Source organism: Oryctolagus cuniculus, chromosome 10, assembly GCF_964237555.1.
Source record: "Oryctolagus cuniculus chromosome 10, mOryCun1.1, whole genome shotgun sequence".
NCBI classification, from domain to species: Eukaryota; Metazoa; Chordata; class Mammalia; order Lagomorpha; family Leporidae; genus Oryctolagus; species Oryctolagus cuniculus.
The window spans coordinates 31,050,920-31,162,244 of record NC_091441.1 but is presented as its reverse complement, the minus strand read 5'-3'; the positions used below and the strand labels follow the sequence as shown (position 1 = coordinate 31,162,244).

Sequence of the window (111,325 nt, the reverse complement as noted above, 5' to 3'; positions counted from 1 at the left end):
GTCCCCCTCCTCCCACCACCAAGCTGGGTGCCCCTGGAGGTGCCTCCCTTCCCCAGCGTCCTATGCTGCTGCTCTCCTCTGCACCGAGCAGGCTCTGTGAGGCCCCTCTGGGCTGCAAGGGTAGGGGTCTCTTCCCTGACTCAAGCACAGGGTGTATTCAAAGACTCCCCCTTTTCCTTGTCTGTGAGTGCAGGTTGGGTCCCATTCCTTGCAGCCTGCACACTGTGGTTTCACCAGCTGGTTCATGCCACTCACTCAACAGCCGAGCCCCTGGGTTTGAAGAGAAGTCCCAGGGTGGGAAGTGTGCTGCCTTTCTGCCTGTGGCTGAGCCCAGCCTCTGGCCTCCCTGTGAACCGGGACTGAAGGTTGCACTGGGAGTTCTCACAGCAGATCAGCTGCGTGAATGCTGTCTCTGCATCTACCTGACAATAGGACTTTGGGGTAAAGGCTCTTTTTTTTTTTTTTTTTTTTTTTTTTTTTTTTTTTTGGCTTCTGTCTTGCAAGCGGAGTGGAGTGACGTGGTGGCTGAGCCTCTACATGTGAATCTCAGGAGCCAGGGATGTCACATATCTGCCTGCCACTGCGAAGTGGGCGTGTCTGTGCACATGGCTGGGTGTGCCCCTGTCAGGGCAGCGAATGGTGGATAAGCAGCCCTGGGTTTTCTGGAGTGTGTCTCTCTGTAGAGATCGTGAGAACCTCCCAGGGAAGGAGTGGTTTTCAAGTCAGCAAGTAATTCCTGCGAGCGTTGTGCTCTGCAGGAACAACAGCCGGGTGGGTCAGGCAGGGAGCCCAGCGTGTGCCTGTTCTGTCTGGGTGTGCTCTGTGCGTCCCTCTGTGTGTCTTTGGGACTGCGATCTTGCCAAGCGTGCTGCTGTTAACGCAGCGTTTGACGTGTGCCTATCTGTAGGACAGCGCCTGGGTCCTGTGTGCGGCTGCTGGCTCGCTGGCGGCTTCACTTGGGCCCGCAGTCAGGCTCTGCACGTGCGCAAGCCTCCCTGCGCACGTCCCCAAGTGACCCGTGCGCGGGGTGCAGGGACCTCTGGGTCGTGTGCACTTGGTGCGCTCGTGCCCGGCTCTCCGCACTAACGGACGCACCTCCGCATGTCTGGGAGCACGTCCCTCTCCATGTGTGCACGTTCCGTGTGCACGCCGCCCGGTTCTGTGTGCAGGGGCGCTTCGCCCGCGCGCGCGCGCTCCAGTCCGCGGGCCGCTCGGGACCCGCACGGGGCTCCACGCGCCCCGGAAGGCTAACCCCTCCCTCTGCGTCCCACAGCGGGCCGCGGCGATTGGCCGCCCGCTCCCTCCCTGCTTGCACCCCTCCCTTCCCCCCTCCCCCGCCACCCGCGCGCCCGCGGTCCCCGCTGTCCCCCGCGGTTCCGGCGAGGCCGCGCCGCGCTGCGCTCCGCTCCCATTGGCTGCGCGCGCCTTTGTGTGGCGGCAGCTGCGGCCCCAGCGCCTTTGAATGTCGAGAGGGGCCGGGAAGGGAGCCTTTCCATGGGCCATCTGTCTCCCCGCCAGCCGCCGCCCCGCCGCCGCCCGCGCCCCGCGCTCCGCCTCCCGCCCCGGCGGCTCCCGCAGCCCCGCCGCCGCCCGCGCCCGCGCCCCGGAGCCGCGCCACAAAGGGCCCGCGCGCAACCGCCGCCGCCGCCGCCGCGCGAGGAGCCAGGATGGTCCTGGTCCACGTCGGCTATCTCGTGCTTCCAGTGTTTGGCTCTGTGCGAAACAGAGGTATCGCTTTTTCCTTTCGGGGTCTGCTTCGGAGCGTGGATCGCCGCAGGCACCGGGCGGGGGCGGGCGCGGCGGGCAGCCGGGGGCTCAGGGCACACCCGCGGGGACGCGGGGCGAGTGGTGGCTTCTTCCCACCCCCTTCTGGGGGACCCCCGAGTGTCGGGGTGGCCACCCTCGTGGGAGCTTTTGTAGTGAAGTTAGGGTTTGGTGCATTTGAGTCCCTCCCGCCCCGGTCCCCCTTTTTATTCTTTGCGGCGGACGTGGTTCTCCCAAATTACAGTCGGTTCCCTGGTTCCCCTAATACCTAGCCCTGAGTGCATGAAAGGAGGGAGATGTACGACCGTGTGTGTGTGTGTGTGTGTGTGTGAGAGAGAGAGAGAGAGAGAGAGAGAGAGAATATGAATATATACTTGGCTCTCCGTGATTGGCTTTTTTGGAGCTGTATATGTTTTGTGGTACATGTGTTTTGCATTTCTTCATTTTTTGGCCGTGAACCCCAATGGCTGGTTAGCTGGGACCCGGGTATCTGCCCTGTCCCACACCCCAGCCCCCATCCTCCGTGGGCACTCGGACCATCCACCATCTCCCGCCCCCCTTTGCTCCCCTGCACCCCTTTTGTGCCATCGCCCTCGTGCTGCAGCCCTGCTCCCCCGCCCCCGCAGTTGTCTCGGTGTGACAGTTGCGTTTAGGGGTTCGAGATGCCTGGGTGTGTGTGCCAATGTGTGTGCCTGGGTGCAAGTGTGTGCGCGCGCGTGCGCGCACCGCGAGACTCCGGCATGCGCTGCCTGCCGGGCTGCCTGTTCGAGGAGGAGGAGATGGAGGAGGAGGAGGAGGAGGAGGTGGAGAAGGAGGAGGAGGAGAAGGAGGTGGGAGCCGCCCCCGCGCCCGGCCCTTGCCCCGGCCGCGGTTGACCAGGCAGCCAGCCGGCGCGGTCTACGTTAACTGTGACCTATGGGGTGTGTTTGCACGGTCCCCATCCCCTCACATCCTGCCACACCACAATAGCTTAGTGTCCCCCTTTTCCCTCCCCACCCCACATTTCTTCCATTTTCTTCTAATCAGAAATTCCCACCCTCCCCAAGCAAATCCTAGATGCATTTAGATTCATTTTTTTTTTTTTTTTTTTTTTTGTATTCTGCCTCTGGACTCACATTTCTCTTCTTGGAAATGTTTCTTCTATCCTCTCCCACTCCACGTCTGCTGAGATCCTTGCTGGCCGAGCCCTCCCCCTGCCCACTCCCTCCCACACGGAGTGATGTCTTCCCCAGAGGGACCAGGGCTGCTCCACCGAGTCCCCGGGGGGTGGGGTCGCAGGGCCAGCTCCTCAGTGCGCCCCAGGGGCCCGATTGGGCCAGGCCAGGGAAGCCCAGCCCTCTTCCAGCCCAGCTGTCCCCAGTCCTGCGCCTCTCCCCAGAATCGAAAAGGCAAGGTTGCCCCCTTAGGCCTGTTGGAACCGCAGTTTTTTTTGTGTGATGATAGAATGATGACATTCTGCATTTATCAAATCTTTTTTTTTTCTTCATTGTGTAGCTCAGTGAATGGTCAACTCGCTGCTGTGTGCGCTGTGGCCCTCCCGCCTCTGCATTTAGCTGTATTGTGACACCCCTCTTAACCATTTCCTGTCTCCATCTGAGGAAGGCATTGCTATTTAAGCGGCAGTATCCCCTATCTCAGGCCAGCCTAGCTGGGGGAGGGGTGAGGAAGAAGAGGGATGGGGGGGCAAGTGTTCTCTCCTGGAAATGCCGACCCCCCATAAGCAAGTTACTTGGCATTTCTTCTGAAAACGGGTATGGAACGTTACACTAGGCAGAAATTCAAAAATGATTAAAAAGGATGTTGAGCCTGAAAGTATAATTATCCTGATTAAATCATTATCATCCTCATTAATACCACCGATCTGTAAATACCATCGCAGGATGCCGAATCCATGTTTTGAAATTCAAATTGTTCAGCTGCCTTTAAATTTTATTTTTAATATGCCCCTCCCCACCCCCAAATCCAGCAAAACAAATTCTGCCCGTCCATCCAAGTTTACTTTCATGGCAAACACGCCCACAGGAAATTTAAGGAGGAAGGGGTGAGAGTTGGGTTGAGGGTAAGGTTTCGCACAGTGTGCTAAGAATTCATGACCTTCCGATAGAGGATACTAATGCTTAACTTCGACAAGGTCCCAAGCCACAATCTTCCTGTAAAACTGAGCTAGTCTGCCAGCTTAAATCTGTTCTTTTTAGTTTCCATTGTAGTAGTGTAGGCTGTAGGCCATTTCAGAATAGATGTAGAGAAATAACCATTTTTGTATCTTCATCTTGTTTAGCTGAGTACATTGCACTGTAAATCCCTGTTAAGTGGATTCCTTTTGCCTTGGCTTGGAGGCTGCGGCACCCCATTCTCCAGTTATCTGGGTGGCCACTGGCAGCACCCAACCATAACTGAGGATTATAGGCATCGGAGGCAAAAATATTAAATATCTATCTATATATATATGAAAAGACAACCTTGGATGAAATGGTACTTACTGCCATAACATAGTCCCTGAAAATTCGGTGCACCAAGGTCCCGGCTTAGGGGGAAGCCATGGCCAGAGTGTCTTAATTGTTTAATTGTACAATGTCAAGAGTATCTGTGGACATCTGGCCTGGCCCTCAGAACTGCCCCTTTAACAGCCGGCTCCCTTCTGCTGCCTCGCCAGCCAGCCCTGCTTGAAAACGGAACCAAAGCAGCAGCAGCAATCGTGAAAGAATAAGGCCCCTGCTTCCAGGGCCCTTCCAAAATAACATCCCAAGGAGCCTCCGCAGACTGCCCTTTGGCAATCTGAAAAGACCGAGGTCAAAAAAAAAAAAAAAAAAAAAAAAAAAAGAATCCCAGCAAAATGGTTTTCCATTAAACAGGGGTAGCGTGTTCTGCTGTGCTGAATTACTTCCTGTTCTTATTTTGTGGGTAATTTTTTCTGTATCAAATATCCTTTTGGTTGTGTATCTTTTTCACCTTTTCTTGTACTAAAACTGAAGCATGATCTGTATTTTTTTACATCCCCCAGTTGACAATGTACAGCGCTCGGTTAGAGATGTACCCTGCTGAACCGTACTGTGCTCGTGTACCCCGGGCCATCTGCTCATTGTACGCTGCTTTTGTTCTGTTGTTGCTCTTCCGAAGCATGGTGGGCCCAGCCTTTTTTTTTGTACCGTGTGCATGACGACATTGTTACACACAGAATCCACTAATACTAATATACAATCTCTCAATAAAGAACTAGTTTTCCTATATTAACCTAGTGTGCTTTTTCTCTTGCTGTTTTTCCCATTTATTGTCGTATCCTGCTGTTTAGATCTCCCTTGCTTTTCTATCCCCACCCTCACCCACCTCCCATTGTAAGAGCCGAGTGAATGCCTTTTCTTTTTACTTTCCTTTTTTTCCCCCCCTTTTTGTTGTTGTTGGTACAGATATGGTGGCTTTAATCTCATCCAGTCCCTATCTATTCACAATAGCAGTCTGGGGCGATGGGCGGGGTCAGTCTTCCTTCCACTGAAACAGCCCAGCTGCAGAGAGAGCCCCTGGTTCTGGCCACCTGTCTGTTTAGCAACCTCCACATTTCATCTTAGTTTCCAAATTACATGGGCTCGCGCTTTACGATGCTGGCGAAGGGCAGGGGGTGTAACACTTAGGTTGAGAAAAGGGATACTGTTCTTAACTAGCAATCATGTAGCATTTCAGACTCGCCTGAAAAACCCATTTTGAGTTGTGTTTCAACTTTTCTGTTTACTGTCTCATTGATTGTCCTTATAAATCATGGGGGGGGTGACATGTGACATGTAATTGGAGCCATGATCTGGAATGTTAAAGGATCCTCTTGCATGGGAATATTTAGGTTCTTGGGATGGGCAATGTAAGTTTGGCATGGAGTTTCTGGGTAAGGAAGATTTTCCAAACAGAAACCACCACCTGAGGCCACTCCCACCCCTGTCCCAGCACTAGTAGCTGGAGGCGTTCCTCTGGGAATAAGAGGGTCCCCGTCCTCTGCAGGACACGACCTGTTAACAGCGGAAGATAGTCTTCCTGCCTGACAGCTGCTTCATCTGTGGCCCTGCAGCCTCTCTTAAGAGAAAGGAAGCCAGCTCTGGGCCACGGTTGAAGTGTGTGTGTGTGTGTGTGTGTGTGAGATCTGGAGAGAAGTCAAGACCTGCCTCCAAACAATTGGAAGAAGAACCCTTAAAATGTGTCTTTTTTCCATAATTGCACTGGAGAAGCCAGTGGAGAGGTATTCCTCCCCCTGCCCAGAGTGGAACCCAAATTCAAGCGTTTGTCAATTATACCTATTCAATTTCAGCCCAGAACAAGCCTTGCTAAATGAGGCGTTTTAGTCACCAGAGGAAATCAGTTGATTAGAGAAATTCATGGTTCCTTCGAAGGGTCATCGTACTGGAGCCGCCGGCTTGGAGCTGTCTCCCGGGGTTACCTGGGTGCCTTCCCTGACCACCGAGCTCGGTGGCCTGCTGAGTGGCTTCGGAGACCCTCCTCTCCCCCCAGGCCTGCCTCCTCTGCTCTGGGCCTTTGTTCTGCTCTTCCCAGGCAGGGTAGGAAAGCTGAGCTGATTTGCTGTGACACAGGGACACACGTGGAGGCTCCAGCAGAGGCTCCTGCAGTACCTTGTGCAGGAGGAGGTGTGCAGGTCTACACAGCTGATCCTTCGAGGATTTTGATTTCTTTTTAAACACATTTTCAGTTTACATGAAGCTTTTAATTTTGATCCAAACTCCGAAAGCCAAATAACGCCACCAACCCAACCTCAACAATAATAAAACACCCCCAGGTCAAATGATTGCTCTCGCTTTTGTCCTAAAGAGCAGTGGCTCATTAGATCAGTGTTTGCCAACTCCAAGGTTTTATTATTCTGAATTAGCGTTAAGTATGCCAGAATCGTTTGACAGTGTGTTTCAAGGATAGGTTAGTAACCTAGTAGTAATATATAAAGCTGTTGGGTTAATGGGGAATCCTATTGTAGGCGTTTATCGAGTGCTTGTTGTTTGGCTCAGATTGAACTCAACATTTACATATTAAGGAGACTTTCCCCCTGACTGGACATTTCAAGGACTACAAAGCCCTTGGACTTTGTTTATTCTCCCAACCATCCAACCTATCTGTTTTAATAACTTTGATACCAGTATCTGCGGGAAACCGACCCACAGACATGATAATAAGGTGGAACACGGGTCTTATTTACAGCTCTGCTTTCTGGACAAGCCCCATTTAATTCATGAGTTTTCTTAAATAATACTTTCCCATAAACCTTCAAATACCGTTAGCCACTCAGGGCTAGAGGGAGGCACTGAGAATGCGGAGGCCCCCGACAGGCAGAAGACAGAGACTGGGCCAGGTCTTTCTCCCTCCTGCTTTGCTCACCTCCTACCTTACCCCTTGCCATAGCCTTCTTACCTTTAAACAAGGATTCTGCAGTGTCGCAGTGGCAAACTTCAGGGGTTCCTGGGCTCAGGGCTGGATCCTGGGGCGCTGTGGGGGCCTTCCTTAGGCCGAAGGCTGGGAGACAGCAGGCCCATGACTCCCATCCAGGGAGAGACTTTGGTTCCCTCCGTCCTGCCTGGCCTCACATTGTCCAAGTGTACAGAACACTTGTCTGACTTTCCCTGTGGGTCTACACAGCTTTTCAGAGAATCCTGGTTAACACAGTATATGGGTGCAAATTAGTATTTATTAGCTGCTGGGGAGGATTTACCTTGCAGACTCTGATTTTGGGATAAGAACACAAAGCAAACCTTCATAACCCCACTGCGGAATCACGCACAGTGCCTGGCCTTCATGTATTCAGTCATCTGTTCACTCACTGTGCATTTAGGGAACACCTGACTGGGGCAAGCACTGACGGGCAGCTGAGGCTGAGGGGAGCGCTTAGGAAGCTGGATGCTGGCTAAGATGCTCTGTGCCCAAGTGAAGGGTGGAGCAGCCTGGCTGCTGAGGTTGTCTTGGGGCAGTCTGAGCCCTGTGTTGACCTGGAAGGATGAACTTAGGCCAGTGCTCTGCACATCATCCGGGTGATGACTGATGACTATGATATAATAGTCTGAAGGCACCTGGCACACAGCCGGTGCCCCTCTGCTTCACAGCTGTAGGCGTTTACTGCCCCAGGATCAAGTAAAGTCAGCGATGGCCTTGGTACGGAGGTGAGGTTGTGACAGATCTCTGAAGGAGGAAGAGGAGAGCTCGCTGGGGGTGGGGAACCAGTGTGATGGTGGCCAAGACCAGTGGCTCTGCTAATCGGGCAAGAGCAGAAAAGCATATGAACAGGGAGGAATGATTGTGTGCATGGGTGTGTGCCTGGGTGCGAGGGCCCATGTGCACCTGTTGCTTTACACAGCTACAGAGTGCAGTGGGGCTGTCGTCCTGCCTGTGAATCACTCTCTCACAAGCACAACTCCAGGAGTTGAGAGCACCAGGTGTAGAGATGCAGAGGAGGCTGGCAGAGGTTTTAAAGGCACCCTGGGGAGAGTGGGCTGTAAACCAGTCCCCTGGGGAGAGGAGAAGGCGTGCTGGAGGGGCCTAACCATGCCCCTTACCAAGTAGCACACGTGCCCACACGGTGAGGGCCGAGAGGCTGGAGGGCTTTGGGGTGCCTGGCAGAGTGTAAGACCATGAAGACACATAGGGCAGGTGGGAGGACAGGCTGTTTTGGGGAGAAATGCAGTCTGTGTACAGATAAGCATAGAGAATTGAGATGCCACGGTGGCCGTGGGACTGTAATTCTTTAAAACACAGATTCCTGGTTGGGCTAGGAAAAGCATTTCAGTCTTAAAAATTCCTCACATGGACATGACCTCCCCTGCCCCAGACACTGTCTTCAGGCCTGGGATCCCCAAGATGGGCTCAGGTCACCCTCCCAGCAATAAAAAATCTCTGCAAGTTCTCACCCCTTTGATACCTCCGTGTGAGCTGGTGTCGTCGCATGGTACCTGTCCCGAGAAGACAGACCCCTACACAGACAAGTCCAAAGTTTGCAGAAGGATCATGCCGATCCGTGGGAGAAGGAAGGCGGGGCTGGAGGAGCCTTCCCAGAGAGAAGAGTGGGGGGAACACAGGGTCAGAGTGTGGCCATGGGGGTGAGGGCGCTGGTCCCAGGATCAGAGTGGGGAAATGAGGTCTAGTGTGGTGACAGCCTTGGCCGCCCTCCCAGCTAGTAAGTGGCTGAGCCAGACACAGAGCCCAGGTGACCAGGGACTCAGCCACACCCTCTACTCCATGCTTCATGGTTTGCGGGCTGTCAGGAACACAAGATCAAGACAAGCCATAGAATGGCATCCCTGCCTCCAGTTCTGAGGAATTGCAGTGCTGGGCTCCTTGTCCACACTGGGAGAGGCCTCTGTCCAGCTCGCGGCCTGCTTGGTGACCATGGGGTCTAAGTTTCCAATGGGGAGCTCTGCGCAGCCCACAGGGGGTACTCAGAGGGACAGGGAGGGTGCCTGGAGGACCAAGGACCCCCTGAGGAGGAAACGAGCAAGCCCCCCCCCCCCCCCCCCCCCCCGCCCAGTGCTGGGCTTTTTAGCTCAGAGGAGCCCAGGCCACTCACTTGCTTGGGGAGGACTGATTGCCACAGAGACCATGGGTTTGGCCTCCCAGGTCATGAACACCTTGTGCACCTGTTCTTAGGTCATCTTGATGCCTTCACAAATTCTCTCTCTCATGGGGGTGATAGAATCACATTTGGGGGAGTTCGGAAACTTAAACCAAAGGAAAGCGTGTGGTGTCCATGTTTTGTTCATACATGTGCTGTTTGTCTCAAGAGCCTCAAACAACACGCGCTTCCACCCTCGCTCCTCCACTTTTTATTTCACATATGTCACAGCGTGTTCACCTTGTGCTAGTGTTTCCGCAAGCACCATTTTCAACGGCTGCATAATGGTCCGCCCGAATGGGGGGCTCCCTGCTCAGGTTGGGTGGTGCCTGATGCACTCGGATTGTCACGGGTCACAGGACACTCCATGCAGGGGGAGCCACTGGAGTGACTCTGACAGCTCCTTCCAACAGCAGACCCTAAGGCGTGGGGGAGGCAGGTTGGAGAGGGCTGGGGGAGGAGGAAGATGAACAGTGCCCTGGTTCTGGTCCCTGTTGTGCCACATGGTTCCCCTGGGGCCTTGAGCAGGTCAGTTTCCCTGCCAGTCAAATGGCTCGGCCGTGGTTAGTGCTTCGCAGAACCTGGCACAGGAAGTGATGTCCATGGAAGGCCCGAGAAGTCAGCCCAAGGCCAGAGCAGTGTCACCCACAGGCCAGGCAGTGCAGGGCAAACAGCCCTGCTTCCAGTCCTGCTCTGTCACCCCTGTGCAAGGCTCGAGGCTTTACTTCCTGTCTGCCAAGGGAGATAATTGGACTAATTGCCCCTTCCTGCTCTGAAGAGCTGTGATTTCCTCCTGATGAGAAGTTCATTTCCATTGCCTGCCTGTCTTTTCATGGGACAGCAGCCAGAGGCCCCTTAGCACTCAGGGCTTGACCTTCTCCTGGCCGCATCCACTGAGCCTGTGACCGAGGGGTGTGTGTGTGTGTGTGTGGCCAGAGGTGGGGTGGGGATCTCTCTGGGGCATGGGTGACACCAGTGGGCACAGCCCTCAGGCTCCTGACCCCAAGCTTACACTGCAAACAGGAAGTTCCCTGAGCTGTGTGACTCCTCCCAGCCCATGAGGAGGGCTAGTGACAGTCACCCCCACACACGGCCTGCTGGATCCCCTAGATCGCACGGTGGCCTCTCCACGCCCCTGGGAGCGGAAGTAGGGCTGCTGAGTCAGCACTGCCGCCTGCGGTAGAGGGGGGCGGAGGAGCCGGGGAGGAAGTGAGAATTCAGCCAACACCTGTCTCCAGAAGGGGCAGGAAGCTGCAACAGCTGCTGCTCCCTCTGGGCTGGTGGGAGGGAGGGGCGGGGCCTGCTCCCTGTTTTCTCCCCGCCTCCCCCAGCCCCTGGCTGGGCTCCAGCTCCCCTCCCTCCGCTGCCAGGGCCCCCATGCCACCTCCTTCCTGAGAGACCACCCACCGGCCTCCTAGAAGGGCTTCTGCTGCCACGTGCTGTGCAGGCTGATGGGTTAGCGCTCCCCCTCCCACCCCAGCCTCTGTGGCAGGTCCTGGAGGGTGGGCAGGGAGTGTGCAGGAAAGGCCGCTGCGCTTGTCTCCCTACCCCCCCCCCCCACCTGCCAGCTGGCCCCCTTCTCGAGGCCCCCTGCACTGCCCGTCTGCCCCTGGCCCGGCCATGCCTGTGTCCGGCCCCTGCCGAGGGAGACCACACAGAGGTGGCGCTATCTGGGCTCCAGTGCCATCAATGTTCGCATCCCCTGGGCTGGGATGCCAGGGCCTCGGCCTCAGCTGGGGCCTGCTGTGTCCCTCAGGCCTGTGAGTGGAGGCCTAGTCAGGGCTGGCTCGGGAGGGGAGCTGGACCCCGACGGGCGCTGAGGCTGCCACAGAGCCAGGGGCGGCAGGAGGGAGGGCACCCGGCCTTCCCCCCGGGGGAGAATGGGCAGTGGCAGGAAGCATGAGGGATGGGGTCCCCTGGGGTGAGGGGTGCTGGGGTCTGCTGGGCAGGCACGGTGGGGGTGGGATTGAGAAGGTGGAAGGAGCCCAGGCACCAACTGGGGGCAGTGTTGCCCTGCTCTGTTCCCACCCTCTCCCATCCTGAAAGGTCCCGGATGAGCCCAAGCTCCCCTCCGGGTGAGCTAGAGGCAGGAAGGAGAGGGCCGGAAGAGGGAGGAGGAGGCATGTGGGGGGTCCCCAGAGGGGGTGCCTGCTCTCTGCCACATTCAGGCTCTGGGGTACCAGAGATGTGCTCCAAGGCCAGTGCAGCAGCAAAGGGTCTGGACTTCCCGCAGGGGACACAGTGGGGCTCCCGGATTCCCTCCAACGGGGAGCTCTTGGGCTCCAGCTGCAATTGCTATGTGAACTTTTGAGTGAGACTCCAAAAACTTGGAGGTCAGGGCAGGCCACGGCCTCACTGCCCGGGTCATTTGACACACTGGGTGCCTCATTTCCGCCCCAAGACCCCTTCTTCCCTGCCCTGGAGATCTGAGCTGCCCAGTGTGCCTGGAGTTGCAGAGCTGGCCCCGAGAGCCTGGGCAGGGTTGGCACTGGGTCTCTTGGCTCTGAGGGCCGGTGGCCTTCCTGGGTCCTGACTCAGGGCCGTGGGATGTGGACTGAGCAGGAAGCAGCCACTGACGCAGCCGGGGGCCGCTCTGTGGGCAGGCACGGCAGAGGAGGCAGAGGAGGGTGGCATTTCAGAACCCTGGAGGGTAGAGCTGAGGCCAGGACTGGGGGCGTTGGGGGCGGGTGCAGATGGACCCCTGGAACAGGGCTGCGGGGAGCCTCCTGGAAGGGTATACCCAGCCGGGGCTGCCCCTGGTTTGCTAAGGGACATATTTATTGTCAAACCACAGGCCAGTGGCACTGCCTGCCTGCCTGCCTACATTTGTGCAGCCACATCACCACTTTCCAACCTCCCTGAATTCTTCACACCCTCGAATGAAAACTAAGTGCTCTCTTGCCTTTGAGGCCTGCTCCCAAGCAGAGCAAGGGCTGGGTTTGCTGAGTCCCCTGGAGCAAGATTCGGCCATGGAGGGGCCGAGTAGGATGGAGTTGAACAGACAATGCAGAGTTTTGCCGTCAGACTTGCCATCGTTGGCTTGCTCACCTCCCAGCCACATGACTTTGGACCTCTCAGGCTCAGTCTCAGAGATGGAGATGATTGACACTAATCTCAGTGTCGCAAGGGTGTGAAGTGACAGAGTTAAGACACATACGCAGTACAGGGCACACACAAAATCCTGGGCAGTGCCTAGCAAAAGCAGGTCATTTCCCCACTCCCGCCCACCTGCCACCCCTCCTCCTCTGCATACACACAGACCCCTGCCTGCTCAGGGCTCTCACCAGAGGGTAGACCGGAGCCTGGGAGGTAGCGGAGGGCCCCGCGTGTTCCACTGGGGGCTGGGAGCGTCTGGGGCGCAGCCTGCTGGGGAAGCCCCCTGGACACTCCTACAGTGGGTGGAAGATGCACAGACATGGCTCCCCGAGGGCCAAGCCCATGGATGCGGCCGCGCCCAGAGGCATCTTGGCACACGGGATGGGGAGAGGTCACTGAGGCCTGAGAAATCAGGAGGGCCTCCTAGAGGAGGTGGGAATGGAGCTAGCTCCCGAGGAGGGAGGTCTGCAACTCCACTGCCCGTGGAAGCTGCCGGGTCTGCGCTGTCCCCTGCCCGCTCCCGCCTCGGCCCAGATCTGATCCAAGAGGTGAATGTCAGAGTCCTGTGGCTGTCATCCTCGTCTGAATTTCCCTTTTCTTTTCTGGAGCATTGGGCCCTCCCATTTCATCACCATCCCACCCATTCCAGATCCCCTCCTCCCCACCCCTCCCCGGCCCTGGCCGTGTCCGCTGTGATCCTCTGCCTCTCCTCCCAACCCCTCTGCTCCGATGCTTGGATGGGCAGATGCACCAGTCGCTGGAAGAGCCACGTGGAGGGTGAGGCTGCCCGAGGGAGCTGGGGCTTCACGGCCCCCCTCCAAAGTGCACAGCTCTCCTGAGGCCTGGGTTCCCCTCTCTGAAGCTCAGGGTGCTGGTGCTTGCCTGTCAAGTTGAGTGAAGATTACATGGGAGAGGGGAAGACAATACCCTACCGTGACCCTGGGGCAGGTCCGGGCTGCTCTTCCTGTGTGCGCCTACCTGCTAGTGGGAATCGCCACCTGCAGAATCTCTGCCTTCTCCTCAGAGGCACCCAGAACTTGGGAAGGGAAATGGAGGGTAGGGGGAAAACTCGGAGCCTCAGAGACTCTTATCTGCAGAGTGGGAGTGATCATAGTAACCCCCCGATGCTGTTATGATGAGGCTGGGACGTGATCACGGATCAGCTCAAGTCTCAGATGTGCACCTGCCCTGGACCAGGCCTGTGCCGGGCTCTGGGGACATCAGGATAATGGTAGCAATGGCAGGAGGAGTAGCAGGTGCACACGTGGCACTCACCTAAACAGTCTACTTGCCATAAAGAAACTGAGCTTCGTGGGAAGCCGATGCGTGGAATCTGAACGTGCGGCACTAAGGTATGTGCTGAGGGTGTGCTTTTCCCTGGGGACACATCCTGGAGATGGTGAGGCCTGGGATCTGCTGCCTGAGTGACCAGGACAGGAGGTGGGGGAGGGGTGTCTCAGGCCCAGCGGCTGTCCAGCCAAATGCAGCAGGGCTGCTGAGAGGAGGAACTTCAGGGCTAATGTCCTGTGGCCGAGTGCGGTTTGGTCAACCCTAGTGGTCAATGTAGCAGTGTTGCCTACTGCTCAGCCTTGCTGGTTGGATGGTTCTGTTGAGAGGAAAATTCGCACAAGCTCTCAGAGCCTTGGCTTGTCCTGGGCTAAGGGATGAGGGCACAGTTTGGGTGCTAACGAGGTGGGAGTCCCAAAAGACTGCAGGAAGCAGTGACGGGGCCGTAACCCCAATAGGCAGAGGGTTGTCATGGGTGCTGGTGGGTGGGTGGGAGGAGGGGAGACGAGGGGAAGGGGAGAGTCCTGTGGGAGACCTCCTGGGGCCGACCCTTGAAGGAGGGACCTGGGGCAGCATTTCCCACACTGGCCAGCCATACACCAGGTCCCTTTGAGCTGCTGAATGTTACTTCTTCCCAAGGGCTGCACAGTCCAACGACTGGCAGTGCTGTGCAGTCAACCCCGGCTTGAAGAGTCCCCACGCATATTAGCTCCACAAAGGTTCTGATAAGGCCTGCTTTTTTTAAAAAAAAAGCCCTTTGCTTATGCTTTAGCTGTGTTTCCTGAAACTATGTGAACCATGAAGTGTGTGTGTGTGTGTGTGTGTGTGAGAGAGAGAGAGAGAGAGAGAGAGAGCTAGAGAGAGGCTTCTGGAAACACCTCTTACACTTGGTGCAGGGAGCACAGCCTGGGAACTGGGTCACCCAGCTCCAGACTGGCCCAGAGCAGCTCCCTTTGCACTGAGGGGGGGAGGGGAGACAGGAAAAGGACCTCTAAGGGCCTGGGGCAGCTCACGTAAACAGGAATTTGTTTCTCACTGTTCTGAGGCTGGGAAGTCGGAACCAAGGCCCCGCAGACACAGTGTCAGGGGAGGATCTGGTTCCCACGTGGTCTTGCAGGCCGCTTTGCCTGGTGCAAGCAAGGGGAGAGGGTCTCCTTTTAAAGGGCCCTGAGCGCATTCTTAAAGGCCCTGCCCTCATGACCAAAGACATCACTGCCTAAGCCCGTCACTTGTGGGGTTAGGATTTGGGGGACACAGCCAGCCAGACCACAGTGGCTGCTCAAGAGACGACTCCAGGGTTGGAGGTCAGGGGTGAGCTGGCCGCTCAGTCCCAGTGCCTCTGGGAGCCTGGCCTTGTGCTAGAGGCCTGCTCGGCTCAGGGCTTCCTGCTCCCATTCTACCTTCTGTGGGTGATCCTGGGCTGGCTTCTCTCTCTTCCCCTGCTGGATGCACACTGCACTTGATGCTCACACCCCAGTGCACACGCCTGTCTGCCCATGACCCTTGTGAATGTCTGCACGCCACGTGCAGCCCGCTCGCATTCCTGGTGCCAGCACACACCCCCATACACACAGGCGCCTGTCCTAGAAACACGTGCACACACACACTTGCAGATACAAATAAACGCACATGCACACCATGGGCCACTTGCATGCATGCGTGCACCCCTGATCCCGGGAAGCACCGTCCACAGAAACCCAAGCTTAAATGTCTCCAGGTGGGACTCCCCCGTCTTCTCCCTGCCGTGTCACCTGTGCTCCGGTGGGGCTCCCACTGCAGTGTCACCACATTCATAAAATAATTAGTCCAGCAGGGAGGTGGAGGCGGCCCTGTCCATCCATTTTGCGCTATTCTAAGGGAGTCCCATGCACCTGCTAGATGTTGGGGAACACTGGCTCGGCGCATGCTCGGGAGGTTGGGGCGCGACACCTGGTGAGGCTGCATCATCCCAGTGGTGGAAGGCGAAGGGGCAAGGAGGGTGCGAGGGAGGGGGAGGGGCCCCAACTCTCCTTTCATCAGGAACCCACTCCCAGGATAACGATGCATCTCAAGACTCATAGCACTGCAGGCTTGGATTTGGTTTCTTACACGTGAACTCTGCGCGAGGACATTCGGCCTTGCCTCAGGCCTTCAGCCAGAGTCCTGCCCTGAGGTCTGAGCCTGCCGGTGCACCCAGGCTGGCTGCCCCTGGTTCTGCTGTCTCCACAGGCCCCTCTTGAGCCTCAGAGGCCAGGGAGTGGGTAATGAGGGGGGAATGATCTGGCACAGTCTTCACTCTGATGGATAAAACACTCCACAAGCTCCCTTTTGGATTCTGGGTGGCCTGGGAGGGCTTCTTGGAGGAGGTGGTCTTGAGCTGGGATTGAAGGAAGGGCTCCCTGTCCATGGGAGGTGAGCAAAGGGATACAGTGGAGGTGTGGGGGCTGTAGCCCCAGCCTCAAGTGTCGCTTAGGGAGACAGTCTAGGTAGAGGCAGAAGAAGAGGCAGGACTAGGAAGGGGCCAGCAGCCCTGCACTGCCCATGTCCCCTCCAGTCACGTGGGGCAGTGGCCCTGTCCGCTGGCCCAGGGCATCAGTGGCTGGGAGAGTCCTTGGCTACTGTTCAGCTTGTCATCCAGGCACCGGGCGAGTGAGACCATATGACATTCACGTCGCTGCGCCGTTCTATACAATGTCCTAACAAGCTGACGAGCCTGGCACGCTCGGTCTTATTTATGGCTGCTATCATTTCTCCGACATCGAGATTAATTGGATGATAGCTGTTTATAAGCTCTTCCATCATCAGCCGGGCCCATCACCTGGGAGGAGAGGAGGGCCAGGTTTAATCTGCGAGCAGCGTGCGGGCCCCCATGCTCCTGGAGTACGTGTGTGTGGAGTCACAGCCATAAATCACAGCCCATACCGGCAGTGCTGGGACCAGAGGGCCCGGGGATCCCCGAGGAGCAGGCCCCAGAGCGCATGTGCGCGAGGCAGGTGTCTTGACAACTGGGCTGTTCTGCAGAGCCAGGGAGGGAGGCGAGGATGCGGGGAGAGACCCGCCTGTCCAGGGCTTGCCCCGCTCTGGAGTCTACCCCGAGAGTCATGCAGAAGCTCATTTGGATACAGACTCCCCCCAGACCCCATAGAGTCCCCCACTCTAGGCACCTGGCTCTTGCTCAGGCTTCCCTGTCTGGAGGCCACCTGCCTCCCGGAGGCTTGGCCTGGGCGGGGGTGGGGTTTAGGGCTGGCATGTGGGACAGGCCGGACGGTTCCTCCAGGTTCTCCCTGCTTCAAGCCAGTGCTTCCCTTCTGCGGGCTCTCTGAGGAGCAAGGGAGATCAAAGGCTGGCATGGCACAGTCCTGGAGAAAAGGTGGAAGGGAATTGTGTCCTTGAGCGGAAGTGGTAAGGTTTGCGAAGTCCGTCAGGTTCCACCCGGGGCGCGGCCTGCCATCGTCCACCCTCAGCTGGCTGCAGGTCCCTTCCTGCCGTGCACTAGAGAAGCAGCTGCCGTGAGAGTGAGGGTCATGCTGGGGGCATTAGAGGCATCATCTATTGTCCGGTGATGTTGGCTTTTGGGTTCATTTTTAGTAAACTCAGCTGAAATGTAAGTGAGGCATTGGGGGCCAGCGTTGTGGCATAACGGCTTAAGCCACCACCTGTGATTCTGGCATCCCATGTGGGTGCCGGTTCAAGTTCCGGCTGCTCCACTTCCAATCCAGCTCACTGCTAATGCACCTGGGAAAGCTGTGGAGGATAACCCAAGTTCTTGGGCTGCTGCACCCATATGGGAGACCTGTATGAAGTTTCTGGCTCCTGGTTTCTGCCTGACCCAGCGCTGGCCATCGCAGCCATTTGGGAAGTGAACCAGCGGATGGAAGATCGCTTGCTCTGTCTCTCCCTCTATCACTCTTTCTTTTTAAAAGATTTACTTATTTATTTGAAAGTCAGAGTTACACAGAGAGAGGAGAGGTAGAAAGAGAGAGAGAGAGGTCTTCCATCTGATGGTTCACTCCCCAATTGGCTGCAATGGCTAGAGCTGTGCCAATCTGAAGCCAGGAGCCAGGAGCTTCTTCCGGGTCACCCATGTGGATGCAGGGGCCCAAGAACTTGGGGCATCTTCTACTGCTTTCCCAGGCCGTAGCAGAGAGCTGTATCAGAAGAGGAGCAGCTGGGATTAGAACCGGCGCCCATATGGGGTGCCAGCACTGCAGGCAGTGTCTTTACCCGCGATGCCACAGCGCTGGCCCCTAGTGACTGTTCTGTAGCACGCCCATGTGGGATGCTGGCACCTTAAGCCAGGGAGTTAACCCACTGCACGACAGCACTGGCCCCCAAGCAAATAAATCTTGGAAAAAGAAATGAGATAGTGCAAGAAGTGGTTCTGTTACTTGGTCTGGAAACTGAGGCTGGAGTTGATTTATTTATTGTCATTATTTAAATCCTTACTTATTTATTTGAAAAGTAGACACACATACACACACAGGTCTTCATCTGTTGGTTCACTTCCCAAATGCCTGCAACAACCAGGACTGGGCCAGGCTGAAACCAGGAGCCTAGAACTCAATGTGGGGCTCCCTTGTGTGACAGGCCCCCGGTCCTGGGGTCATCACTTGCTGCATCCGGGGTGTTTGTTAGCAGGAAGCTGGGTTGGAAGCAGAGCTGGGACTTGGACTTAGGGACTCTGAAATGGGATGCTGGTGTCTCCAGTTTCGTCTACATGGCTGCCCTGAACGTCTGCCCCAAAGCTGGGGTTTAGATCAGCTCATGGTCCTTCCACAGCTGGGGCGGCGCTCCCACTTTTGGGGGCCACGCTGGGCCAGGAGTCCATGCACACAGACACTGCACCCTTCTGTCGGCAGTAAAACTCTGGGTGAGCTGGGATGGGGTCCCCGTGAGGGCGACATGTAGAGGAGACCCTCCTGCCCCGTGACCCTAAGCAGTTTCTCTCCAGGGGCTCTGGAGGGAGTGGCCTTTTGCAGGCATCGGAATCTTTTTGTACTGGGGACCTGGCAGGCCCCCTCGCTGAGATTCAATGGAGAGGTGCTTGTGGGGGCAGGAGGGCCTGTGTGACTCCCACGCAGCCTCCGGCCCAGATGTCCACCCTGCCCCTTGCCTACCCTCTTGCATTACATGGGCCTGTGCCCAGGGATGGGGACTGTCTGTCCTCAGCCTTTGGGGCCTTGGTCTTCTCTCTCTCCCTTGGCTCTCAGCAGCCTTTGCAGGACCTGCTGGGGACATCTGGGAACCCTCCAGGCTACCTGTCCCCGGCTCCTTCTCAGGAGTCCTTGATGAACTCGAGCTGGTCAAGACCCATAAGGAAGAAGAACAGAACCCGCAGACCCCCTTTCCCTACCAGGGGTCTGCACGTCCATGAATGTGGCCTAAGTTTGCCTAGGGTGTTTTGGGTACACCTCCCTCGGCTGTTAAGCTAATTCATGTGACCAAATCTGATAACACCTGCCACATAGACGCTTATGTCCTAGGCTCATGGGTCAGTTTATTGGGTAGGATGTAGGTTTGGCTGTGGGGACAGACCCAATGCAAAAGTGGCTTAGGGCTTATCGGTTCTCAAAACAGCCCAGAGCGCTGGTTCTGGACTGGCACAGCAACAGGTGCTTGGCGTCAGGGACTCAGGGGCCTCCTCTCGTGTCCTCCTGCACCTGCTGGAGAGTGACCCTTGCCTGCCTGGTCCAGGAAGGGGCAGAGATCCAACACTGCACGGGTCACCTCACTCGCATGCTGTTTGTCTAAACAGCATCACCTGACCATGCTTGGTTGCCAAGAACATGGGGAGGTGTGTTCTGTATTCTGGAAGGCCACATGCCCAGCCAAATTTGGGGGGTCTGCTACATAGGCGGGGAGAACCAGTCATCTCTGCCTCAGCTGGTTCTTAGGACCCACACATCCGGCCTCGTACGGACCTGGCTAATCCTTGCCCTGTGTTCTCCCCACTCACTTTAGTGGTACCATGGATGGGGCTCACACACCCTCCGTGACTTCACCCAACCAGGCAGAGACAGAATCCCGAACAGGAAGTGAGAAGCCATCTTCCTCTGACCTCTGGGGACCACTCATTTGTTTGCATATCCTCCTGTCCTCCTGTCCTTGTGACAAGCATGTGTTTCCCATCTCATCCACAACACTCTAGCAGAAATGTTAGACCTAAAAATACGATGGCTGTGATGCGCCCGGCCCAGGAGTGATGTCAGCAGACCCTCAACAAAAGCTGCACACTTTTGGGCAGGGTATTGAATCTCTCGGTGCCTCTGTGTCCTCAGCTGAGAAATGGGGATGTGATCGTGATCTTGTCCTTCGGTTGCTGGAGGAGATTCAGTGCGAGTCCATAGAAAGCGTCTGCTCAGTGTCTGGAACCCCCTGGGCAATTGCTGGGAGAGCGAATGGGATCCGGTAGCTTTTAACACAGATGCCCAGCGAGTCTTCGGCATTCCGTGAGCTCTACTTTGCCCCAGTCTCACACCCCACTGCCACTGGTAAGGGAAGTTACCTAAAAATCCCCTAATTCCACTCTATCCCTCTACAGATGGGAGGTCTCTGAGGGTCTTTGGGCAGGGACACAGCTGCTGGCAGGTGTAGGATCAGAGCTGCAGCCCCCTAGCCCAGTGTCAGGCCCAGGGCCCATGCTCCAGCCTTGGTCCCCCCTCTTTTCGGGGGAAATGAGATGCACTCTTCAGAAGAGACGTGCAGAGACATGGGTCTGGGGACCAGTGAACTCTTGCGGGAGGGTGGCCCAGCTGAGACCAGGTATTTCTGTCTCCTTGTCCACCAAGACCCAGCTCGTGGAAACCTGGAAGGGGACCCTGGAGAAACGTGGCCTGTCACCCTCCTCGTCATTTTACAGGGAGGGAAGGGATGTGGTCAAGGACACTCAACTGGGACGAAAACCCTGGCCCTCACATCTCAGTGTCCACTCACTCCGAAGGCAGGAGGGCAGGAGCTAAAGGGCACGTGCTCCCAGCTTCTTTCCTCTTCCTTCTGCTTGTAATGATGAATGACTCTGTCGGCTCCCACGCCGCAGTTACAGAGTCCAGGGAAGGCCCAGAGCAGGGCTCGTAGGGTAGCAGGAGCACCTGGTGAAGGGAGACCATTTCTTGAGAGAGGCAGCAGTGATAGGGTAGGAGTTTTGCAGGGTGATGGCACAGCAGGCGAGCCTCAGATGCCAGCTCACTGTTGTGTGCCAAAGGGTGAGGATGGGCAACGTCGGCTGCACCTGCCAGGGTGAGGTGGAGACGAACTGATGCAGGTTTGGGACTGCCGGGGACCACGAAGACGAGGTCCTCACACTGGAAGTGCAGGATGGAAGGCACCTGACCGGGGTCTGGAGGTGCCCAACACGACAGTGCTGTTGATAAGATGAGTCACCATCTTCTCTCTTAGAGGTCCAGCTAGGGCAAACTGCAAGAGACTGGATAGGTGGTTAGAGTATCCCCAGGGTCCAAGGACACGCCTCCCCTGCGAGCCGCAGCCTCAGCACCATTCTGAAAAGCGCATGCTCGTGTTTCAAACTGGGATGCACCTTACAAACGACAGCGTGTTGTAGTTTAATGGCCTCTAGGAGATCTTTTTGTGGTTCTTAAAGTGATGGTGCAATTGATGGCCTCTTAGGGGAATGACGTCTGGCATCCCTTTGTAATGGATTCGGCACAACAAAGCTTTGGGGGCCATCAACAAGTGGGGAGAATCCGTAAAGACAAACACCAGTGCCAGCTCTGTGACGTCCAAGATCTGGGTCTCTTTCTCCCTGTAGACTTTGTACCATCTTGTTTTTAAGATCCGTGGCGAGACTGCTTGCATCCAAGGGCGCAGGCGTGAGTGCTTCTGAAAAGCAGGACTGAGCGCGGGCAGCTCTGGAGCCCTGGGGTCTCCTTGTGCAGGACCTGGGGCTCCTCAGTGGCCCGAGGGTTGAGGAATCTCTTTCTGTTCCTCTCTCTGGGCCCTGGAGACCATCACAGGGGATACTTGCTACGAAATACAGAAGTGCCCCCGAGCTAATGTTCTAGAAAAAGCACGCACTTCCTCCACCTTCTCTCTCTTTCCAAACTGGCTGTGTGCAGGCCCTTCCCAGTCTCTGAGGACACCGCTCCTCCTCTCAGCGCCCCTTCAGGAAGGCGGACCCCTCCTACTCTGGCTCCTCCAGTAGCCAAGGTCTCCAAGGCCCCTCCCCGGAAGTCCCTTCACACCTCTGCTGCCCCCTGCTTTCAATGTCCCCTGCCCCCACCGCTATCAGGGCTCCGGGTCCCCGGCTGCCACCTCTGTCTCTCCTCCCTTCCTGTGCCTAGCTGCCCTGCCTCTGCCCCAAGGTCATCCCTCACTCAGCTGATGGCCCTGTTGTGTCCTTGTAGCGAAGTGTCCAGTACAGCTCTGCCACATTGGGTATGTGGCCTCCACGGATGATGACAATGACACAGAAGGGCTCTGTGTGTGTGTGTGGGGGGTGGACATGTGGCCAGGTGTCGGGGCTGCTGAGACGCCGTTCTGGTCCTTGGCAGAGTCCCCCTGGGCCATGGCCCTGGGCCAGGACAAGCTTGGCCCAGCACAGGCCCCTGGTCCAAATTTCCACCACTCCTCCCTTACTCTCCCGTATTCACTAATGAAACCTCCACCGCGTGCCAGGAACTGTGCCGAAGCCGAGGAAGAAATTGCCTTACTGCTCATTCATCCACGCGTCTGCTCATTCCTTCCTTCCTCCTGCAACTGAGGGGTCAGCCGACTGGCTCAAGGCGTGATCTGGGTGCTGGGGAAGCAGCGGCGCTCTGCCTTTATGGAGCTAACGATGCCGTGGGGAAGGCAGGTCTTGCACAAGGCAGCAGGTCGACGCATGCCAGGTGCAGAGCAGTGCAGGAGGAGGGGTTGCTGCTGGGGGCGGCGGGGAGGGGTGCTTGTTTTGCGAGGGACGCTCAGGAGATCCTTGGCGTTGACGTGAGGTTTCCCAGAGCCCAGCAGTTTTGGAGGGCAGTGGGAGAGGGAGCCCAGCAGATGCGGGTGGTGGAGCAGCATCTTCCTCATCACGGGTGTGGCGTGGCGTGGGCGTTTCCCCTCCCCTGACCAAGGCACCTGAGAGCGTGGTCTAGGTGGCCTCCATCTCTACGGCTTCCCTGGCCATGGATTCAACTAACAGCGGCTGGAAAATACTTACCAGGCAAACTTGGTCTCCACTGGGCATGGGCAGCCTTTTTTCTCTTGTCACCCCCTAAACAATGCAATGTAGCAATGATTTCCACGGCATTTGCATCGTATTAGTTATTGAAAGTAACCTAGAGATGATTTAAAGGGGATGAGGGGAAGTGCGCAGTTCTCTGCAAATGCTGGAGGGGACTTGAGCCTCCTTCGATTTTACCTCTGGGGGTCTCCCGGAGCCAGTTCCCCTGTGGATCCCAGGGGACAACTGTGTTTAGATGCCTTCAGCTCTGTCAGGGTTCCCATGCGTCAAGTTCAAGAACAGACAGTTGAGGCTTGAGTTCCAGGGCCCCCACCCCGAGCCTGTCTGCTCCTCTCCCGTGTCACCTCCTCTCACTCAGTCCCTACCTTACCTTCTAGACCTTGGTCACCACCCGCCAGGGTGCAGGTGACAAGTTGTCTACATTCTGGTGGCAGTGAGACCCCAGCGTTTGGAGAGCCTTCCTCCTGAGCCAGATGGAGCCCCGCTGGGAAGGCCACATCATCTGGGCCCAGCTGGGGCTCCAGTTCTCACCTCTGTCATCAGAGCTGCCTGAGGAACTTGCAAACTCCACATTCGCAGACTCCAAACTGAGGAAGGAGTCTGTATTTGAAATGTGTAAAGTTTTGATTTATTCATTTTATTTATTGTAGACACACACACAGAGTTCTTATCCACTGGTTCATTTCCTAAATGCCTGCAATAATTGTTGGTGGTGGTGGTGGGGTGTGTGTCCAGATGAATCCAGGAGCCAGGAACTCAATCTAGGTCTTCCATATGGGTGGCCAGGATCCAACTACTTGAACCAGCACCTCTGCCTCTCAGGGTGTGCATTTGCAGGAAGCTGGAATCTGGAGCGGGGCGAGGACTGGAACCCAGAGACTCTGATGTGGGATGTGGGCATTCCCAGTGGCATCTTAATGACTAGGCCATGTGCTTGGCCCCTGTATTTGTGAATTTTAAGCATGAACTCACTGTTTCATCATCAAAGAAGGAAAATGCTCAGAGGAAAGCAGAAACCGGCCGGAAGCCTCATGGTTGAGGACTAGTCTATCTTCCTGCTGTCCCGTGCACCTTCATCCCTCAGGCTCCTCCCCCAGAGGTAGCCGTCGCTGAAGCATCAAGCACTGTGTGGGTCTGGAATGTCCTGTTCTGAGCAGTGCCCAGACCCAGTGGAGGCAGCTGAGAGTAAACAGGTGATCTGCAGGCAAATATGTAAGTGTGGAAGGAGACGGGGTCAGCAATGAGAAGAGCAGGTGTCAGGAGGGGGCCAGCAGGGCTGGCCTGGTTTTACGGGGCGGTGCTGGAGGAGCGGGAGGGGGACAGGGTGGAGATTTCCGAATCTCCTTTCCAGAACCCCAGCTGGTTAGGCAGGAGCCCCCGTGGGCCTCAGAGCCCTTGGCTGAGCTACCAGTCCCTCCTCTTCACTTTGCACCAAGGGGCACCAGGCTCGATGCATGGGGTGCAGAGGGGAGCAAGACCCCGCCTGATGCTTAGGGGTCGCCATGGGACATGTAACGAGGATTGTAAGGGTTTTCTGTGGCTGTTGTTATAAAATACCACTAACAGGTAGCTTCCAACAGCAGAACTGTTCTCTGCCCCTCTCCCAGTTCTGGAAGCTGGAGACTGGAATCAGGGTGTGGGCGGAGCCATGCCTTCTCTCTAGGTGCCAGGGGAGACTCTTCCCTGCCTCTTCTATCTCCCGGTGATGGCTGCAGTCCTCAGGGCTCCGCGGCTTAGCGATGTGTGACTCTGGTCTGTGCTTCTGTCATCACGTGGTGTCTGCTCCACCTGACCCTACCATGACACCGGTCATTGTCACAGCACCCTCCTCCCACTCCAACGTGACCTCATCATTAGCTGATTCCATCTGCAGATACCTTAATTCTGAAGAAGACTACATGCACAAATACTGAGGGCTAGGACTTGTGACCTATCTCTTAGGTCACTCAATTCAGCCTGCAGCAAGGATAACTTTTGCAGGCCCAGGGACTGGGACAGCCTGTGAGGGCCACAGGACTCAGCAGGCTGGGTGGGCAGGGCAGCAGCCTCCAGGAAGGGAGATGCAGGGGACGAGGGCAGTGTGTGAGCAAGCGAATGAGTCAAAGAAGGCAGAGGCAGAGCCACACGGAGCCCACGCAGCCGCAGGAGCTGGTTCCACAGAGCTCAGGGTCGCCTTCTGGCTCTGTGAGTCCAGGGAGCCACGGCCATGGCAATTAGGAGGCCTGCAGTGCCTCCTACAGGTAACCAATTTGTTCCTTCCCGGAAGGAAGCCATGGGGCTCTGGTGGTGGAGAAGGGAAGACCAAGCTTCCTCTGTGACCGTCCCAGCTCCTGCAGGCTGGGTGCGGTGCCTGCAGAGGAAGAGGGGTGACTGTTGCCTGGGCTTGTGGGATGAGCTGACACGTGTCCCCCATCCCAGAGCACCCGGCCCTTTACGGCAGGCTGCAGACCCAGCACGGTCCCCTCCCCTCCTGCTGTCCCCGCACTGACCAGTTCTCTTCTTGTCTCTTCTCTTTCCTTGTGCTCAGGGGGAAATCAGTAGGTGGAATGGCATGTGCCTCATTTATCACTAGGTCTTTGGAGCCTAGAGCAGACTCACTCCCCAAATGCCCGCCAACGGCCAGGGCTGGGCCAAGCTGGAGCTGGCATCTGGGAAGGCGCCCACCCTTTGGCTTCTCCCTCTTGCCTGACACGTGCCTCTTCATCAACCGGCCGGCTCCCCTCTTACGTGCCCCCTCCTCAAGCCAGCTCAAATCCCCGCTATGTCTTTCCCAGAGTGGCCTGCATTCCCCCTTTGTAGCGTTTGTCACTTGGTAAACTTGAGCCATTCTTCCCAGGAAACGGACCCTCACCCCTGCAGCAGGTGGCAGCCTGCCTGCCCATGCCGGATCCTCAAGCCCAGCGTGGTGTGTAGGCTGTTGAATGGAATTGAACTGTGCCGTTCCAGCTCAATCTGGGTCTCCCATGTGGGCAGTAGGGTCCCAACTGCACCTGCTGTCTTCCAGGGTGCACATTAGCAGGAAGCTGGAATCAGAAGCAGAACTGAGACTCAAACCCAGGCAGGTGGGATGCAGGTGTCTTAAGCATCATCTTTTTTTTTTTTTTAAGATTTATTTAAAAGGCAGAGCTGCAGAGAGACACATACACACACAGGGAGAGAGAGAGAGAGAGAGAGAGAGAGAGAGAGAGAATCCTCTGGTTCGCTCCCCAAATGGGGCTGGGCCAGGCAGAAGCCAGGAGCCAGGAGCTTCACCCACGTCTCCCACACGGATGGCAGGAGCCCTAGCACTCAGGCAATCTGCTGCTGCTTTCCCAGGCCGTTAGCAGGGAGCTGGATCAGACGTGGAGCAGCCAAGACTCATACAGGTGCTCATGTGGGATGCCGGCTCTGCAGGTAGTGACTTCACCTGCTGCAATACAATGCTGGCCCCCCAAGTGGCATCTTAATTGTTGTGCCAAATACATTCCCCAAAAACTTGGTTTTCACTTAAGGAAAGAGCATCTTCCATCCCTTTGTCACTTCCCCTTCCTGAGGAAGTAGTGTCTCCTCTGTAAAGTGGAGGTAGCAGTGTGTTCTTATTTCCCAGGGCGTACACGAGAGGAAAGCAGGAACAGCCACCGAGAAAGCTGGAATGGCACAGTTCAATTCCGCTCGACAGCCTGAGCTCCTGCTCAGTGAGGTGCACACCACGCCGGGGCTCAAGGACCCAGCACAGGCACGTGGGCTGCCACCTGCTGCAGGGTTTCCTGGGAAGAATGGCAGGGAGTTTACCAAGCCACGAATGCTACACAGGGAGCATGCAGGCCACTCTTGGAAAGGCATAGAAAGGATTTCAGCTGGCTTGAGGAAGGGTCAAGAGAGAGGAGAGCTGGCTGGTTGATGAAGAGACACGTGTCAGGCAAAAGGGAGGAGCCAAAGGATGGGCATCTTGGAGGCCGGAGCTCAGGGTCTGACCTAGGAGCAGAGCAGCCAGGGGTGACCGCGTGAGAACGGAGGCCACAGGGACTAGCAGGGCCCCGTTTGAAACCTCATCATGTCAGGCGGCGTTCCGCTGGGTGCAAGCGTGTAGTGTATTTCTCTCATCTGTTAGGAAAGACGTAGCGATCCAGGGCCGGCGTGGAGCCTCTGAGCCAGGGGCCCAGGCTGTGCCTACTTACTGCTCTGCTGTTCATGACTTCTGCTCTTAAACTCACTCACGGCCCCCGACAGCTGCTCAAGCTCCAGCACATCTAAGGAACGAAGGAGTGGGAATGCCTGCTGAAATTAGGATGCTTCCCAGAACCGCATGCTCCATTTCCATGTACATGGACAGATTTTAGGCAGGTGGTCACACGTAGCTGCAAGGGACGCTGGGAACATAAATTGATTCTGGATATCCATGTACTAGCTAAGAATGAGGGGTTCTATTATAATGGAGAGAGGTGGAGAAGCATACTGGTAGACAGCTCCCAGCCTCTACCTTTGTCATCTTGTTTAGTTTCTCAGCTGATGAGGGGTACTGTGGTCCTGAGTACCGCGAGATGCACAGTGAGTCCATGCACTGGCTCCATGGAGGGCCTCCCAGCTCAGTCCTCCAGAGCTGGTGTGGTTTATTCAAGGGCTAGCCTCCATACCAAGGGCCCTGAGGGTCTCTACTGCTGCTGGGACATGGGAAGCAGTGATAATGCGTGTGTGGTTGGCCATGGCGGACACAGCGGGTGCTGTCCTATAGACAGCAGACTACAGGTGGGAAAAGAAAAAGAAAAAAAGACTACTGAGTGGGAAGAGAAGTCGTGTGTCTCCGTGGGCTAGCCTGGGAACTCAGGGTTCCTAAGGAAAATGTGATTGGAATTCCAAACATCCCATTTACAAACAAACACTTCTGTTCTTTTCTCAATGGCAACTTTCCAGTCTGTCCCTCCTCTTATTGTGAGTCAAAGCAGCAGACAGCACTGGGACAAAGACCCCCCTGCATTAGGGTCAGGAGATGGGGGTGCTATGGGAGAACTCCAGCGGCCCCCAGGACTGCTTTCACCACTTGCCCCCGCAGGTGTACCTGTCCCTTCCTACGCTAGCCCACAAGGTGGAGGTGCAGAATTCTATACCCACAGGTGCAGCCCCAGGTGTTGTCGCAGAATCTACAGTGGGGGAGGAACCAAGCTCTCTCCAGCCTTGAGGGGTTTCAGCCACTCTCAGGGCCGGCCCTGGGCACTGCACAGCTGTGCCGCATGGGTCCCAGGGCTGGGACTTCAGCCTTGCCACAGGCAACTTTCCATTCACTTTCCCAGTGGGCTCCCGCAGAACACTGCCCGCACGTGGAAAAGGCGTAAGCCGCCAGCCAGCCTGTAGTGAGCAGGGGCTGGGCCGTAGAGTTGGAAGAGGAAGGAGACGTGCCCAAGGCTGTGCTGTTGGCTGGGCAGCAGAGCTGGGCTGTGGATGTATTGTCCTGGTGCCCCCCACACCCTGCTGCCCCCCAGCTGGTTAGATTAGGCAGTGGTTTCTGTGGCTCCCACCAACACTTGGCTGCCCTAAGCCATCTCCACAGGTGAAAACAAAAGAGGGTGAATTTGGCCTTGCTTTACAAAGCGAAATTTCACCTTGATCCCTGGGGAACTTGCAAGTCCTTAGATTATGAAGCACGCCTTGTTGTATGCATGTGTATATGTGTGCTTAGACATGACCCATAGGCATAGCAATGTTTGAGTGTTGCAGGCACGTGATACGGTGCCCGAGGGGAGAGGCAGAGCAGGGTGCCCGGCTCCCTTCTCCCCTGTGCCCAATCACCCAGGTGCCCTCCAGTTTCTTCTGGATCCTTCCAAAGACTGTCATGCTCATCCCATCCGTTCCTCTTGATCCCTGTGGATGTTATTCTCAGGATTGTCGTTAAATATTCATGATGATGGAAGGAGAGTGAAGGAAGCTGACCCTCTGGGGAGGAGCCTGCCCTGCTCAGGGCATCGGGTGCAAGCCAGGGTGTGCTGGGAGCCAGCGCTGACTCCCGCCCCTGCCAGCTGTGTGCTCCTGAGCGACCGCCTCTCTGACCCTCCCCGGACCTTCATCTCCTGCCTTAGCAAATGAGGGGGTTGGGCCGTATGCTCTCGAGGATCCCTTTTAGCTCAAATTTCCATGATCCTATTATCTACTTCATGCCCCGTTTCCCCACTTAAAGAAATTAAGAAATAGGGCAGCATTGGAGATAATAGCTCATTTATGTCCCTGAAGGATTTCAAAGGCATTTCCAGATTGCAGGCAAAAGAGAGCTTCAATTCAGCTGTAGCTCTGGAAAGGGGCCCCCTCCCACCCGCATGCAGGGAAGCCACAGGGAGGCCCCAGCCTCTAGACGTGGGGGCAGGTGCAAGGTGACAAGAGGCTCAGCAGGTGGCGGCTTTCTCCCACAGGCCTTGGGATGGCTTTTCAGAGAGGCCAGGTTTTCCCTTAAGGGCTTTTCGAGGAAGCTGGATCCTATCTGAGATTTCTGAGGCCCAACTTTACTGTCAGAGCCAGGAAGGCAAGGCCTTCAAGGCACTCCTAAAAAAGAATGACAGGATTTTCACAGGATGCTTGCCCAAAGCCAAGTGTGTGTTTGGGGGGAGAAGTGCCTGCGGTGCGGTGTGGCAAAGCCTGGAATTGCACCCTGGACAGCTCCCTTGTACCTTGGGGTTCTCTGCTCCCGAAACCCTGAAAAACAGCATACAAACTACCCAAATAGAGGGCGGCATGGCCACGCCTCTCTTGTGTGCACTGAGCAAGCCTCCAAGCTTTGTTATTTGCAGGCATAGGCTATCTCAGCCTGGGCCAGCGAAATCCCGGGAACAAGTGATAGTGACCGAGATAGCCACACCACGTTTGCCCGATGATTGCTTTCTGCCAGCCCTCGCGACAGAAACCTAGAGTCAGACTCAGAGCCGTGTTGGCTGAGGCTTTCCATTTTGCAGATGTGGAAACTGAGTCACAAAGGGGATGAGACCGTGGCAAAGCCGAAGCCAGACCCCAGGACCCTTGAGTCCACAGAGAGAACTTTTCCCGCCTGCAGGAAGCAAGGGGGGTGGAGTCACACCCGGGCTGGCCTCACGAGGCTCATGAGCGCCCACAGCTGGTCTGGTTGCTTCACTACCATCTCCCTGGCGCCTGGCGCGGTGCTGACCCGTAGGAAGTGCTAGATAAACACTCGTGGGCTTTAAGGCGTGGGGGGGGGGGGGGGCGGTGCGGCCCAGTCTCAGTCCGCGGAGGCTGAATGAGTGCCGCTTTGCTGCCTTGTCAGCCCAGCACGCCCTCTCTCTCTGGGCTTTGGGTACGGCCCTGAAGATGAGCGCTCTTAATCCTTCCGCCTGCGTTTGGCTGCAGAGGATACAGATCCCAAGGCTTCATCGCCCTATGCCAGACACTTCAGTCTCCTGCGGCCCCGCGCCAGATGTTCAGAGCGTAGCAAAAGGAGCTCGCCGCCTTTGCGTGGCTCGCGAAGTTGCAGCTTTTGCCAGCGTGCCCCATCCGCAGCTGGTGCCTGGGCCAGCCTCTCTTAGCACCCGAGCTGGAACTCCGCTCCAGGCATCCATAAGTTGGGATTCACCCTGGGGCCTCTGGGCCCCTGATTCCATGCCACAAAGCTCCCTCCTGTGTGCTGGTGGAGTCTACTCTGTGTGCGGCCCTGTCCTGGGCCCGGGGAAGGGGACTTGGGTGAGAGCAGGTGGTGAAGTCACGGCCCTGCCTGTGGGTGAGTGTGGGCTGGCTGCGAGATGAGCCTCACTGTCGGCCCAGGAAGGCAGGCACCATCCCTCCCTGGCTTGTGTCTTCCTGAACTCTCCGAGCAGAATTGAACAGGTGGCGCAAAATAAATGGGGCCTCTCATGGAGAGTGTGACCCCACGACGCAGCTCTCAGAGGGCCTGGGGCCCAGGCTCTGCTCCCTGAGCTGCTTTTCCAGGGAACAAAGTTCTCCCAGAGTTTCCTCTGCTTCCCTCCGCCCACCCTGCCTCGTGCACTTCTTCCCCAACTGGACATTTGCCTGGATCAGAAACTCACAAAAGTTAAGAACGTTAAACAAGACGTCTTTCGGTGTGGTCTGAGAGACATAGAACTTGACTGTCATGTAACTGGAGAGGAGGCTTCTTTTGTGGGGTCCCCAGAGCCCTCCCCCCATCATCCTGCCTTGCACACAGCTACGATGACCACCTGGACATGCAGTGTCAGGCCATCCCCCCTCTTAATGGTAAGAAGCCCCCTCTATCCACTGCTTAATGCCGCCATTGTTGGATTGTTTTACAACTGGCTTTTGTTCCCTTCAGAGGTGGCCAGAGAGGCTGGGGCATCTCCTTTGGTGATTTCACAGGTTGCTAGGGCCATTTCTTTTCTTTCTTTTTTAAAGATTGCATTTGTTTATTTGAGACACAGAGTTAGAGAGAGAGGGAGAGAGAGGAGAGAAAGGTCTTCCATCCACTGGTTCACTCCCTAAATGGCCACAAGGGCCGAGCTGAGCCAATCTGAAGCCAGGAACCAGAAGCTTGTTTCAGGTCTCCCATGCGGGTGCAGGGCCCAAGCACTTGGGCCATCCTCCACTGCACTCCCCGGCCACAGCAGAGAGCTGGATCAGAAGAGGAATGGCCGGGACATGAATTGGCACCCATATGGGATACTGGCACTGTAGATGTTTAACCTACTATGCCACAGCGCTGCCCTGCTTGGGCCATTTCTACCCCTGAGCTCCACCTGATCATCCGTGAGGGTTGCTGGTGGCTCTTTCTAAGACCACGTGGTCACAGAGAGCACATAACAGTCAAGCAATGAGGCCCAGAGGGCTCCTCCAAGCTCCTCCATGGGCTTGAGGCTTGCAGCCAAGTTTCTGAGATCTTCTGGGGGCGGGGGAAGGAATCCTGACCCAGGTGTTAGGAGAACTGGGCCCTGTGGACTGGGCTGGGCCCCTTCCAGGCTATCGGGGCTCTGTATTTCCCTCCGGCACAGGAGAAGAGTGGATTGAGGGTCTCTGAGACTTGCCTGCTTCTAATGCCCTGTGTGCCTGCATCTCCCATCACTCCTGCTTTGTCACCTTTCCCTCTCTCTCCTGCCTTGTCCTCCCCATGTGGCCTCCTGTTTCCTGTTAGGTGATGGGGAGTGGAGTTGCTCTTTGGAGCCAGACCTGGGTGGGGGTCAGTGTGTGCATGGCATGGGAGGTGGCAAAAGTCGGACACTGTGCTAGGTGCTAGGGAAACAACAGCAAAAAAAAAAAAAAAAAAAAAGTCTTCTTAGAGAGTGAAAAGCTAAGTCTAGCAAAAGGCCTTCTGTGTCCTGCTGGAGAGAATGGATTTTCTAACTTGGCTTAGGGCCCAATCCTCTGGTTGGGCTTCTGGGATTCACACCAAGAGGAAATTCATCATATACTTAATTTCCAAGAAAAAGGAGATAAATCACCAAGCAAAATAACACTGTGGACCTGTAATGAAAACACAACAGGAAGACGCTGGGGCCAGGAGGATGAGGCGCTCCCGCCAGGCTGCCCATCTGCCGAGGGGCGAGGGGTGAGAGGCGAGGGCGAGGGACGTCCTCTTACAGAGTTCTGAGGGCTTTCCAAGAGCCTGATGGGATCCTTAGCTTCTCATTCAACTGGCTCTGCCCTGCCTCCCCTCCCACCCTGGCTCCCATACCTGCCTCTCCAGATGTTGTGTAGACCAGATGGCTCCTGAGCTTTCCATCTGATCTACAGTTCAGCCACGCAGGGATTTTCAGGGTGCCCTGGGAACTGAGCTCAAACTGGAGCGTTGCATGGGTGATGCTTAGTGTGGTTGGTGGGGAACAAGTTGTGCTTGATGGCGACCTGGAACAAGTGGGCTCCTGCTTGGAGGAGACGGGGCTTGGATTCAGTCACCTTCAGCACGTGGCCCTGGTTCCCTCCAGCCTTGCGTGCACACTCTTTGAAGCAGGGTGGGGTTGGTTACTCAATGACAGGGCTGTTGGACCCCTTGCAGCTTCAGTGAAAAAGGTGGACCCTGAGCTGGGCCTTAAAAGCCATATTGTACAAAGCTCCTTACACGGAGCAAGTTGTCTGCATGACCTTGGGCAACATGCTCCACCGCACTGCTCTTGGTTCTGCCAGCAGCCTGGGACTTCGTGCCTCAGCGTCCCTGAGTATCAGGTTAGAGGCATGGCCCTCAAAGCCTCTGCAGCATGGACATCTATTCCATCCTTTAAACAACTCCGACTGCTGGGTTCTGCTCCTTGATCGTCGCTGCAGCTGGTCTGGGGTGAGAGCCGGCACCGGTACTTCGAATCACCTCTCTATGATTCTGATGCTTGTTGAGGGTTGAGAACAGCTGCTCAAGGCCGGTGAATCTCTGTGTGTGTTCCTTGTCAAACTTCCCCAGCTTCTCTGGGGAGCTTGTCAAATCCCAGAGCTACTGAATTAGAATCTCTGGGGCTGGCCTGTGCGTGGGTGATTCTGCTGCACAGTGATGGTGGGAACCACTGCTCTAGACCTTGTCTGCTCCCTTGGACTCCCATGGGCCCTTGTGCTTGAGCAAAGAAATCCTTCCCAGGTCAAGGTTCATCCCCAGAGAGAGGCTGAGTTTACCTAGTGTTGAGTGCAATTGGTTTATGGTGTGGAGGGCTAAAAAAAGAATTCCATATGTTAGCTAAAAATTCACCTTTTCTTCATCTGCATTGCTTCCCTCTTCCACCCTGGGTTCATCACTACCCTGATCCCCAGGGCTGTTGGGTGGGAACCAGGACTTCTGTCATGGCACAGAAAGATAGGACAAAGTCCACGAGTGCCCCCTGCTTTTCTGTGGGCCAGGGTACTCAGGTCACCTTGGTCACAATTAGCCTGGGCTTTGTCCCTGTCAACCACCTAGGTGAAGCCCGTCAGACCTCATCCCGAGGCCACTCAATGCCATTCTCTCTTGGACGACTCCATGGAGCTGAGTCTTGTTCAGTTGCACGGGAGGTGGTGAAGCACTCACCGTGTGCCGGAGTCCGACTGTGGATATGGCAGCCTGGCACATACCTAGAGTCCGCAGCGAGTGCACCTGTGTTCAAACCCCAGCTCTGCTCTCGCTAACTGGGTGGCATTAGGCAAGTCATTTAACCTCTTTGAACTTCAATGTCCTCATATTTAAAGAGGGATGATGATAATATGTACTACTTTCTAGGGTTGTTGGGAGAATTTACAAGAGTTAATACAAGTGAAGTTTCCAGCTGTTCATGGCATGTAGCGATTGCTTAGTAAATGGTCACGATCATCATTTCCAGGGGCCAGGTGCAGTGATACTTAGGTTGTTTGCTATCATTTTCTTGTGCAGCTTAAGTGTTATACTGAGACCAAAGACCCACAGTCCAGGCCCACAGCAATTTTCCCAAGTCAAATAATCGAAAGTGGGGGCCTCCTCAACCTTAAAGTCCAGGTTTGCCCCCCACCCCCTCATGGATACTCTACAAAAACAAGGAATGGTTGTATCTAGAAGCAGTGTGTGGGTGTTTACAGAGAACCATTTGGAGGGTGATACAGGATGGTGGCATCCCTGGACTGGACTGAGTTAGGGACTTGTAGGAGGAGCAGGAGGGTGGGGCTGAGAAGAGGCTGTGTGTGGAGGTGGAGAGGATGGGGAGGAAGCTGTGTGGGAAAGGGGGTGATATAGACCAGGCCCCTCACGAAGAGAAGGGAGCTGGGGAACGGGTGGACGCCCCCCAGCTCGCAGCTGGCTGGGGAGGTTCTGCTCTAAGTGTGCAGGGCAGGAGTCCCTCCCCCATCCCCAACCCACAATTTAGCCAGAAAGTCTCGGCCTGCGGGCAGTGAGGGCGTTTTCCAGCCAGCCAAAGGATGAAGCGGAACTTTGCACACTCATCTCATCTCCTCGAGAGGCTGGGACAGGCTCTGCTGTGTCTCCTCCTGCGGTCTGGGTATCGTGGGGTGGCCCAGGACCTCTTAGGCCCATCTGCTACAAACGAACACCAAGCAACCACTCCTGGGAGAGCTGTTGGCCCTATGCGTGTGCGCTCTCTCTCTCTCTCTCTCTCTCTCTCTCTCTCTCAACACACACACACACACACACACCCTGGACTTGCAATGATTCTGGCAGGGCCCTTGGGGACCAGAGGGGCTTCTGGCTGCCTGAGACCCCATCAAGGTGATGGAGCTGAGAAGGCCTCTCTGCTCCTCTTCTCATGGAACCTCTCTGTCCAGGGTCATCTACCTGGACCTCGGGGTCCACCCTTCCTCACCTGCTCTGATAGAAGGAAGAAATAAAGAAATAACACATCATAATTAGCATTTGTGAGGACTATACTGGACCAGCCTTGTCTTGTGCTAAGAGCTTCATGGGCTATCCTGCACCATCTCTACGGGGAGAGGCGGGGAGACACTATTTTCCCCATTTGACAGATGAGAAAACTGAGGCTCTGAAGGGTGGTCTGGTCCGAGATAGGGCAACTGCTAAGGTGCTGAGCCAGAATCGGGTCAAGGACATCAGAGCACAGAGCGCGTGCCTCAAGCAGCTCTTCGCACAGCCCCGGTCCCAGCAGCTGAGCTGGAGGAAGGAGGGCCATGTGCGGAGACTCTACCACAATCAGGGCCCTTAGAGACAGGAATGAGTGTGCCCTTGGCCATAGGGGAAAATTGTGGTGTGCTCAGGCCCAGGCTGCGTCATCCCCCTCAGCCACCCCTTCCCCACCACCGCCCTTGGCCAATCCGAGTGTTGGCAAGGACTTTCCCAGACCCTGAGCCACACCAAGTGCGCAGAGGGTCCAAGGATAGGAGAAGAAGCTGTCTCCGTCCATGTGCCTGTGAGTCACCTTCAGGGGGTAAGACTCAGTGGTCAGCTGTGCTGAGACAGAGGTTCACCCCAGGCAGGAGGCCATCCCAGAGAGCCATGGGGTCTGTTGGAGCTCAGGGAGTGAGAAATTGGGTAAAGAGAGGAGGGGCACTTTCTGGGGGAGGGGTGGTCAGGGAAGATTGGCATGAACTCAACGTGCCCCCGGCCAGTAAGATGTCCACTGCAGGCAGGGATGTGGGGTCCACTGAAGGGGCAGTCACCCCAGCTGGGCCAGAGAGAGCGATCTGGTGATGAAACTGCATTTGGGGGCCTGCACTGTGGCACAGCAGGTTAAAACTGGCGTCCCATGTGGGCGCCGATTCGGGTCCTGGCTGCTCCACTTCCCATCCAGCTCCCTGCTGATGGCCTAGAAGGGCAGTGGAAGATGTCCCAACTCCTTGGGCCCGTGTGCTCATGTAGGAAGCCCGGGGTAGGCTTCTGGCTCCTGGTTTTGGCTCTGGCCATTGCAGCCATCTCTGCCTCTGCCTTTCGGCATCTCTGGGCTCTGCCTTTCAGATGAACAGATAAATCTAAAAAAAAAAAAAAAAGAAACCGCATTTGAGGGGTGACTTAGGTCTTGGCCGAATCAGCCCCCCAAGGATGACTCAGCGATGTCCTGCGGTTAAGGAAGATGGAACATTTCAGAAAGATTCCCACCCAAACAGGGTCTTTATGGAGGTTGGAGAATGTGGGGGGCGGAAAGCTGGCTCCCAGCAGACAGCAGCTGTTAGTGTTGATGAGGGACTTCCCTGGGAAACAGGAGCCCAGACAACGGGTGGGACCCCGCTGTGAAGTCTTGGTCCCTACCTGACAGTTGTTCCTGCACTGTGGGCTTTACTTTCCCAGTGGCTCAGATGGGGAAAGCAGAGACTGACTCCACACACGGTGAGGTGTCGGGTGGAGTCTGCCTGTGTCTGGACTCTTCCTCCCACACCATGGCATCCTCGCTCCCAGACACATGCTCAGAGACGGCCAGCTCGCCCAGCTGCTCCTCATTCTCTCACACCCGTTAGACCGACAGCTGGTTAGGAGTTGCACCTAACGTGTCATGTGTCACTTCTGAGATCCGAGCACGGAGCCCTGTGTCGGGAGCCATCCTGAAGAGCTGGCCGGCCTGGTGTCTGCACAGAAGGGCACCGGATGGCAGTGCTGGAGGCTGGACTATGCCGTGTCTCAGCAGTGCCAAACCCCAGGGCCCACTAGAGTCCTTCCCAGGGCGCTCACTGCGGTGGCAGTGGCATGTTCTGGCGAGAACTCAGCTGGAGATGTGGGTGCTGAGGGTCTACTTGCTGTGCGTCCTCAGGCAAGCTGCTCCCCTCTTCCCGTCTCGGTTCCACCACCACTCAGCTGTGGGCATGGACACCCCTCGGCCCCTCCCACTGTCCCACTGGGAGAGCATCCCCAGAGCTCAGTGACACAGGGGCCGCCTGGGTCTCTGTCACGCCCTGTGTGGGGCCTCCTTACCAGGCTCACTCCCAGCTCGCCCCTCAGTCTAGTTTGTTGCAGGCCTGGGGGAGGGGACACCCTGTGGGGAACCCAAGTCCACATTACTGGGCTTAACAGGGGGTCTTTGGACTCCACACCCTGCTAGGCTGTTGGGTGGGGCTGGTATTGGGGGGGGATCTCCTGTTGGGGCGTGGGGAGGGACTGAGTCAAGAGCTTCTGCTGCCTCTGGCCAAGCTGTCTTATCCGAACCCTTAAGCCCAGCGCATCTTGCGAGGGCCCGACTTGGCCCGCTTCCGCAACTGGTCGGGGTTGTTATGTTGTCAGCGCTGTTATGTAAGGGCCGTGTGGGGTCCAGGAAGCCTCCAGGGGCTTTTCTACTCCTGTGCCCCCTACCCCCTCTTCTCCCCTCTTTCCCTCAGTCTCTGAATGCACCATCTGCTCTGAAACCGGAAGCTGTGTGTGTGTGTGTGTGTGTGTGTGTGCGCGTGTGTGTATGTGTGCGCCAGGGGTACAGAGAGGGCCCCCTCACCCGCATTCCGCACACCCAGGTGAGCAGAGGAGCCTCCTGCCCTGGGCCCACAGCCTGCAAGGCGCCATCTCCGCCGAGGGCCTCCAGGGACTTGGCCTGCCACGGCCAGTGCTCAGCAAGGGCGGGGGACGATGACAAGGCTCACGCCCTCCGAGCCTGGCCCCTGCTCTCCAAGGCTCCGTCTCTGTCATTCATCCTAGCAGTCACGGGGAGACAGCTGGCCTGCCAGGCGGATAAGGGAGGCAAGGGCCAGCGTGGACTTGAGGGACTGGGCTCGAGCGGCCTGCAGGAAGTGGGTTCTCTCCTGGCCTCCTGAGCCGCTGTGTTGGTCCTGGACAGAAGGACTGGCCTAGCCAGGGACATCCCAGAGAGCAGGTGCCTACAGTGGTGTCTCTGCCCTGGATGGCCCAGTTGACAGCAAATGTGGTAGCAGGAGATAGCAGAGGGCCTGGACGTGGACTTCCAGAGCTTCGTAAACCCCTGTTGATGCGAACAGAGGGCTGCGCACTGCAGCAGTGGCTCCCCCAGGAGCCCCAGGGACAGCACAGCTGGGGGGCGACACGTGGGGAACCGGCCCTTTGTGGCTCTGGCCAGGATGTGGCCCTCCGGGGAGCCCTGAGGGAGCAGGGGTGTTGTCATCGGCACCACACACGTGGGGGAAGCAGAGCAGCATGGCTCAGCGCCCAAGCGAGGTGGAGCCAGGGCTGGCTCGGCTTGCAGACCCCTCCCACGTGGTGCCCCCGTGGGAGCCCTCTGGCAGCCACAGAAGGCTCTCTGGAGCAGGACAGTTGCTCCCACAAAGGGGCTGTGTGGCGCCCGCGCTGCGGTTCCCATGGCAGGCGCAGGGCCTCGTGTGTCTAATTACTCCTGGTGTTCTTTTCTTCCCACGGTGCCAGCGGGCACAGCCTGGCAGGGCTCCTCTTCCTCCTCTCCCTGCCTCTCTCCCCCACCAAGGGTCTGCTTCTGCGGTCATCCTCATGGACAAGACCCCCAGGCCCCAGGCAGCTTGCACTGGGCACGCACAACCTCGGGCACCAGGCAGGAGACTTTGTTCCTCTTAAAAGGAGCTTTAATTAATTTTTACTGTGGCCATTTACGTAGAAGGTAGAATCTGCCCTTGCCATCTGTGACACAATGCAGTGGCGTTCAAGGCTGCCGCCCTCGCGGCACCACAGTCGTGGCCGGCCATCTCCCCAGCATTTCCTCATCTTCCACAATCGAACCTGTCCCTGGTCAACAGGGACTCCGCACTCCCCTCTGCCCCAGCCCCTGGCCATTCTTCCCCTTTCTGGCCCTTGGCCCCTGTGGAAGTGGAGCCGTGTGGCAGGTGTCTTTTGTGTGTGCTGGATTCCATTCAGCACGGAGCCTGCAAGTTTATCCACAAAGCTGCACATGTCAGTCCCCTTCCCCAGCCAGGACTGTGTGCATCTCTTTTGCTCTAATTCTTTGATTTTTCAAACTGAAAACAAAGCAAGAACAAATAGGACATGTGAATTCTCCTCCCCAGCCTTTTCTCTCCCCAGTGCAGGGGGCACAGTGCAGGGCAGAGCTGGGTGGGGCTGGGGATCCCACACCCTAACTCTGGCATCACTGGAGACCCCTCCCAGGTCCTCCTGGGCTGCAGACCCCCAGTGAACTTGCATGGCCCAGAAATGGGGGCAGGTGCTTGGTGCTGGGCCTTGGGCCGAAAGTCCCTTGAGTCCCTGTGCTGGCACTGAGAGCCCAGTGTCTGTCTAGGGCTACACTGCCCCACTGCCCCCTCAGCTTCCCTCCTGAATGTCCCTTGTCTCCGGACCCCAGAGAGACCCCCAGGGACTTCTAATCCACCTGGAGGTCCAGGGAAAGGTAGGGCGAGCAGGTTGGCCTGGGGGATTTGGGGTTGCTCTGCCAGGCTGGTTGCTCTGCATCCATCCCCGTCTCTTCTGGCACTTGTGGAAGTCCCCCTGGCTCTCCTCCTGCCTCCTGCCCACTTTGCCTGCGCTCGGAGCCCCCAGCTGCTTCCAGGCTGCCCCGGCCCCACGCTGTCCTGCTCCCGTCGGCCTCGTCTGCATACTGACTTTGGACACTTCCTTTCCCTTTCATCCGAGTGGCCCGTGCTGGGTTCCGTTTCCTCACTGCCTGGGGTTAAGGGCGCTGCTGTGTGAGTGGCTGCATGGATTTCTGCAGCCTGGGAGTTTGCGTTTGGAGGACAATTCCTGGGGCCCAGGCACTTTCCATGAAGGCACAGAGCACATGACAGGAAAGGAGGGGACCGTGTTACAGGACAGAGTCACACGGCAGGCAGAGGAATTTTGGGTGTCCCTTGATCTGCCGTAGCAACGATGGAGTCTGCTTGCATCAAGCGTCTGTAGTGGTCGCAGTTCTGGGCCCTGCACTAAGAAAGCACTGGCAGCAACACTGGCTTAGTCCCAGCCCGCAGCGAGACTGATCTGGGGCAAGTTACTGCATTTTCTTTGGCTCCCTTTTCCTCATCTGCCTGGCTGCTCGCTGAGAGCAGGCCCAGGAAGCACAGGATACTCAGTGCCACCCTCACCTGTGGCTCGGGGGCCCACAGGCGCCCCTCTGTGCCCGTGGCAGGCCCTGGCTTTGCAGCAAGGTGGTCATCTGTCTTTCCTGTCCTTGCTAAAAACTAAACGCACAGCATGGTGGGGACTGCCGTGGGTTGGATCCCTTCTCTGGGTCAAGAATCTCTGTGAGATTAAATGTTCACACGGCCACTTTACAGATGAAAAAACTGAGGTGCAGGGTGGTTAAGGAGGATGCCCAGGATAACACAGTCAGGACGTGACTGGGGCCACAGCCTGGCCCTGGCCTGCTGAGTGCTGACTTAAGTTCCTGGTGGGGGAGGTGCAGACTGATGGCATTTTTGGTTGTGGGTCTCTTGAAGTCCCCCTGATGGGGTCCCAGTCCCCACCTGTGCCCTGGACTGGTAGACCATGTGGTAAGGGGTGTTGCAACGGTTTGTCTGGGGCTTGGAAGTACATGTGTCCTGGTGCTTCAGTCAGTTCATTGGAAGCTGACCCGGCAAGCCCGGTTAAGTTGTCGATTTGCAGGGGCCATGCAAGGGTCAAAGATGCAAACCCCAGCCCCTGGCCAGGGAGCAGGCTGGCGGTGGGAGGCAGCAGCAGCACAGTCCACGGGTACCGAGACGCTGTGTGGTGTCCGGACCCCTCAGCAGCCCACAGCCTGACTTTGGGTTATGCTAAATGGTAACCGTGTTTCTATAAAGAACCTTAAGAAGGTATAAAATGAATCACATTTTTAAGGTTACATCTCCAGCCTAGCTTCTAATGAAATGAGTATTTTATAAAGTTTAGGACATTTGAGGTTTGTCATTAACTCCATCTGTCCGTCCCTCCCTCCGGCTGTGTTCACTGGACCCGTGCACCAGGCATTGTGCTAGACCCACAAGGAGTGTGTTTTTCAGCATGGTATGGGGGCAGGCAAGCAGAAGGCAATGTCATCACAGCCCCAGAATGGCTGGGCATGCAGTCCCTGTCTGAGAGCCGCAGGAGGCTGTTTTCCCCGGGACCTGGGCAGGCAGTGACAGAGGAGAAAGCACTGTGCGAGGGGACTGGAGGGACAGCAGTTGTCAGGTGAAGGTGGGGGTGGACGTGGGGTCTCAGGCAGAGGGAGAGGCCTGGATGAAGCCAGCTGTCGGGGATGCCACGGAGGCTGGAAACCCTGAGGGCAGAGGCACGGGGGATAGACAAAGGCTCGGGAAGGGGTTGCCACTGGGGGCATTGTGGGCTGGGGAGGAATTTGAGCCAGGCTGAGCACATTCTGGGCAGAGGGAATGCCCAGTCTCTGCAGGGTGTGGCATCCAGGCTCCCGGGTCTAGGGCTATGGGTACGAGGGGGTGGACTTGGCCTGATCATACATGGAGAGGAGGCTCTGGGCAGGCGGCTGCCCAAGGGAGGTGGCAGCAATGGGGAGAGGGCTGGGGTCAAGGGGCATTTAGGAAGATGGCGGTGGGTTTTGGCAACTGATGAGAGATGAGGATGGTGCTGGGGCTGGCAGTAGAGCAAACCTCTCGGCCGGATCCCAGTGCAGGTTCCATTAATGCTCCCAGTGACTCCCCAGGCCGTTAATCAACTGTATTGGAGGAGCAAGCTCAAGGTCATTGTGCTTAGCAGTGAGCTGAGGCCCTCACACAGTCCCCTAGGTGGCCTACCTGTATCTGCACGGCACCACACCCTGGTTTCTCCCTTTGCCCATTCTACAGGTGAAGAAGCAGGCTGGGCGGCTGCTGCAGCCTCACAACAGTTAGGACCAGCACCAGGGCTGTAAGCTGGCTCTGGACTGTCCAGCTTGGGGCACAGCTTCCAGAACATTCGTCCCCCCTGAACACCATGGGAGGGGCAGGGTGAGTGGTGGGCTTTGTACACATCCTTGTACAAATCCCCACCCAGATTGGAAAGGTTTATTTAGGGGGCCTGGGGTGGCATGCTGGGGTGACTTTGCAGCTGGGCGCCTACCCTGCCACCCACCTGTCCCCTAGTACTGCTCAGCTGAAAAGCAGCTGGGACTGACAAGCGTCACAGGGACAGGGAGGGACCCCAGGGTCCCGCACAGGGCTCCCCTGCTCCATTAGGGGACTGGAGATGGCATGTGGTCCCCAGGACACATGGTGTAGGGAGGCCTGGAGGCGCAGGTGTCCCTGCTGGAAGCACCCGGCCACCCAACCTCTGGTTTCCTCTGTGCCAGAGATGCCGTTGTCCTGGCGAGCCGCCGAGTCCAGGGAACCCCTCTGCATGCTCTTCTGGGGGCATCTCATCCAGAAGCTTCTAAGCTAGGTGGCCCTCCAATCCCTGCTTTGACAAACACAAGACCCTTTCCTTAAACTCAGCTTGACACTCCCAAGAACAACTCAATCTCCTAAGACCAAGGGCCACTTCTCCTCAGGCCTGTGCCTGCCGCCCCCTCCCAGACTGTAGAGGCTTCTGCTGGTCTCCACACCTCCCGCCCCCTGCCCCAACCATTTGCAGATGAAGGAATAAGCCCAGAGGGGCTAAGTGACCTGCCTGGGCTTACACAGTGATCTGGGCTCTGGGCCTGGCCAACAGCACTGCCCTCGGCTCCCTGTCCTGCCCCTCCTTTCAGCTACTTTAGGATTCTTCTCTCTGGGTGCTTACTGCCAGCTGTGAATGGATAGCTTTTCCAGAGGTGGCCACAGGTTAGCCAGCCACCTGGGAAGTTCATGGCCTTCCCAAGTCCAAAGCCACTTGGGGCTTCCTTACACGGGGGAGCAGGAGCTTGAGCCAAGGCTGTGTTTCAGGGCCCCTTCCTGAGAAGCTTTGAGGCTCCCTGAGTATCAGTGATAAAACCTCTACCTGGAGAAGCCATCCGTGTGCCTGCCCTGCTCGGGGGTCCCTGTCCCACTACTCTCACCCCTGCCTGGTGTCCTCCTCTCAGTAGCACGGGAGTATGAGAGAAGACATGAGGTTCCCAAGGCCAAGGCCGTCCCTGCCCCAGAATCCCTGCTGACCTCTTGTCTCGCTGCCTCCCTCAGTGAGCTGTGCTGTTGGGTTAAGCAACTGGCTCACCGTGCATCAGGAGCAGAGGGCCTTGCGCCTCTGCCCTCCCCCGCCCGCCTCACCTCTGCCTCCCTTTACCCCCACCGTGACGTGGGAAATCTGGGGCTGAGGGGCTCTGAAGTCTGCTGGTTCTACCGGGGCCCTCTCCTGGGGCTTGTGTGGCTGAGGGCCTAGAGGGGGCTGCCTGCCTTTCTCCTTGGCTGACTTGGGATCTGACTTGTGTCTGGGTTCACCAAGCAGAAACTGCAATCTGTGATGTCAGCTTCAGCTGTGGCCGTCGGCCAGGTCTGAGTTTCCCCACCTGTAAAACGGGGACGATGCTGTCACTCCACCCGTGGACTGAGTACAGGGAAGCAACGTTCAGAGGTGAGCAGGGGTCACCCTTCCTGTCCACTAGACATAGGGGGAAGCCACGCACGTCCTCTGTCGATTGTGGCCGTGGCCCAGTTCCCATCCCGACTCTGCTAATCCTGTGGTCTCCCCTTTGAAGCCACAGGCAGGCCCAGCCCCTGGAAACAGACCTAGGCCAGGATCACTCCATGCTCTCTGCTTTCTTCCTCCTTCCAGAACCTTCCATGCCTGGCTGGCACTAACCGCATGTCCCACGGAGGGATCTCGTCCACGCCTGTCTAGCCAGGCAGAGACGGTTACCGCCCCCCGCCCTGGTGCTCCCAGAGGTGTCAGCTGCACCTGTGTGTGGCCCCCACTCAGGACCCTCCTTTTTCCAGAGAGCCCCTCTGGGCTGCAGGGAGAGTGTATTTTCAAACCTCAGGAACAAAACTCAAGTGGCGGCTTGCAGCAGGGAGAAGGTGTTTTGGAGACAGGCACTTCTCCGTGCTCTCTGGCCCATGGTTCCGCTCAGCCCCAGCAGAGCATCCCTCCCCAGGAGCCCTGCGCCAGCGGCGGGAGACAGACAGCTGTGGGTGGTGCTGGGCATCCCAGAGAGCCAGGACTGGCTTGGACAGGTGGGGCCTTGACCTTTAAAGGACCACGCAGGTTCTGGGGACTGGGTAGCTTGGTCCCTGGCAGCACGATCCTCTGTGGCCTCCTGGAGGCTGGGCAGGGACTTGGGCCCTGCAGGAGCCTGCCCTGGGTTCGGTGCTGTCAGGGCCTGCTCAGGGCTGCTCCAGTGGTCAGAGCTCCCCCTGGGCCCTTGCTGGACCAGGGTCTGCACACCTGTGGCTTTCACAGACAGCCTTGTTATCTCCTCCTTTTCTTAACAAAGGAATACCTCCCCTTGCATGCACTTGACGTTTTAGAAATCAGTACATTCACCGCCTGTCCGTCCTGTTTTCCCACGGGCTGTTTTACGTGCTGCAGAAGGTGAAGACATGCCTTTCCCATGAATCCTGTGGGTGCATGTGCATCTTCTGCTTCCTGATTTTCCCAGCAGCCTCCATCGCTCAGTCTCCTCCCTTGGCCACTGCAGCCCCATGAGGCCACAGAGGTGTCGTTTGCTCTGTGCGCAGGGAGAGAAAGGGAGGCCCATGGAGCATGTGTGCTGGCTCTGTGTTGGGGAGGAGACAGCAGAACCTGAGACACCTCCCTCCCAGCAACCTCCCACCCCAGATCTGGAACCTCAAGCACATCCCAGCCTGCTGGGCCAGCTGGGCTGGATCACGTGACCCACTCCACGCCTTTCTTCTTCTTTCTGTGCGAGGTCAAGATCAGGCTGAAGGCCCGAGCCAGGCTCAGACAGATGCTGGCTGGGTGAGCTGGATGCGGGCCAGATGTTGGGTGTCCAAGACAGAGACAACATCAGGCTCCATCCAGAGAGGTGGAAGTGGACGGTGGGGGTCTGTCCAAGACAGCAGCAAAGTCAGCACTCCAAAAACAGCCAAAGCATAACTCCTTGCAAACACGTAGTGCTTTATTAAACTGCTAATGAGGGAACCAGCAGGATCATTCAGCTAGTTCAAAAAAGAATACAGGGGAGGGGGGAAAGTATGGTCTCGCACCATGCAATGACTTACAGTCAGTGACGGATCACGTGTAGGATGGGGGTCCCATGAGATTATGACAGCTCCCGGGAATTCCTGTCATCCACCATGGTGTCAGCGTCATGACGTCACGCATAGTGCATTGCTCACGTGTTAGCAGTGATGCGGAATGCACTGTGATCTCAGTCATGTAGAAGCATAGCAAAGACACGTACAGTCACGCCTAGCCCCTAAGCCTTGGTGGTGGTGATGCCAATGGCCATCTATGTTACTGGTTTATGTGTGAAGTTACTAAACTATACTTCTATCATTATTGTTACTGCTAATTATAAAGTACATTGACTATAAGGCTGTGTGCTTTATTGTAGCAGCGGCCTCAGACATCTGGTGCGACAATGTCTCTTGACTGCATCGTTTTCTCTTTTGCTTGATTTATTCTGCCACCTTGGTCACTGGGGCCCTTGGAGCAGTCGGCTAGGCCATGTGTATATAACAGAGAGCCCGAGTGTGTAGAGGACTGTCCCCCAGGTCTGTGAAGCACACTCTGTGGTGTTCCGCGACAACAGAATCACCTAACATGCATTACTTGGTATGCATCATTAGCGACACGTGGCTGTTTGTATACAAATACCGGTAATGGAAAAACATGCCGGGGTAAGGTTGTTCCATTAGATACAGAGCTGGCTAATGTCCAGCAGGGCAGTACACCGTAATCTTGGTGTCACGTTCTCCACTGGACAAAAATCGGGTGCTGAGTCGGCTTCCCAGTGGTGACATCTCCATGGTGACAGAGTCTGGGCCCTGCTCGGCAGGAAGTCCGGCAGTGATGTTGCCCTTGACACTTGGTGGGAGGCAGTGTGCTAGCCTGGCTTTGAAAGGACACACAGACCCCCTTCTGCCCTGTTCCAAAGTTCTCGATGCTGTTTTCTTAACAGCTGGCAAAAGCAGCTGGGGGTGAAACCGAGAGATTCCTGCCAGAGAGAGCTTAAGGCAGAGCTGGTTGAGCAGAGCTGTTGTCCAAGGCCACTGTCCGGGCCCCACTTCCAGCCCTGTCCCCTCTGCTTGGTTGACCCCTCCTCTTGCTTAGAATTCCACCTGGGCACTGGAGGGTGGCCTTGAGTCCCAGCAGCTGAGAGGCCTAAGGCCTCCTTTGGGGCTTCTATGGGGGCCAGTCTTGCTGTGGACCTGCAGGATGTGTGTGTGTGTGTGTGTGTGTGTGCATGCACACATGTGCACAGGTGCATGTGTATTTGTGACTTGTGATTCCTCTTCCTTTTTGTCATAGGGGCTTTCTGCTGCCAGGGCTGGGGCTTGAGAGCCCCCCCTTTCTTGAAATACCTCTGGCCTCTATTGTCTATCCTCTCCCAAACCCTTTGGTCTTTCCTTGAATTTTTCCCCTAGAACCTTCCCCATCCCTACCACCCAGGTGCACACACAACACCTCCCGCATAAGCAAACCCACACATTCAGATGCGCTGAGGAAGACACAGAGCCTCCCGGGAGAAAGGACTCATCCCTATCTCTGCTCTTCTGCTGCTGCATTCTGCTCCTTTGCAAGAACTGGGAAATGGACCCTCCTGCCCCAACAGGTGCAGCCCAGAGCCAGGGCCCACATGTGACTGGGTCAGCCCCGGTCACCCCTTGCTGCATATGGATGGTGGTCCCCAGCCCCTGCCCTCAGACCTGTCCAGGGTGGTCTCCCGGGCTCTGTTCAATCTCTCAGTTGAAGGTGGGAAAGGCCCTGACAGGAGGGAGGCCGGCCCATGCTGGTGCACGTTCTAGACCCTGCTGCCCATGCAGGCGCCTGTGCTGGGCTCTGGGGTGGGAGAATGTGGTTGCCTGGGGGAAGTGACATCAGGGGCAAGGGGAACTCCTCCTACCCCATCTACAGCAGGGCTGTTTTCTAGGCCCCAAATCCAAGTGCACAGAAAGGGGAGTTCCACTGTAAGTTCTCCTGGGAGATGAAAGTATCCTGGGGTGGGAAGTTCATGGTCAAAAGTGGATGTCAATGACTGGTCACAGATTGGCTTGCCTGGAGAGCTCTGGGCACTAGGCAGACTCTGTGTGTGTGTGTGTGTGTGTGCGCGCATGCGTGTGCACACACATGTATAGGGAGGGGATGGCACTGCCCAGGCACATCCAGGCTGCCACTGGCACCTTGTCCACAGTGGCTCTGCTGCTTCCAGTGGACACAGAGCAGCCTCTGGGGCCTCCAGCTTCCTCAGTTCTGCTTCTGTGTGCAGAACAAGCTTTGCTTTAAAATGCAGAGAGAAAATCTTGACACCAGCCCCGCGGCCCCTGTTCTGGAAGTGTGAGCTGGGCACCCCTGCCTCCTCTGAGCTTCCCTGCACTTCCCCAGGCGCTCGCTCCATGCCTGTGGTTTAGGCAGGACCCCTCGAGGTAATTAATTAATGCATCTCTGTGCGCTTGCCTCTTGGAAAAATGATTTTCCCTCCTTTGTATGTGATAAATGTTTCAGCCGAGCCTGGTGAGGTGTCTGGGGCTGGAGGAGTTGCTTTCATTAATTGGTGCCAAGAAGACTGCAATGTTGTCTCTGTAGAATGAGGGGGTGGCGCTGCAGGACCTCACGGTGGTGTCTGCCAGCTCTGATGCCTGGGCTCCATGAACCCCCTGCCTGCAGGAGGGGCTGCTTCCAGGCCATCTGGGCCCCTTTCTCCAGGGGATCCTGGGGCCCACCCACAGGCTTTGGCCCATCATTTGGGGGGGATGTTGCTGGGTAGCCCCTGTGCTGAGGGTGTTCCTCCTCCTGGCTGCCTCGTTGTAAGGCAGCCTAAATGGAAAGCCTTCTCATCCGCGTGCAAGCATGCGTGGGCTCTCCAACATCCTGGCTACTCCTTCATCCTCAGCGTTGCTCTCCCCACCATCATCACTTCTGACATTTGTACAATCATGCAAGCAGTACCGTCATATTCGTAGTCATTCTGTCTGCGCCATAAACTCCCTCTGATGGAGTTGGGGCGGGTATAGCAGTCACTGCTTCCTAGGAAGCAGAGGCTCAGAGGGGTTGACAATGATTTTCTTCCAAGGCCAGGACGAGAGTCCAGGTTTCTTTCTAAGTTGCCATTTGTCATGCCCACAATATCCATCCATCCACCCATCCACCCATCCACCCATCCATCCATCCACCCATCCATCCACCCATCCATCCATCCATCCACCCACCCACCCATCCATCCATTCATCCACCCACCCATCCATCCATCCATCTCCAGCCACCCGTCCACCTGTTCATCCATCTATCCATTCAGCTATCCATCCATCCATGTGACCATCCATCCATCCATTCAACCAACCAACAGATTATGCAGTATCCATTTCACCCCAGCCACGTGGGTAATGGTAGAGTAATGAGCAACAAAGGAGCTTTTCCCTGGCCCTAGGAGCCGTGCGTTCAGTGGAGGTTCTTTCTGGAACATGAAGCTATAGCGACAGGAAGAGCCAGGGTGAAAAGGAGGCCTGGACGTTTTGCTTTCACTTCCCACTGCTTCCTCTTTCCTTCTGCCCCTAGCAGATTGGATTTAGGCCATTTTGGGTGTCCTCCGTCTTCTGATTTCTAGAACCTGTGGCACGATGAGCAGATTTGGGAGGTGGAGGGGCAGCCGGCCAGGTGCACAGACAGGTGAGCCGGGAGAGAGGGCAGGTCGGGGGAACCGACACTTCCGTCAGGACTCAGGCCCTGACGTGCCTTGTCAACACAGGGTCCTGATCTGACCAGCTCGGCAGACAGATTTCTCCATGCCTCATGTTTCTCAAACTTTAATAAGCAACCAAGGCATATGTGAAAATAAACCACCTCCAGAGAGCCCCGCCTAGCAAATGGATGTGGGCAGGGGGCATCTGCACCTCTCCCAGATCCCTGTGTGGCCTTGGGGACCACTATCCGGTAAGGAAAGACGTCTGACCTCAGGACGGGCTGGCTTTTGGGAACGCATCCAGCATGAGGACAGTTCAGCACTTGGCTCTAGAGACCTGGGAGTGGATGGAACTTGCCGTGTTCCAGATCTCCTAGGAAAGAACCTGGTTGAAACCTGGATGCCAGATTCTCCTCCAGGCTGTGTACTCCTGAGGACCCGCTGAGTTCAGGTGTGTGTGGGGGGGGCAAGGACAGCATCCCCAAAGTGGAGATCCAGGACCAAGCTACAGGTGACAGAGGGTCCCAGGGTCCCAGGGTGCCACTGAATGGGAACAGATCAACTTCCATTGTGGAAGCAGATGCCAAGAGGGGAGAGGCCTCCAGTCACCACCCCTGTGGATTCTGCAATGCCAGGGTCAGGCCGGGGATCTGCGGGCACTCGAATCAGACTGGGAAGCAGAGGCGACCTTAGGGGTCATGTAACACAGGATGGCCATGATGGGGCACGCGGGCTGCCAGCCCGGCTCCTAGGACCTGAGCCGACGTGCCTGGTCGGCCATGGCAGCTTCTTCCCGAAGCCTGCAGGCAGCAGCAGGATTCTCTTATTCACATCCCCGTGGGCTGCAACTTTCCAGATTCAAGTTGGCATATGAGTTCCATTTGAATTTCCTTACTGTCCCTGATCTGGACTGACTGACTCCCTAGTTGACACAGGAAGAATGTGAAGCTGAGAGAGGGACGGTGGCTTGCACAAGGTCACACGGTTACTTAGAACAGAGCTGGGAGGTGAATGGAGGCTGCACTTTCTAAGGGAGCTGGGTTCCCCAGCCAGCTAACTTACACAGGCCCTGTGAGGGAAGACACTCCTGTCTTGTAGGTTCATCACTCACACAGGGTTGTGAGTGTTCAGGAAAGATCAGCCCAAAGAAACCTGTTTAATTTTCATTCATTCATTTAAATTTATTTGAAAGAGAGAGAGAGGAGAGGAAAGAAACCTGTTTAATTTATTTATTTTAAATTACTTCACACACACACACACACACACGCAGACCAACTGACAGAGTCCCCAACTGCTGGTTCACTCCCTGGGTGGCCAGGGCTGGGCTGGGTCTCAGCTAGGGTTGAAACTGGGAGTTGGAAAACTCAATCCAGGTTTCATGGGAGTAGCAGAAATCCAACGACTTGAGCCATGACTGCTGCCTCCCAGAGTCCCCGTTAGCAAGAAGCAGGCATCAGACCCAGGAACTGAACGAGGCTCTGATACAGGACGCAGGAGTTCTAACCAGCGTCCTAACCGCTCTGCCAGACGCCCACCCCTGCTTAACTTTAGAGACTCGGTGCTCCCTTATGCGTCTGGTCCCGGGACACTCAGCAGCACACGCTGTTCAGTCCTGCAGAACAGTTTGCTCCTGAAACATGCGCTGGGGCCTGAACGGTGAGCTGGGCATCAGGAGGCCTGAGGCCCTCGGTCTCCGTTCAGGGTCTGCCCTGGCTAAGATCAAGGGCACAGGAAGAGCACGGGCTCAGCACTAGGGCTGCCCTCAGGGCTGGATATGGTGGCGCCTGCATCTCACATCTGGAGTGCCCGGGCTCGAGTCCCAACACCACCTCCAATCCAGCTTCCTGCTGCAGCACAGCAGACGATGACCCAAGTCACTGACTGGCTCCCTGTCGTCCACCTGGGACATCCCAGGACCCCAACTCCAGCCTGGCCCAGCTTGGCTCTTGTGGGCCTTTGGGGAGTGGACCAGGGGATACATAATCTCTCTTTCTGTGTCACTCTACTTTTCAAATAACTAGAAATAAGTGGATAAACATTTAGAAAGCTGCCCTCAGCTGGGGTCTGGGGAGCCTTGGGCCTTCGTGCTGCTTCTCACTCGGGTCTAGGGTCTCAGAGGGGCAGGTGCAGTGGGGTGGGCCTGGCCCTGCTCACCATTCCCAGTGCACAAGAAAAAGTGGCTCTGTGGGAGAACGGTTTTTAGCCAAAAGAAAATCTCATTTCTCAGAGTGAGGGGTGGACCCAGAGAACTGTGAGAGGCGTGTTTGTGTGGAGAGGGGGTTGTGAGCGAAGATCTAATGCCTGCTTCAGGGTGCTCAAAACCACGGCTGAGCGTGCAGAGGTGAAGCGGAGACGGGAAACGCTGGCACCGCTGTCCGGAAGCTCCTGCACCCAGCTCCTGGCTGTGTGTTGAATTTCTGTGATAGTTTCCCAATTCTTCGTTTACAAAGAGTTCCACCAGAACCGGAATTCATTCTGTCGTAGCTCGAGGTCGCCAGCTGATTGGGAATAAACCGCTGGAAAGAGGACAGGCTTAGGGGCCGCGGCACTGATGCGTGGGAGCCCCGGGTCCAGCGCGATCCTGCTTCTTAACTCAGTGAGGTGATGGGGACCAGGAGGAAAGCAGCGAGGAGGCGCTGCATGGCGTCCCTGCAGGAGTGCTAGCATCCGGGAACGGTTTCCATACCTAAGGATGAGATTCCGTGGTTATGTTTCCATTACTCAGCAAATTCACTGGTGTGGATCTCCCCCAACAATGCCAATCAATGGAACACCACTCGCTGTAGGTTCAGAGTGTTCTGGATAAAGTCCCGTGGGATAGACACATCGTATGTTACAGGAAACAAAGCGTGTCAGAGTCAGCTGCTTCAACCACTCCGTTTTGTAGGCAGATAGCATTCTGTGGGGGTGGGAGGGAGCCTCCCCCCACCCAAAGGACCTAACCAATGCAGACAGGGACAGTCCCACTCCCGCTTTGGCCTTGGCTATGGGCCAAGGTGACTGAGGTGTGGATCATCACACCTGCCACATCCCGGCCCTCGATGCTGCTCCAAACACAGACTGCCAGGCTGCAGGTGTGGGGTCCAGTGGGTGGGTGGGGGGGCTTCCTGGGGCCATTCCTTCAAGCCAGAGCAGCCCTTCCAAGACAGTAAAAGGGCCATTTCTACCCTATGACCACCTGGTTCACAGGTATCTCCATGGGTCTTCAGAACTATTCAGGCTTCCCTGCTCCTGTGCCCACCTCACCCCCTCATCCCTTCTGGCTGGCTGAGCCAGGCTGGCAGAGTCTGAGCGAGGCTGGGTTCACTGCTGCCTGGGTGTTCACCCAGACTGCCAGGTCCTCCTTCCCACTGCTGCCTAGATCGTCCCTATCTCCCCCGGCCGCAATGCATCGCCAGACCCTGCGACACTTTTCTCTTCTTGTTCCTTGGTGGCCCTGGTGCAGCAATGGGGCACTGCAGAGGTGAAGTCGGGGAGGGGGCTCGCAGGCTACTTGGCCAAAGCCATCGGCACCTCCCGCCTGACAACTAAGGACAGTGGTTGGAGATTCACGTTGCTTCTGTGCCCTGTGGTGCTGTGGCTGCTTTCATAGACACTCTGGCCTGTGTGCTCTGTTGTCAGTGAACTTGAACTTGGGGTTTGTGGAGTTCTCATCTTCTGTGAAATGGAACCCTAAGCCCTTCTCTGAATAATGGAGATAAGCCCGGAACTTCTCGAAAACAGTGAGCAATGTGGAAATCCTCCACACTCTATATGACCTGAACGTCCGGCCAGCCCGACTGAACAGGGTTCCGAGACTGCCAGCAGTGTGGCCGTGGGAGGGGTCCCTGCCTCCCCCGGGGAAGGATAACATGGTGGCCACTTGTGTGGCTCTAAAGGGGGGCGGGTCACCACCTCTTCACTCATTGTTTGCAGTCCACGGCCCAGAGAGCACTTCCTCGTGGGCCGTGTTCCACGAGAATGAGCTGAGTTCTGAGGCAGGGCTTGGGGGTCTAGATCCAGCTCCACGGGCTGCGTGTGACACGGAGCAGGTCTGTACCTGCCCTGCCTGCCAAGCGGAATAGTGGGGAGCACGGCTCGGCCAGGCTGTCCTGGGGATTAGCGGTGAGGTTCAGGGGCTGAGCAGGTGCCTGGCTCCCAGCACGTTCTGGGGGAAGGGAAGTGACACGGCTGGTGTGAGTGCTGCTGGTCCATCCCCAGCACCCTCGTTTGTCTCTGTCTGCGGGACCCGCCCTGTGCCACCTGCTGTGCTCTGTGCTACCTGGCTAGTGTGGGCAGCCTACTCTGTGACACGTCGAGACGGGTGTGCACACTGCTGACCGGGAGCCGCCTGCCGCTTCCCTGCAGTGTGACGGGGGGAGAGCATGGGCCATGTCCACCTCCAGACAGCATTCTCTGCTTCTGCCCCCTTCCCAGGCCTGTCCCCCCTCCACCAGCCCACAACACACACAACACCTTCCCACTCCACACAAGCATCTACAACACACACATACCCGCCACTGAGGATCCGGTATGATCTGAGTGTCTCCCGAGGGTCCACTGTGGCTCAAGGCCTGGTGCCCTGGGTGGCAGCGGTGGCAGATGGGCAGCCCTTACCCACGGGACTGCTCTCAGTAGGTAGCTCCTGGGAGACCCTGTGAGCTCGTGAGAGAGGATTGATAGAGAAACAAGCCTGCCTCTACTGCCCTCTCTGCTCCTGGCTGGAGATGTGACCGCTGGCACCGACGCACACCCTCACCGTTGCCACCACCACATGCCACCCACCAGGAAGTCCTCACCAGAACTGAGCAGTGCATGAGCTAAGCAAACCTCCATTGTATGTAGCCTATGTTGGGTATTTCCTCACAGTGATGGACAATGGAATTACACATGACATATACAACACACACAACACTTGCATGTAACACACAGGCCCTTGGACACACATGGACACGTGTGCACTTCTGCCTCCCATCTGCTCCCTGTGCTGTTCCCTTCTCACCTCCCTCACTCCCTTCACTTAGCTCTACCTCTTTCCTAGAGGTGCTGGCATTGCTATGGCCCGAGGTGTCCCCTTAGTGAGCGTTCTGGGGAGTGCTGGGGGGACCCGGGGAGTGCTGGGGGAACCTGGGGAGTGTTGGAGGGATCTGGCTGGGGCTCCTGGCTGTCTGGAGCAGCCCTTGGTGTGCAGCTCTCAGCTCCTCCAGCTCAGGCCCTCAGTGCCCTGCTCTGGTCACTTGCTGACCATATCTGGTGCGAGTGGACCAGGACTCAGTATTGTACTGCTTGCCAGCTCCTGCCAGCTGCTGGCCAGTTACTGAGATACGGCTCCCGGAAGTCCATGGAAGCAGTGATGGGCCAGTCTCTTGGGGAAGACCCACAGAGCGAGTCAGGCCTGGTGGATGCTGTCCCAGCCTCAGGGTGCGGAGTGACGCTGCCCCCTTGCCTCTCAGGCTCTCCCTCCCCGCCCCCACTCTGAGCACCAGTGCCCTGGCTTCAGTACTTCCTGCGCCCCTGCCAGGTACCCAGCTCTGGAGGTGGCCTGTGTGAGGGTCAGGCCTCCAATGCTACTGTCCCTGCATTCAGGTACACTGTGCCTTTGTGGATGCGAGCTGACAGCGAGAAGATGCACCCCTGGCCTTCAGGGAGGGTCTCCTAATCCTGTGTTCTCCGTGTCCAGCCTCCAAGAACCCAAGAAACACCACACAGGAGCTGGGACAATCCAGAGCCCCCAAGGGCCCCCCTCGCAGGGACTTGCAGTCCCACAGCCACTCAGAGGCAGGACAAGCCCTGGAGATGCAGCGGGTAGTGTGTCCTGCTGCATCAGCTCCTCCAGTTCTGGGACCCAGGGGTCAGATTTGCTTACATTTTGGGCCTGGATTTATAACCCTCACCCAGCAAGGAGGTACGGCCACTAAGTTCATCCTGACAACCCTCAGTCAAAGCCTGGTGTGCCCACCAGGGGTGTCAAGACTTGTACCCATTGCCAGTGCTCTGCAGAGGCCACAGGGCGTGGTCCACTACCTGGAGAAGACAAGGCTTCAGGCTTTGGAGGAACTTGTGGGTCATGAGAGCTCCAGCTCAGCTGGGTTCTGTGGCCTGCTTCTGCCACCTCCCAGCTGAGTGGCTACCTGTTCCTTCCCAATCCTGGTTGACGTGAGGCTTAGAGGGGATAAGAGGTGGGGTTGCTATTGTGGGGCAGCGTTCAGCTGCTGCTTACGTCCATATTGGAGCTGGTTTGAGTCTTGGCTGCTTCGCTTCCAATCCAGCCACCTGCTAATGCACCTGGGAAAGCAACATAAGATGGCCCACATGCTGGGGCCCCTGCCATCCACATGTGAGACCTGGATGGAGTTCCAGGCTTCTGGCTTTGACCTTGCCTGTTCCCAGTCATTGTGGGCATTTGGGGGAGTGAACCAATGGTTCTCTCTGTCTCTCCCTTTCTCTCTGTAACTCTGCCTTTCAAATAAATAAAATAAGTCTTTAAAAAAAAGAAGGGATAAGGTGCCCATTATCTGGTAGGGCTCCGGGACTGGCATCGTGGAAAGAGGGAAAAGCTTCCTTAGGCAACTGCACCCTCTCTGCTAGCATCCTGCCGCTCCTGGGCGGCACACACGCTACTGCAGGCAGCACTCTCCCTTCTTTTCTTCTTCTGGAACCTCCTTCTTGGGGCAAGCGACTGGAGGTAGTGAGTCAGACAGGGCCCCCGGCAGAGGGCAGGCTCTAAGCAGGTGAAATCATGGGCCTGAAGGGATTTCACCGTGGAGGCGTCATCTTCCCCTGGCCAAAGCAAGAGCTCCAGTGGGGGATTCTGCAGCTGTGTCCCGGCCCCTGCACCAACTCCCGGGGCACGTCCCCTGCCCAGGCCTGGGATAACTGCCTGCCCCTCTCCTGCCAGCTGTCCCTGGAGTTAAATTGTGACGAGGTCACTTGTGGAAATGCCCCGACCCTTCCCCTCCCTCCCGCGTGCCCCTTAGGGACTTCTGCCTCTCCATCCTCCACCTCCCTCCAGGGCGGGCCTGGCCCTCCCGCTCATTTCGCCCTCAGCTCATGGCTGCTCGTGCAGTTTCTGGGGCCGCCTCGTTGATCGACTGGGATACGGTGTCAGCTGACTTTCTGAAGTATGACCATAACAAAGCAGCCATCTTGGTGGGGTGACTTCTAAATTAGCTCCACCAGGCCCCTCCTTGTGGTACTCCAAATCCCAAAAGCAGGAAATCCAGAGCTTCCCTCCATGTCCCCACCACTAGGCAAGGACAGCTGTGGACACTAATAATGGCCCCAGGGGACTTTGTGCCAAGCCAAAGGCTTTCTGAGTCAACAAAGGAAGGTGCAGTGTGTATCATTACAGACTCGTCCTTTGTAAACAGATGCCTTGGGAGAGGATGCCGGCTAACTCTGTGGATCTGGAACATTCGATGAACGTGAATTTTTATACGTGTAGGGCTTTGCTCGCAGCAGGCTAGCAATTCCGTGTGAAGCTGCTCTTAGCTGGTGAGTCGACTCCCTCTTGGCTGCCAGGGGCTTCAGTGTCACCCAGTCGACTGGAATTCAAGCTTATAGCCGAAATCTGCCCAGATTAGCCGCACACCCGCTTCACCAAGCTATGGGGCAGGTGCACGGAAGGGTGGAAGATGAGCCAGCCATGGTCGGCACCAGGTTTGCTATGAGTATGCTTTCCCGGCCTCCCCAGGCTGGGTGCAATGTCCTTGAGCCTTACTGTGACAGGGGGAAATCAGGGGACCATGTGGCCATCTCCGCTGCTGCTTGTTGTGTGCCAGGGGCTGGATTTTTTCACTTCGGCACAGTGGGCATTTTGGGCTGGATACTTCTTTGCTGGGGGTGTGGGTAGGGGTGGGCCTGGGGGGCGTGGCACCCCGTGTGCTGTAGGCTGCTGAATATCACCCTTGGCTTCTCTGTTAAATAGCATCTCTGCTCCCACTATGACAGTCAAAGATGTCTCCAGCAATGGCCAAATGGTCCCCAGGGGCTGAGTCACTCCCACCCGAGTCTGTCTTCATCCATCATACACAGAGTCCTCAGAGCAGCCCAGTGCCAAAACAGCTTGGCGATCGTCTCTGCTTTACCCATGAACTTGCTAGAGCTGAATGAGGTTCAGTAACTTGATCTTCAGTTAGCAAATGGCAGAGCTTGTGTGATCCCAAGCTCCATGATTCCTGCTGCAAAGAATAAGATCTCATTCAGTCCTAGAAGCTCCACAGGGTCCAGGATCCCAGCCTGTGCTCTCCTGGGAAAATTCTTGAGCTTGGGCTTGAGAGACATGAGCTAATCCGTGGTGTTCCACACAAGGGTCACACCCTGTGAATTCTCTCCCCTCAGGAGTTTTCCAGACAGGAGGAAGCAGTTGGGTGCATGCAAGCCTGCTCCCCTCCTGCAGTGGGTTGGCTGGTTTGGGGGCTGGTACTAATATCTCTTATCACAATCATGTGAGGGAATGAGGCACCCGACACCTAGTGGCTGAGAACCACAATCATTTACTGTTGCTGACCATTGCCAGGAAATGCTCAATAGTTCTTCAGGCTTCGTCTGGGCTCATCAGGGCCCACTCATGCGTGTGTAGCTGGCTGTTCTTGGCCAGGAAAACTGGGCTGACTTGGCCTGCTTCATGCTGTCTCGCGTGCAGGGATCTGAAAGACAGAAAAGAATGTGCAAGGTGCTCTGAAATAAGAACAGTCACTTCTGCCTTATCCTCCGTTGGCCAAAGGAAGTCACGAGCCAGTCCAGATTCAAGGGAGGGGAAGGACTCTCCCTTTGATGGGGGGAGCTGCAATGTCACATCGAGGGGGTGATCCAGGCCATTTTTGTGTTTGTTCTCTCACAATGCTCATCAGCCTTCTGCTAAGCCCCCTGGAAGCCCAGGGCCCATCCGTGAGGGAGAGAAGGGAAATGCCAGCAGGTGCAAACCACACCTGTGCCATGACAGCCTGAGCCATCAAGGGAGGGCGTGGCAGAGGCCAGTCTCTGTGAATTTCCAACATGTGGGCATGGTGTGGGTTGGGTGGATTTTCTGCTGATTCTGCACCCCCACCCCAACCCCCGACTTCCTGCAGCAGGCCCCAGCGCGCGTCCCTTCCCCTCTGCAAGCCTGAGAGCCCTGGAGGGGAAATCTGAGACCGGTCCTGAGATCCACCACAGTGCTGTCGGGTCAGGGTGGTGGGGTGCTGGGCAGCCTTTCAAAGCCCCAGATTCTTAGAAACAGGAAGCTGTCTCCTGCCAGGACTCAGGGAGGTTTGCTCTCAGCCCCACCCCAGCCAGGCTGGATTATCATCCCGGACTTCTCTGCTGAATAGCACTCTTGCCCCAGCTGTGACAGTCAAAGATGTCTCTGGCTGTGGCCGAAGAGTCCCCAGGGGGCTGAGTCATCTGCTGGTGGTGGAGGAATGGGTGGGGGGAGCAGGCTGGAGGCGCCCTCTTCCTGCCTTACGTAGATGTCATATTCTCTCTCTCTCTCTCTCTCTCTGTGTCTCTGTCTCTGTCTCTGTCTCTCTTCCTTCCCCCTCTTCAGCCTTCCTAGAGTCAAGAGTGGGAGGTGAAGTGGGATTCCCATCAGATCAGGAAATGCCAGACCAGTGTGTGCAGTTTCTCAGGGAGTGATGGAGCAGAGGTTGCTTTGTCAGTCCCTGGGACAGGGTGGAGTGTGTGTGTGTGAGTGTGTGTGTGTGTCGGGGGCAGTCACAGGGAGTGAGGAGGAGCCAGTCCACGAGGCAGCTGTGAAATGTCCAGTGTCTGTCTGGGGCTCTGAGTCCTTGAGCTGTGGATGCTACAGCACAGCTGAGCCCCCTGGCTGGGATGGACGTGGCAGCTGGAAGCTGACACAGCAGGGGAGTCAGGCAGGGTCTTGACTTGTCTGGGGGTTCTGGTGTGGGCTGCCTGCTGCTGAGCGGAGGGCATACATGGTCCAGCCCCCGTGGTCTTAAGGCTGCCAGCATGGAGGGATCTGACACCAGTGACCACACAGGCCAAATATTCCAAATCCCCGCACCTGCCCGTGCTGCTGTGATGATGCATGGCAGGGCTGTCCAGTCCCGGGGGACCAGGACAGGCCTGGGTGGGCTCTCACAGGAGAGAAGGGGGAGGCGACGACAGGAAGGGTTGGCTGGCAATGCCCACGTCCAGGGCTGCCGTGGCCAGGCCCGGGGGGTCCATCTTGGCTTCGTTCCCTTTGTCTGCTCAGAGGGCCAGCCCAGCCCTTGGGCTGCAGGTACTTTCCTTGGAGGCCTTTTCGTAAGGGAGGGGGTGGAGGCTCGCCAGAGGCCGCGCCCACCTTGCATGGCAGACTCAGGGTGCACACTCAGGGCTGGGTTCCGGAGCACGGCTGTGCGGGCCTCTTCCCCCTCGTCTCAGACTCCTTCTCCGTCTTCCCCTCCTCACGTCCACACTGCAGCTGACTTTCCCAGAGCACATCAGCCCACACTGTCTCCGAAAGGGGACAGGGCAAGTGACCTGAGTCCGTTTTGCAGATGAGGAGAGTGAGACTCGGGGTTACAAGGTGCTACCTGGGAGCAGACCCGTGTCCTCTGATCTGCAGCCCCCACTCCGCCCCCGGGACCCTCCCCTCGGCTCTGATTCACACCAGCTGCTGCACTGCTGTGGCATCCCCCAGGGTCTTCTGTGGGGGTGCAGCACTCTGGGAAGGGACCCAGGGTGAGGCCTCGCAGAAGCACTGACAGCCCAGGCTCGCGGGCTCACTGGGTTTTGATCAGACAGCTGGAAGGGGGACAGAGACGGGATCCAGGAGTAGCCAGAGCCGGGCCAAGTGTCAGGAAAACTGGGGAGGCCAAACCCTCCCATGAGGGCCAGGAGAGCCCGGATGGGTGGGACAGGAGCTCAGGACTCAGGGGGAGGTGGGGCGCAGGCTTGTGGCCAGTGAGCTCGCAGGCAGCGCAAGCTTGACATGGGCAGGGTTGCACCCTTCAGCCTAGCCCCCCCTCCCCCGACTGGCTGTCAGGCAAGGCCATGTTTTTCCTCCCTGTGGAATTTCTCATTCAATTAAGACGGAAGGTTCCCTGTATTTAAGTTCTACAATGGCCTCAAGCACATGAGGGCACAAAAGGGCCTTAGCAAAGGCCTCCTTCTCTTGGAGAGACAGAGTGATTTGCCCCTGGAGAATGCGCTGGCCTAGCTATGCCTGGACCCCGCAGGGGTCACCGCACAGAGCAAAGGAGCCCACAGACGAAGCCGGTCTCGCTCCATCTGTGGCCATCCCACTAAGGCCTCATGGACCAATTCCAGCCTGCCCTAGGGCTGCTTGTCCAGTGAATATAAATCTAGTCAGTCGTGTGAGGCTTAAGCTTCTCCCTGGAGCTGCTGGGGCCCTGGAACCTTAGAACAGAGGCCGCCGCAGGGGTGTGGCCTTTGTGATCCCTGCGATGGCGCATCTGGGGGCCGGGAGTCTGGCAGACAAGATGCACCCTCTGCTGTAGGCCTAGGGGCTCCACACTGGGTGCGGGGGTTGATCAGCTCTCATCCACTTCAGACAGTGGCTCTGTCAGGAAGATGCATTTACAGGAAAGGAAATGGAGAATTAGACATCTGGGGTGGGGTGGTGTTTGGCTCTGTGGTTAAGACCCCACTTGGGATGGCCACATCCTGTATCGGTCGTGTTCTCTGTGTCCCAGCTTCACTCTGGAGTCCAGCTTCCTGCTAATGTGCACCCTGGGGGGCAGCAGCTGGTGGCTCAACTACTTGGGCCCCTGCCACTCACACTGGGGAGACCTAGATGGAGTTCTGGGATCCTGTTTCTGCCTGGCCCAGCCCTGGCTGTTGTGGACATTTGAGGAGTGAAGCAAAGGATGGGAGCTCTCTGTCCGTCTCTGTCTCTGTCTCCCTGCCTTTCAAATAAAAACAAATAGATCAATAACAATTTGAAAAAGAAGACTCCAAATCTGATACAACAGAGAATCTCTTCTGCTGCCTTCGCAAGAGGCCTGGGAATGAGCTTTCTCTGCGTGCTCTCTTGCACATTGTCCATCTCTCTGGTCTCTTTTTTTTTTAATAGATTTATGGAGGTAGGTTTGAGGTTTCACAAAGTGTATACATTTCAAATATGCATCTGGATGATTTGAGAGCTATGTGAACATATCTCTTCCCTGTAGGCTTATTCTCTTGCCCATTTATAAACTGATTTATTAGATCAACTACTTATTGTATGCTGGGAACTGTTAACAATCCTATATTCAGTTGAAAGCTGCCTCCTAAATTTGATCCTCACTTCCCTGCAACAGGGCTGCCAGATAAAATACAGGATGCCCCAGTACAGTTTCATTTTAAAAAAGTGATTGTTTTAGTATGCATATGCTTCAAATATTATGTGGGACATCCACTAAAAACATTATTCATTGTGTATGCCAAATTCAAATTTAACTGGACATTTGATATGTTTTGGGAGGCAGGTGAGAGAGAGAGAGAAAGAGAGAGAAAGAGAGAGAAAGAGAGAGAGTACGTCTACTTATCGCTTTACTCCTCAAATGCCTGCAATGGCCTGGCTGGCCCAGGACCAAAACTGGAGCTGGGAAATCTATTCAGGTCTCCCAAGTGGGTGGCAAGAACCCAATCACTTGCACCTTCTTGGTTCTGTTAGCAGGAAGCTGGGGTCAGGAGCTGAGACCCCAACCCAGGCACTCCGAAATGGGGAGGGGATGTCCTAACTGCTAGGCCAAACTCCTGTCCTCATCCTGTGCCTCTGCCAACACCTAGCGCACTCCTGTGAGCTGTGTGGGACTCACGGGTTCTCTGGCAAGGTGTGGGAGGCAGGTTTCCGCGCCTCCGGCGCTGTGCACCTGGCTGCCGTTCAGGGTGCTAGCCAGCGCCTCCTCAGGTCCCAGTGCCTGGAGTTTAATGAATAGGCATTGTGCTAGCCCCTGGCGGCTCTGGCCGAGCCGTCACTCTCAAGCTTCATGACTCCCTCTCAGGCTGCTGTCAGGCAGGCCTTAGGCACAGGTCTTGACTGACTCTCGGCGTCTCCATCTCTGTGATATTTCATCTTGGTCTGCCTGTGTTTCTAGGTCGTTGGAGTCCCATGGAAGCCAGACTCTGCCACCTAGCAAGATGTCTGTCCCTCTCATATTAGCATATATGCAAACAAGCCAATCATGCAGCTGGTGGAAATGTGGACCTGCACAAGGCCATGATCGGTAGCCCCTGGTGTGCTCTCAGGGAGAACCAGCCTCCTCCTCCCGCGACCCGCGCTTCCTGGGCCAGCTTTCCTAAGTGGATAGAAACCTGGATGCTTCCAAAAATTTGTGGAAAATACACATTATCTTTTAATTCCATTTTCCCAGAATTTGTCGAAGTCCCCTTGCATATCGTCACAGCGCCTAGGCTGCGTTTCCCATCTCTGTCTACACTCACGTCATAGCAGCTGTCTTCAGTTTTCTGACCCGTCTGTTCCAGTGGCTCCTGCACGCTTCCTCATGCCGCGCGCCGCCTGCTTGCTGAAAACCAGGCCCACCACGCTCAGCTGCTCCTCATCCACTGGCCCAGGCCACGCCTCCCCGTAGCTCACAAGTCGGGAGAGCTCCTGGCCCCAGCTGATTGTGGGTTCCCTCCTGCTCGCCCTCCCCTTTCCAAGTGATCCCAAAGCATTAAAAAATATATCACAAATTGGTCCGCTGGAAAGGCTCTAGTTGTCACCATTTTTCCATGTAGGAGAATTCAACTACACAGTACGGTCTGAAACCCCTCTGCTTCAAGTCTTGAGTCCTCCAATCTTGCTCAGTGCTTCTGGGGTCCCAGGCGTGAGTTCCTGCCCGGGGCGGGGCAGCAGGAGACGTGGGTGCAATTGGTGTGCCGGATGGCTCGCTTGCGCTGGGCACCTCATCTAGTGAATTCGCACTGAGCGATTCTTTTTTTTTTTTTTTTAAGATTTATTTATTTATTTGAAAGGCAGAGTTACAGAGAGGCAGAGGCAGGGAGAGAGAGAGAGAGGTCAGTCTTACATCCACTTGTTCACTCCCCAGATGGCCGCAACAGCTGGAGCTGTGTCGATCTGAAGTTAGGAGTCAGGGGCTTCCTCCAGGTCTCCCATGCAGGTGTAGGGGCCCAAGGACTCGGGCCTTCCCAGGCGTTAGCAGAGACCTGGATCAGAAGTGGAGCAGCCGGGATTTGAACCGGCAGCTTTACCTGCTACGCCACAGCACCGGCCCCGGCACTGAGCAGTTCTGATGGGGGTGTGTCGAGGACAGGAAGAAGGGTGACAGAAAAACACTAGCAGGCCTGAAGCACTCCTTTTGTGTCAAGCATGTGGTGCAAGCTGTATTCATTCCGTCATCTCACTTTCATAAACTCAGTACGGGAGGGATTATTAGCCCCATTTTAGGGTTGGTGAAACTGAGGCTGAGGAAGTTCAGAGAAGGCCGAACCCTGGCTCCTCTCCTTCCTTTTACTGGGGTGTGGATACTTCCGCAACTCCCTTCCTGCCCAGCTTGGCTGGTGAAGGCTCATGGCATGATTTCTCTTATGTAGGCTCCCAGGAGTGACCCATGGCAAAATTTTTAGCTCAGGGCTCAGCAGTTCTTCAGTTCTGAGGACTCCCCAGAAATAGCAGGGCCCGTGGGAGGTAGGAGTGGCCAGACAGGTTGTCCAGGCAGCCGCTGGGAGCCAGGGCTGCCATGACTAACAGGGCTAGTGTTCAGAGGGTGGCCCGGCTGCAATGCCGCGTGTGTGGAGGTGGACCAGCGAGGGCCACCTGTGTGGCCTCCACCTGTGTGGAGGGACCAGTGGGATGAGGCCAGGGGTTGTGATGGGAACAGTGGAAGTGGTGGAGGGCTGGGCAGAAAGGGTGAAGGGAAGAGAGAGCAAGAGGGAAAATGCCAGGAGAGGTCTCAGGCTCTCACCCGACTTCGGTGTGCCCCTACTGGTAAGGCCAGAGGAGCAGGTGCAAGGGACACATTGTTGCTCTGGGTTGGCAGAGTCCGCTGCATATGTGGGGGCGTCCTTGCAAAGGGCCCCTGCAGATCTGGGGAAGACAAGAGAGCTGCAGGGCTCTGGCTGAGAGGGGAGCTACTCTCCAGGGCTACTGTCTGTCCTTCCTGTAGGAACCCTCCCTGAGGGGCCACGCCCACCGCATTGCCATGTAGAGACTCTGCACCTGGGTGTGCCACGTGTGCCCACATACGAGCTCGCGCCTGTACCCATGTGTGCCCCTTCACACATCCATGTGCACTCTCCCCTCACACACATACACGCTCACACCCTTACGTATGCCGGGGCCCGCCCCCACACTGACCATGTGCGCACACATTCGGACCCTGGTACACGGCATACACTGCCCCTTCCACAGTCCTTGCTGCATAAAGTCAGGGGTCCTCACCAGGAGCCCCCACCACTGCAGACCCCATGGGTGCTGCCTGGGCTGGCTGACCAGAGGCAGACCCCGAGGAACCTGAAGCCTCCCTAGTATTCTTCATCCCAGCCTTAGAACACATCAGGCCAGGACATCCTTAGAGTGTCACAAATTTCAGAATCAGGAGAGTTCCAAGAAAGCTTCTCCTCTGGCCCATTGCCCAGATGAGAACACTGAGGCCTGGGGGACTCTGGCAGGAAGTGGGAGGCTGGGAGCTGGAACACCTGGGCAGGGGCCTCAATGTGGTTGGCAAGTCGGCCCGCAGAGGGATCAGGTATGGGCCCCAGTGGTGAGGGCCAGGCACAGGGGACCCACCAGCCACATAGCCGGGTGTGGACTGGGGGCCCCTGAGGGCTCCTGGCCTATACTGGGGCAAGTGGCAGGCAGCTGGGAGTGGACAGTGAGGGCAGGTGTCAGGCAGCCCCGGGCTTTCTCTTCTCCAGCCCCAAATTCTGACCCTGTCAGGGACACTCGAGGACAGGGGCAAAGGGTGGCTATCTTTCTTGACGTCATCTTTGTCATGCCTCCCAACAGCCTGGTTTCCTTTTTTTTTTTTCCTTGTGTGTATCTATTTATGGTTCTTTTATTTAAGAGTTATCCAACATCTTCTTGAACTTGACTCTTGCTCCTGCCTCTACCACCTCTTGGGGGAACGGAACGAGCACTATAAATTGCATCCTGCTGCACCACGTGGGGCTTCCTTTGATTTGCCTTGTGTTCCCCTGTGTTTGAGATCTCTGTGAAGCCCTGAGATCTGTGGCCAGAGCTGCTGCCTCCTTCTCCAGGCCAGTACAGTCGCCACCTTGCAGCGTGGGAGCCCACGATGGCCTCAGAGTCCAGTGTCGCCCCCCTCCAAGTCTTTCGGAGCTGCCACTCCTTCCCCACCCAGGCCCCTGACCTCCCGCTGGTGTGGCTGAGGGTGCCACACTGGAGGTGACTGCTCCTTGCTGCTCTCAAGTGCACTCTGTCTTCGGACTTTATTATTATACAGCTTTGTTCCTTCTCCCATTATAAAATCATGGAATAAGAGACTTGGAAAATCCTGCTTCCAATTCGATCACCCAGCAGGACCATGTTAGTCTGCTTGGGTTCTGCCTTCTAAATCTTCCCCCTAGGCAGATGAGGTCTTGTCTTGTCTTGTCTTGTCTTTTCTTGTCTTTTCTTTTCTTTTCTTTTCTTTTCTTTTCTTTTCTTTTCTTTTCCTTTCCTTTCTTTTCTTTTCTTTTCTTTTCTTTTCTTTTCTTTTCTTTTCTTTTCTTTTCTTTTCTTTTCTTTTCTTTTCTTTTCTTTTTCCTTCCTTCCTTCCTTCCTTCCTTCCTTCCTTCCTTCCTCCCTCCCTCCCTCTCTCTCTCTCCTTTTCTTCCTTCCTTCCTTCCTTCCTTCCTTCCTTCCTTCCTTCCTTCCACCCTCCCTCCCTCCCTCCCTCTCTCTCTCTCTCCCTTTCTCCCTTCCTTTCCTTCCTTTCCTTCCTTTCCTTCCTTCCTTCCTTCCTTCCTTCCTTCCTTCCTTCTTTCTTTCTTTCTTTCTTTCTTTCTTTCTTTCTTTCTTTCTTTCTTTCTTTCTTTCTTTCTTTCTTTCTTTTTCTTTCCTGTAGTTTTTATTTATGTATTTCAGAGGCAAAGAGACAGGCAGAGAGAGACTTCCCTTCCATCGCTTACTCCCTAAATGCTTGGCAGTAGCCCTCAGCAGGGGCCAAAGTTGGAGGCCAGGAACACAACCCAGGACTCCCATGTGGGATGCAGGAGCCCAATCACCTGAACCATCACTGCTGCTTATTGGGGTCCGCATTAGCAGGAAGCTGGAACCAGGAGATGGAGCCAGGAATCAAACCTGGGTGCTCTGCTATGAGATGTGGTCACCCCACGTGGTGTCTTAACTGGCAGGCCAAATGTGTCGCTCACTGTTTTGAAGTTGGATGTGAATCCCTACTAGTGCAGAAGACATTTCTAGACCCTAACAGTGGCTCCCATGGGAACAATTAATCCCAACGGTTGTTCCTTATCAGATTCTTAACATTAAGAGCCGGGAAGCACTTGGTGGGAGCTGGCACTGGCTGGGTGCCTCGAGCCCTGTCAGGTGGCTCCTGCCTGCAAGGAGCTTGCATTCAAGTTGGGGTGACAAGATCCACCCACGCAGGTATCACATCATCACAAATGCCGCAAGGCTGCTTGGGGAACCTGCACTATTGAAGCACAGAGGCTGCTGGTGTCTTCAGGAATTGAGACTAGCAAAGACCTAGGGAGGTGGTTGGGGAAGGTTTCCTGGGACAGGTGGCCTGTAGATTGAGCTTTGAAGTCCTGGTCAGTTTGGGCAAGATGGATGGGGGTGGGAGGGCGTCTCAGGTAAGGAAAAGGCTGGGGAGCTACTTGGAGGCAGGATTCTACCTCTGATCCATGGAAGCCCATCAGCTCAGGGCCAGCAGGAGCATACCCATAGCCAGGTGAGGTTAGGTGTATTAACCGGCTACAGTGAGAGACAGCACACACCATGGAAACTACGGGGACAGCTCAGTGCAGGTGTGAAAGCAGGGGCCACTTATAGGGCTTGGGACTAGAGTTAATGGCAGAGTTTGTAGACCTGGGGGCGGGGCTCGCCGGAACAGAGTCCTATCTTTAGAACACACCAGCACACACAGAACGGTTGTCAGATCTGTTCGTCTGGGGCCTTATCTTGGGACAGATGGGTGAGGATGAGCTGGTGTCAGAGTTCGAGCTCAGATCATGCGGGATGAACCGCATAGTTAGCTTGGTGCCTTCCTCTGTGAGTCGTGGCCTGGGCCTTGCTGCAGATTCTGGTGTTTGCGTCTAGTCTCTGTTCCCTATCCACTGCCTGGCTGTGCAAAAGGCCACTTTCCTCTTAAAGTTTGTCCACGATCAAGTTACTTGACCTCTCAGGGCCTTGGACTTCTCCTTGGGAAAGTGAGGATAATAACGGCAGCTATACCAGGGAGAGCTGACAATCGAATGAGCTGACAGACACGAAGCACCTACCGGTGTCTGTGTACCGTGGGTGCAATCTAAGTGCTAGCCATTCTTATACCTTCAAGATTTTGACAGCAAGAAAAAGAATGATGGCTCAAAGAGAAGACAGCCTGAAAGTTTATTTTCCATTTAAAGAGGTGAGGTGCCCTGACCAGCTTAGGACACTGTTGGAGGAAGAGCCCCCATGGAGGAGAATTAACAAGTCCTTCCTGATGGGTGGGATCGTCAGAGGGAAGGGGAGCCTCGCAGGGTGCTTCGATGTTGACATCTGCAAGGCATAGAGGGTACCCCTTTCTCCCCTGCTTCAGCCTGGGAAGAGCAGGAGGAAACTGGCTAAAGCAAGGAGGGACGTCACGACCAGGAGTCAGGCAGCCTCGCTCCTGGCACTGAACTCGCCTGAGCCGCCACGGCCACTCTCTGCCCTCTTTTCCTCCCTCTGGGTCTTCAGCTCCCCTTCGGGGAAGGGGATGATTTGCAGTAGATGCTCTCCCAGTGCTTTCTTCACTCCACGGCGTCCTGGAGACCACGGCTGCCGAATGCACCTTCCCTCCCGGTGAACGGTTGGCTGTTGCCAGGCTCTTGCACTGGGCAGCCCCGTGCACATTTTGCATGTATTTCCATACAGAGTTGCATGCAGGTATTGTTAAGATGCCAAGTGGAGCTGCCAGTTGACAGGAGTTGTGCATTTGTGATTTTCATGGCCATGGTCAAATCAGTCTCCCTGGAGGCTGCACTAAATTTGATGCTACTGCCAAGCCGTGGGCCCTGCTGCTTCATTTCGGTGAGGAGGAGTGGGATGGCTTGGTGATGGCTCCACCTCTATGGTTAGAACCTCCAGCTTAGAGGTTCATGGGCTCAGGGCTCTGCTTCCCTTTCTGAAGGCTCCAAATACTTAACAGGCTTGGCTTCTTGTTCTTCTCCCTGCACATCAGTTCTGCTGCTTCCGCTGACCCTTTCTTTTCTGTTTGCTAACATCCCATAATGAGAGAGAGAGAGAGAGAGAGAGAGAGAGAGAGAAATGCAGGTGTTCAGGGTCTTACCAGTGCTATGTCTGTAATTGTTATTACCCCACCTTCAGCACGCACAGAACAGGTTTCTCACAGTCAGGGTGGCGGAGGTGGCAGTGGCCAGCCAGGCCAGCCAGCTGCGAGTGTCCCAGGAGGGACAGACCCCCCCCCCCCCATGGAGCAGCCTTGCCCGGAGCGTTCTGCCCACGGAAGCAAGGCTCCTCATTCTTGATGTGCGGAGACCAGACCTCGGTCGTGACCTGGCACCGTGCCTGGACACACTGAAATCTATGACTAACAGCCATCCATCTGTGGGTTTAGCTGAGGGACAAGGCCTCCATGACAAACAAGCGAATTCCTACACAATGGGAGTGTCAGCATGGCTCTGTGATGGGGAGAGCCGCTTGGTCCTCACCACCCATGGGGCTGGCCCATGCATCACATTCCTAATTGTCCAGGCGCACAAGAGTGGTCTGCAAGTAATCCCTGGATTCTTCACACATGCCCACGCCCCCAGGCTCATTCATTCATCAAACCTCTCCCGGCCACCTGTGCACACCAGGTGCTGGCTGTGCATGGGTGGCAGATGACCAAACCCTGCCTCCGCCCCCGGATGACAAGGCTCCTGTGACAAAACACAGAGTGGGAAGTGACAAGTGTCATAACAAGGCAGTTGCACCTGCCTGATGGAGTTGGGCACCCCCGTGTGACAGCTCTCTTAGTTTGCATTCCCAGAGTATCCCATAATTTTGAGAGTTTAATGAAAGGGTGGAGGCAGAGGAGAGAGGAGAGGGCCACTCCACAGAGAAGGAGGGTGAGGGCTGCAGGAGGGAGCCCCAGTTCCAGGTGTTTGCTGGTGATTGGGGTCACAGACAAGTGGCTTTGGGTTGGCCAAGTCTGATGAAGGCTAACTACAGCAGCGTTGGCTGGAGAAAGGGAAGAGACAGATCTCCTGGGGGCCTTGGCACCAGGCCTTTGTTGACGCAATGATGTGAACTTCATTAATAGGATTCGTGCTTCTCAGTCAATTGGTTATCTTTCCACCCTTGCACTTGAGGGAACTGCATGGTGTCATTTGAGTCTTCTTGCCGAGTCCCCTTTACTCCTGTTGGATTCATTTCATCACATGCTTGCTAAGCTCCTACTGTGTGTTAGAGCCGGCATTCGACGTGTGTGTCCACACCTGCGACCAGGAACTCACCCTAGGGAAGGGCACTTGGCTCTTGCTGGTGTCCTTAAACAAGTCCTCATATTCTGCAGAACTGGGACTCTCCTGGCGGAATCTCAGGCATGGGTCAGATATTTGGGGATGGCTCCCTTGTCACAAAGAAAGGGAGCAAAGGGGCAAGTGGCTGGACATGCAAGAATTAGGGCCTGGGGCTGGGCCTCGTGTGTAGATACACTATCTCTGTGTCCCCCGGGTGCCTTCCTCCCGGATCCTTGGCCGCCCGCTGGGAGGAGGAGGGGCCAGGCACCATGGAGCCCAGCTGCCTGGAGTGGCATCAGTGATGCCAGGCTCCCTGGGCTAAAAGCCTCCTGTCAGCAGCGTAATTGGATCTGACTTGCAGCAGGCAGGGAGCAGAGGTATTCAAGTCAGTCGGTGCTATTTTTAAATGCCCTCTCTTCCCAGAGTGCTGATCTCCAGCCCCACGGGAGCGCTGGGAATCAAAGCACGGCCCCTCCCCCAAAGGGTGCATTTCCCCTCCCCCATTCATTCAAAATCAGACCCCAGAAGGGCAACTGCCCATGGATTCCATCACAACCACTTGTCCTGGCTTGGGGAGGGACCGCTCCAGGGGCCGCGGGGTGAGGGGGCGTGTCCTGGACGGGGCTGGCCATCCAGCTGGCCAGAAGCAGGCCCGCAGCCCACAGGGGCTCACCTCTAGGCCTGCAGACATATGTCTGCCTTCCCCTCTGTTGCAGTCTTTGGTGGCTGGTAGCAGCTTCCAGCAGAGCACAGAGCGGCCACCCTCCTGTGCAATGTCCCACTGGGAGCTGAGCCCCTCACCAAGTGCCACCCCAGGGGGGTGGCCAGGGCTCTGGTGTGGCGAGTGCTCGGCCAGGCTGCCCAGCGGGTCTGTTTCTTCCCACTGCTCCTTCCTCCGCCCGGCTCCCAGCCAGAGAAGTGCTCCCCCTGCAGACGGTCAGGGCAGATAGGAGGGCAATTCCTGGTGGTCCTGACTGTCCCACTTTTGGAGGACAAGGCCGCCTCAGGCAGGAAGTGGAGGTACCAGCAGCCAGCTCGGAGTGAGCCCCTTCCGGGCTCCTGATGGCGCCGCACCTGTAGGCCAGATGCCACCACAGGGCAGAGGAGCCCACAGAGGCCCAACGCAGAGCCCTTGGCCAGCGTCACTGGCAGATCCTCTCTCTCTTCCTGCCTGGGACCCTCAAGGCCCTGCAGAATTCTCAGGGCCTTTAGATGAAAGAATGGGGCAGCTGTGTCTTGGAAGGACAGCCACTGCCCCTCTCGGAGGAGCTGCAGGTGGACCTGAGCCTTCCTGCCTGGGCCAGGCTCACGAGCTGGGGAGCTAGACTCTATTCAGATTGGTGCTCTGGGTGACAGATCTTGAACTCAATTTTCAAAACTGGAAACACTGTGGGCCAGGGACTGCCAGGACCTCTTCCCTGTCCAGTGCAGTCAGAACGAGGCACTGCCAACCTCCCCCGGGGAGGATGCTCCAGTGCTGCCCCAGCCCAGCTCTCTCTGCACGAGGACCCAGCGGAGACCTCCCACTCCAAAGCACACGTGCGCTGGCCTGTCCCACGGGGCCCTTTAGCTCTGCCGCGAGGTCAGAGCAGGCAAGGGCACACTTCTGGCACTGGAGCCCCGTAGAGTCATAGAGCAGACCCAACTCCACCTGGTACTGCCTTAGTGCCCCTGGGACCTGGGAAACCCGACAGCAGGTGTTTGCCTCCTGTGCAGCCTCAGTTTACTCATCTCTCAGTTGGGGAGAGGAGAGCTGGGCTTCGGGGAGGGGAGAGGGAGGCTGTGGGAGGAGCCCCGAGAACCTGGGGTGAGGGGTGTGAGCACGAGAAAGGGCAGGGAGCAGCAGCATTTCCATGTTGCTGTCCTTCCTTTCTTATTTCACTTTTAAAAGCCATTTAATATATTGCAAAAACCGCATAATTTAAACACACAGTGCAAATCCACGTGGTACAGATGGATATAAATACAGAAGAAGCCACCCCTCCTCCCGCCTCTGGCCGCCAGGTTCTCCCCTCCTGGGGAACCACTGTGGTCAGGTCTCACGGATCCTTCCAGAAGGCATCTGAATATTTACTTTGGCTGCACACACACAAGTCTAAACCACACTGTTTAATTCAAGCTGGTCTAGCAGTCTTGGCTTCCTCTCCGCATGTCTGTGAGAGCAACACCAGATCTTCCGCGTGTCAATCACTGACCAATGTTCAAAGCGCTTTGTTTCAGCACCTCACATCTGAATCCCCGGCGGTCCTGGAGGTGGGGATGGCTATATCCTCAGGCTTCTTTTGAACACCCAGAGAGGCCAGTATACTTGCCCAAAGTCACACAGCAGCTGAGTGAGTAAGACTGGACTCCCCAGGCAGGTACATCCCAGGACATCCTTGAAGAAAAATGTTACGCCTTCCCTCTATTGTGTTGAGCAAGTGTTGATGAAAAAATCATTGCTGTTGAAAAAAACCAGGGCACTATGTAGGCATTGCCAACTGTGGGCCTGACTAATCCCATCAGGCCATGGGGCAAGTGGAGACTCAGGCTGTAGCTACCCTCTACATGTACACACACACACGTTCACACCACACACACACAGGCACACCCAAGAACACTTGTGCATACACCACACACATGTATATCCACACGCACTCACTGTACCACACACAAGCCCAACAGTTGGACTCGCACAGTCATACATGCATGTACATACCACACACGCGCATTCACACACATCACACACTTGCACATGTGCACAGCCCTCAGACTTCAGAAGCGCAGGCACAGCATGTAGATTCTGATCCCCAGGCCTTCCCCTTGCCCCACTGGCAAGTTGGGAAGGGCATGGGAAAGGTCATTTGAGTTTTGTTAGGGGCCATTGTGTCCCCAGGACACGTCTTCATTTTGTGTCATGGCAGGATTGTGAATGGGGAGCATGGACTCACGGCAGGGGCGGTGGGATCCGAGGCTCGTCTAAGCCCAAGTCCTGCTGGGTCTCTATTCTCAGCTCCTGGACCCCTGCTAGCCTCGGAGGACATCTGGACTTCCAGCCCAGAGACTGGCCCAGGACGGGGCAGAAGCCAAATTGGCCTGTGGGCAGCGGCAGGCTCAGCGCCTGGGAGAGGCCTCTTCGCTGTCCCCTGCCTGCGCCTGGATGACTGTGGCTAGAGTTCGGCTGACACCTCTTAAACACGAATGCCCGTGTGACACCTACCAGGGTGACCTTGTCAGCAATTGGCTTTGGGAGCTTCCCTCCTCAGGGGCACGCTTGGTCCTTTATGGAGCTTGTGTTTTGATGGTGCTGACAGTGAAAGAAACACAGACCTGGAATCAGGTTCCCAATCTGGGCCAAGCGGGACTGAGCAAGTTTTTCTAACTCCCTGAGCCTCTGTTTCTTTGTCTGTAAAATGGGGATAGTTTCCATAATTCACTGCATTGGACAGTTGTGGGGCTGAATTTGGGAGAAGTTTTGTGAGAGGTTGAAGTGGCCCACAGTCGTTACTGTCTCAGTAACGCACCGCAGCGGGGTCCAGGTAGAGGTCATGGGCGAGTTGGAGCACCTGCCGGGGGAGGAAAGGTGATCAGGGAGGCAGGAGAGCATGCCTGGGCTCTGGAAATGGAAAGCCGCTCTGGACGGAAGAGTTAGGATGCCCAGCGCAGCGCCAGCTGGCAGCTCAGCAGTGGGGTTCGTCCTCAGCCTTCCTGACTTTGCTGCTGGCATTTCCACTGCTAATTAACATGTCAGGGGGTGGAGAGGAAGAAAAACTCAACACAATCGATTTGTCTATTTGCCAGCACATCTGGGAAAAGGCTGGGTGTGAGAGGTCGAAACTGAGGCTAAAATGTAGGGCTTCACACGTGTGGGTTTCAAGGCTCTGTTACCATCACTGGGGACAGCGCTAGGAAATCAAGGTGCACCTGCACCCTTCCGGCTTTGTCAGGAGAAGAGTGACACGAGGATCTGGCTCACAATTTGGGAACCAATATATAGGTTATCCGTTCGTCCACCCACCCACCCACCCATCTGTGCATCCACTCACTCATCCATCCATCTACCTACTGCCTATTCATCCATGCATGCATCATCCATCTGTCCATCCATCCATCCACCCACCCACCCACTCATGCACCCATGCATGCATGCAACCATCCATCCATACACTCACCCCTGTATCTGTCCATCCATTTATCCAGTGTTCACCGGGGGCCCAGTTCCATCCCGTCCTGTCCTGAGGGTGCTGTGGGAGTTGTGGGAAGTAAAGACAAGGATTTTGCTCCCTAAGCATTCAGACTCACATTCAGAACAATTACAGCATAACTCAGAATTGAGTCCTCACCTCAACAAATGGCAACACCATCTGTATCAGTTAGCTTTTTCTAACAACCCTTTCAAAACTTGGCCCTGAAACAATAACTCTTTATTCGGCTCTCAGTTCTGTGGGTTAGTCACTTGGGTTGGGCTCAGCTGGGAAGTCCTTTTGCTTTCCTCTGGGGCAGCTGGGACAGATGACCTGAGATGGCCTTGGCTTGGATGGCTCATCTCTGCTTCACATGGCCTCTCTGCCTCCAGTTAGTTAGCCTGGGCTTGTGCCACGGTAGAGGCACGGAACCAAGAGCGAGAGAGTGGGAGCTGCAGGGTCTCTTGAGGCCTGGGTGCAGAGCTGCCATGATACCACCTTCCTTGGGCCAGGCCCAGGTTCAAGAGGAGAGAAAATAGACTTTGCCTTCTGATGCCCTGATGACACTGCACTGCGGCCTTACGGAGGCTGAGCATCCGGGGAGAGGAGGGGTGTGGCCGTTTGCTGTGAGCCGTCAACCACATCATCCTAGTGGCTGGGCACGAAAGATCTGGAAGCCTCTTTGTGCTCCATCTCTTACATTCAAGGGCCAATCCATGAGCAGACTGGGTCACCTCTACCCTTGAAATGATGTGCCTTTGGGACTTGACCATTTGTTCCTCCCCGCTCCCTGTTGTCACCTTAGTCTAAGAAACCATCGTCTAACTTGGTTTCTTCCCTTTGTCCTGTGCAGCCTTTGCTTCACACAACAGCCAGAGCAAGTCAAATTCTGTCATTTCTCAGGTTAGATATCCTCCTTTGGCTCCTGGTTTCACTCAGAGTCCAAGTCAACATCTATAATGACCATTGAGATCCTGCGTGACCTGTGTCTCCAACCCCCAAGCTCTGTCTCACTTAAACTCCAACTACTTGTTGCTCAACATACCAGGAGTGCTGTCACCACAGGGCCTTTGCACTTGCAGTTCCATCTGCCGAGGAAGCATTTTGCCTGGATATCCGCCTGCTTGGCTGTTTTCAGCTCTTTATGCAAAAGCCGTCTTCTCAGTGAAGGCTCTCCCAGCCATCCTATTTTAAAATAAAAACTTTCCCTCTCCACACCCAAGCTTCCTTCCTGCTTCAGTTAATCCATCGCTCTATTATTGTCATGAATAAATGACACATTTCCATATCTGTTGATTCACTGTCTAGACCAGGGCTGTCCGACAGAAGTGTCATATATGACACATATATAATTTAAACTTCTCACACTAAAAAAGTACAAAGAAACAGGTGAAATCTAATCTAAAATGTACTTTAATACACTGTCTCCAAAATTGCATCACTCCAACATTTAATTAGTTAATTATTACTTAATCAATGACTCCTTATCTTTGAATTGCTTCGTATGACGCCTCCGAAGCCTGCTGCCCGGCTAACACTGATGGTGTCCACCCTGGCCAGCGCACAGCCAGACTAATTCCACGGGCATCAGGACTTCCCATGTTTTATCCATGACTCTACATCCCTGGCACCTGGCACCGTGGTGGCACACGGTAGGGAAGGGAAGGTAAACGAGTACATCCAGATAGGAATCAAATGAAATTATATGGCAAGAAGACTTCAGACCCTGCAAGTGGGCGGTCAGCCCAGGCGTTAACAAGCCCACCTGCCATAACGGTGTGCCTCGCTTTGGTTCCTGGCCCTGCTGCCACCTCCAGCTTCTTGCTAATGCAGACCTGGAGGCAGCAATGATGACCCAAGTGACTGGGTTCCTGCCACCCACATGGGAGACCTGGGTTGAGTTCCCAGTTCTTGGCCTGGCTTTTGTGGGCACTTGAGAGTGAACCAGTGGATGAGAACCCTGTCTCTCTCCCTCCCTCCCTCCCTCCCTCTCTCTCTCTCTCTCTCTGTGTGTGTGTGTGTGTGTGTGTGTGTGTGTCTACACCTATCAAATAAAAAAAGAATTAGTTTCAGACCCAGAAGAGAGCTGCTGTCTGGCCCTGCTCATTCTCTGGGCTGCTCATGCAGAACTTGAAGGGCATAGGTTAGTTTTTCTCTCCTGGCCGTGCCAACTCATGCGGCACCTGCATGGCTTCCCAGTCTCTCTGATCAGACAGAAAGCCTTATGAGTTCATCTACACTGAGTGTTTGGACTTCACGGTGGCCTTTTGTGTGCACTTGCACTTTCAGAGGAGAAGCGGGTGAGAGCAACGCTTTATCCAAAGTTCCGACTGCCTCCTGGTGCTTTTCCGGCTCTGGCAGGAATGCAGTTATTGGACCAGGAAGCTCTATGCTGTCACAGGGCTCAGGCCAGGGGGCTGCTGTGGGCACCGTGCTCTTGGGTGGCCAGGCGCTGGGTGCCTTGGCTACTTTCTCCTGCTGGTGTCTCCCAAGAGTGGGAGCTTGGGCAGGTGTTTGCATACTTTGGCAGTGTCTCCAACTGCAGCAAGTCACTGAGCCCCTTCTCTGCAGCTGGGTGAGCAGGTGGGGTGCGACCTGCTTGTTTTGCAGATTGGAAAACTGAAGCCCAATAGGAAGCCCAGTTGCTCCCCTGAGGGCTTGCCCAGGGCTCTCCTCCTTGGGGGCATGCATAAGGCGTGGCCTGTGGGGCTTCTCTGTCCAGCTGGGGTGACCTGGTCGAAGAGACGCTGACCGGAAATAACCATGCAGGACTCTCAGTGCTGCACACACGGGTCGGGATGCTGCTGGACCAGACCTCCCCAGGGAAGGTGGACAGGGCTGGGGAGGCAGGAGCTGTCACCGCCCAAGCCAGGGCAGCTGAGGCTGGAGGTGGAACCACGGGAAGTGACCTGAGAGGGGGCCTTTGCTGGTTGTGGGGCACTAGGACCTGTCAGTTTTGAGGAGGCTACAGCTCAAGCTTTCCCAGGCATCTGCCCCGCCCACTGTCCTCTCGCTTTGCTCTCCTCCCTCCTCTGTCTCCTCTTTGCTGTCTCCCTTCCGGTTCTCTCTCTTCCAAGCTTCTTTCTCCCTTCCTTCCTCACTCATGTTTCTACCAGCTTCCTCTCTCTCTCTCTCTCTCATACACACACACACACACAGGCACACTCCACACTCTGGAGTGCCAGGTATGGGTGGAACAGCAATGGTGGGAGATGGAGTTGAACTGGCTGCAGCCCCCCGAAGGCCAGCAGACCCCCACCCACTGGTGTGCTCTGATGTCAGGGGTGTGGGCAGGTCAAGGACTCTCCCAGGGCCCGACTCAGCTGCCGTCTGAAATCCCACCACTAGACCTTCGGCTCCTGACACCAGCCCCTGAGCAAAGCCGGGGTCGATTCTACACTCTTCCCCTAGGGAAGGGCCTGGGCGCAGGCTGGGCGCAGGGAGAAGAGGTCGGCAAGAGCCCCCAGGGCAACGCTGGCAGAAGGAGGAAGCTTCTGCCCTGCTCACAGAGCTCCCAGGCTCTCTGTGTACTCTGCAGAGCCCCAGAGGCAGGGGCCCAGGGAGCGGCTTTCTGAACTTGGGCCGCCCATTTGCAAAACCAGGCGGTGCTGTGAGCAGCACCCAGGGAGCCACCCGACCTTTTCTGGAAAGTCTTTGAGGTTTGTGAGTTTGATTTTGAACTTTTTTTTTTTTTTTTTTTTTTTACAGGCAGAGTGGACAGTGAGAGAGAGAGAGAAAGAGAGAGAGAGAAAGGTCTTCCTTTTGCCATTGGTTCACCCTCCAATGGCCGCCATGGCCGGCGCGCTGCGGCCAGCGCACCGCGCCTATCCGAAGGCAGGAGCCAGGAGCCAGGTGCTTCTCCTGGTCTCCCATGGGGTGCAGGGCCCAAGAACTTGGGCCATCCTCCACTGCATTCCCGGGCCACAGCAGAGAGCTGGCCTGGAAGAGGGGCAACCGGGACAGAATCCGGTGCCCCGACCGGGACTAGAACCCGGTGTGTCTGTGCCACTAGGCGGATGATTAGTCCAGTGAGCCGTGGCGCCGGCTGATTTTGAACTTTGTAATACATTTACTTGAGTCTCTACGTAAAGGATGCAACGTTCGGTGGATATCCGAGCTGATGACCAAAGAGGAAGTAGACGTGGTTTACAGACGCTAACCAAAGCCAGGCTCGGAGGAGAGGCTCCCACCTCGGGCAGGGCCGGCAGGAGGAGGGTGCGCGCTGGGTCAGACACGGCCACCTCCTCTGCATCTGCAGGTGGTGGCTCAAGCTGACCTCCTGTGTGCTGGGCCTCCCCGGTCTGTGCTGCACCTGTAACTGGGCCCTGTCCTCCCGGCCAGAATTCTCCACCTCCCTGTCTGCAGTGCTTTCGGGTTCTTCCATCTCGCACTTTACAGCTTGAGTTTCTTTGTTCCTCTGCCTCCAGGCGAATCCGCACAGTGCTCAGATGCTGGCTGGCTGCTGCTGGCACACTAGCTGGGTCGTGCATCCATCCGTTTAGTGAGGTCTCTGTACGAGCACCAGCAACAGGGGCGAATGAGATGGACTCCTGCTTTGTAGAGGGTGTGGTCGTCTTTTGTTCAAAGTTGTATTTGTTGACATATTATTTTACTTCAAAGAGCAAGAGACCTCTCATCCACTGGTTCGCTCCCCAAAGGCCTGTGATAGACAAAAGCCAGAAGCCTTTAACTCAATCTGGTCCCCTGGGGGTGGCAGGGACTCAAGTACTTAAGCCATCAGTGCTGCCTCCCAGGGTACACATTAGCAGGAAGCTGGATGAGAAGTGGATCAGGGTTTTGAACCCAGGCACTTTGATATGGAGACAGTTATTCCAAGCAGCGTCTGAACAACTACACCAAATTCCTGCCCTGAGTGGCGGGCATCTGCTCTCAGGTGCCTTTCACAAAAAGCCCTGTGTCCATGGTGGAATATTATCACAGCCTTGCTAGCTTTGGAAAAAAAGGATCTTCTGGGATGAGTGATGCATGGATGTCTGTCCCATTGCCACGGGCTTTTCTGCTAGGACTGCACCCTGTGTCTATCCAGTGCCTGTTCCAGGTGACTTCTCCCACTCCTGGTCCACGCGGGCAATGGTGGCTAAACATCAGCCCTTCGTTGGCTGCTTGATTGGTTCAGGCCCATGGGCAAGGAGACTTCCTCAGGGTGCAAGCCCCCTCCCATCAGAGTTCTGAGAGCTGAAATTCAGCTCCTTGGAGGACTTTGGGTTTTTCACCAAAGATCAGAGACTGGCCCTGAGGAAGCCTGGTAAAGGGGCTCCAGGCTGTAAGGGACCTCATTGTGCCTATCCTGTCTTGCATAGGCCTGCATGTCCTCTGCTGGATGAAACCAAAATACAGAGAGACAGGAAGGCAGGCAGGTGTGGCAGTCCACACCCAAGCCAGGGACTAGGCCTCTTGGTGCAAAAGAGGTTAAACGGACTTAGCAGGAGGAGGTAAGGAAAGCAGGAAGAAAAGCCCAGAAAGCTAGGCTCTGGGCGGCCCAGTTTCCATTCCTTCCTCTCTGATCTGCCAGGTCTGTAGCCTGCCAGTTAGCTCATGAAGTGCATCCCGGGGCCCCAGTTCTGCCATTCAAGACCCCCCCAGTGCATCCCTACCCCACCCTTCCTGTATCCCTTCCCTGAGCCTTCTGAATGAAGCACAAAGGGCACACCCTTTATCCCAGGGGCCTCAGCGGCTCCCAGGTTGCAGAGGGCAGCGTGGGCCATGGTGTGACGGGGGCGGGGGGTGGGGGGTGGGTGGAATTCTGAGCTGTATGGGGCCAGAGGGAAGGGGAGGCTCCTCGGGGCCCTGTGGAGGAGAACGTGGAGCCTGTCCCTGGTCCCCTCCGCTCTTCCCAGCCTCCCCGGCTGTCCCTCATGTCACAGACTCAGGTTCCCCCACAGCCCACTCCCCATCACCAGCAGCCAGGTTGCCAGCATCTGTCCCAAGGTGTCCCTGATTGGTTCCAGGACCCGGAAGTTTCGTCCTTTCTTCTCGTAGGTTAACCCCGTGGAACACAAGACGCACAGCCTCTCAAGTAGGCATTTCCCCCGGCTCTGCAGGGTTTGTCTCACCACAGTAGCCCCCGGCGGGTTGGAGGCAACTCGGCCCACTTTTTTTTTTTTTTTAAAGATTTATTTATTTATTTGAAAGGCAGAGTAACAGAGGCAGAGAGAAGGAGAGAGGCAGAGAGAGAGAAGAGAGGTCTTCCATCTGCTGGTTCACTCCCCAAATGGCTGCAAGAGCTGGAGCAGGGCTGATCCAAAGCCAAGAGCCAGGAGCTTTCTCCAAGTCTCCTGCATGGGCACAGGGGCCCAAGGACTTGGGCCATCTTCTACTGCTTTCCCAGGCCATAGCAGAGAGCTGGATCGGAAGAGGAGCAGCTGGGACTGGAACTGGTGCCCACATGGGATGTCGGCACTGCAGGAGGCAGCTTTACCTGCCACGCCACAGCACCAGCCCCTCCTTAGCCCAGTCTTAAAGCTGGGGCACCTCCTTGACTTGTTCCTAGAGCAGGGAGGGGCCTGAGGCAAACCAGACTGTGCCAAGCAAGCTCATTCACCGTGGCTGTTCACTGTCGCTCACCGTGGCTGTCCACTGTCGCTCACCGTGGCTGTCCACTGTCACTCACTGTGGCCGCCCACCACACCGACACAGATGAGAGTCAGTAACGCTCCCCTGATACCAGTGGCGGCTGCCTCGCTGCTTCGTGGCTACTTCCTGGGGCAGGAACGGGCTTATTCCTTGTCGGGGGAGGGGTCCCCCAGTGCCGTGACTTGGCATTCCCACCCAGCACCCCCTGAGGCAGTGGGCTCTCTCCAGGAGGACCATGTGTGGCCATGTATGGGTGAAGGAGTAGCAGGGGCTCGTGACAGGCCTGGCAGTGGGGAGCACGCTGGGGCCCAGGAGGCCTGGCCTCCAGTTGCGACTCCGCCATCACTACTGCAGTGCCCTTGGTCAAGCCATCGTGGAGCGCCTGTCCTGGGGGGATAGAATGAAGGCTTCCTTCACAGTCTCTGAGCCTCGGTGAGCTTGAATATTTGATGATGCTCTCAAGAACTCAATCTCCTTACTAGCAAATAATTTAATACTTAGCTTGTCTAAGATAACGAAGGCCTTTCTTCCTCCCCCTCCCTTCCCCCACTCCTTCCTGCCGTCCTCCTCTCCTCTCACCCCATCTCCCCCTCCCCTCTCCTCTCCTCCTTCCCCCCATTCTCCCACTCCCGATCCTCCCTTGGATTGTTTTTAAGCCCCTCCTAAGAACAAAGAACGTTTGCCACATGGACTTTCCCTGAGAACACGCACTTCACAGCTTATTCTAGGAGATAAAATTTGTACACAAATGAAATGCCAAATGTAATAGGCTAATGCCACACATCAAGTGGGAGGTGGAATTTCATCCGCTTCAGATGGACTTGGTTCCAAAAGCGGTTAACATGTGCCCAGGGCAGTCAAGGGTGGAGGGGATGTGACAGCCCGCGAGGGGCGGTGGCGATGCTGGGGCCAGGGACCCGCCATGGGCAGGTGCAGACGTGCAAGGTGTGGGACGGATGAGAGGGAGGCCACCAGGGCAGTGAGAGGGAGAGGGGCAGGGGACGGCTTGCTCAGAACCTTACTTTAGGAACCTGAACATGGCACGTTTGGAAGCAGCACTTCGAAGGTCAGTACTGGTCTGTGTCACCTCTCCTGGGTGCCTGCCCACTTCCGGAGCTGGGTGTGGTGGTGCCGCACTTAATGCTTATCTCCTCGGCCACTGGGAGCAGGGGACAGGGACCTGGCCTGTCTGGCTGTGGGACCCTGGGGGCAGTCACAACATGCAGTTCACAAACAGTTTCCCTGTGAAGAAGATGAGGGGCTGGAGCCACTTGAAGCCTCTGCCAGCAGAGAGATGTCAGCATGTGTGTAGGATCAGGTGTCAGTGTGGGAGCGCATGGTGGCTGGGGCAGGGCGGGGGAGGGGGTCCTGTCTCGCCCTCCTGGCTGCAGCCCTGGCGCCCCTTGGAGGTGGGGCTTCCTCAGTGCCCCTGGGAGCAGACATCCAGTTCCAAAAGGCTGCTTTCCTGTGGCTGGCCGGGCTCCCCACAAAGGAGCGAACACAGAGGTCTGGCCTGGCCCTTCTTCCTCACTGAGCCCTGCTGCCTCCCCTTCCTCTGACTCCTCCCACCCCACCCCTCCCCTCCCCCTGCCTTCTGCTCTGCCCCAAGGGACACCCTGAGACCTGGTCTGCCTTCCCTGGAAGCCAGGAGGGTCTGGCTCCCATTCGCAGCTCCCTGGAGGTGTAGGGCAGGCCTGGCCCCGGCTGCTGGCGAGTGTGCCGGGAGCACTGGAGGCAGGCCTGGGCCTGAGGCCCCCCTGGGGCAGGCTGCCCGGCCATGCTGCCTATTGTCCCTTTCCAAGCCCTCCCAGTCTGAGCTTGAAGCCGCTGTCTCGCAGGCCTGGCAGCTTATGTATCTATTTACTTGTTTAAAGATTTGTTTATTTGAAAGACAGGGTTACAGAGAGAGGAAGAGAGAGGTCTTCTATCCACTGGTTGACTCCCCCCAAATGACTGCAATGATCAGGGCTGGGTCAGGCTGAAGGCAGGAACCTAAAACTCCATCCGGGTCTCCCACATGGGTGGCAGGGGCCCCACACACTTGAGCCATCCTCTGCTGCTTTGCCAGGTGCGTTAGCAGGGAGCTGGATTGGAAGTGGAGCAGTAGGGGCTTGAACAAGTGATACCAGCATCGCCGGAGGTGGCTTAACCTGCTGTGCCACAGGACCCAGGCCTGGCATCTTGATGATGACATGATGACAGGCCACTTCCCCCCAGCGCAGTGTGTGTGTGTGTGTGTCTGTGTGTGTCAGGGCCTCCAGCTCAGGAGCCCGGCCTTCTCTGGGGCAGCCTCTGCAGGCCTCATGGTCTCTGCCATTCTGTCACCTGGGCCACACCTTTCTCTGCTCCTGCCCAGCTCTGACAGCAGAGGAGACCCCAGCCTGTGTCTGGTGTGTCCTCAGTGTCTCCATTTCCAGACCCCTCCCCATCTCGGGAAGCCTCCGGTGTTGAACCATCGCGGCTGCCGTGAGCAGACACCAGAGCCGGGCTGGCTTACAAACAGCAGACACTTAGCACTCATGGGTCTGCAGGCTGCAAAGTCCAAGGTCAAGGCCTCGGCCGACTGAGGGTCAGGGGGCCTCTGTGCCATCCAGCTGTGTCCTGCCTGGGGTCTCTCTTATAGGATCAAGGCTGTTCACGCATGCTCTGCCCCTGGTCGAATCACCCTCAAGTCCACCTCCTGGTCCCATCATCCTGGGGTTTTGATTCAGCATGGACATCGGGTGGGGGCGGGGTGAGGACATGGACAAGTCAGCCACAGCAGTCCCTCAGGGCCAGCCCTGGCTTTCCCAAGTGTCCCACTCCCTGTGCCCTATCCCCTCCCTCCCATCAACATTTGGCTGTTGGGGCACAACCAGGTTCAAATCTGCACACTGTCCCTTGGCAGACAAGTGTTCGAGGCAAGCCCGTGACCCTTTGGAGACCCAGGGCTCCCAGCCTCCCCCAGCCCTCGGTCCTGCATTCTCAGCCTCTCCCTCTTCCCTCTTCCCACCCCCTGCCACGGGGCTGTGTGGTTCCTGCCATCTTCCCACCCACCCACTTCCTTGCTGCCAACCTCATCCCGCTCCTTGCCCACAAGGCAATGAAGCGGCCACCAGCCCCAGGTATTTGTGGAACACCTGTTGTGTGTCTGTGTGTGCCAGGTGGGTACCAGGTGAGCCCCGTACCTGCAGACTCGCCCTGTGCCAGCTGTGCGGGGCTAGACCTGGGCCTCCCACCCCCAGCCCTATGCCCACCTTGCTCAGGCCCCAGCCCCAGCCTTAGATCCTGCTCCCAGCCAACTCCCAGGAGGCACTAATCCCTAATCCTCGGCATCAGTTTCTAGCATTCTTAGATGCATGTTCTTTTTTTTTTTCCTTCTGAAACTAATTTGAGTTTTACACTGAGAAGTTTGTTGCATGAAGTACTTGGTTTGTTTCCGGGAGCATCTTCTTCCCCGCTCCCTGGAACTACGAGTTAGTGCATGATGAATCTTTCCACGATGGTGTCGTGGCCCTGGGGAGCTGTGAGAGATGCAGAGCATAGGCAGAGGCGCCTGGAGATGATGTTTTAACCGGAGGAGGGACTCTGGCGGGAGAACTGCAGGCTGTCTACTGACAGGAGCGCCGGCGCTGGTCAGCCTTCCCTCATCACAAGCCACACACTCTCCCCGGGAGCTCCACTTCGCTGGGCTCGGATCCCAAACACAGCAGCTATTAGCCGGTTCCTTGATGTGACACAGAGCCCACCTGAGGCCCCAAGGCCCTTTGAGGAATTAACACCCAAGTTGATTTTGGTGCAAAACATTGAAATCCATGAATAGCTTTTTCCTAACACGCATTTTGTCCCTGAATGCTTTGAAGATCCTTCCCTATACACGGATTCCCAAAGAATTCTGTGGGCACCAAAATAAACTTCTCTTTGAATCCCACTTCCCAGGGCCTTTTGGAATCCCCCTGGTGGGGCTGAGGAGAGGCCCAGGGGGCCCAGGGTGGGTATCTCTGGGCTTCAGCTCCCTTCTGAGCAGTGTGATAAAACTGTGGGCCACTCTGGGAGTGGGGATGAGCAGGGCTGCAGAGTGCCAGACCAGAAGTCAAAGGACTTTTGTGGGTAGACATTGCCTGGGACGTCAGGGGACAGAGAGACACTTTTGTCCACCTTTCTCTTGCTGCCCCTCCTGGCGAGGGGACCTGTGTCGTGTCACCTACAGGCTCCCCTGGGCACAGCGGGCACCCTGGGGCAGGAGGAAGGAACTGATCAGTGCCACCTGCCCCATACCTGCCACAATGCAGCACGAAATCTCAGAGGTCACCTGGGCTCTACGTGCCACTCTCTTTCCTACTCAAGTGCAAACAAGTGGGCGGTCAGCCAGCCTCAGTACTTGGGTCCCTCTGAGCCCCTGTTTCTTCCTCCCTCCCACCAACAGTCACATACCCAGGTATTTACTGCAATGCCAGCTCCAAGCGAGGAGTGTGTGTGTGTGTGTGTGTGTGGGGGGGGGGTGTCTGGAAAAACAGCAGAGGCACGGAGCTCAGCCAGGTGGGGCGATGAGTGTGAAGAGACAGCTCAAGGTAGCCACCGCCAGGTGCCGAGTGCGTGGAAGAGAGAAAGGTGTTCTGCGGAGCTCAGAGGAGGAGGCCAGCCCTGGGGCTGGTGGGCAGCGGGGGCATTTCTGGAGGAGCTGAGAGGTGACACAGGCCTTCGAAGACGGGGAAAGCAGCTGGGGAGAAGGCAGCAAAGGCCCCTGTGGGAATGCACGTGGGTGTCTGGTTTCAAGCAGACTCCTGTGGGTGGCTTGATGGTGTCAGTGGGAGAAAGGACAGCGGGGCTGTGCTAGGAGGTGACGGGTTTTGGATTTCACCAATAAGCAGCGGTGAGCTTCCCCTTTGAAGGCAGATCAACCAGGGGACTTGGCACAAAGCTTGCTCTGTGCGTGCAGTTGGCTTTTCTTCTTTAGAGCTGTGTTGTCCAACATGGAAGCTGCTAACGGGGAATGTGGCTGGTCTATGCTGAGATGTGTTTAAGCACAAGATATCCACCAGATATAGAAGAGTTAGCATGAAAAAAGGAATATCAGTCAATGATCTTTTATGTGGAGTAGCTGCTGACATATACCATTCCTGATATACTGAGTTACAGAATTCAGGTATTTCAATTAATTTCACCTGTGTCTACCAGAAAATTTAGCAGGACCTAAATGGCTCACATTATAATGCCAGTGGACAGTGGGAGTTCAGTCTTTCCAATTCCCCCTTTTGCCCCATTCCCTTCCTGGGAAGTCATTTCTGTCTGCCACTTCTCTCATCTTCCTACAGCTCTTTCCTCTGCCAAAGTCGCTGCAGAGTTGGGTGCTTGGGAATCCCCCACCTCTTTGGGTGCAGCGCCTATGTCAACTGCTCCTCATTCTTGGCTGATTCCTTTGAGACCCAAGCTTGTTTGAAAACGGTTTTATTCTACCATCACACTTGATTCAAAGTTTGCCTGGGCATGGAAGTCCAGATTGAAAATCATTCTCCCCTCTCAGTGCCTTGGAGGGCGTCACTCCTAGTTTTTGAGTTTCCAGTGTTCTCAGTGCCTTGGAGGGCATCACTCCTAGTCTTTGAGCTTCCAGTGTTGCTTTTGAACAATCTCACGCTGTTCTGATTTCTGACCCTTTGGATGTGATCTGTTGGCTTTCTCTCAGGAAGGTGCTGGAATTGTCTAGCTGCCTGCTCGGACTTGCACAGGGAGGTGCCTGGGGGTGGGGTTTTTGCCCCCATCTTTTGCTGGGCACTCCAGGGTCCTGTCTGTGTAGCTATGCAGAACTTCAATGCTGATGGACACCTGCACAATCTTTTCCTATAGTTTCCCTCCTGTTGTTCCTCCATTCTCTCTCTCTCTCTCACCGGTGGCCTCGTCTGACCGGATCCTTCCATGTCTGCATCTTTTCTCTTCTTTTTCTCATTTCCTGTCTTCTCATCCTGCTCCCTGGGAAATGGCTCCAGCTCTGCCTTCAACCCTGCTGTTGAATTTGAGATCGCACCTGTGTGCTTTTAATTTCCAAGAGCTCTCTTTCTTATTTTCTCATTGTTCTTTTTTATTTTAAAGATTTGTTAATTTTGAAAGGTAGAATTACAGAGAGAGAGAGGTCTTCCATCCACTGGTTCACTCCCCAATTGGCTGCAACAGCCGGAGCTGTGTCAATCTGAAGCCAGGAGCCAGGAGCTTCTTCCAGGTCTCCCACGTGGGTGCAGAGGCCCAAGCACTTGAGCCATCTTCCACTGCTTTCCCAGGCCACAGCAGAGAGCTGGATCAGAAGAGGAGCAGCCAGAACATGAACTGGCGCCCATAAGGGAAAGCCACAGCACCAGCCCCTATTGTTCCTTTTTTAAAAAAATATTTATTCATTTCATGAGAGAGGGAAAGATCTTCCATCTGCTGGTTCAGTCCCCCAAGTGCCTGCAATAGCTGGACTTGGGCCATGCTAAAACCAGGAGCCTGGAACTCCACCAGGATCTCCCATGTGGGAGGCAGGGGCCAAGGACTTGGTCATCCTCTGCTGCCTTCCCAGGTGCATTAGCAGGAAGCTGGATTAGAAGCAGAGCAGCTGGGATTCCAGTGCTCTGATATGGGATGCCAGCAGTGGCTTAACCCACTGCACCACACCAACCCCTCATGGCTCCTTTTAAAAGAGCTTTCTGCTGTTTCACATATCCAACACCTTATTTCTTTGAGGATATTAATTAAAGTGCTTTGAAGTTTATTTTTCTCATCCTTGTGTTGTCTCTCCTCCTCTGGGTTTTCTTAAAAATCTGGTCCCTGTTCCATGTCTTTTCACATTGTAACCCTCCCTGAGAGACTTGTCCCCTGGGGTTGTGTGTTCGTGTTGAAGTGTGGGCCAGAGCTCTGGGTGCACGTGTGACAATGGACATTGCTTCAATGCTGGCCATTTTCTTGGTGTGTGCCCAACCCGAAGGACATGCAGCTCTCTTCCTAGAGCCACAGCTGGTCCTTTGAAGAGCTCCCCCCAGTCTCTAGGCTGGGGCTGTGGAGCAGGCAGGGCAGGGACACACACTGGAGACAGTGTTTTTGGAATCAAGTGGCAGAAGACGGTGGCTTCCAAAGTTCCACACCCAGGCTCTTTTTTTTTTTTTTTACAGGCAGAGTGGACAGTGAGAGAAAGAGACAGAGAGAAAGGTTTTCCTTTTGCCGTTGGTTCACCCTCCAATGGCTGCCACGCTGCGGCTGGTGCACTGCGCTGATCCAATGGCAGGAGCCAGGTGCTTCTCCTGGTCTCCCATGGGGTGCAGGGCCCAAGTACTTGGGCCATCCTCCACTGCACTCCCGGGCCACAGCAGAGGGCTGGCCTGGAAGAGGGGCAACCGGGACAGAATCTGGTGCCCCCGACTGGGACTAGAACCCGGTGTGCTGGCACCGCTAGGCGGAGGATTAGCCTATTGAGCTGTGGCGCCGGCCTCACACCCAGGCTCTTGATTAACCCGCCTGTTTTTGTCTCCTGGCACATCCCCCATGGGGGCCTCTCTGGGAGGGACAATCACTGCCAAGCTTGGGGAAGGGGAGGAGCCCTGGGCATAACCGCCACACATCCCCCCCCCCCCCCCCCCCCCCGCGGCCAGTCTCCCTCCTCTCAGGTTCCAGCCCCTGGCCTGGCCTTTCCCGCCCTGTGCAGGGAGCTTGGTTTCCCAGTTCTCAGCTCTCCTAACTCCTCCCTCTGCTTTCCACCTGCCCGGAGTCTCCTGTCATCGCTTGCCTGCTGTTGTCACTTCCGTTCCCTGCATCTCGTCTGCTTATCTTCCTTTATTCTTTGGCCTCCTGTTGGGGACCAGCACACCTGGCACTGAATGTGCTCCGTACATCCTTCTTCAGCGCGGGCTCTGCTTTCTGCACTCATCAGAGAACTCCCCCGCCAAGGTCTGGGGCTGGATCTTTGCTTACAGAGAAGGCTTTCTTGTTATGAGTTCAATTGCATTTAGGAAAGTACGGCGGCCTGAATTAAATGTAGCTTGAGCCCAGCTTATACCTGGCTATGTCTGCTTTTAAATAAATTATGATAGTACAATAAGTTATTTGATTTTTTAAAAAATGTTTTGTGTGATTTTTTTTTCTTAAAACTGCATGCTAAACGACTTCCGCTGCCTTCTCTCGGCACATGAAGACTTCCTGTGGGTGGGGTCCGGCTGGCCACGGCCTCAGCGCAGTTCAGAGCGCGGTTGGCACGGGGCGCGGGTCCTCACCCAGCCTTCTCTGTCCTTGCCCCGCAGGTGCCCCCTTTCAAAGGTCTCAGCATCCTCACGCTACCTCCTGCCGCCACTTCCACCTGGGGCCCCCGCAGCCGCAGCCGCTCACCGCCGACTTCCCGCTGGCCCACCCCGTGCAGCCGCAGCCGGGCCTCAGCGCCCACATGGCCCCGGCCCACCAGCACAGCGGCGCCCTGCACCAGTCGCTGACCCCGCTGCCCACCCTGCAGTTCCAGGACGTCACAGGTCCCTCCTTCCTACCTCAGGCCCTGCACCAGCAATACCTCCTGCAGCAGCAGCTCCTGGAAGCCCAGCACCGCAGGCTCGTCTCGCACCCCAGGTGGGTGCAGCCTGCGGCTGATGCGGGGGTGGGGGGAGGAGCAGGGGCGGGGCCGGAGCCCAGGAAGGGGCAGGGCCGCGGGCCAGGACGCCTGGCTTCTACTCTGGTCAGGCTGGACCAGTACTCACCCAGAGGGTCCTCTCAAGAGGTGCTTTTCGCCTCCATTGGACCCGTTTGTTACAGACAGGGAGCGCTGTCCTGACCCATTGCAGCCCCCTCGAAGATGCGTCCACATCACATCACCCACACGCAGGCTCAGCTGAGGAACTGTGGTCCACAATGTTCACAGTGGACTTTTGCATGGAAGGAGTTTTCACTAGGGGACCCCTCCTGTCCCCTGCAGCTTCGTGACCGCCTGATTCTATTGCCCGGGGCCCCCAAAGAAAGGAGGTGACTGGTGCCAGCCCTGCTCAAAGAAGCACAGGGAGAGTAAAAGTAGCAGTCACCAGAGGGGGACCCTGGGCAGCTGGGGGACCCTGGGCAACTCTCAACGCCTCTCTGAGCCTCAACTGTCGAGGGCAAGAGTTGGACAAGACCAGTGAGTCTCAGACTTCTTGGTTTTGGGAGCCTTTGAGTCTTCCAAAATCAATGAAGACCACAGAGAGATTCTGTTTCTGTGGGCTGTGATGATGGATGTGAGCCATATGAGAAATTACTCCCGAGAAATTTCAAAGTATCATCAATTCATTAAGAAATAGCAAGCTCACTATATGTTAGCACCGGTAATCTAATTCATGAGAAATAACTAATATAAATTTAGTGAGGGGTGAGGCTTTTTTTAAAGATTGATGTATTTATTTGAAAGTCAGAGTTACACACAGAGAGAAGGAGAAGCAGAGAGAGAGAGAGAGAGAGAGAGAGAGGGCTTTCATCCGCTGGTTCACTCCTCAATTGGCCACAATGGCTGGATCTGCACCTATTTGAAGCCAGGAGCCAGGAGCTTCTTCCGGGTCTCTCATGCGGGTGCAGGGGCCCAGCATTTGGGCCATCTTCTACTGCTGTCCCAGGCCACAGCAGAGAGCTGGATTGGAAGTGGAGCAGCTGGGACTCAAACCATTGCCCATATGGGATGCCGGCACTGGGGGTAGCGGCTTTGTCCGCCATGCCATAGCACCAGCCCTGCAAGGCTTTTTCTAAAAAAGCATATTTCCAGCTCTCTCTACTACACGGCTTCACAGAAGGTCACTCTGCTGTGTCTGCTTCCACACTGAGTCTTCCAGAACCACAGGGCACGCGAAATCCCCGCTGCCCACCTGCGAGATGAGGCGAGTGGAGAGGCAAATAACCACCTAGTACTGTACGGGAGATGGTTTGGACCTCTCCCACCACCTGACAAGGTATCAGGGACCCCAAGGGTGCTCTAGGGCCCTGAGTGTCCATGGTTTTGTGGAGGTTGGTGCCTGGGACAGGAGCTGAGGGCTGTAGGAGGTCAGAGGGAGGAGAGCATACCTTTATTTGGGGTGTTCAGGGAGCTCTTCCTGGAGGAGGCGGGCTTTGATGTGGGGCGTGAAAGCTGCTGAGAGTGTGAAAAAGAGGAAGAGAAGAGCGTGGCAGGAGAGAGGACATGCCCAGAGGTGGACACACTGCAGGACACACTGTAGGAGCTGTGTGTCTTGAAGATGAACCACCTAGGACAGAGAGGGACAGGAGGAGGAGGGCAGGGCAGGAGCAGAGCCTGGCTGGGGCCAGGTGACACACCTGCAGCAGACATACCTCGGGAAAGACCTCGCTGCCACGGCCAGCCACAGACAGTGGCCAGGTCTGGGTTGCCGCCTGCTGCAGTCTGCGGCACTGCTTTGGAGTGTGCCGGGTGGGCTGTGGGTTCAGTGTCGGGGGAGGGGGCTGGGGTCTGCGGGAGTGGAGCTTCCTGGGGTTGGCTGGGGGTGCTCAGAGCTCCCGGGAGCGGGGCTCACCCAGGCAGCCCCTGACATGGTGGGCCCTCCTTCCTCTCCGTAGGCGGAGTCAGGAGCGCGTGTCTGTCCACCCCCACCGCCTCCACCCCAGCTTCGACTTCAGCCACCAACTGCAGACGCCTCAGCCCAGGTATCTGGCTGAAGGCACTGACTGGTGAGTCATCGGGGTCCCTGGGGGAGGAAGGGCGCCGGATCCACGGAGCCCCTGGTTTGCTTTACCTTGACGTCGGCCACCTGGTCCTCAGCCCCCAGCCTGTCCCTACTGTTAGCCACTCTCAGGCCCAGTTGGCTTCGCCTGGCCTGGTTCCAGCGATCGGCTCAAACATAATTCGGCAGCATCATGTGCGCAGCCCAGGGCTCAGTGTTCATGGCCTTGCAGAAGGGAGAGTGAGACAGTGACACAAAACATTTCTCCAGCTCAATGAGGGCGATGGACCAGTGGTTCCTGGGTTAGGGAGGGGAAGAGCAGAAAGGAGAAAGCCCAGGAACCAGAGTGATCAGAGAAGGCTTCCTGGAGGGAGTGTTTCTTGAGGGATCCACAGGGAAGCACCAGGGCATGCCAGGGGTGGGTGGTTGGGGTAAACACACAGTTCCCATTGTGCCTGAAGAACCCAGATGGGTTGGAGGTAAACACTGGTGACAAACAGGTGAGAGGGTTCTGTTGAACATATGGTTGATGCACCTTTGTGGGCAAAGGGCCCTGTGAAGTCCTCTTACGATGCCCTTACTGGGGACAGAGGCACTTGTCATCCTGCGATGCAGGGTTGCTGGTTTCACAGAGCTGGTCCCACCAGCTCTCTGGTTCGGTGGATCTCACTAGGGTCTAATCAGAACCCCACAGTCCTTTAAGTGGTGTGCAGGTGACTAAGTGGATGGAGAGAAAGAGCATTATGCCTGCGGCTTCTTTTCAGAGAGCTCAAGGGAAAAAGCTATCTGTGTCTGTTTGCATGTGTGTGTCTACATCACGGGGTGTGTACGTATGTGCATTGTATAACTGTGCACCACATGTGTATGCACACACGCATCCATGTATGCAGATCTGTTTGTATGTGTGCGTGGGTGTGAATAGGCATGTATGCATGTGTGTATTTGTTATTATGTGGGGATGAAACAAATGCAGTGAGATAGTAAAATGGTGACGTTTAGGGAATCTGAGTGCAGTGCATCTAGGAATTCTTTATGCTGTTCTTGCAACCTTTAGATCAAAAATGCTTTTTAGAAAATGGGAAAAAAGATCTCCCCCATGAATGCTAGGTCGGGTGCCTCCAGGTACGGACAGAGTGTCCCATTGCTTCCAGCCCCTGCCCGTGCTCAGACACCCTCCCCGTTAATCTACACAACCCCTTAAAAGATAAATTGCACCACTGCCAACTTGAGCCCAGCCTTTTCTAATTAGCAGATTCAAATTAGGAAGATTTAATTGCAGTTTGGATTAAATTCTGTCCCTCAGCAGTCAAGTCAATTCCATCTAATTCAGTTCATCGGGCACGGAGCACCCAGAGCCCCACATGTGGCTGAGGGCTTTGAACACACACACACAGGCCCAACGAGGCGACCCAGGCGGAACCGTCCTGGAGACACGGTAGTGCCCGGGCTAGCCCTGTCTCCGGCTTTCTTCATGTAGCCAGACTTCCTCCCGCTTCTCCCTCATTTCAAGCCCTCTGTGTTCCTGGCCCTGCTGGCCCCAAGAAACCTAAAGAATGAGGCCATGAGTCTCATGGGAGTCCCGCCCCCTGCCCTTTCTGCTGTCCTGTCCCCACTTTCCACATAGGAAGCCACTGCCGGAGCAGGAGGTGACAGTGTCTCCCCTCCTGCCATTAGCTCTGTTCCAGCAAGGGCCAGCGAAGCGGGGACGAGGGCTTTCGATTTTGTAATTGTGGTCACCATCGCTGCACCCAAGCCCTCCTCTCCAGATAGCCTCTTCCACCAGGAGATGGGCAGCCTGGTGACAGGAAGTGCATTGGAGGAGGGGCTGCTCTGCAGCACCCTCCCCATCCCCCATCCCCTCACCTTACTTTAGAGACTCCTTGGAGGTCCCTAATTCTGCCCGAGGTCATTCTGGGAGTCTGGCTGCAGATCCTTGGCCAGCCTGGGGCTGAGGTGCCCTGGCCTTTCCTCTTTACCCTTCCAAGAGCTTCTCTCAGCTGGGCCTCCTGGCCTGAGAGTGTGTGGAAGCAGCGGGCCTTGGGGATACATCCCAAGCTCCCTTCCTGCTGGCCCATGCCTGATAACCTGACCTTGATCTTGAGCCTCCAGGGCTCCCTGAGTCTAGAGTCGCCCCCAAGTGGTGCTGGCACTTTGCGGTCCGGCTCTCTGGGAAAAACTTGAGGGAGAACTTGGTCTGTGTAGTAGCCAGACCATATCACATGCAAGAACATTGCACTGGAAAATCAAGTTCAGTTTGCTGTTTAGGTGCTAATACCAAAAAGTACACTCTGAGACAAGGGCCACAAGGCATCCCCAGAGCACAAATCTGGGTGAGCCCTGTGGCTTTAGGCCCGGGGCTACTCCTATGAACTCTCACACCCCATCCCAAAACCCCAGTCAGATGCCCACAGGCCTGTGGCAATAGCAGAAAAGCGAGGGAGTGCTTCCAGGGACAAATGTCTTCTTGGCACAAGTCTGACCTAGAATTATTTTCTTTTTTAAAGATTTATTTATTTATTTAAAGGCAGAGTTACTGAGAGGCAGAGGCAAAGAGAGAGAGAGAGTTTTCCATCTGCTGGTTCACTTCTGAAATGGCCTCAACAGCCGGAGCTGAACCGATCCGTAGCCAGGAGCCAGGAACTTCTTCCAGGTCTCCCACATAAGTACAGGGGCCTAAAGACTTGGCCTATCTTCCACTGCTATCCCAGGCCATAGCAGAGAGCTGGATCGGAAGTGGAGCAGCAGGAACTCAAACCAGCGCCCATATGGGATGCTGGCACTGCAGGCGAGGGCTTCACCTGCTACGCCACAGCGCAGCCCCCCCCCCCCCATCTAGAATTCTTGGGGGATCCTGTGTGCAGGGAGGACTTTTCTGATGAGACGATGAGAGGGGGATGTGAGGGGCCAGGCTCAGCATGGACAATTAATGGTCCAAGTCTGCCTGAAGCGAGATGAGGCGGGCCAGTCTCAAAGTCTCAGTGCCTCCTGCCCTTCTGCCCCTGCAGGATCTGAGGTTGTCCCATCTGAGACTCTGGCCTTTGTCTGGGTGCTTCCAGGGCCAGACCGGGCTTTCTCATCCAAGAGGAAGCGATGTCCTGCTGGCTGGGGCCCAGTTCCGGTGTGGACCTACTCAGCACACTGCCTGCGGTGCTGTCTGTCAGGCATTCGCATGCTCTTTGTTTCTTGTGCCTTTCTGCAGGTGTGTGCCTATTTAGCTTGGAGTTCACGGACGTGACTTTCCTTGCTATTATTTGGAAACACATCCAGATATCCTGTCATTTCATCTGTAAATATTACACTATGTATCTCGAGAGATATTTTCTCTTCTTGTGCAAATCCTTACTACGGTATCACTATTAAACCTGAAGAATATTAAAAACTATTCTAATATAATCAAATATCCAATCAATGTTCAAATTTCTCTGATTGGTACGGTTTGTACCAATGGAGATCCAAATAAAGTTCCTACATTGTGACTGGTTGATTTGTCACTTGTCTCGTTATTGGATTTAAATGGCTGAAATTTTGTTAAGGACTTTTGCATCATTGTTCCTGGGTGATAATGATCTATCATTTGGGGCTTTATTTTTTTCCCTTGAAATGTCTTTGTCTTTTTTTAATCAGTGCAATGTTTGCTTCATTAAATGAGTTGGCAGGTACTTTCTACTCTGTTTTCTAAGAGTTTGTACAGGATTGACATCTTTTTCTCATCTTAATGTCTCAGAGAATCCACTAGGGGAAGCCATCTGGGCCTGGAGATTTCTTGGCATGACAAGTTTCAAATTACAAACTTAATTTCTTTAAAATGGAATACTCTTCAGGCTTTTCCTAGCTATATGAGTTAGTTTTGGTAATTTATGTCTTTCAAGGAATTTTCCCATTCCACTGGATTTATTGACATAAAGGTGTTTACAATATTTCCTTATTGTTTTTAGCATCTGTAGAATCTGTAGTGATGTCCCCTCTTCTAATATTGGTCTGGAAAGTTGTGTTGTCTCCTTTGTTCTTAGCATATTGTGTCTTTTTCTTCCTTTATTTACAGCCCATCTCTCTCTATATATTTGAAATTAGATTCTTTTACAGAATGCATATCATTGACTCTTGCTTCCCAGCTGTCCAACTTTGCTACTTGGGGGTGCTTCAGTTATTTTCATTTAATGTAATTCTCCATATGGTTTATATTAAACACACCATCTTGCTCTTTGTTTTCCATTGGTCTCATTTTTAAAGAAATTACTTTTTTCTTTTGGATCAGTTCAGTGTTTTCAGGATTATATATTGATGTAATAATCATTGCAGACATTTTATTTTGTAAATACACGAGGCTTATAATACACGTATTTAGTTTATCACACTTAACCCTAAAATAGAATCCTGCCACTTTGTTATGTAAAACTACTAGACCAGTGCATTTTCATAATCTCTCTCCCATTTTTGCTATTCATTTTGTAGATTTTACCTCTACTTATGTTATAATGATCACAAAAAATTGCTTTCATTTCTGCTTTAAACCAGCAAACTCTGGCCTGTGGGCCAAATCTGGTCTGCTCCTTGTTCTTGTAAATAAAGTTTTATTGGAACACAGCCACACCTCTTTGTTTCCATATTGTTTATGATTGCCTTTTTACTACAAGGAATATTCAAGTTGTTAGGACAGAAATTGTATGGCTTTAAAGCATAAAATATTTAGTATCTGATCTTTACAGAGAAAGTTTGCCAATTTCCACTTCAAACAATTAATTAAACTTCAAAGAGTTTCTTTAATGGGGAAAAGGAATCTTTTCTGTTCCCACATAGCCATCACTTCTGGCACTATTTCTTCCTTTGAGTGGATCTAAGTTTCTATCTAGTGTTCTCTTTCCTCCATCTGATGAGCTTCTTTTAACATTCCAAGTGCTGGCAGCACTTTCTCTCAACTTTGCGTTGTCTGAAAAAGTCTTTATTTCACCTTCATTCTGAAAGATACATGTGTTCAGCACGGACTTATAAATTGACAGTTTTCCCCTCAGCAGTAAAGACGGTGTTCCGGTATTTTCTGGCTTGCTTTGTTTCTATGTTCTTTGCAATGTTCTTCTGTGTCTAATGAGCCCTTTTTAAATCCTTATTATTCATGAATTTGATTAGTGTGTACCTTGGGGTGGCTTTAAAGTTATTTATTTATCTATTTTAATTTTATTTGAAAAACAGAAAGAGAAAGAGAGACAGGCAGAGAGAGCTCGTCCATCCACTGGTTCTCTCCCCAAATGCCTGAAACAGGCCAAAGCCAGGGACCAGGAACCCAATCTGGGTCTCCCACGTGGGTGGCAGGCCCCAAGGAAAAGAGCCATCACTTGCTGCCTCCCACTGATTTTTTTTTTTCTGTAAAATCTACTGTGCTGCTAATCCAATGCCATGAATTTTCTATTTCGGACATTGCATTTTTCATCTCCAGAGGTTCCATTGGCGTCATTCTAAAAGTCTCTTCCATTTGTGATTTCCCTTTCATTCTTGAGCATGATTATAATAGCTATTTTAGCATCCTTTTCTGCTAATTCCACCATTCCTGTCATGTCTGTTTCTTGAGGTGTTTCTACTATTTGACTTTTCACCTGATTAAGGGAAATATCATTCTCTTTCTTGGCTTGTCCCGTAATCCTTCATTAAATGATGGACATCATGAATCAGACTTTGTTGAGTAGTTAGGTTTGTCAGATTCATGTAGCATGGGCAGGAACCGTCCAGCCTCCGGGCCAGGAAATCATGTGGTTTGGCTTTGCCAAGGCAACCACAGATGGAACTCAAAATTCAGTACATCCACAACAGGCTGATTTGTAAGTCGATAATTTTGTGTGGCCCGCAAAAGATGTTGTCAACATCCAAGCAGCCCTTGGGAGAGGAAAGGTTCCCAGCCCTGATCTCGACAAAGCTGGGCTGTTTTGGGCAAGCAGCACTTGCAGCTCCGTGTGATCTTTCCAGGCCTGTCCTTTCAGAGGGTCTGTAACATCGCTAGGACAATGTCACCCTGTTCCTTCCCTAATCAAGGTTCAAAAGCTTCTTCCGGGGTCTCTACTCAAGGCCCTGAGCGACCACCAAGGACTCTCCATGCTGCTTTCTTGGGATGCCAATGCGTCCCAACCCCCAAACCTGTCTAACATCTGGGCACCCTTCTCGAGCCCTCAGTTGCTCGTGGCTCCCTCCGCCTGGCGGAGTTTCATCCCCTGCACGTTTGTCTTGCATTCAGTAAAGACCCAGGGAGCCCCGGATGCAGATCTCTGGAGCTCTCAGTCTGTGCGCCTCCCTCCTCTTCAAAACGCTGCAGCACAACTTACAGAACCCTCAGCCTCCTTGAAACAAGCCCTCAAGTGGTGGAGACCACCGTGCTCTGCGGATCCCCTTCCTGCTCCTTCTAGAATGCATCTTTATGCCAAAATCCCAGGGGCGGGGGGTGGTTGTGTGCTCACCTCATGTCTCCCTTCTCCCAGGAATCACAGCTCTGTACTGCTTATGACACAATGTCTGAAAACAGGTGTTTCATACATGCTGTTCTGTGTTCTGGGGGCTTGCAGTGGGAGAGTAAATCTAATTCCTGTTACCCCATCACAGCTGGAGGCAGAAATTCCTTTAATTTCTATTTTAATAAGTGTATTCGTTGAAGAAAGCAGGCTGCTTTTCCTGTAGCAACTTCTTTTATCTGGATTTTGTCTTACTCTGGTGGCATCATTTAAGATGCTCCCTGGGTTAACTCTGCTCCCTATACATTGGCACTTAGATCAAAGGTTGAACAGATTCAGGCTGAACTCCTTTTAAAAATCTATTTATTTTTGTTTGAAAGGCAGAGAGAAAGAGAGAGCGAGGGAGGGAAAAAGAGAGAGAGAGAGGCAGAGAGAAAGAAAGAGAATCTTCCATTTGCTTATTTGCTCCCCAGATGCCCACAACAGCTGGGACTAGGCTAGACCAAAGCCAAGAACCAAAAACTCCATTCAGGTCTCCAGGGTGGGTAGCAGGGACCCAAGTACTTGAGCCTTTATCTACTGCCTCCCGGCGTGGGTACTGGTGGGAAGCTGGATGAGAAGCTGGCAGGACTGGGCCCAGGCGCTCTGGTGTGGGATGCGTGTGTCCCAGGCGGGGGTTAGCCCACTGTACTGCAGTGCCCACCCTCGGGTTCAGCGTGGATTCTCGGTGAAAATCCTCCAGAGGTGGTGGTGTGTCCTTCTACCGGAAGGCACGCGGTGCCCGGCTGTCTCCTTTTGTGAGGTTGGCATCGATTGATGATCTTTGCCTAGGTCCTTTATTTCCTCAGGGACTGCAAATTGCTGACAAATAATTCAGTCATTCCGCCTTCATTTATTAGCTGGGAAACCTTTGTAGAGAGAAACTTCCCCTCATCAACCATCTAGTTACACTGAAGTGCAGTTAATAAAGGAGCGGCAAGATAAATGTTTGGTTCTTTCCCTTTATTTACTAGTTTTGGAAATGAAGTGTGGTTTCCCCGCATTCTTCTGAAAGGATCACTTTCCCCAGCGTCATTTCACGCCCGTGCATTCGCGCCTGTTTTTGCATTCCAGCGATGGAACGCTGACTATTGATGGCACGCTGTCCTAACCGCCCGCTGGGAGCCCCTCCACGGTGGTTCCTCTCCACGGTGGTTCCTCCATTACTGGTTCATTCCTCGAATGGCTGCAATGGCTGGGGCTGGGCCAGGCTGAAGCCAGGAGCCGGGGACCCCATCTGGGTCTCCCACATGAGTTGCAGGGGCCCAGACACTTGGTTCATCCTCCGCTGCTTTCTCAGGCGCGTTAGCAGGGAGCTGGATCAGAAGTGGTGTCGCTCCCCCTCTTCGTGGAGGAACGACACAGGACCCTGCATTGTTCTTTCGTCTGCTCGGCCCTCCCCGGGTTTGCTGCTGGTTCTTCCCGGGTTGGCTACTGTCCCTTCCATCTCCGTGGAAGGGCGGTTCCCCCTGCCACTTTCCCCACTTCCGCGGGGGAGCGGCACACCGCCGGCCGGTTCTCTCGGAGGCTGCTCAGATGTTCCTCAGGTGTTCCTTCAGATAGATGTTCCTGGTGCATGTTGTCTCTCTCCTCCTTTATAGTCCTCTTCCACCAATCCCAACTCTGCTACCCACACGCCGAGTACGCTGCTCTCCTCCAATCAGGAGCAGGATCAGCTCCTGCAGGTCATCACTCAAGTTGGCGAGAGGCAGCTGCGTAGAAGTTGTTACTCCCTTCTCAGCGCCATATTGTGGGAGAGCAGATGCATAGAATAAGTCTTAATTCCAGTAACAGTCTAGTCCGAGTTGCTCCCCACAAAGTGGCATGGCCAGGACCCAAGCCAGAGCTCCGATACAGGATGCCGACGTTGCAGGTGGCAACCACAGTGCGCCACGGCGCTGCACCTGCTCCAGCGGAGTTTTGATAGCTCAGTTTGATAGGATGTTTCGATCTCACCTTGCATACTTTCTCCCTGGATGTGAAATGAGCCATTTGCTCCTCTACGATATAACCCATGAATGTTGAAGTGGAAGTTTTCCAGTGCTTTTAGAAGTGGGGTTGGGAGGGGTGCGGGTGGGCCAGGCTGGGTCTTCCAGCCTGTCAGGCCGTAGCGGCCCATCCCCATGGTTCACCATGGCTTGTCCCTGCAGGGATCTCAGTGTGGACGCCGGCTTGAGTCCTGCTCAGTTCCAGGTGCGGCCCATCCCTCAGCACTATCAGCATTACCTGGCAACTCCTCGAATGCACCACTTCCCCAGAAACTCCTCCTCCACGCAGATGGTGAGTGACAGGGCTCTGCCAGGAAGCCCACTCCCCTGCTGCCCACTGGTGCCCCAGGTGGGCTGAGGCCTGCGGCTTCCCTCTGCCCTGGGACCCCCGGCTGTCTTGTGTCCCAGATCCCCTGTGTCCTGGCTCCTGGGCAGACCACCCGGCTCCCCTCCCCTCAGCAAGTGCAAGGGAAGGGTGTTGGGCTGGAACGTGCAGTGTGGCCAGTGTGGTCTCGGTGCGGGAGAGGCTCGGGGCTGCGTCGGGGAGGGCGGTTCTTGTACCTCCGATGACTTCCTTCAGCAGATTTCTTGGAGTGAGCACCTCCCCAGGACCAGGTTGGGTGTGGGGGCCTTTGGGCTCCTGCATTGCCGGCCACATGGAATGAAGAAGGTCCATTAAAGCAGCAAAAGCCCGATTGGAAATCTTATTTCCAGACACTCTGCTTTGCTGCTCTAGAGCATCGGTCCACCCTCCCTAACGTTGTCCCTGTTGTTTAACCGCTGGCCCCCCACACCGTCTCCTTGTTTGTATAATAAGGGGCTTAGGGTTCCATGGTTGGTGTGTGAAGCACCACCTGCTACGAATTAAAGAAGCAGACATTTGTTGAGTGTGTACCACACACGGGGCACTGATCTAAATGCTTCACATAGATGAGGTCATTTCATTCTTTCAGTAACTTTACAGGAAAGGGTATTATCCCCATTATACAGATTAGCAAACTGAGGCATAGAGAGATTAAGTAACTGGGCCTGGGACATGTGGTAGCTTAAGGGGCTAGGATGGAAACCTTGGCCCCTCTGAAAGCCAGGATCAGGAGAGGTGCCGGAGGCAGGCCCACACAAGCACAGGCCAGAGTTTGTTTCAGATACTGATACTGTGCTCAGTGTGGACGTTTTTGGCATTCATTTTGACTTTTAAAGAATACTGCTTTATAATATGACTTATTTCAATTATTCAGTGCCCCCTTAAATTCACCCTGGCCCTGGCCCAAGTCCTTAATGGCCTTGCTGCTCAGTGGGGCAGTGCAGCGTAGGGGTTAAAGAGAGAGATTCTGCGCCCAGCTGCCTACTTCTGTCTCTAGGTCACATAACTCAGCCAATTCCCTAATCTGTCTGTGCCTCACTTACTCCATCAGCCAAATGGGATAGAAATTGCACCTGCATTTTAGATCAAGCAAGATAATTCAGTCAGTCATGTGATGGGCTTAGAACAGGGGCTGCCATGAAGTAAGTGTCCAATTTTACCTCATTAAAACAATTTTATCTATTTGAGTGAGAGAGAGAGAGAGAGAGAGAGAGAAGCCTCCTGTCTACTGGTTCACTCTCCAAATGCCTGCAATGGCCAGAACTAGGATGGGTGCAAGCTGGGAGCCAGACAGAGCAGGATGCTGGGGTCGGCAGTTGGAGTCGGATATGGAACCGACACACTCCAATGGGGAACGTGGGCGTCCTGACTAGCATCTTACACACTGAGCTAAATGCCTGCCCCCCAGGCTTGGCTCTAGATAAGGAGCAGGGGACACGAGAGCAGGAAAGACGCCCCTCTGCCTGCAGCATCTCAGGGCGTGCTGGCTGCTGGTTGTGGGAGGAGGAGTTGCATGCGTGGCTCACCCAGCAGCCTGGAATCCTTGCCCTATCCAAAGCACTTTCTCCCTCCAACAGGTCGTCCATGAAATTCGAAACTACCCTTACCCTCAGCTTCACTTCCTTGCTCTCCAGGGACTAAATCCCAGCAGACACACCTCTGCCGTGCGGGAGAGCTACGAGGTATGTTGCTTTGTCGGGCACCACCTTGTAGATGGAGATGACGTGATGGTTCATCATCCTGTCTCCCCTCCTCCTGCTGGTGGGTAGGACATGGGTGGCAGAAGCCCCAGGGGTAAATGTAGGAAATCAGAAGAGGGCATGTGTAGAGATACTGCAGCCTTCCAGCCTCAGAGAAATTCTTCCTGCTGGCATCTTCCAGGGCCCCTCGTCTTTATTGTGTGTTTGTGCATTTGCTCAGTACACACGTCCGTATTTTGCTGTTTGCAGGAGCTACTTCAGCTCGAGGACAGGTTGGGAAACGTGACTCGGGGAGCTGTACAGAACACCATTGAGAGGTTCACCTTCCCCCACAAGTACAAGAAGGTGGGTTTGCCAGAAGCCTAGTCCTACAGTCAGAGGGAGAGGGCTGTGGGTCCGTTTGTCTGTTTGGCCTGGCCTGGCTGTCTGCAGAGGGGCACAGTCCACCGTCCAGAAGCTGTGACACCCTTCCAGGGTCTTCTTACCTGCCTGCGTCAGGTATGGTCAAGAGAGAAGAAGAGGTGCCTCTCATCAGTAAAGGAGAAGGGCTGCGTGTGTGAGTGCACACTGTGTGTGTTAGTGAGCATATGTGTATGTGTGCACGTGTAGGTGTGCAGGCAGGTAAATGTTTCTATCTGAGTGAGGTCAGCAAGAGGGAGTCCTGCACAGAAGGCTGGAATTGCCTTAGAAAAGAATTCCAAGTCCAAGCAGGAGTTTGCATGTACCTGACTGTGCATCAGGATTATCTGGGGAGCTTTTAAAGCCACAGAGCCACACAGGCTTTATCCTAAGCTTGCAGAGGTAGGCTCTCCAGAGTTACTGCCTAGGAATCTGAGATTTTAAAAACATTTTTAAATGAGAATAAATGAAAAACTTTTCAAGCAACCAAGATATCCTTCAATAGGTAAAAGATGAAACGTGGTAAATCTGTAAAATGGAATATGATTCCATGATAAAAAGTAATAAGCTATCAGGCCATGAAAAGACATGGAGGAATCTTCAGTGTGCATTACTAAGTGAAAATTAAAATGATATAAGAATAAAAATACAGAAAACTATATATACTCAGAATAGAAATATATGAAAAGAATAACTGGGAAAAGATTTGAAAATAGCATGTAAAATTAAAACCAAAAACATCAAAGTGTTTTTTAAATTTATTTATTTGTATGAAAGAGTTACACACAGAGGGAAGGAGAGGCAGAGAGAGGGGGAGAGAGAGAGAGAGGGAGAGGGAAAGAGGGAGAGAGAGAGAGAGAGAGAGAGAGAGTCAGAGTCTTCCATCCACTGCTTCATTCCCCAACTGGCTGCAATGGTTGGAGCTGTGCGATCTGAAGTCAGGAGCTAAGAGCTTCTTCTGGGTCTCCCACACAGGAACAGGGCCCCAAGGACTTGGGCCATCCTCCACTGCTTTCCCAGGCCACAGCAGAGAGCTGGATTGGTAGTGGAGCAGCCAGGACTCAAACCAGCACACATGTGGGATACCGGCACTGCAGGCGGCAGCTTTACCCACTACGCCACAGCGCTGGCCCCACATCAAAGTTAAAAAGGAAAATTAACAAAGTGAGAAAGTAATGGCAAGAAGAATAATATATTAAATAACATGCTAAAAGAATTTAAAGTTAAAAAAAGTTGCATAAATATTGAAAAGAGAGGAAAAGCCAGAAGATCTAAAAGATTAAAAATACAAAATAGAAGCTAGGATAAGGCTTGGAAAGGGAAAACAGTTTAAAGAAATAACAATTGCACATAGGCAAACCAGGAAGTGTTAAGCTGAAACTACTAAGTAAGAGGCAATCAGGAATACTGATGAGGAAAATCAAGAGGAAGCAGGCAAGTGGCTGAGTCTTGATGGTGTCTTGCATTAGACTTCCTCTTTTTTTTTTTTTTTCTTTAGCATGGCCAACTAGGAGAAGACCAGTCCTCCAATAAGCATAGCTGAACTCTTTAGCAGGCAAATCATCATCATAGTTGAAATCCCTAAAATGACGTGGGGCTATAGAAGTGATTCTGACTTCCTGAATTCTGGACAAGGGAAACTTACTGCAGAAGTGTGGCGTGGTTTGCAGTGCAGTGCATAGGGCTCGGCGAGGCTGAGAGCAGAAGGAAGCATTGGTCTTGTCCTTTCCAGCAAGGTTGTTGTACTCCCCAAATTACATCAGGCCCAGGGACTCCAAGCTAGGACCAGAGTAGGCAGACTTGGCGTCTGAGCCTGGCACCAAGGGCATCTCTGGGTGGAACTCCTTTTGTGGCTCTTTGCATTTCTTTCTTTGCAAACTGGCCTTTAAGTCCACTTGCCCGGAGAGGGGCTAGCACAGGCAGTTCGATTCCCATGCTTATCGTCAGACTATTTGACTGCACAGTATGGAGATGCGAACTTCTGATGGGCTGATCTCACATACTGCTTAGATTCCTTCTCCAGGATATGTACTAAGCAGCAGTGAGGTGCCTGCCACTTGGCCAAGTGTGGGGCGGTGTGTCAAGAAGGGAAGCCATTACCCACACCATTCGAGAACTTGAAACTTTCTACAGAGGCATGAACTATTCTCAGACAATTATCCTAGAATTAGAAATAGGAATATTAAAATCAACAAGTACACACAGAGTGCCTGCATGGTATCGAACCTCATGTTGGAGCTGGGGCTTACCTTGAAGGAACTTTCCGGAAACGCAGAGGCATCCAGTCATATATAATAATTCCTAGCAGTATGGTGCAAGGGACAGGCGTGGAGACCAAGTTTGCCTTCATTGAGTGCTTAGTGGCTAAATGAGTGGGCGTTAGTTGAGTGAGTGAATGATTGAATGAAGCCTGCTGGACCCGAGAGTGGAGGGAGAAGCCGTGAGGCAGGAGTCTCCCAGCCTGGGAAGTGTGCCAGGTGCAGCGGACAGCACAAGGGGGACAGGGAGCTGTCCATGCACGAGGCCCAGCTTTGCAAAGGATCAGTTAGGAGCTCAGTTCTTTCCCAAACTCTGCGCCCCTGGAAAGTGCCTGGTGCACAAAGATAAAGTCCACGTGGCCTCTTCCTCCCGTGGCTCCAACTCTGTCTTGGGGTCTCCTACTGGAGCGGCAAGGGGCAGGGGTTGGGAAGGAGAACTTAGAAAGAGAACGCCTTCCAGGGAAAGACAAGAGCCCCGGCCACCAGGTGGGTGTGCTCCGGCTAACCGAGCCTCCTCTCCCTGCCTCCCGTAGCGAAGACCCCAGGACGGCAAGGGCAAGAAGGACGAGGGGGAGGAGTCGGACACCGATGAGAAATGCACAATTTGTCTGTCTATGCTGGAGGATGGAGAAGATGTGCGGTAGGAGAAGCCCTTTTGACCGACTCTCTCCCTTCTCCCGGGGGTACTGGAGACCGACCACTGTGCTGGGTGCCCGGGGCTAGGGGTGCAGGTTTGCATGGGTCTGTGATTGCTGCTCTGAGAAGCCGCCTGGTGCCAGTGCTCGCTGTGTGGGCTTGAGGCCGAGTGTAGGAGGGCAGGATGGTGTTTGGCTCGGATGGGTCTAAGACAAAGCCGTGGCTTTGTTCCAGGCTGATCCGAAAGAGCTTCGTGGAGGAGGAGGATCCTGAGGCTCTGTGACTTGTCACCATTCCTCCCTCCAGAGCAGGCCTTCCGGGTCTCTCTTTGGCAGGTGGTCCTGGGTTGCGTGTCTCCCGGTCCCCTCGGGGTCCCCGACTCCTGGCGCAGCCCTGCTGCACCGCTGGCGCCTGACTCGGGCTCTCTCTTCCAGACGTCTGCCCTGCATGCATCTCTTCCATCAGCTGTGTGTGGACCAGTGGCTCGCCATGAGCAAGAAATGCCCCATCTGCCGAGTGGACATTGAGACACAACTGGGAGCCGACAGCTGAGGGAGGAATTAGCCAGTGGACACCCCGTTTCCTTCACCAGGCCCCCCCACGGCCATAGCCCTTGCAGCCAAACTTTGCCTTCTGAGCCATTTGACGTAGAGGAAAAACCTGCAAGCACATTTTGTGGACCGAGGAGTTGGTGGTATCCGTGTTTGAGGGAAAGCAGGGGGTGGGGAGGACTCCCCTTCCTCCCCCCTCCCCTCCCCCCGCCATCCAGAAGGGCACCGGCCTCCATCCTCCTAGCTGCGCGGGAGGGAGGGAGCTGGCCGTGCCCAGAGCCGGGGTGGGAAGGGGGCACCCAGGCTGCTGGGAACCTAGCTGTGAGCCCGGAGGTCCTAGCTGACAGAGCGGCCCCTCGATCCCCTCCTCCGTGGGACTGTGTATATACCTCTGGACCACGTAGAAATCACGTAGGGGTCTCTAGCTATTTCTGTGGGTGACAGCCGGAGCATGTTAGCTTAAGAAATGTCGTGTGTGGTGCTCTCGTCATCTTGTGGTGGACAATGTCGCTATTCCGAATCCGCACCAAATATTTCTCATGGAGTTTCTTGTTTTGGTGCCTGACTGAACCAACCAACGACAGCCCCAATCTTCCTGTCTTTATGAGAGGAGAGGAAAAAGCAATCCAAGGTGAAAAAAAAAAAAGCCAAATCCTGTTTACCGTGAAAAGGGATTTTTTTTTTTCACCCAGGTTGGGAGGTAGGGGGAGAGGGGAGGGTCTCATTTTGTTGTTATTTTTGTTTTTTTTTTCCTTGGCTTGTGTTTTTTCTCATGTTTACAGTGCACGGAAGGGAATGGGGTGGACTGCCTGGAAGAGGAGCGGGCGGGGGCTTAGGGAGCCTCAGAGGGGTTCAGCGAGGGGAGGAGGTAGAGCCGGAGCAGGCGAGGGGCTCACGGTGACTGCGGGGGCTGCCTGTCCCAGGGCTCATCTTCCTGGGCCCGCTGTCCCCTTGTTCTGCACGGAACCTGGGAGGGCACAGCTCCCAGCTGTAGCAGCACCTCCGCTTCTGCAGCCAGAGCCCATGCTCACGCCGACTCCTTCCTTTAGCCGGGCTCTTGCCCTGTCACAAAGAGGCAATGTAGCCACTGCCTCCCTATGCAAAAAACTAGCCAGAGACACAGCGAGATGGCATAGGTGATGGACAATTGGTCTTGGCCGAAGTGCACTTGGCTAGCGCTCAGGGCCGAGGTCAAGCACCATGGACCTTGAGGGGGAACCGGAGCTACCCCCGAGATGTCCTGATCCCGTCCCTCGGAGATGACCATGCTGGCTGAGTCGGGGAGCCCCGTGTCCCTGGCCTCTTGTTCCTTCTCCGATTCTTCAATAACCTTGGGCCAGTTCCTTTCTTCCTCTGTGCCTCAGCTTCCTTCTCCTTCGAGTGGGGAGAAACACCAGTGCACCCCCCTTTTCTGCTCCCGCTACCTCACCTAGGCCTTGTGAGGATTCCTGCTCTCTGCCCAGCACACCTGTGCTTAGTCCTGGGAACCCCCCAGAGTATAGGAACGGGCGAAGTTCCCAGGGACAATATACAGTGTGTCTCAGCACCGCCACCTCCCCAACGATTTTTCTGAACCCCAAAGAGAGCAGAGAGATGGGATGATGGAAGACTGGGGAGGGAAAACCCACCAGATTCCCACTCAAACACCACTTTCTTCATCCACACGTGGAGAACACCAGGCCAGAGGGAATTCTGGGATCTTCCTGTGCCCATCACCCGCTTCCTCCTCTCCCCTGGCTTGCACTGCCTTCAAGGTCTTCCGCTGCCCTCAACCCCTAGCCCAGTCTCAAAGCCCTTCTATCGGTAAGACTGGGGATACTTAGCACGTATAGGAAGACATTCTTGTGCTAAAGGAAGTTTCAGTTGTATCACTGCTACCAGGATCCAAGGGTACCAAATGACAGGGAGCTCATTTAGGGTTGAGGCAGAGCCTTGTCACACGGCTGGCGCAGCACACATCTGCAGGCACAGGTGGTGGGCTCTCGACAGGAGGCTACGCTGAACAGCATTCAGAGGGACGTCTCTCCAGCACCAGTATCCTGGTGTTTCATAAAATCTTTATTGAGTGCCTGCCGGGGCAGGTGCTGGGAAAGACAGCTCGAGGAAGACAATGTCCCTGCCTCCAGGCATTTGCAGTCTAGCTGGGGAGACCTGCCGCATCCAGGGGTGCAAAAACGTGAACAATCTCAGAGTCAGGGCTGGGACCAGCAAGCATTACCTTGTCCGATTCAGTGACGGTAGCGTGTGAACGCTGTCCCCAGGGCTGCAGGCAGAGAGCAGAGGGCAGCTGAGCCAGGGTTTCGGGGGAAGCTAGTTGCTAACAGACACAGGAAGTTGGGAATTCTCCTCCATCCTCCCCAGTGGCTGGGTCAAGACCAGGACCTCAGAAGATGACGCTGGCCTCAAGGAAGCTGGGATGGTGTGGGGAGGTCACACCACCTTAGCCCAGCCTGCTTGCTTCCGAGGCTGGTCTGAAACACTGCCCAGCAGAGGAAGGCAGGAAGGAGACGGGGATGGAACCAGAGCTGGTGTCCTAGGTTCTAGCCTTGGCTCTTTACTGACAGCGAGGGCAAGGCTAGGACCCCACCGCTCCCCTTGTCTCTCTGGGCTTGTTTCCTCAGCCGTGACACAAGGAGGTTGGACTGGCTGCTTGCTAAACTTCCTTCCAACACCCACACTCTGGGTTCTCCTGACACCCACGCATCTTCTTTCAAGTCAGTAGAGCTGTGTGCCAACGAGGCTGTGCAAAAGGACTTTCTTGGGCACAGACACCTGTGCCAGAGGCCAAGGGCACCATGTGAGTGAGAAAGTAGGACCGGGTCCCCTCCTCCCTCCCAATTTTCTGCAGGCTCCCTGGGCACCCAGGCTAACATTAGGGACTGGGCGGGGGATAAGCAGATCCTGAGGCCCTCTCCCATGCCCTACTCTCTGGGGCCCTTGTACCCTGCAGGCAGGGACTGGAGGGGATGTGGGCTCAGAGTCTCCCCTGCCCCTTCCCTCGGCCATGCAGCCCTTTGGGTGGGAAGAGAGGAGCAAGCTCGGGCTCTGCTCCCTCAAGGCGCACCCCCCACCCCCATTGGTCTGGGAGCTCCAGGGCGTGGAGAAGAGGCAGGATCCGGCCTCAGCATCTCACATCCACCACTGCAGGAGGGGACACCACCCATACTCCTCCTTCTGCTCAACTCAAGGGACTCAGACCCCTTCTTGACTGGGACGCATGAGTGCCTTCTGGGGTGAGAGCGGCCCCAGGGTTCAAGTTGGGCCTCCTAACAGCAGCCATGGCTGCAGCGGGTCCACCGTGGACGCCAATCAATCAACCCAACGCGGTGAGCCTGGCTGGAGGCAGACAGAGCGTGGGCGGGGCCGCGGGCTCCCCCTCCTGGCCAGGACCCCCAGTGGCGCCCTGTCACCCCTGCCCAGGGTGGCATAACTCCAGCTCCTCTTCTGCAAATGTTCCCGGCCTCCGTGCAAGTATTCTTAACTCTACGCCTAATGAACAAGCACAGTTTTTTCAATGGTGAAAAAAAAAGCACCAGACTTTTTTTTTTTTTCCTGAAAAAAATCCCCCAAGCCCCCGCCTGCTGGCGGGACAAACACTCCCCGCGTGGGGCTGTAGCAACGTCTGTCAGGTCCCCTCGTGTTTCATCTCCTGCGCGCGTAGAGCAAATGCTAGAGCGATTTCAGCTGATAGAAAAACAAAAATGAAAAAAAAAACACAAAAAACAAAAAACATGGCACGTTGCTAGTTTACAGGGTTTTGTGAGTTTAAATGCCTTATATTTAACAATCATAATTTATGACTAACTTGTAGATATCGTGGGTTCTTATTTAATTATTTTTATAGTTGTTTTGCATTTTTAATTATAATTTATTTATTTAGAAAGGATACTAATTTTTTTTATTACTCCTATTACCTCATTTTGGCGTTGTTTCTGGGAGTGGAATGCTTTGCATGCAATGGTACGATGACAAACAACTATGAATACAAAAAAATTTAAATAAAATTCCACGAACTTTATTTCGTCCGAACTATCAGGGTGTGTGATTGCAAGCTGTCCTACTGTGGTGCTGGCCTCTTTGGATACATTCCATACGAAATGCAAACCTTTGATTCTGTACGCTGTGACCTAGTAAAAAACTCCAATATAGTGACTGTATTTAGCACATATATGAATATGATTTGCACTCGTCAGCAGACTGGGGTAATCCTTTCACTTGCTACCCTTGGCACTCCTCCCCCTTGTGAACCTGCTCCCCCCTCCCCTCGCCCTTCCACCACCTCTGCCCACCCAGCCTCTCTCCCCGGGATGCACTAGCGGTCATTACTTGCACCCAGCTTCCGCCCTTCTCTGGTTCTGGAACGAGAACCCAGCAGGAGGACCTGGAAAGCAGAGAGCCTGAGTTATTAGCATGAGCTCTGGACTGGGGAAGCTAAGTCGGTTCTATTGCTGACTTCCCTGTGACCTTGAACCAGGCGCTTGGCCTTCTTGGGCCCCAGTTTTCCAGGCGGGGAGGAGGAAGGTGGGCTGTGCTGAGCCAATCTCAGAGAGAAGAGAGGGAGAAAGAATGAGAGAAGTGGGAAGGAAGCGCCAGAGGAAGAAGGGACCAGAGAAAGCAGGCTGAGAATATATCCAGCGGATGCGCTTAGCGCAGACACGAGGAAGGATTTTTGTCCCTTTAAATGCAGATTCCTGCAGGTGACAGGGAGGCCCTGGATATGAGATTCGGCCTTTCACAAGCTTGGGGTGGTCCCCAGACAACTGAGCTGAAGTCCGTGGGGATGGGGTAGGTAGAAGCCCCAGCTGTGGTGTCTGGGATTGGCCCCTGCCCCCTGCATCTCCTAGAACCTTTGTTGTTGGGTCTGCCGACGACATCCAGGACACGGCGGTAGGAGCCTTGGTCTCTCCTGCCCACCATCGCCTTCCCCGCTGCCTCTGCTCTGTGGAGGACAGAGGGTTCCGGACTCACTGCCCCTGCGATGCAGGGATGCAGAAGCCTGCGAACGGGGGCATCAAAGTCTGGCACAGTAATGAGCCCCAGTGCCTTTGAGCCAGGAGGAGAGGGAGGAGCCGTGGACTGGGCGGTGACCCTGCAGCTGCCTCCCCGCCCTCTCCTTCCTTCTTCCCTTCCTTTCAACTTTCGAGCTCAGAACTCCATCCTCTCCCTTTTTTTTTTTTTTTTTTTTTTTTTTTGCTTTTCGACATCCCTGCCTTTGCCTGCTGGGGAAATCCACCCCATGGGAGGCTCTTTGGGAATGGTGCTGATGTGAGGAAGAGGAGACCTAGGCTCCCCATGCTGCTCCATTGGGCTCGCATGGCTGGCGGGGCCAGTGGTCTGCTCCAGCCTGGCCATCGCGGCCCTGCCGTGGGCTTCCTGCCTACTGCCTACCCAGCTGCCCCTGCTGCCTCCACACTGGAGCCTTGCTTTCCCTGCAGACAGCCCGTCCCACTGCCCAATGGCAAGGCTCCTGGATGGGCATGCCTTACGCTGCTCTGAGTGGGAAGGGGCCCTGTGCCCTCGCTGGCCCGTGCCCCTCCTGTCCCCAAGCCTTCCTCCCCCGCCTCCCCGCCCCCTGCCCCTATATCCCAGCCCCACGGCAGGCCTGGGGTATGGCTCATTTCTCAGCTATGGAGTCAGCTGCACCAGGCCGCTGAGGGGTCATTGGGTTGCCCCTGGCAAGTGAAAGGATTATCCTCGGTGTTGATTGTCCTTTTTTGTAATCCTCCTGCTGTTCTGTTCTGTTGTGCTGTGCAACATTTTGCTACATAGACTATTTTATAGCAGAAAGCTAGAAGAATATTTATTATGAATATTAAAGCAATAGTGCATCAATGAAAAGGCGGAGACATTAGGAATTGTGTAAATGCTTAGATTCACTTTTGGTGGATTTTTTGTACTTTATTTATAACTAATAAAAATGAACTGCATTGCTAACTACACCTCACGTGCACAGGGTGTTTGTTTCTACGCAGACCCAGAGTCCTGGCCCCATCTGATCCCTTTTTTGCCACTTTCCTTCCTCCTTCTCCTCTGCCTTCTCTGCTCCTTCTCCTCCTTCTCCTTCTTGTCACTTTTTCTAAATTTATTTATTTATTTGGAAGTCAGTTACACACAGAGAGGCAGAGAGAGAGAGAGAGAGAGAGAGAGAGGTCTTCCATCCACTGGTTCACTCCCCAGTTGGCCGCAACAGCTGAAGCTGCGCCGATCTGAAGCTAGGAGCTTCTTCCAGGTCTCCCACGTGGGTACAGGGGCCAAGGACTTGGGCCATCTTCTACTGCTTTGCCA

The 111,325-nt window shown here is 55.1% G+C and overlaps 1 protein-coding gene across 1 annotated transcript; it reads left to right on the top strand.

Moving 5' to 3' along the window:
* Positions 1-1,100: 1,100 nt before the first annotated feature.
* On the top strand, positions 1,101-110,979 carry ARK2C (arkadia (RNF111) C-terminal like ring finger ubiquitin ligase 2C). Its single transcript, XM_002713515.5, has 8 exons — positions 1,101-1,728; positions 88,299-88,614; positions 90,571-90,681; positions 99,295-99,424; positions 101,074-101,178; positions 101,446-101,541; positions 104,387-104,493; positions 104,924-110,979. The coding sequence occupies exons 1-8, from the start codon at positions 1,668-1,670 to the stop codon at positions 105,039-105,041; spliced, it is 1,044 nt and encodes a 347-aa protein (XP_002713561.1). The 5' UTR covers positions 1,101-1,667; the 3' UTR covers positions 105,042-110,979.
* The last annotated feature ends 346 nt before the right edge of the window (positions 110,980-111,325 follow it).

What these genes read in the sequence shown, in the direction of transcription:
- ARK2C (XM_002713515.5), top strand. Translation starts at nt 1,668, where the DNA reads ATGGTCCTGGTCCACGTCGGCTATCTCGTGCTTCCAGTGTTTGGCTCT. An exon ending in CCGTGCGGGAGAGCTACGAG is followed by an intron (nt 101,179 to 101,445) that starts GTATGTTGCTTT and finishes TGCTGTTTGCAG; the next exon opens with GAGCTACTTCAGCTCGAGGA. An exon ending in GAGGATGGAGAAGATGTGCG is followed by an intron (nt 104,494 to 104,923) that starts GTAGGAGAAGCC and finishes TCTCTCTTCCAG; the next exon opens with ACGTCTGCCCTGCATGCATC.